This window comes from Staurois parvus, unplaced genomic scaffold, assembly GCF_062004578.1.
Source record: "Staurois parvus isolate SC_StPar_1 unplaced genomic scaffold, SC_StPar_1.0 ptg000082l, whole genome shotgun sequence".
NCBI classification, from domain to species: Eukaryota; Metazoa; Chordata; class Amphibia; order Anura; family Ranidae; genus Staurois; species Staurois parvus.
The window spans coordinates 4,883,793-5,027,971 of NW_028317878.1; the positions used below are offsets into that span (position 1 = coordinate 4,883,793).

The 144,179-nt window shown below is 42.9% G+C and overlaps 2 protein-coding genes across 3 annotated transcripts; one reads left to right on the forward strand and one right to left on the reverse strand.

The window, feature by feature from the left end:
* Positions 1–5,645: 5,645 nt before the first annotated feature.
* HNRNPA2B1 (heterogeneous nuclear ribonucleoprotein A2/B1) lies at positions 5,646–13,742 on the forward strand. Of its 2 annotated transcripts, XR_016311682.1 has the most exons (12): positions 5,646–5,805; positions 6,699–6,809; positions 7,376–7,522; positions 7,637–7,847; positions 7,948–8,049; positions 8,124–8,201; positions 8,303–8,365; positions 8,877–8,996; positions 9,114–9,269; positions 10,532–10,631; positions 11,901–12,019; positions 13,534–13,742. XR_016311682.1 is itself a non-coding variant. In XM_089669921.1 (11 exons), exons 1-10 carry the CDS (start codon positions 5,800–5,802, stop codon positions 10,609–10,611), a joined length of 1,074 nt encoding a protein of 357 aa, XP_089526047.1. In that variant the 5' UTR covers positions 5,647–5,799; the 3' UTR covers positions 10,612–10,631; positions 10,802–11,278. The 2 variants fall into 2 exon arrangements, 1 of the variants encoding a protein (XP_089526047.1); XM_089669921.1 differs by lacking the exons at positions 11,901–12,019; positions 13,534–13,742 and adding an exon at positions 10,802–11,278 and having other exon boundaries at positions 5,647–5,805.
* Positions 13,743–35,120: 21,378 nt separating this feature from the next.
* Positions 35,121–106,948, reverse strand: NFE2L3 (NFE2 like bZIP transcription factor 3). The gene is made up of 5 exons (XM_089669922.1): positions 106,251–106,948; positions 58,861–59,034; positions 53,714–53,794; positions 46,647–46,748; positions 35,121–45,314 (listed from the first exon to the last, which is right to left on the reverse strand). Exons 1-5 carry the CDS (start codon positions 106,731–106,733, stop codon positions 44,064–44,066), a joined length of 2,091 nt encoding a protein of 696 aa, XP_089526048.1. The 5' UTR covers positions 106,734–106,948; the 3' UTR covers positions 35,121–44,063.
* Positions 106,949–144,179: the final 37,231 nt, after the last annotated feature.

Consider the following 144,179-nt stretch of genomic DNA (forward strand, 5'->3'; position numbering starts at 1 on the left):
CTTTCTGAAAGTGCTTTCGAACACTTTTTTTGAGTAGTGTATGGCCTGCATTTGCCTCTGATCTGTAACTACCATGGTGCTGTACATGCAATCAGTTATGACACCAGCCATTAGATCAGTGGTTCTCAACCTGTGGGTCGCGACCCCTTTGGGGGTCGAACGACCCTTTCACAGGGGTCCCCTAAGACCATCAGAAAACACATATTTCCAATGTGTAAAGAGCAGCTACTGTGTAGAAAGCAGCTGCTGTGTTGAAAGCAGCTACTCTGTTAAAACCAGCTACTGTGTTGAAAGCAGCAGTATTGGAGGTAAAACGACACTCATGAATTATAATTACTGGGTAAATAATTTTATGGTTGGGGGTCACCACAACATGAGGAACTGTATTAAAGGGTCACAGCGTTAGGAAGGTTGAGAAACACTGCATTAGATGGTTTGACAGCTTGGTTGAGAACACAAGCAAATGTGACAGTTAGCATTCCCGGCATTCTGGCAATGGAACTTTTTTTTTAAACCGTTAAATCGTTAAGTTCAGTTACACTTTAAAGGGAATGTATCAAAACTGAGCAGCTGTGCATGACAACCAATCAGCTTCTATCCTTCATTCTCAAAGTGTAAAGTGGAACTAAACTCATCAATTCAGCAGTTTCCCAAAATGATTAGTTTCAAGGAATGCTGTAAATGATAACTGTCACAGCTGTTTGTGCTCTCAAACGAACTGTCATATCTGATACTGGCTACTGCAGATCAAACAGAGGCTAAGATGGCAGCTTCCTTGGCTAAAAAGGATAGGAAGGTTGAGTTCAGATTGGTTAACACCAGAATATGGTGCAGGAAAAGAACGTTCTGTGCTCGTTTCCCACTGTCTGTGCAGTATGTTGTTGTTTTTGCCTGTACAATATCGCATGGTACCGCAGCACCATGTTATTTGGTGTGGTGCGTTGTTGAAAAGTAGTGCATGTACTACGTCTTGTAGTCAACCCATTCAAATGAATGGCTTTCCGGTGGTTCTTGGGCTTACCTAGCTCATCAAGATGCTCAGTAACCAATCTGGTGGTTGCGATGGCTGGCCATACAGGAAAATGGCCTCTGCTCATTTCTACGACCTAGGAGGCTGGGAACGACGTCATGATGTCACTTCTGGTTCACGGCTGATGTAAACGAGACCATTTTGTTTTTTTGGAAAATTTTTGATCAATGCTTTTTTTATCTGATGCATTCCATTGTACAGGAGATATATCAGGTCTTATAGACCACAGATCTCTCCATAAGGAGTATCTGTAATGCTTTATTGTTACCACAAGGAATGTTTACAAGTCTTGTGACAACAATAAAAGTGATAGAAAAAATTAAATGGACAGTGTACAAAATAAAATAAATAATCAAAAAATGTGTTTAACCACCTCCCGCCTGTCCTATAAGATAATGACAGGTGGGCAGCGGTTCTCTCGTTCTGGGAGGATGTCATATGATGTCCTCCCACTCTTACTGCGCATGTGCCCTCGGGGGTTCACGGCGCAGTGATTGGTTGTGTGCTTTGTCCCTGGGACACAGCGGATCACCAATCAATGTAAAGAGCCGATGACATCGGCTGTCATGTGATCAGCTGTGTCCAATCACAGATGATCATATGTAATTAGGAAATACCAGTTATCGTCAGTCCTCTCCTCCTGCTGACAGTTCGTGAGGAGAGCAGAGCCGGTAATCGGCATTCCTCAGAGGGGACATCTACACTGATCATCAGGGCACTGATGAGCAGTGCCCTGATGATCAGTGTAGCCCCATCAGTGCCACCTATCAATGCCACCTTTAAGTGTCCATCAATGCCACTTACCAGTACACATCAATGCCACATATCAGTGCCTACCAGTGCACATCAATGCCACATAGTGCCCATCAGAGCTGCCTTTCAGTGCCAGTCAGTGCCACCTACCAGTGCCAGTCAGTGTCGCCTGTCAGTGCCGTCTATCAGTGCCCATCATTGCCGCCTAAAAGTTCCAATCAGTGCCACCTAACAGTTCCAATCAGTGCCGCCTATCAGTGCCCATCAGTGCCATATATGAGTGCTGCCTTTCCCTGCCCATCAGTGATGCCTCTCAAAGCCCATCAGTGCCTCCTCATCAGTGCCGCCTATCAGTGCCCATCACTGCAGCCTCATTAGTGCACATCAGTGCAGGAGACAAATTACTTATTTACAAAATTTTATAATAGAAACTAAGAGAAAAATTTTTTTAAAAAAAAATTTCATTCTTTTTTAGTTTGTTTAGCAAAAAATAAAAACCCCAGTGGTGATTAAATACCACCAAAAGAAAGCACTGTATCAAAAAAATTATAACAATTTTGTTTGGGTACAGTGTTGCATGACCTCACAATTGTCATTCAAATTGGGACAGCGCTGAAAGCTGAAAATTGGCCTGGGCAGGAAGGGGGTAAAAGTGCCCAGTAGGCAAGTGGTTAATTCACCCCCATCCCCCTGTGCTCGCAGTGGTGAATGCATACATAGTTACATATTTCGTCTGGCAACAAAAAAGACAAAAGTCCATCCAGTTCAACCATACAAAAAAAAAAGCTATAATCCTATACCCACAGTTGCTACAGAGGAAGGCAAAAAATCCAGCAAAGCATGATCCAATTTGCTCCTGCATTGGAAAAAATTCCTTCCTGATCCCCCGAAAGGCAATCAGATATTCCCTGGATCGACTTTACCTATAAATGCTAGTATTCAGTTATATTCTGCGTATCCAAGAAAGAATCCAGGCCTTTTTTAAAAAAATCCACTGAGCTGGCCAGATCCAACTCTTGAGGGAGTCTATTCCATATTTTCACAGCTCTCACTGTGAAGAAACCTTTCCATATTTGAAGATTACATTTCTTTTCCTCCAGACTTAAAGAGTGCCCCCTTGTCATCTGTGATGACCTCAGGGTGAATAGCTCTACACCGAGTTCACTATATGAACCACTGATGTATTTATACATGTTGATCATATCCCCCTTAATTTCCTCTTCTCAAGACAGAATAAATTCAGTTCCTCTAATCTTTCCTCATAGCTGAGCTCCTCCATGCCTCTTATCAGTTTAGTTGCCCTTCTCTGTACTTTCTCCAGTTCCCCAATGTTCTTTTTGTGAACTGGTGCCCAAAATTGAACTGCATATTCCAGATTCCATACGTAGGTTGTGTAAATGGTTATCGCTGTGAACGTTATAGCAATTTCTTTTTTTTTGGGTGGGTGGGGTTCTAAGTAATTTTCTAGCAAAAAATGCTGATTTTTAATTGTAAAAAAAGTGTCAGAACAGGCTTGCTCCTTAAACCGGAGTTCCAGCTGTTTTTATGTTTAATAAAGCAGAGCTCCACCCAAAAGGGGAAGTTCCACTTTTAAGCCTTTGTCTCCCGCCGCGTTTTGGGAACCGATTTCAGGGTGTTGTTAACTTAACTTACACACCCACAGCGGTTCACATGAGGGGGGTGCGATTATAATGTGGTGCGGAAATCACACAGAAACAGCTGCAAATTCCGCACTGTATCAGTGTGAACCCAGGCTAAGTGGAACTCTGCTTTAAGTGGATAGGCAAGTCTTTTACTGATCATTGTGCACAGAATAGAAGAAAACGTGTAATAACATCAGTGACATAGTTTTACGGCCAGGTGAATGGAGCCTAAGGCCAGGTGTCATGATGTCAGGCCAGGTGTCAGACACATGGGTGTCATGATTTAGGGTTCTTTCACAAGGTCGTTCCGTTTTTTTTCTTCAGTTCAGTCACATTTTTTCAAGGAAAAAACAGATGAGTTTACATCCGTTTTTTCATCCGTTTACATTAAGTTACATCCATTTATTTCACTTTTGCATCCGTTTACATTGATTTACATCCATTTATATCACTTTTTCATCCATTTACATTGATTTACATCCATTTATATCACTTTTTCATCCATTTTTCATCCTTTCATATCTGTTTAGATCCGTTTTTCATCTGTTTACATCCGTTTTTCGTCAGTTCCGGGTTCTTTTGTGGAAGAAAAATAGGGTGTTAACGAAAAACGGATAATGAATGTGGACATTAACAGATGTAAAAAGATGTTCATCCGTTTACATCAGCAAGTCCATAGAAATACATTGGGGTCTGTTTTTCATCCATAAACGGACAGATGAAAAATGGACATACAGAACGCCCGTGTGAAAGGGAATAATACCGATATTTATATTCAGGATTTTGTTGACAGAAAGATCTAGAGTAAAATGTTCTGTAAAGACCGTGTGTTATCACACATGAAGATGCGTCTGCACGTGGAAGGTGTTTCTTCAATGACAGTGTTCCTAACCCCAGAAACCACTAAACAGCTCACCCACTCCCTCATCATATCACGACTCGACTACTGCAACTCCCTCCTCACTGGCCTGCCTCGCCGCTGGCTATCCCCGCTTCAGTCGATCCTGAATACGGCTACCAGACTCATTCACCTTTCCAACCGCTCCGTCTCCGCCACCCCCCTCTGCCAATCCCTCCACTGGCTTCCGATTGCGCAACGGATCAAATTCAAAATCCTAACACTGACGTACAAAGCTGTTCACCATACTGCCCCGTACTACATCACTGACCTAATATCCAAGTACCACCCAACACGCACACTCCGCTCCTCACAAGACCTCCTTCTCTCTAGTTCCCTGGTCTCCTCCTCCCAATCCTGCCTCCAGGACTTCTCCAGGGTGTCACCCATCCTCTGGAACTCCCTGCCCCAACCCATCATATTATCACCTACTCTCCTCTCCTTTAGGCGCACCCTGAAAACCCACCTCTTCAGGGAAGCCTACCCCACCCCCTGCTAACCTGCCGACCTCCTCCACTCTTCCTACCACTCCATCCCCCACAGCTATCTCCTCCTGTTCCACCATCCCCTCCCTCCTAGATTGTAAGCTCGAAAGAGCAGGGCCCTCGATCCCCTCATGTTTTGCATTGTATTGGTATTGTTCTGTCACATGTTCTGTCCCCCTTTGTAATGTACAGCGCTGAGCGAACTATTGGCGCTTTATAAATACTGTATAATAATATACATGAACACATAAACATGGGTATAATGCCTACATATGTGAACGCCCACACATTTCTGCAATGTAAAATGTTTCTGATTTCTGGCTCTGCTGTGTTTCTGGTCTTTACCTAGCTGTGTAATGTTCCATAGACAACAATGCATCTATATCCAGGTCAGTACAACACGTGGCCCTTTTTTACTCCCCTGTACAAGAGGCCCTCCTTGTGATTTGTATGGAGCTCAGTATTGCATTGTCCCCGGATGTCATAGAGAGCACCCAGCCTACACACACCTCCCATAGAAGAAAGGACCAGCACAGCAGACAATAGAATGAAATCTCCCACAATCCCTCGCTCATTCCCCCACCCCCAGCCAGGATTAGTCTCACGTACACGGGGAAGGGCGTATCCGTATTCACAAAACCCACATGGAGCTACGCAGCCCCCATCCTCCATTCACCACCCGCTTCTTTACGAAGATCGCCCAGACCTCCCCGCCGAGCTCCATTGTCATCCTAAAGAGGCGCCGCCATGACAGCACAGATCGAGTTACGCTAACGGCAGAGTCTAGGGTCCCGCCCTCCGCCCGCCATTGGCTAAGCCCACGCGTTCTACTGACGTAAAGGGGCGTAGCCAGCAGCTGGTAAGCGAATCTTCTAGAAGAAACGCCGTTGCTTTTTCGCCATTACCATCGAGCCGTCGTCCGGTGTGCACTCGAGAGTGTCCTTCCGTTCATTCCATTCTTTTATCTCGGGGTCTGTGTGTCCGGACAACATGGAGGTGAGTGAGGCGGGGAGCAGTGTGGTCGGGCGCGAAGCCGGTTGGTGCTTTGTGCCGGGTGAGTGGTGTGGAAGGAGAGCGGCTGAGTGAATGGCGGGCGGGGCGGAGAGATAGGTGAACACGTGCGCCCCCGGGGCCCGGTATGTGTCTGCGGGAGATGGTATTTGTGCTGTTAGAGGAGGGAGCTGGCCTTATGCTGCTCCTGTAATGGCGGCTCTTTGCTCTTCTTGGCCGCCATCTTGTCTCTTGCGCTCTGCAGTGTGAGGGCTGAGATGGCCGCGAGCACCCCCCCCCCTCTCCTACTTGGTATACCCCCCCCCCCATTCTCCCTGGTATGGTCTCCTCCCCCTGGGATATCCCACTCCCAGTCAGGGGGGAGCACAGCAGGGACACGAGTGCACGTTTTATCAGCAATTGTCAGTAGATCTGTGTGACCATGGTGAGGATGATTGGAGGGATCTGGGTTCCTTTATCTGATCATCACATCCAAAGGATAAATCATACATAATCATTGTGTTGGAATCTGCAGCCGCTCTGCATGGCAACCAGTCAGCTTTGAACTTTATTTTCAAATTTTAAGTCTACAAGCTGACCGTAGAAGCTGATTGGTTAACAGCTCAGCTGCTCCATTGATCTAGAAATGACTGCAGGAACCTTTCATGAGGATTGCATGTCCAGAGAGCCGGCTCATGATAGACACTGCTCATTGGCTGTACTGAGGAGCCTATGACTCCTATAAGGCATTAACCGGCTCTTCTAATAGGAGTACTGATCATGCCGAGGTGACTTCATTCTAATATCCTGATCTTGTGTGTGGGGAGTGTACCTCCTGAGTGGCGGTGGGGCTAATGTGTGGCTGATGGCTTACATTTCCTCTTCTTTGTGTTTTGCAGAGGGAGAAGGAGCAGTTCAGGAAGCTGTTCATTGGAGGACTCAGCTTTGAAACCACAGAAGAGAGTCTGAGGAAATATTACGAACAATGGGGGAAGCTGACAGACTGCGTGGTGAGTAGATGTGATCGGGGGTGGCAGGGACATTGTCAGCACTTTGGATTTTCTTTTGTGTTTTGGACTTCTCCTAACACAAATGGGGTTTTTCACTTTTTTTTTTATTTGATAAACTTGACTATTTTTGGCAGATTTGACAAGAAGCTTGTGTATAACACTGGGGTTTTTTTTCTTTCTTGTTAAATGTGTTCTCATTCACACAGCTTACCTAAAATTAACCCTACTGTTAACCCAGTTTGGCTGTAAAAGTGGAAATATACCGTACAAATCTGCTTTTGTACACCCATCACATTCAAGCTGCTACTGTAAAACCCACTATATCATTCTTTGCCTCTTGACCCCAACATCTGTTCACCTACAGTGAAGGTGATGTCACACAGGGTTCCTGGGGAAAGCTGAGGTTCCCTAATCTTGTTCAAGGTCTGGGATCCTGTACTTAATCGGAGACTCGGTGAAGTTAAATGACAGCACAAGATTACCTTTGGAGAATCTATCATGTCTAGTTTTATAGTTGAATGTACCCTTTTTACAAAGTGGTACTGACTTTTCTTTTCTTCTCCTAGGTTATGAGGGACCCTCAAAGCAAAAGATCCAGGGGCTTTGGATTTGTAACCTTTTCTTGCATGAGTGAAGTCGATGCAGCAATGTCAGCTCGTCCACATTCTATTGATGGCAGAGTTGTGGAGCCGAAGCGTGCTGTAGCCAGAGAGGTAATGCTTGTTTGTGTGCCAATCCTGTTAATTTTTCCTGTCACTTGACAACTGCATTGTTGTAATTTGTGGATTTGTTTTCCACACTTATTTTATATTCCCTTTCCCTTTCAGGAATCTGCTAAGCCTGGTGCCCATGTTACAGTTAAGAAACTCTTTGTTGGTGGTATCAAGGAAGATACGGAAGAGCATCACCTTAGGGAATACTTCCAGGAATATGGAAAAATTGAAAGCATAGAAATTATCACAGACAAACAATCTGGCAAAAAGAGGGGCTTTGGTTTCGTAACATTTGATGACCATGATCCAGTTGACAAAATTGTTTGTAAGACCCTTTTTTTCCTGTGGCTTAATGTGCTGTTCTATATAATCTGTTTATGAAAAGCGGGCATTTTGGATGTTTGACGCCGTTTTTCCTTCCCTAGTGCAAAAATATCACACTATAAATGGACACAATGCTGAAGTCAGAAAAGCTTTATCAAGGCAAGAAATGCATGAAGTACAGAGCACCAGGAGTAGCAGAGGAGGTGAGTTTTGGATTCCCAGTTGCTCTTATAGCTGCCTTATTTTGGCAATGTCACTAAATATGCTTTGTTTTTAGGCAATTTTGGCTTTGGTGATTCACGTGGTGGTGGAAACTTTGGACCAGGACCTGGAAGCAACTTCAGAGGAGGCTCAGGTAAATGGAATGCCTATACTGGTTTGTCTATGGAGTGGTTGTATGGGTGTTTTTTCTCTCAATTGAAGATATTGATGTGATTTGTATGTCCTTTATAACAGATGGCTATGGTGGAGGACGAGGTTATGGGGATGGATACAATGGCTATGGTGGAGGCCAAGGAGGCAAGTGTGGTTTTTTTTTTTTTTTTTTTTTTTTTTTTTTTTTTTGTTTTAAAGGTGCTTCAGATACCCCTGGCTCTGGGGCTCCCATAGAATAGAAGGTAGATCTACTTACTAGCAGCTGCCCCTCAAGGGTGCTTAGTTTCCCTCCCAAACACACGTACACAAAACAGGGCCAGTTAATTGACTTAGTGTGGTATTTGGCACAGATCCCAATATTTTTAGTGTAGATATACTGACTTGCTTTTATTTGGGAGGGTGGGGGTGATGTGATACTTCTGCTATACTGGGACTTGTATCGCACAAATTTGTTGCCTACAGAATTATGGCTTCTAATTTGTTACATTCGTTTAGGGTACTTTGAAATGTAAATTGTGGCTAATATGTACTGCAGTAAATACCCCAATTCTGCGGTTGCTGTCCTTGGTCTGCTTATGCTGCTTGTTTTTACCCGTTCTCTAGGCCAGTGACTATCTGCCTAAATGTGGACTTCCTCATATATTTTTTTCTGCAGGTGGAAACTTTGGTGGTGGACCTGGTGGCTATGGCGGTGGACGCGGTGGTTATGGTGGTGGTCCTGGTTATGGCAATCAAGGTGGAGGCTATGGTGGTGGATATGATAACTATGGAGGAGGTAAACTTATAATCTTTCTCCTTACAAGTATCTTTCAGGAATGTGGCTGCAATTTTATTTTAACTCTTAAGACAAACACTTTGTGGTGAACCCTTTCAAATCAATGTGTTGCCACAGGTAACTATGGAGGTGGAGGAGGCGGTGGAAACTACAATGAATTTGGAAACTACAATCAGCAGTCTTCTAATTATGGCCCAATGAAGAGTGGTGGGAACTTTGGAGGTGGCGGCGGCGGTGGAGGCAGCAGAAGTATGGGAGGACCATATGGTGGAGGTAGAATTGGTAGTCTTAGGCCTTTGGGTGTTGCATAAACTTCAGAACACCCCTTTGTCCTGGTGACCACAGGTAGTGGTGATATGGACAGATCACCCAGCAGAGGCTTTTTTTTTTTTTTTTTTTCGGTTTAAAACTAGCTTGTGCATACTTGGGAGCCATAAGGCTTGCAGAATCTGGTTTCAGAACTTTAGACTTTTGCTGACTAAACAGCAGAGGTCCTAGGCTTTCCACACCCTTGGTATACAATTTCATGTTTTCGCTTTTGAATAAGGGAAATCGCTGCCTTAAGTGTTACTAAACCCACAACAGTAAAATCAGTCTGTATATTCAGTTAAGTATGCTTGATATACTCACTGTGGAACCTAAGGGTTAATCCTTTGTCTTTTGTGTACAAAAGTGGTTTTCATCCTGACTTCTCTGATCTTCCCCTTCCAATGCCCCCTCTTATCTCCTGATAAGACATCATGGTGTCACTCTGCTCAGTTTGGTGTGCATTGCTAGAGATCAGCACTGTCCAGAGGTCAGGGGTTCTGCTTTCTCCTAGAGCAAAATCAAACTCCTACAGGCTTTAATCAGTGCTCAGCTGGACACTGATAGAAGTCACAAGACTGCTATATAGTGCTGATGAGAAGTTATTTAGCAGTTTTATATTAAAATTCCACATGTTCTGTGTACTGATGGAGACCAGATATAGTGAATGCAGGGTCCTGGGTTTAGTAACATTTTAAAGTGAGGCTACTGCCAACTGCATGTTGTATTTTGCAAAACCGTGACAAATGGCTTGAAAGGGTAGGAAAGAAGATTGGGTAGGGATGAAATTGCACAACTTTTAGGGGAGAATAAAAATAACCTTAACTTCCTGAGAGGAAATGGTTTGTGTTTTTTTTTTTTTTTTTTTTTTTCCTCAGATGGTAACACCCATTACCAGGCACTAATGCTGAATAGGGTAGGAAGCCATGGGTAGTAAAAAGTAAACTAATGCAAGCTCTGAATTCACAAGGGCATCCTTGCACAAAGTACTCTGAATTTGCTGAAGATGTGGCTGCAAGTTTGTCCTAAATTAGTATTTTCTTCAGGCACCTATTGTTTCTAGATGTATTTGCACATTAACCATCCATGTGCAGTGGAATTTGAAAATGGTAAAGTGACTTGGCTGTTTTTGAATGCAACACAGGTGTACTTGACATTTTAACTCTGGCCTTTGTGGATTTTTTTTTTATTTTTGTGGGGTGTTTTTGTTTAAAAACTGTTTTTTCCAGGTAATTATGGCCCTGGCAGTGGAGGCAGCGGAGGCAGTGGTGGTGGTGGTGGAGGATATGGAGGAAGAAATCGTTATTAATTCCACTTTGTTTCCTCTGGGTAAGTCAACAAAGCATTTTATGCATTCATTTTTTTTTTTTTTCTTTTTGTATTAAAGATATGCTGAGCTCTTTAGCTACAGGTTAAGCTTATCAGGATAGTATTGTCTTTAAACTGGCTAGCTGGATATCATCATAACCTATTTTTACTCTTTACTTCTGTTGAAACAGGCTTCACTGTATAAATAGGAGAGGATGAGAGCCCAGAGGTAACACAGCTGCAGGTTATCGAGATTACAAAGTTAAGGAGTCATTATCTCAGTCATGCGTAGAACATGCAGTGATATGACAGAAGACACCAGAGCAGATACAGAGAGCCATTTTGTGAATGGAATGGATATATTTAAGTACATTACCTTTACAATGGAGGAAGGACTGTAAAATATGCCTTTTGAGACAGGTTTTTAGGTTTTTAAATGTTTATTTGTAGTGGTCTTTGTAAAGAGTGCAACAGCATTCCTTTTTGATAATGTTCAATTTCAGTTGCAGCTAACGTGACACTTTTATAAGATTTATGAACAGTTAAACTAGCCAGGATCATGGTGTAATATGAGAAGTTTTTTAATTTTATTTTCATTTTAAATTTTCAGTGTGTGTATAGTTAAAGCTGTTGTACACTTTCATTTAATAAAAAAATTCGAAAGGAAATTCTTGTCTCTTTCTAGATGTATGTATTGAATTGTGTCAAGGAAAGGTGTAGTACAAAGTGTTATGTAAAATAAAGTCTTTAAGTGTTAATGTGTGTTTTTGCAAGTTGTAAGGAGAAAAGAACCTAGATAACAAGGGCTATCTCTACAAAGAGAAGCACCTGTTCAGATCTTTTAGATGCAGCTGCTTCATCCATGGCGAGTAAAGGAGCTATCCCCAGCGAGGTACTCTACCCAGGGACACAGGTCTAGTGCAAGAGAAGCAATGGGTGCCGCCTCTAAGCTCAGTCGTTTTATCACTGAGCTAAAGTTCTGGATAAAGGTTTTACTACACTAGATTTAAGGATGACAACGAAAGCTGAGGGGGTAGAGCAAAGTAGTGCTAAGCTTCAGTTAAACTTCTTTAGGTAAGATCTGTTTTCTTTCTATTAACACAGTTTACAGTATAGTTTCTATTTGAGCATAAATGTAAACTTTTTGTTTGGTTTTTTTGTTTTCTTTGCTTTTGTTCGTTTTTTTTTTTTTGTTTGGTTTTTTTTTTCCTTGTGTGTAATACATTTTAACTTTGCAATGCCTTTCGTGAGATTCTAAAGTAAGGTTTTTCTCTTGCTGGAATTTTTCAGCATTTTGTTTGAAAAGTGGACAAAGCAGTCTGACAAAGACTGAACTTCGTTTTGGCAAATGAAACAATGCACACATACTCGAGTGGCCCAAAATTCTGAAATCTTGCAGGATGCTACAGGTAACGAATAATGCAGTGAACAAAAATGGTGTGTGGGTGGTTTTGTTTGGTTTTTGTTGCCCAAAGGGGGAAAACCTGCTGTGGGTTCCACAAGTCTACCCAACACCCACTGGGGCTGAAAATGTGGCGCACAGACCAAAGTTCTAATCGGATGTCATGATGGGCCCCTTTAAAGTATATCCAAGGATTTATACTTAAGATCTGTGGATGATTCCCTTAGTATGCTGCTGATGTTTTACATATCTAGTCCAAGCCTCATTTAGACTTCTTTAACAATGATCAGTTTTTCTTCTGTTACAAAATGTGGAAGTGAATGCGTGGAAAATGCATCCTCTTTAGTCCTATAACTTTTCACACTGGCTTGTATTTTATAAAAATCCTGCTTGCTGCTTTTAGTGCATGTTCAGGTAAAAAAAGCACCTAAATTAAAATGACGAACATGCATCACAAAATGCAAAGCACCTGTGGGAAGTGCTATGTCCAGCCCAGAGGTATGAGAGGAAAATACAATGCGAACATCAAAAATGCATGCTTGTTTTTGATGTAGAGCAGTGTGCAAGTAGGTTAAATCTGCAGAGGGAATCTTTTTTTTTTTTTCCCTCAATAGCTTGTTCACAAGTGGCGATTGTGCTCTGGGACAGGAAAAGTAACACATTCAAATGAATGTGACTGCATGTGGGGAATGAGATGTAACTCATTGTGGTGCCATTAATTTTGAATGACACCCCAATGCAGCACACTAAACTTCTGTTGTGATCCGTGTTTTTAATTAGTGTGTGTCTTGACATCCCAGTTCAATGCACTGCTGTGAATTTGAGTTGGCTCTTGAAGCCCAACTCCACAAACATAAACACACTTGCATTGAGGCACCTCAAGCAATGAGAGTGTTAGTTCCCTTTTTGTCTAGGGAATTTCAGAACAGGCAGTACTGCTTTTGGCAGTCTCCCTGCTATGGCAGCTTTAGCTCTCTATTGCAAGCTCCAACCCCACAGCTTCATGCAGAGACCTTAATCCTGTATTCTAGGTTTTAGAGGCTAGAGTGGTTACAGCTTAGAGGAGCTGTGGGGATCCTGGTGGATCAAGGAAAGCATTTTACTCAATCCTCTGCCCCTAAAAATGGCCAATTGCAGGGGGGGCCCTTGTTAGGATTTGGGCTGCTGCAGCTTGGGATCTGTCAAATATGTTGGTCAATGAGTTGTCTTTAATTGGTACTACTAAAGTTGTTCTAACTTTAGGTAAGGTTCCTAAATATATAGTTTATATTTTTTTAGCTCAGACCAAACTAATAAAAGTAGCACAACAGATGTAGAGTAAAGATGACTGCAGATGCAGACAGGTGCAATCCCTTAAATGTAGGCTTTTGGCTTGGCTCTGTCACAAGAGGTCAGGCCCTTCACTTGCTTTATAAGGGTTTACAACCACATTAACCTTTTTTTGTAATGATGGGCAATACTCTGAACTGTATAAACTTAAGTGTGTGGGGTTTTTTTTTAACCATATTCTTTGTCTAACAGGTAATCTCTGGAGCAGGTAAAAGTGCAAATGGAGACTTGTGCACAGTATTCAAAGTAACTTTATTGGAGATGTTTGGTCCAGACTTCAAGATGCAGATACTTGACATGAACTGCCAGTGTTGGCATTTTAATGAACTTTTAAGCGGAGAGCAGACTGGTTCTGTGGATTTTTAAAATGTAATTTTTTAAATAAATTTTTTTATAAATTGTTTTGCTTTTGTGGGTTTTTTCCAATATAAACTTGTATAAACCACTTTTTTAGACTGCTGAATGCCTGATTAGAAACTGTCCAGACATTAAAATGTTACTAAACTCAGGATCCTGCGTTCATTCTATCTGGTCTCACACTGAGCATGGAAATGCAATTGTTAGTAAATATAAACTGCTACAAAAGTATTTAGCAGTCTTATGACTTCTATCAGTGTCCAGTTGAGCACTGGTTAAAGCATGTAGGAGTTTTCATTCTCCCCTGTCTGGACAGTGCTGATCAGCCCTGTGCTAATCACATGCCTCCAAGGTTCTCCTATCAGAAGATTGTTTCCTCCACAGTGAGTATAGCCACTGTCGGGTGATTGGACACAGTCAAAACAAAAACCTTAGGACACTCCTTCCTGGCTTGGCAAGGCTTCATGCTGGGGATTTTTTTTATTTGCTAGTATCTTGGGCAAGCTATAAATGCTGCATTTTTCTTTCCTGCAGCCATGATTTTCAAGAGAAAATCGCTTGATTTCTCTCTTGGTCACAGTAGGTATTGGGTTCACACTAATTTCCTTGGGATATTGGCAGATTTTCATAAGAAAACTGGGGGGGTAAGCAGTACACTGGTGCTTAACCAATAGCCACCTGGCGGCCAGCAGAATGTAGATTTCCATATGGCGTCCTCCCAGGCATGTGCAGTTTTCACGCAGCAGCATGATATGTCACCGGCCGTGTACCTCGGACACGGCTGACAGATCTGAGTACCGGCCCCTGTTGCTGGTACCATGTGACCAATCACAGCAGGTGACATGACAGTTGTATACAATGGATGGCTTCATTCATGCCATCCATTGCATACTAGTGTCTAGCTGTGAATGGTTACAGCGATCACATGCACATGTCGTGATTAGCTGTGGCCAAATTACAGCTAAGCACAAAAAAAAAAAACCCTGGATGAATTGGTCATTCAGGTAAATGCTTGCTTAGAGCAAAGTAATTCTTTGCTATAAGCAAATTGTGTGGTGGTTTTTTTTTTTAAAAAAAAAAAAAACTTGCCCAAAGTAGTACAATGTTACTATGGTAACATTGTATTACTTTGGAGATTGTTTTCATATGTCACTATCTTAAATTATTTTTTTCGTACAGTTACTAGTCAGTGTCCCTGATCACCATGCCAGTTATATGATGATGCTGTACTGCACTGGTGCCAGTATGGGAAAAAAGTGAATTTTTTCATTTTCTGAAATTATGACAAAAAATACAACTACAAAAAAACTCACCATACCTCTTATGAAGTATGTCAGACTGTCTACTTTGCAAAAAGGGGTCATTTGGGGGGATATCTGTAATGTTCTGACATTCTTGGACCTCAAGAAATTAGATTGGCTGTCAGTACTTTAAGATTGATCAATATTCAAATCTATACCATAGTTTGTGAACTATCTTTCCTACAAACTAAATACATCCTAATTTGGGTTATTTTCACCAAAGACATGTAGTAATACATTTTGGCCTAAATTTATGAGGAACAATTATTTGCAAACTCTTATAAGCAAAACATGTTTGTTCCAAAATTTTCAGCCTTTTTTTGTTTAGCAAAAAATAAAAACTCCAGTGGTGATTAAATACCACCAAAAGAAATCTCTAGTTGTGTGAAGAAAAGGATAAAATTTTAGTTTGGGAACAATGTTTTATGACCGTGCAATTGTCATTCAAAGTGTGAGAGCATTGAAACCTGAAAAATGGCCTGGGAGGGAAGGGGGTAAAAGTGCCCTGTATGGAAATAGGTATTTGGCAGAGTGCCTGGTCAGCTGACTTGGACTGCTATTCCCAGCAAGGTTCCCTGTATACATGTCTTATCAAGGGTAGAGGGTCAGGGGTCCCAAATACCATTTTCAGGAATAAACCTAGACTCTGCACTTTGCAGTGTCTCACTGGAGAGTATGTTCCATGTGGCTCACATATTTTTGGACTAAAAGTCCACCTTTTTGTACACTGCTCAAAAAAAAAAAAAAAAAGCTTTGAAAACACATCAGATCTCAAAGTGAAAAATGATACAGCAGGCTAGTCCATTTTGCTGAAATTTCATTGCAGCAACTCGAAACAATTGAGTACTGTCTGTGATACTTTTTTTTTTTATATATTTGCACTAACATACAATTTTGAGGACAAGCGTTCGGGGAGTGTCCCCTTCAAGGTCCAAGCAGTACTACCAATTGAGTATTGCTTGGACCTCGAAGAAGGGGACACTCCCTGGAAGCTTGCCCTTAAAATCGTATGTTAGTGCAAATAAAAAAGTATCATGGACAGTATTCAATTGTTTCAGTCGCAAATGCACTAATACGGCTGCAATCACCTCAAGCATTGCAGCAACTCAAAATGGTACTCTGTAGTTTGTCTGGTCCCCATGTGCTTGTATGCATGCCTGACAACTTTGGGTCATGTTCCTAATGAAACGGATGGTGTCCTGGGATATGTCCTCCCAGATCTGGACAGTCTGAGGGGCAACCTGGCAGCGTTGGATGGACCGAAACATGATATTCCAGAGGTGTTCTGTTGAATTTAGGTGAGCGTGGGGGCCATTCAGTGGTATCAATTTCTTCATCCTCCAGGAACTGCCTGCATACTGTTGCCACATGAGGCCAGATGTTGTCGTGCACCAGGAGGAAACCAGGACCCAATGCACCAGTGTAGGGTCTGACAATGGGTCCAAGGATTTCATCCCGATACCTAATGACAGTCAGGGTGCCATTGTCTAACCTGTATAGGTTTATGTGTCCCTCATTTGACCATCACTGACCCACCACCAAAACGGTCATGCTGAATGATGATACAAGCAGCTTAACGTTCTCCAGACCCTGTCACGTGCTCAGGGTGAACCTGCTGTCATCTGTGAAAAGCACAGGGTGCCAGTGACAGTCCTGCCAATTCTGGTGTTCAATGGTAAATGCCAATCGAGCTATATGGTGCTGGGCGGTCAAGCCCTCAGGCCACCCTCATGAAGTCTGTTTCTGATTGGTCATTGACATTCACACCAGTGGCCTGCTGGAGGTTGTTTTGTAGGGCTCTGGCAGTGCTCATCCTGTTCCTTCTTGCACAAAGGAGCAGATACCGGTCCTGATGATGGGTTAAGGACCTTCTACAGCCCTGCCCAGCTCTCCTAGAGTAACTGCCTTTCTCCTGGAATCTCCTCCATGCTCGAGACTTTGCTGGGAGACACAGCAAACCTGGCAATGACATGTATTAATGTACCATCCTGGAGGAGCTGGACTGCCTGTGCAACCTCTGTAGGGTCCAGGTATCGCCTCATGCTACCAGTAGTGACACTGATGCTAGCCAAATGCAAAACTAGTGAAAAACAGAAAAGATGAGTAGGGGAAAAAAATGTCAGTGGCCTCACCTGTAAAACCATTCCTGTTTTCGGGGTCATCTCATTGATGCCCATCTAGTGCACCTGTTAATTTCATTAACACCAAAGCAGCTGAAACCAATTAACAACCCCCTCTGCTACGTCACTGACCAGATCAATATCCCAGGAGTTTATTGACTTGATGCTATACTCTGATTAGAAAGTGTTCTTTTAACTTTTTTGAGCAGTGTAGTTACACTACAAACACCTTACAAAGTACGTATATCAGTGTCTGGGAGCTATAGAAAGTCAATCTGGGGTAAACCAAGTTTCAATCCATGGCTATAACTAGATTAACATTTCCTTCAGTGTGGGCAAGGCTTTTTAGGATACAGTTGCTGCACCTGAAATTGCTCACAGTCAAGGCAATCTAAAAGAAAGATATTTTGCCCCCCCATTTCTCGGTACGCTCTTGATTGTATTCTGTTTCAAAAAGTGATCGTTATGTTTTCAGAGAACAAAAGATTTTGCAGTTTCTACTCAAACCTTTTCATGGTTCTGAAACCAAACAGTGACATTCGTACCATTTTGGATCTCGAGACTCAACAAGTTTCTACAACTGCACATTCCGTCCTTTTCACCTCACCAAAAGTTTCTGTGGTTTGCAGTGGATGACTGCTACTTTCAGTTTGTGGCCCTACCATTCAGCCTGTCCACAGCTCCCAGAGTGTTCGCCAAGGTCCTTGCTATCGTTCTGGGGTTCCTGCATACCTGGGTTATCCCTGTTATAGAATAGCTGGACAACTGTCTTCTGAATCCGCTTCACACCGTGCACAATCTGTAGTGGGTCAGATGGTTTCTGAATGTACAGTAGTCAGTTTTAGTCCTAACCCATAGGTTGGAATATTTAAGCTTGACTGGATACCATCTTGGTGAGAGTTATTCTCCCTCTGGACAAATAACTTTCTCTGAGGACTCAGATGGTCTGGATCAACCAGTGTGCCTTGGCAAAATGCCTTAAAATTGCCTAAAAATTGTATACAAGGCAGCACGTGAATCAGGATTGCCTTTTAGTTACACAAAGCCACAGGTTTTTATTGTGTACCATTAAAACCTAGCTGCCAGCATCCTAACAACCAATGTTGTTATCAGTTGATAAGGAGGACATTGGGTACCTACACAGCATCCTTGTTTGCATCTCTCCATCAGCACTGGGGTCATATTAGCTGAAAGAGAGAATTTGAGGGAGAAGTGAAGCACTGGATTACTAGTTAGTACCAGTGTGCAAAGGTGTATTTGCTTTGGAAGAATAACTCGCCTCTGACTTTGGGTGTCCTGTGTGTGCAGTTGTTGCTGCATTATGTGAAACTTTTAGTTTAGTTTTTTATATTTTAAAAAGGGTACCACAAGATTGTGCAGCATTTTAAAGGATGCCTTGACTGAAAAAAGGTTGGGAGATACTGGTCTAGATCATGACCTTGACAAATACCTTCATTTGTCTGTACATGAGGGTTCTGGGAAAGATTGTAGCCTCCTTCGAGGTAGTTCCCTTTGCCCAGTTTCCAAGCCTCTTCAGTGGAATGTCTGTGGCATAAAACAAGAGGATGCTGTCATGGGATTCCCTGACGTCATTAAGTCCAAGCATGAGACTGTCTCTGGACTGGTTGAATTTCTCACAGATGGAGGAGATGGGTAAATCATTCCTCCCTCTATCTTGTAGGGTCCTGACAATGGATGCCAGCTTAATGGGCTGGGGTGGAGTTCTTGATAATCTCTCGGTCCAGGGAACTTGGTCACCACTGGCTGTTAAAGCCAAGGTTATAAGAGACATGAATCTCTGTTTCTGTCATTCGGATCCTACTGAAGGCTCAGAAGGCGACCTCAAGCAAGACTTACCTCAGAACTTGTAAATCCTATTTTACTTGGTGTGAAGCTAGGATATTTCATCCTCTCAAGTAGGTCGCTATCCTGGCTTTTCTCCAATCTGGAACTGATCAGAGTTTGTCCTTGAGTATGACCAAAGGTCAGATTTTGGACCTGGGGGCCCTTTTTCAGAGATCAATTGCTTTACATTCCTTGGTGTGTGTGTAGCAATCGTACCCACAGAGATGGACGCGGTTCAACCATTTTGCTCCAACCCTCCATCATGTAGATCTCTCTCCCCCTCTTTGCTCATCCCCCCTCCCTCTCTGTTGAGTGACATGTGGTCGGTGTGTGTTTGCAGAGATCACAGGCACCAAATTTAGTTGGAGGGCGTCCTGGCTTTAAAACTTCACTAGCTGAGTGCCTCTCTAAGAAACTGTGCAATCTGGGATATCATAAAAGCGTAAACCAAGCCCTTCACTGAGTTCAAAGACATTCCAGAGAAGTAATAAACTAGACACCACATTCAAAATCCATTTTCCCCCTATGATTTCATATCTTGGAATATGAGGGACTTACCCAAAACACAGGCATATCTTCAGATTGGTCACGTTGAGACAAATCGTTTGGTATATTACCTTCCCTAGCTGAGATCAACAGGAGAGCAGAAAATAAAATCTCCTTAATCATCCCAGCAGGTAAGTTATATTTCATATGTAGATCTTCAGCAGACAATTCTGCATATTAATATACCCGTGGGTGGAATGTTACATGTACCTAGGAAAAGTTATGGGCCAAAATATAAGCTATGAGAGTTTCTGACCATAACTTAAGTCTCCCTACACTTCCCTCCCCAAAAGGAGACGACTGGTTTAACTGCTCCAGGGAGACACCCTGCTGAGATCCTAGAAAAAGGCTGTTATGCTTGGTGTGTGAGAGAAGAAGATCTCCCTGCCTTAACATCGAAACTAGCAGTGGGAGATCAAAGCATCCTTTTGGTCATGAAACTTGAAGCTGCTTAAAACGCAAATGCAAATTACGAATTCCTGCCGCTGACGAGCGCTATGTGTGTTTAACCCTCTGTATAACCTGCCTGCGATGACAGTGGTATACAGACTATTATTTCAACCATCCTAGTGTTATTGCTGATATTGCCGAGTTTCCTCTTTCTCTGTACAAAAAGGAGGTGGTGGCAGTGTGAAGGGTTAATTGCGTAATTAACCTGACCCAGTAACAATCGCTTCCAGGCTGCCGGTACACAGACTGTGGTCCATTAGCTGGAAAATCTGTGTGCAGGGCGCAGCTGGGCATAGCATTGTTACGCACGTGACATCACGGTTTTAGATTGGCTAGTCCTTCGGTCACGAGTTTGGTGAGAAGGGCTGGGGTCTGACGCCGCAATCGTCACAGTGTGCTTTTGTGCAAGGCATCACATGTATTGTTCACCAGTCAGGACTCTGTTGACTATGTACTTGGTACTTTCTGTATGTGCAGAAATCTCCATTTGAACCCATTTAGGATATTCCTTTAGCCCTTCTGGACATAGAGGGTTATTTGTCTGGTTGCCATTATTTTGGCTCAAAGAGTTTCAGAATTGGCTTCTCTTTCCTGTAAGGAACCTTCCTGGTGCTCCACATTGAGATGGCGATTATATGACCCCAGGTGTCATTTTTACCTAAGGTAGTTTCTTCATTCCATCTCAACCAGGAATTTTTTTTGCTGTCTTTCTGTCCTAAGCCTCAGATGATAGCACAATCACATCAAAAGTGTGAAGAGCAAGTGATCCCTGAGGTCGAATGTTGCAATTCATCAGATTCCTTCTTTGTGCTCCCTGAAGGCCCAATGAAGGGTCACACAGCTTCCAAAACTATCATTTCTTAATAGATATGTCAGCTTATTTCTCAGGCTTACGGTCTAACGGGCAAAGTTCCACCATTTTTGGTGATGGTTCATTCTACCAGTAGTGTTGGGCTATTCAACATCAGGCTTTGGTAACTCAAGTTTGTAAAGCTGCTACCTGATCCTTGGTTCATACTTTTACGAAGTTTTACCAAGTGGATGTTGGAGACCTAGAGATTGTGATTTCTGCCCAGCTGTTGCAGGCAAGATGACCTTTTTCCAGTGATCCAGTTTCAACAGGCAGAGGACCAGGAGTTGGTTAACACTCAAATGCGCATTACCATTGCGCTATCTGGTTAGTGCAATCTACACTCATCTCTGTGGGAACAAACAAGGTCACAAAAGTCACCAATTTATTCACCATTATTTCACGGAGATTTGACACGATGCACTACAAGGACACTCTTGGTGAAGATTCTTAGTCACCATTCTTACAATGTTTGGATGTTTTAGATATTACCATATCCACCTTATGACTAAGTGGTGTTCGTTATACCATTTTTTGTATAAACACTCTATATGATCATATCATGGTATTATAGTAGCGCTGCATGTTTTTGTTTGATATTTGTATCTATTTGTATCCATTTCGGATACAGATGTTTCTATTCGGATACAAATAGATACAATGTTGCTATACTTTTAAACGTCAAATATAATATCGGACAGAAATTCTTTTTTCTTCTTCTTCTTATTCATATTCTATTTCTTCTTCTTATTCATATTCTATTTCTTCTTTTTCTTCTTATTCATATTCTATTTCTTCTTTTCCTTCTTGCTGGCCACTGCTCATGCGCATGTTTTAAAATCGGTAAAAAGATCGTCCGATTTGTCCATCATTGCCGCGATAATCGGCCGAGCGTGTCAAAATCATGATCGGTTTTCTCCCCGTCTATGGCCTGCATAATTGTTATTTGGCCTATCAAGTGCCACATCCCAATAATTAGAGTTAAAACGCATTTGACATGGTGGGACTTTGAAGGCTCAATACAACCGTTTTCATAAAATATACATTTTATTGATACACTCACAATAAAATAATTTTTTACATCAAAATGTGTGATTAAAATCACAGTTGCTTTATAAGTAATAACTCAAGATACATTACAAATCGTAAGTTACAGGTGTCAATTCTCTGAAAGCTCAACACGTTTCTTGGATTTTATCCACTTCATCAGGACCCGGAGATGATTTAACACTAGATCGAAAGTTATATATATATATATATATATATATACAGGTGAAACTCGAAAAATTAGAATATTGTGCAAAAGTTCATTTATTTCAGTAATGCAACTTAAAAGGTGAAACTAATATATGAGATACTCATTACATGCAAAGCAAGATAGTTCAAGCCGTGATTTGTCATAATTGCGATGATTATGGCTTACAGCTCATGAAAACCCCAAATCCACAATCTCAGAAAATTAGAATATTGTGAAAAGGTGCAATATTCTAGGCTCAAAGTGTCCCACTCTAATCAGCTAATTAAGCCATAACACCTGCATAGGGTTCCTGAGCCTTTAAATGGTCTCTCAGTCTGGTTCAGTAGGAATCACAATCCTGGAAAAGACTGCTGACCTGACAGTTGTGCAGAAAACCATCATTGACACCCTCCATAAGGATGGAAAGCCTCAAAAGGTAATTGTAAAAGAAGTTGGATGTTCCCAAAGTGCTGCATCAAAGCACATTATTAGAACGTTATGTGGAAGGGAAAAGTGTGGAAGAAAAATATGCACAAGCAGCAGGGATGACCGCAGCCTGGAAAGAATTGTCAGGAAAAGGCCATTCAAAAGTGTCGGGGACTTTCACAAGGAGTGGACTGAGGCTGGAGTCAGTGCATCAAGAGACACCACACACAGACGGACCCTGGATATGGGCTTCAAATGTCGTATTCCTCTTGTCAAGCAGCTCCTGAACAACAAACAACGTCAGAAGCGTCTTACCTGGGCTAAAGAAAAACAGACCTGGTCTGTTGCTCAGTGGTCCAAAGTCCTCTTTTCTGATGAGAGCAACTTTTGCATCTCATTTGGAAACCAAGGACCCAGAGTATGGAGGAAGAATGGAGAGGCACACACTGCAAGATGCTTGAAGTCCAGTGTGAAGATTCCACAGTCTGTGTTGATTTGGGGAGCCATGTCCTCTGCTGGTGTTGGTCCACTGTGCTTCATTAAGTCCAGGGTCAACGCAGCCGTCTACCAGGAGATTTTGGAGCACTTCATGCTTCCTTCCGCAGACGAGCTTTATGGGGTTGCTGACTTCATTTTCCAGCAGGACTTGGCACCTGCCCACACTGCCAAAAGCAACAAAACCTGGTTCAATGACCGTGGGATTACTGTGCTTGATTGGTCAGCAAACTCACCTGACCTGAACCCCATAGAGAATCAATGGGGCATTGCCAAGAGAAAGATGAGAGACATGAGACCGAACAATGCAGAAGAGCTGAAGGCCGCTATTGAAGCATCCTGGTCTTCCATAACACCTCAGCAGTGCCACAGGCTGATAGCTTCCATGCCACTCCGCATTGAGGCAGTAATTGCTGCAAAAGGGTCCCAAACCAAGTACTGAGTACATATGTATGCTTATACTTTTCAGAGGTCCGATATTGATCTATGTACAATCCTTGTTTTATTGATTGCATGTAATATTCTAATTTCCTGAGATTGTGGATTTGGGGTTTTCATGAGCTGTAAGCCATAATCACCACAATTATGACAAATCACGGTTTGAACTATCTTGCTTTGCATGTAATGAGTATCTCGTATATTAGTTTCACCTTTTAAGTTGCATTACTGAAATAAATGAACTTTTGCACGATATTCTAATTTTTCAAGTTTCACCTGTGTATATATATACAGTCATGGCCGAAATTGTTGGCACCCTTGATATTTTTCCTGAAAATCAAGTATTTCACACAAAAAAGGTATTGCATTAACACATGTTTTGCTATACACATGTTTATTCCCTTTGTATGTATTGGAACAAATATAAAACAGAGGCAGAAAAGCAAATATGACATAATGTCACACAAAACCCCAAAAATGGGCTGGACAAAAGTATTGGCACCCTTAACTTAATATTTGGTTGCACACCCTTTGGAAAACATAACTGAAATCAGTCGCTTCCTATAACCATCAATAAGCTTCTGACGCCTCTCACCCGGAATTTTGGACCACTCTTCCTTTGCAAACAGCTCCAGGTCTCTCTTATTGGAAGGACACCTTTTCCCAACAGCAATTTTAAGATCTCTCCACAGGTGTTCAATGGGATTTAGATCTGGGCTCATTGCTGGCCACTTCAGAACTCTCCAGCGCTTCTTTGCCATCCATTTCTGAGTGCTTTTTGACGTATGTTTGGGGTCATTGTCCTGCTGGAAGACCCAGGATCTTGGACGCAAACCCAGCTTTCTGACACTGGGCCCTACAGTGCGACCCAAAATCCTTTGGTAATCCTCAGATTTCATGATGCCTTGCACACAGTCAAGGCACCCAGTGCCAGAGGCAGCAAAACAACCCCAAAACATCATTGAACCTCCACCATATTTTACCGTAGGTACTGTGTTTTGTTCTTTGTAGGCCTCATTCCGTTTTCGGTAAACAGTAGAATGATGTGCTTTACCGAAAAGCTCTATCTTGGTCTCATCTGTCCACAAGACGTTTTCCCAGAAGGCTTTTGGCTTACTCAAGTACATTTTGGCAAACTGTAGTCTTGCTTTTTTATGTCTCTGTGTCAGCAGTGGGGTCCTCCTGGGTCTCCTGCCATAGCGTTTCATTTCATTTAAATGTCGACGGATAGTTCGCGCTGACACTGATGCTCCCTGAGCCTGCAGGACAGCTTGAATGTCTTTGGAACATGTTTGGGGCTGCTTATCCACCATCCGGACTATTCTGCGTTGCAATCTTTCATCAATTTTCCTCATCCGTCCACGACCAGGGAGATTAGCTACAGTGCCATGGGTTGCAAACTTCTTGATAATGTTGCGCACTGTGGACAAAGGCAAATCTAGTTCTCTGGAGATGGACTTGTAACCTTGAGATTGTTGATATTTTGCCACAATTTTGGTTCTCAGGTCCTCAGACAGTTCTCGTCTCCTCTTTCTGTTGTCCATGCTTAGTGTGGCACAGACAGACACACAATGCAAAGGTTAAGTGAACGTCTCTCCTTTTTATCTGCTTTCAGGTGTGATTTCTATATTGCCCACACCTGTTACTTGCCCCAGGTGAGTTTACAGGAGCATCACATGCTTGTAACATTCTTATTTATCCGCAGTTGTGAAAGGGTGCCAATACTTTTGTCCAGCCCATTTTTGGAGGTTTGTGTGACATTATGTCGAATTTGCTTTCTTTCCTCCCTTTTTTTGTTTTGTCCCAATACACACAAAGGGAATAAACATGTGTATAGCAAAACATGTGTTAATGCAATACGTTTCGTGAGAAATACATGATTTCCTGGAGAAATATCAAGGGTGCCAACAATTTCGGCCATGACTGTATATATATATATATATATATATATATATCTTGTTAGTATGTATTAATGCATTCCGCTCTGTGTCTATGCATTTTGGATACTATTTACCTGAATGTGTCCAAACAAACGGGAGCAAGAATCTTAACAGATGAGCCAATGTCAGAGGTTCGGAAAAGAAGGCACACGTAGATGTAAAAAGTCATACGCTCATAAACTTGTTGAGGGGCATACAGCAGCCCTGTTGGTTCCTTAGGCTTGCTGGGGGGGAGAGGAGGTACAGTGGGGATCGAAAGTTTGGGCACCCCAGCTAAAAATTTGTATTAATGTGCATAAAGAAGCCAAGGAAAGATGGAAAAATCTCCAAAAGGCATCAAATTACAGATTAGACATTCTTATAATATGTCAACAAAAGTTAGATTTTATTTCCATCATTTACACTTTCAAAATAACAGAAAACAAACAAATGGCGTCTGCAAAAGTTTGGGCACCCTGCAGAATTTTATAGCATGCACTGCCCCCTTTGCCAAGCTGAGACCTGCCAGTGTCATGGATTGTTCTCAATCATCGTCTGGGAAGACCAGGTGATGTCAATCTCAAAGGTTTTAAATGCCCAGACTCATCTGACCTTGCCCCAACAATCAGCACCATGGGTTCTTCTAAGCAGTTGTCTAGAAAACAAAAAAAACTGAAAATAGTTGACGCTCACAAAGCTGGAGAAGGCTATAAGAAGATAGCAAAGCGTTTTCAGATGTCAATATCCTCTGTTCGGAATGTAATTAAGAAATGGCAGTCATCAGGAACAGTGGAAGTTAAAGCAACATCTGGAAGACCAAGAAAAATATCAGACAGAACAGCTCGCAGGATTGTGAGAAAAACAATTCAAAACCCACGTTTGACTGCACGATCCCTCCAGAAAGATCTGGCAGACACTGGAGTTGTGGTACACTATTCCACTATAAAGAGATACTTGTACAAATATGGTCTTCATGGAAGAGTCATCAGAAGAAAACCTTTTCTACGTCCTCACCACAAAAATCATCGTTTGAAGCCTGATGCATTTTGGAAACAAGTTCTGTGGACCGATGAGGTTAAAATTGAACTTTTTGGCCGGAATGAGCAAAGGTACGTTTGGAGAAGAAGGGGCACAGAATTTAATGAAAAGAACCTCTGTCCAACTGTTAAGCATGGGGTTGGATCAATCATGCTTTGGGGTTGTGTTGCAGCCAGTGGCACAGGGAACATCTCACGAGTAGAAGGAAAAATGGATTCAATAAAATTTCAGCAAATTTTGGATGGTAACTTGATGCCATCTGTGAAAAAGCTGAAGTTACAGAGAGGATGGCTTCTACAAATGGATAATGATCCTAAACACACCTCGAAATCCACGGGGCATTACATCAAGAGGCGTAAACTGAAGGTTTTGCCATGGCCTTCACAATCTCCTGACCTCAACATAATTGAAAATCTATGGATAGACCTTAAAAGAGCAGTGCGTGACAGACAGCCCAGAAATCTCAAAGAACTGGAAGACTTTTGTAAGGAAGAATGGGCAAAGATACCTCAAACAAGAATTGAAAGACTCTTGGCTGGCTACAAAAAGCATTTACAAGCTGTGATACTTGCCAAAGGGGGCAGTACAAGATATTAACTCTGCAGGGTGCCCAAACTTTTGCAGACGCCATTTGTTTGTTTTCTGTTATTTTGAAAGTGTAAATGATGGAAATAAAATCTAACTTTTGTTGACATATTATAAGAATGTCTAATCTGTAATTTGATGCCTTTTGGAGATTTTTCCATCTTTCCTTGGCTTCTTTATGCACATTAATACAAATTTTTAGCTGGGGTGCCCAAACTTTCGATCCCCACTGTATGCTTATAGGGCATCTGCAATGTAAAATAATACCTAAAATTCTAGTTTCCATAGTCCTACAGACAAAGCTGATCACGGGATACGGTAAGCGGTCAATCACGGCGGCCTTTTACCACATGATCAGCTGTGTCCAATGACACAGCAGATCACCAGGTAAATACAGTTGCCGGTTATCGTCAGCACTTTCCTCGCGCTGTGACAGTGTGGGGAAAGTACTGCAGATAACCGGCAATTGTCAGAGAAGTGATCGGCACTAATCATCAGGGCACTGATGATCAGTGCCCAGCAGTGCCACCCACTTGTACCCATCAGTGCCGTCCATCTGTACCCATCAGTGCTACCCTCCTGTGCCCATCAGTACCACCCATCAGTGCTGCCCAGCAGTGCCGCCTATCTGTGCAGCATCATCAGTGCCAGCTCATCAGTGCTGCCTATCCGTGCCACCTCATCAGTGCCCATCAGTGCTGCCTATCAGTGCAGCCTCATCAACGAACATCAGTGAAGGAGAAAAATTACCTGTTTGAAAAATTGTATAATAGAAACAAAGAAAAACTTTTTTTTCAAAAACATAAAAATGTCTTATGGGTACAGTGTCGCATGACCACGCAATTGTCATTCAAAATGCGACCGCGCTGAAAGCTGAAAATTGGCCTGAGTGCGAAGGGGGTATAAGCAGGGGCGTAATGGTGTGAACCTCCTGCGCTCAGACTAATATCAAACAATAATATTAATGGCGAGAAGCTGCCAACATAACATCATATATCCAATGATCATCAAAATAAAGTATAAAACAAAATGTGGCGCTAGTCACTTAATGTACAAATAAATCACTGTGCAGAAAAATCCCCTTATTCAAAAATAAATACACTTACTACTATAAGTACCTTCGTGCTTACACATACACAAAACAAAATTCCTATAGTGATAGTGAAAAAACAGTCTTATTGACTAAAAAATGGTGCATAATCAAACAAAAAATATATAAGCACACAATGTGCACTAATATATGTATATATATATCTACACAAATCCCATAAAGTGAATACAAAACCTCGTGCAAAAAATGTGTCTTCTTATTAGTGACATAATATACACATAATACTCTATTTTCATGCGTTTTTAAAGTCCAAATTCCTAATAATCATACTTCAGTGAACAAAAACAACTCGTGCTGATATTCGTGTTCAAACGTGATTTGATGACTAAACAAACAATCCGATCACCGGCTGAATTAGCCTCTCACCTTCCAGACTCGACCCTTGCGAGTCACAGCGCTTAAATAGGATCCCTCTCACAGATCCTCCAAGTAATTGATACTTCACACGACAGCTCCCACTATATACAGATCTCCCTCTGGGGATCAGAACTCCAAAGATGGCTCCTTCTCCAGGCAGGCTCATATATTGTGCTAACCGCTCACATGTAACATAAAACACAAACTCCCATTGTGTAATATGTTTATTATCACAGAAAAGGTATAATAAAATGCGCACTTACATCAAATTTCCGTAAATCAAGGCTCCCACCACATGCTTTTCGATGTCATCTGCATGGGTGTACAAATTATCAAAAGGTGTACCAAAATGGCCGCCACGCCGGAAGTACGTCACTGCGTCGGGTGTGTTTATATATTTTTTGTTTGATTATGCACCATTTTTTAGTCAATAAGACTGTTTTTTCACTATCACTATAGGAATTTTGTTTTGTGTATGTGTAAGCACGAAGGTACTTATAGTAGTAAGTGTATTTATTTTTGAATAAGGGGATTTTTCTGCACAGTGATTTTTTTGTACATTAAGTGACTAGCGCCACATTTTGTTTTATACTTTATAAGCAGGGGCGTATTTGCCGTGGGGCAAACAAGGCATTTGCCTACGGTGGCACTTTTTAGGAGGGCGGCACTTTTCAGGGGGGCAGCACGGTGGCAGCGCCGCCCCCCCCTTTCCCACGGAAGGGACACTTCCATGGGAAAGGGACAGGAGCTGCTGCATCTTACCTGTGTATGTCCGGTGTCTTCATCTTCCTGGATCTTGATCGCAATGTGGGCGGGATGACAAGCTGCCCCTCGAATCTGGCCACAACCCTGGAATCACTGGGCAGCCTGCCCCTTCCTCTGCAAGCTCCGCCTCCTTGCCGGTGATTGGCCGCCAGATTTGTAGCTCAGAAAAGGCACACAGGCGGACAATCACAGGCGAGGAGGTGGAGCTTGGAGAGGAGGAGCTGAGCGGCAGCGCGAAGATTGAAGATCGAGTGAGGGAGCAGCTGGAGCTGGTGAAGAGGAGGAGAGCGGCTGGAGAAGGAGGACAGCTGATTGGTAAGAGTCTGTGCCTAAAGGAGGGAGCCCAGGCTGGAGCAGAGGTCAGCACAGTGTAATTGGTTTCAGTGGGAGTAATAGTGCCCCATCATTAGTGTCAGTGTGGGAGGAATAGTGCCCCCTCATTGATGTCACTGACACCAATGAGGGGGCACTTTTCCTCCCACTGACACCAATGATGGGGCATTATTCCTCCCACTGACACTAATGATGGGGCACTTCCTCCCACTGATACCAATGATGGGGCACTATTCCTCCCCGATACCAATAATGGGGCACAATTCCTCCCCCTGACACCAATGAAAGGGCACGATTCTTCCCACTGACTAATGATGGAGTACTATTCCTCCCACTGACACCAATGATGGGGCACTATTCCTCACACTGACACTCATTATGGGGCACTATTCCTCACACACTGACACTAATGATGGGGCACCATCATTGGTATCAGTGGGAGGAATAGTGCCCCATAATGAGTGTCAGTGTGAGGAATAGTGCCCCATCATTGGTGTCAGTGGGAGGAATAGTGGCCCATCATTGGTCCCGGACGGTGATTACTTGACGGTGCCTGGTGATTGCTGAGCATCATCGACGGGGAGGAGAACTGTTTGTAAACAAAAATGTTATCCTCCCTGTCAGCTCCTGCACACTGCTTTGGATGGCTGTGCAAAGCACAGCCATCCAAAGCAGTGTGCTTACAGTGAAGCACACAGACACAGCACATAGTAAAGCAGCACACAGTTAACCCTTTGATCACCCCTCATGTTAACTCCTTCCTGCCCAGTGCCATTAGTACTGGTGTCACTGGGGATGTCAGTGACACCAAATCAGTTCACCCCAGTGTCAGAATGCCTGCCGTAGTCTCGCTATAAGTCGCTGATCATCGCCATTACTAATAAAAATAAATGATAAAAAAAAATCCAAGTATATATACCGCCATTTGTAAACGCTATAACTTTCACATAAACCGATTAATTTACACGTATTGGGATTTTTTTTAGCGAAGACATGTAGCAGAATACATTTTGGCGTAAATTTATGAGGAAATTTGATTTTTTAAATTTTTTTTTTACTGGACATTTTTAATGGCAAAAAGTCAAAAATGTTGTCTTTTTCTCAAAATTGTCGGTCTTTTTTTATAGTACAAAAAATAAAAACTACACAAGCAATCAAATACCACTGAAAGAAAGCTCAATTAGTGGGAAAAAAGGACATAAATTCCATTTGGGTGCAGCGTTGCATGACCGCGCAATTGTCAAAGTAACGCAGCGCCGTAATGCAAAAAATGGCCTGGTCAGGAAGGGGGGGTAAATCCTCTGGAGGGCAAGTGGTTAATAGAATGGGAGATCAACGTCTGCAAAGCATTCAGGAGTTGATACTGCCACCTCCTAAGTTCCTGTTTTTCTTTTTTTGAGGCTCTAATGGGAATTCTCTAGGTAAATTCCATGCCGCAACCACGAGCTAAGCGTTTGACTCATGATCACAGCACATCCTTGAGTGGGACACATTTGACTGTGGTACTGCCTATCGACCACAACATAGGATATCATTTTGCTGTGGCATTTGTAAGACCCCAAGCAGCTGCATGTAATCTTTTAGGTGGGAGGTTAAACTGCGGCTCAATTGCCTGTTTGTAGTGGCTGTCTCAAGTGAATTATTATTATTATATAGGATTTATATAGCGCCAACAGTTTGCTCAGCGCTTTACAATATAACGGGAGACAGTACAATTACAATACATTTCAGTACAGAAGGAATATGAGGGCCCTGCTCATGGAGCTTACAATCTAAAGGGAATGAGGCCTCTCTGTAATTGCTGGATCTTCTGTAGGGCTTATCAATAGATCTTGTACAGACATATACAGGCCATAGAAGGGTTGAACATTGGCCAATTTTTCGGAAAAAAAAAAAAACGGTCGTAAGTTCGGCCGACGTTATCACCGATGCTTAAAAAAAAAAAAAAAAAAAAAAAAATCGGCCGACTAAATCATAAAGTTCACCCCATAACTTCTGTCCCTTGCAGCTCATGCGGATTTTTTATCGGTAAAACGATCGGCTGATTTGCCCATCATTGCCAGGAAAATCTGCTGATCGTCAAAATCGGCCGCAAATTTTCCAACATGACCGATAAAAAAACGGTGCAAAAAACCCGAAAAATGGCTGACCAATCAACCCACTAACAGTGCGAAAGTCGGCCGATTTTCGAACCATCTATGGCTGGCATTACTGTATGTAGTTAATGGTGGAGTTATACGTGTATTTTGCTTGTTTATTCCAACTCAGTTTAATCATCAGACACACGATGCAGGTTTTATGTATTCCATATATTTATACACAGAACAACCGAGTTATAGTGACAATTAACATGAGAAAGTAGTTTTATCGAAGTTATTACCTATATTAAATCCATATTAAAATATTTATATATAGTGGGCAGCACAGTGGCTAAATGGTTAGCACTTCTGCCTGGCAGTACTAGGGTCGTTGGTTTGAATCCCAACCACAGCACCACCTCCCTAGAATTTGCATGTTCTCCCTGTGCCTGTGTGGGTTTCCTCTGGTTTCCCACACTCCAAAGACATGCTGGTAGGTTAATTGGCTCCTGTCTAAATTGGCTCTAGTATATGTATGAATGTGAGTTAGGGACCTTAGATTGTACACCCCTTGAGGGTTAGGGACTGATGTGAATGTACAATATATATATGTAAAGTGCTGTGTAAATTGACAGCGCTATATAAGTACCTGTAATAAATAAATATATACTTAACAAGCAAATAAAAGAAGTTTAAAACAAGCCATCACTGACTGTCATAGCTGCAGGAACTGTGAAGTTATTCAAATTTGTCAAAAATCACAACAGAGACCTTGAAGCTCTGTTTAAGGCAACCATCTCTGTTCTGTTCAGTAGCGGATCCTTAAACAGGTCTTCTGCTGAATCGGACAGTACAGATGTCACTTTTGTGACTTCCGTGTCCATTCAGTTTTGGCCTCCGGAGCGTAACAGACCCATGTTGGGTCTATGGGTGGGCAGATGTAAACGTACATGCATCCTGCTATCTCGGATATTTCACATTTACTGTATGTCCAAAAACATGGGACCTAGACAGACTCAGAGGTTGCCAAAAGTAAACAGATGCACATCCTAATTGAGATCCCCCTAAAAAAGCTGACAGGCAGATCTGATCAGACCGCCGTTGTGAAAGGGGTCTGAGTCAGTTTCTAACAAGATCCCACACTTTGTTCACCTTTCCCCATCTGCTGATCTGTGGTGTAATTGGCTACAGCACAAGTCTGTTAGCAGGTTACTGCCAATGATTTGGCTGTGTACCAGCTGATCGGCTGTGGCCAATCACAGAACAGAGTCCTGAGTTTACAAACGAAGGCCATAGACCGAGATCTGGTTGCTTCTTCGCCCTGAACTCAAAATCTGAGTTCAGGAAGAAAAAGTAGTTAGATCTGTTGATAAAAGCAGCACATATTACACTTGTTAGGCACACAGTTAACCCTTTGCTTGCCTCCTGATCATTCTGTCATTAGTACAGTGTACATTATTATCACTGTATTAGTGCCACTAGCGACGCCAGTGTCCCTCCCAGCCAGCATCAGTTAGCACCAGATTGCCAGCCACACTATAAGTTGCTGATCACCGTCATTATCTAGTATATCTTCTATAGCTGCATAAATTCCAGTATATACACCACAGTTTGTAGACACTATAACTTTCACACAAACCAATTAATATACACTTACTGGGATTTTTTTTTTTACCAAAGACATCTAGCAGAATACCTTTTGGCCTGCATTCATGAAGAATTTTTACTTTTTATTAAGTATGTCTTGGAAAGTAGAAAATATAGTTTTTTTTCCTCAAAATGTTTGGGGTCTTTTTTAGTTTATGTAATGAAACATCAAAAAACCCAGTGGTGATCAAATACCAGCAAAAGAAAGCTCTATTTTTGTGAAAAAATTATATAAATTAAATTTTCGTAGTGTTGCATGACCACGCAATTGCCAGTTAAAGTAGCACAGTACTGAATAGCAAAAAAAGCCCCAAGGGACTTATGTAGTTCAGAAAGTTTACCTCAGGTCTGGAAGTAATTGTGGGGTAGTAGGCATTAATGTAGGGCTTGAAAAAAATTTTTTGAATCTAGGAGGCAGTTTTTTAAATCAGCTGCGTGGGCGAGCTGAAATGACACTCTTAAAGTGTAAGTTCACCTTTACAGAAAATCTGTAAAGTGACCTTACACTGGACCCCCCACCCAGTCCCTCTGTATCAGTGTTTTGCGATCCCCCGTTGTGAGGCACTGGGACGCCACTTTACAATTCCAGGGATTTGAAATCCCTGTGGCTTTCTCTCCTCTCCTCCCAGCACTGACAGGACCGGCTAGACGGATTTTGATTGGTCAGCGCCGTCCATGTGATGGTGCTGACCAAATAGAATGTCTCTTGTCTGTATGCTGAGTGGTACAGATAGGAGATTAAGCCACGGGGATTTCAAATCTCTGGATCAGTGAACCAGCGCCTGACAAAAGCCCAGACGCCAGGGCGCAATTTCTAGTTGCCATGGCGACCTGGCACCTAGGATTTGCCGAGCCCTACTTTAATGACTACACAACTGTTGTTGCATTTATTGTTAAATCATAGAGAACAGACAGATATAAATGGCAAGCTACCTGCACAGAAGCATGTGGAAGTCCCCCAAAGGTCAGAAAGGGGTAAAAGTCACAGTGGCTAAATGGTTAGCACTTCCGTCTGGCAGTACTAGGGTCATTGGTTCAAATCCCAGCCATGGCACCTCCTGCCTGGAGTTTGCATGTTCTCCCTGTGCCTGTATGGGTTTCCTCCCACACTCTGACATGCTGGTAGGTTAATTGGATCCTGTCTAAATTGACCCTAGTATGTGTATGTAAGTTAGGGACTTTAGATTGTACACCCCTTGAGGGTTAGGGACTGATGTGAATGTACAATATATATGTAAAGTGCTGCGTACATTGACAGCACTATATAAGTACCTGAAATAATAAAGTATTACTGGGAATGTGTCTGTCATGTTTTCTGCATGCGACACAGATATTATGCAGAATCTCTTGTTTACATTAATATATTTATACATGGCACAGTCCCTCTAAATCACTTTTTAGAATGGTGAAATCAGTTGTAAAAGGTCAAACAAGTCTACCGCCACAAATTGTATCCTCCAGCAGAACCAGGCAAAGTTACAGATTTCCATGCTTTCGTTCTGGTAGAACTTGCACAAGAGCGATTTAGGATTGTCACGTGACTTGAAATTACTTATTAGATATTTGTTTGCCATAAAAAATAGAGACACAAAGCTGAAAATAGTAATTATGTAAGTTTGTTTTTTTTTTTGCATTACTTTGTACTGGTAAACCAAATCTTTATTAGTGACTATAAATTGTTACTCGAATATTTAGTTTTGCTATAAAAAATAATAAACAGACACAAAACTGAAAATGGTAATTATGTGAGTTTATTGTTTTTTTTTTTATTTTTTGCATTACTTTATGCTGGTAAACCAAATCTTTTGAGTGAATTAGTGACTATAAATTGTTACTTGAATATTTAGTTTTTCTATAAAAAATAATAAACAGACACAAAGCTGAAAATGGTAAATATGTAATTTTATTGGTTGCCTATTTGAAACATTACCTTCTTAGTGGTAAACCAAAAGCTTAAAGTAGCAGTCAAGTAACCGTGTTTCAAGACAACAGAGATACTCACAGGCCTTTGCTTACAAATGATAATCAGGTAATAACCAGAATCTGTTAATGATAACATTATCAGTATATTAGAAATTTTGATAGAATTTAGATCATGAAGTGACAGAAATGTAGACATTACATTATGATGTTAAAAAAAGAAGCAAAAAACCCCACAAAAAGTAGATATGTTTTCCCCAACTGCATACATTTTTTGCTTTATCCTCACTCCTATCAAATTATATCCAAAAAGGGGAACATTTCCATTTTTAGTTCTGAGATGAGATATTCCTATAGCACGGCTAATAAGTAATAGTTACATAGTGTAGCAAATCCAAAAGTGGGAATTTCCTTCCTTTAGCAAGAGGTCTAGCCACACTGAGACCCCAGGGGGAGCGGAGATATAAATGATTTTAAACACCATGTTTTCCAGGCCATATTAAAATAGTTTGGTGTGCCCCTTCTTTTAACAAACCCTTTAACAATACCTTTGATAATGACAGCCCCAGTGAACTGCAGAAAAAAAAAAAACAGCTTACGTGGAATTGCCCTTAGCGGTATCCAAGCACAAGTTAAGTAAACACTTGTGTACAGAATATTGTATATGCAATAACTTCTGTGTATAACAGCAGAGGATTAAGAATATATAAAGATATGTTTTTCAGTCTTAGGCCCCATGTACACGGGACCCTTCTGAACGATGGAAACTGACTGCTGGAAAACGTAGGTTAAAAAAGGTCAGTTTTGCCGCGTTTGCATTCCAAAATGCCCAGAATGCACTGAAAAACAGTAAAAAATGAACGATTTCAGACATTTTGAGAGAAATTGAAAGAACAGAAGCAGAGAGAGCAGTATTTGTTCAGATTAGCTGTCTTTTTTTTTTTTGCGGTGTTTGGTTGTGTTCCAGCTCATTTCTGTGCAGAAATTATTGCAGCAATGTCTAACATATTTTCTTTCATGCAAAACCTCAAAGTATGGTGTATCAGGTCCATTTGAGTACCGGGAAAACGCTTTGCATGCAATTTTTATGATGAAAAAAGGCTCTGGACAGCATCTGGAAATGGAAGAGTTAAAAAACGCTTATAAAGGTGGTTAGCCGCATTTACAAGCATTTGAAACGCTGATAAAATCTACTCCTGAATGCAAGTTTGGTGCGTTCAAAAAAACAACTGTAAACTCAACTGCCTGTAAACGACTGTAAACAACATAGTGTACATGGGCACATAGGAAAACGGAGAGTTCAGGGGCTGCTGAAAAAAACACAGAAAAGCTCCTAAATGTCAGTTTATCAGCTGCAGTGTACATGGAGCCTTAACCAACAGCTTCCATGTTATAATGTTTAAAACTATACATTTATTGAGTTTATTTATGCCATGTATAGATTATAAAAACATCTGTATCATGTATAGCATACTCTACCGTCAAACCCTACAGTGTGCATATTGCAGGTAGAGATATAAAGCAATCTTCGTGGTGGGCTAGCAGATATGTCTGACTTGGGACTTTGAATACTATATAGTTTCATTACTTCTCAGCAATTAATATGAGAAGCTTTATGCAAAAAGAGATATCCTCAACCACAACACATAATAAAAATCCTTATGGAAACATGCCATCAAGGCTAGCTCAGCACAGGATTATATATATATGTAGACTGTACAGTGTGTTTATATACTGTTAATTGTAGGTTATCATTGTTTTGTGTATTGTTTATGTGGGAAAAAAGGTAGCAGTATTATTGGACTGATATGTGCTAGAGCACCGCTGTACTGTATACAATGGAAGATATAGAATACTGCACTGTGAAAACTGGAACTGGTTCAGTGCTGTCTAAGCGTATCGAGAGTTCATTGCCTCTCTATGCTGATCCATGGGTTTATTTTGCTTTCACAGTTTGAATGGACATGAAACTAAAGGGCAGTATGGATGCTGATGTCAGCTGATAGAGATGCTGTAGGAAACACTTCAATGGGTTTCCAAGCAGTGAAAAATGAAAGCAACAAGGAAACTGTTCACCCTTTAGGACAACCCACATTTGATAGAGACCATTGGCTGCTATGTATTTTCACATAAGAATAGTGCTTTAAAGTGGCTGTAAACCTCTGAAATGAAAAGAGCATATCCCTCTATAGTGTGTACTTGTCTCAATCCACAGCACACCGTGTGATTTTTCCTCTTCTCTTTTCCCTCTGCTATCTGTATTAGCTTCTTCCAACAGGTCCTCCTGATACCACATTATCTCCATAGACAGCCCCGACCCCCCCTTTAGTAGGTGATACAGAAGGCGAATGACAGCCTCGGCTGTGCATGTTTCATTATGAGACTGTGTGTGTGGGGGAGGGGGGTATCCTTTCCCTCCACTTAAGTTTCACATTACACTCATCTTTCCTCTCCATGCAGCATGTGAGGTCAGATCCCCCCTTGCCTTCTGGAGGTAAGAAATAGCCTTTGATGTGTGTGTTTTAGAAGGCTGTGGAGTAGATAGTGCGTCAGATAAACAGGTACAACATATGTAGGAGGATCTGTTTCATCTCTGTGTATCACCAGAGGCTTGTCACTTCAGTGGCTATGTGTAAGGGTTTACAAACTCGTTAAGAGAATGTACCACCAATGCACAGCAGCTTGATCTCCATATGGCCTAAATACAGTGATACACTAAATAAAAATTAAACAGCAAATGGACACACACATACTAAGCAAATGCTCAAACATGATTAAAAGATACTAATATGTTGCCCATACAAAGTCAAATTTGAATTCCATCAGATCAATAAACTGTGTTGCTACAGTGGCCATAAACAGCCTAATCCAATGGTTCGAAACATTACTACACAACTGGTATAATCGCACCCTTTTCATTGCAAAGCAATACATGACCACTAATCTACCAGAATGGATATTGTTTGAAAGGATTTTTTCACACCTTATCCAAACTTGTCAGCTATATAGCCATTGGGAAATTTAGCTTTACTTGACTACCTTTGGATTTTTTGTATGTCATATTTAAGGTCCATGCAACCTGGCATTCTCCTAAATACTTTTTTTTCTGGTAGGAGAAAAGCAGCTGAATAAAAGCGCCTAAGCTGGGTTTTGTAAACGCGTTCAAATTAAGGAGCGCTTGGTCGTTTCTTAATTTCATTGCACAATTTTAATTTATTCTGGCCATTGAAATAAAAAAACACCTAAGCGCTAAATGTTCCCAGCTCTTAGGGGCATTTACACACATTTCCTTTTCATGCCAAAACACAGTTTCCAATTGCCCCTCCATCTAAACTCCTCTAAACATCTATGCGTGCAAGGACACATAGACTAATGTGGGGGGGGGGGGGGGTTAGAGGCAGGGAAAAAAAAGCAACTTTGTGAGGTCTGTTTTATGTAACACCAAATGGATTTTTATGCCTAGTGTACATGGACTCTAAAAGTCCAAATACAGCCAGATCTTTTTTTTTTTTCATTTCAGATAGATTCGGAGAGGGCAAATCTGTCAAATCCCAACTTCAGGCAAATGGTGCCCCATCAGGTTTTTAAAACAAAAAAAGCAGCTCCGGCTGCAATACTTGCCTCTTCTCCTGTGCTTTCCCTTGCAGTATTTCCTTTTCTCCAGTAGATGCCCTCAGTTCCAGGCACCATTTAATATAGAAAAGGCTATTGTGACTTCAGGGCATCACGGACCCTAAGGGATCATGACCATGGTCTCCTGAGCTACCCTAAGGGATCATGACCATGGTCACCTGAGCTACCCTAAGGGATCATGACCATGGTCCCCTGAGCTACCCTAAGGGATCATGACCATGATCCCCTGTGCTACCCTAAGGGATCATGACCATGGTCCCCTAAGCTACCCTAAGGGATCATGACCATGGTCCCCTGAGCTACCCTAAGGGATCATGACCATGATCCCCTGTGCTACCCTAAGGGATCATGACCATGGTCCCCTAAGCTACCCTAAGGGATCATGACCATGGTCCCCTGAGCTACCCTAAGGGATCATGACCATGGTCCCCTGAGCTACCCTAAGGGATCATGACCATTGTCCCCTGTGCTACCCTAAGGGATCATGACTATTGTCTCCTGAGCTACCCTAAGGGATCATGACCATTGTCTCCTGAGCTACGCTAAGGGATCATGACCATGGTCCCCTGAGCACACCTACAATGCTGCAGAGAGTGATGCTGACATTGAGGATTGCCCACCATTGGAGAAGTTCTGATGTAAGAGAAAAAGCAAAAAATACACCCAATAGGGAGCAATTTAATTCAGAAAAGGCTATTGTGGCTTCAGGGCATCACGGAGCCACTACCCTAAGGGATCATGACCATGGTCTCCTGAGCTACCCTAAGGGATCATGACCATGGTCTCCTGAGCTACCCTAAGGGATCATGACCATGGTCTCCTGAGCACACCTACAATGCTGCAGAGAGTGATGCTGACATTGAGGATTGCCCACCATTGGAGAAGTTCAGAAGAGGACCCTGTGTCACGTGACCAGCCTAAAGAATGTAAGAGAATAAGCAAAAAATACACCCAATAGGGAGCAATGGGGTTCTAACTGTTGCATTTTAGGAAATATTTCCCATTAATACTTGACATGACACAACATCTGGGGAGAGGGGGAAACAAATAAAAACCTGGCAGAGGTTTTATCCCTTCCTGATTCTCTCTACAATAATATTTTCCAGAGATGAGCTTTTAAAGAGCACTGGGCTGTGGAGGGGGCGGGGAAGTCTGGCTCAGTCTCTCAGCGGATTGCTGAGAGGCTAGGCCAGGTGTCGGTCCAGGCTCCTGGGTGGATCCGGACCATAAGGTCGCAATCTTTCCCTAGCCTGGACCGGATGAATGACGTCAACCAACAGTGGACTTTAGCACGTAGTGAGATGAAAAAGGGTCTCAGGAGTGCAAAACAAACTGCACTCCTGTGATCCACAGAAGTCCAACCAAACAAGATTTGGCTGTACTTCTCCTTTAAAGCTTGCATGTTTCAGTATATAATTACACTTCTTAAAAGGCACCATGCACACATAGGTTGTCCTATTTTTATTGGAAAATGCTCTGAAACATGCGATTAGTGTGACCTTGGTACGCAGATGCAAGAAATGTGTAGTAACTCTACTACTGTATTCAGGAACACATACCTGGAATTGCCGAAATCAGAGCATTTCACAGCTACAAAGACTTTGGATTATTATAGTGATGTGTTATTTTATGAGAATGTCTCACTATTGCTACTTGTATTTGCTGGCATGCTCTATGAAGTGATGTAAACATGCTGTGCTGCTGTCCATCTGTGTGCATCCTCTCTGGTTACATGTGGGCACAATGTAGTTACAATGTGCAACTAGACCACTAACAGAACTGGTTGTGAACCGCAGTATAAAAGAAATCCAGATTGCTGAGCTTTATCAGCATACTTATTGTTTTCATCAGCATATCAACTGACTTGTATGCAACAGCTACCCTCAGATTCGAAATTTGGAGATTTTTAAGTGGCCTTTGAAGAAATAATGGGGGGGGGGGGGATTTATCAAATCTGGAACAGTTGTACATGGCAACTAATCAGCTTTTATCTTCAACTTGTTCACGTAAAGTGGTTGTAAACTTCAGACATGAAATATAAACAAAGTATATCCCTCTATAGTGTGTGCTTGTCTCAATCGTCATTTCTGTCTGCTGTTCCAGTCCTCTGCTATCTCTATGAGTAACTTCTGACAAGGTTTCCGGACACCAAAAGGTAAAAAGGTGACAGAGGAGGGAGCTCTGGAACATAGCTTGTGATTGACAGCTACAGCCCTATTCCTGTGTGCTGTGTGAAGGGAGGTGTTTCCCTTCCCTCCTATCAGCTCTCCTCAGGAGAGTGTAACTTCAGCTCTCTACCAAACGGTCTACTGATGGGCTTGTTTTTACTTCCCAATATGTGAGTTTTTACATTGTGGATGAATACATTTCCATTACATACTGCATTCAGAAGGCTCTTTTTCCTTTTCCTTCAGCTCTCTGCCCCCCTGCTCTCTGAAAGCTCAGATAAACTGTATACATTCTGCACTCTGAATGGATGTAGAGTGCAGCAGATAAACATGTACAACTAATGTAGGAGTATTTGTTTTATCTCTGTGTATCACAAGGCCAGTTACTTCACTGGGCATAGCCTAGCGTTTACAACCACTTTAAGCTTTGAAAATAAAAGATAGAAGCTGATTGGCTGCCATTCACAGCTGCTCCAGTTTTGATAAATCTCCCCAGTGTATGTAAACTAATGCAGATTTCCTAAGCATTCAAATGTAGTGTATTTCTAAAGCTGCAACACAAAGCTCAATATTCCAGAGGAAGAGAGAATGGGGTATATGGTGGGTCAAGACGAAGGGTTTCTTATCATTGTATACACACAAATAATTTTTATTCTAAAATGATTTTTTTTTGTTTACCAGATAAATAACTGAAGGTCAAGGTACAAATAATGATTTCCAATCATCTAGTGATGAGCATTGAAATCATATCTATAGGTGCCCCAGTCACAATGGAAACATTGATGCATTGCAGACAGGTAAAATCCATAAAGGCTTTACCCAAGTAAAGTCTGTATGATGTGAGTGTTTTACATTTTTAGATCAATATGAAGACTAGCAACCTGTTGAGGTCTTTTTTATATAACACCAATTTTTTTTAAACACAAATGTGGACTAACACTGTAGCCACCAAGGTTTTTCAGGAACTGGTGACATCAGTGCAGTACTGGCAAGGCTCCAAAAGGTTGTTTGGCCTGTGTGAATGGAACAGGCAGACGTAAAGTTACCTTCTAGATTTTAATTTCATCTGAATTGAAAAAATAGCCGCTGATTTAGACTCTTCTATGCTGAAGGGTCCACCAAGCTACATGGTATAAAAAAATTGCTACAGGCAGTTCTTCCCATTCCATTATTGCAAAAAGGACAAATCTAAATTCACTGCTAGCGATGATCCAACAACATTCCTACAATCCATTATGTGAAGATGGAAGACTAATACAGGCAGTTCCCAGGTTACAAACAAGATAGGTTCTGTAGGTTTGTTCTTAAAACAGAGTTCCAGTTGAATAATAAAAGAAAAAAAATACAAAAGCTACAAAAACTGTAGCTGCTGACTTTTTATATACAGCCACTTACCTGTCCCTTGGTCCAGCGGTATCCTCACTACCGCTGGTTTCACCAGCCATCTTCTGTCCCTGGCGCTGGCATCTACAGTGTGGGAAACCGGCTGTGACAGCTTGCGGCTTCACAGCCGGGTGCCCACTGCGCATGCGCGGGTAGTGCTGCACTTTGGCCTCGTAGTCTTCTGGGACCTGTCACGTGAGGGAGGGGGAGGACAACTTCCGCTTCCGATCGCCTTAGGTGATCACACCGGAAGTGGGAGCGCGTACCTGGGTACCCGCTCCCCAAAAGTGCCAATTCTTAACGGGGAGCGGGGGACAAAGCCTTAAAGCGGAACTTCCTCTTTTGGGTGGAGCTCCTCTTTAAGTTGAATTTGTATGTAAGTTGGAACAGGTACATTTTTTATGTGTAAATCCAGCCAAAAAAAATTTTACGTTTTGGATAGCATAGGGAAGGGTTAAATGGCTGTGATGTAGGATTGCTGACCAATCGACTGGACAGTAGGTGGCAGCATGCGGTGTGTAGGAAGATGGCCACTCAGCGTTTACCGGGACCAGCATGATGTCACACTGCCTTTGTTCCTAAGTATGGGGCATATATATGTAAGTTGAATATTTGTAACTCGGGGACTGCCTGTACCAGGGTACAGTTATGGCATAATGTAAAATGTAATAAAGAGGCCACAAATATTAGGATGTCCTGGAGGTGGAGACATAAACTGATCTCAATCATGGGCCCTTTAAAATTAAACTGGAGAATCCCTTGAAACAGCTGTTGTGACATCCATCCACCTCTCGCAGAATGAAAGGCCACACACTAGGGCTGAAAACAAAGACATGGTAGTGCAAAGACTTTATACTGAATAACAATCTCAGCCATACATGTTCAAAATAACGAAACAGGATTTCTAGAAAAAACATATTATTTCCCTGTAGTACAAATGCAACATAAGTTGATCGTAAATTAAAATTTCTTTAGCAAGTATTTCCATTGTAAAAAAAAAAAAAAATGTCAGCCAACATTTATACTGGAGAAATTACATAAAAAAAATACAAAAAAAGCAACTCCAGCTTGCTATTTAATGATAGTCTTAAATACTGTTTATGACAATATACCAGGATCAGCCACCAGGACTTTTTTTTTGTTAAAAAAAAAATTGAACAAGAACCAAATAAAAAAAAAGTAGAACTCATAATTTATAGATCTCATGTATAAATTAAAAAAAAAAACACACCACGTATTTTAAATGAAACAAAAAAGCAAGAATATAACATTTAGCAATGTGCTCCAGTGCGACAGACTAAATCTAAGGTCACTTTGTAAGTTGACAATTTTGTCTTTTTTTGGGGTGTTAAGGTCTTTCTTTGAATTCTCATATCTCAGTATTTGTTTAAAAAGAAGATCAAATGATAAAAAATAAAGACAAAAAAAAACAAATACAGTATATTGATATAAGAATGCCTCTTCTTGTACAACCTAGGTCATATTATACACCAAATTTCCACGTATGAAGCAGATAATGTTGTACAGCCATGATGATATCAATTTGTAGTATGTCACATGGTCTGTACAAGTTTAGTGCCAGATAAAAGCAGCTTCCTCATATTTTTTCACACATAGTCCAGTGCTCAACCTCTGGCATGTTACAGTATACCACTGCTGCCACTACATTTTGGGATAGTTTGTCTCTCCTTATAACTACTGCTTTAATGAGTTCAGTGTTTTATTTTTGTTTCTTTTCTTTCTGTGAATCTTTTTTTTGCTCAGATTTGAACAGTCTTCTTGGAACAACCATGATGCTGCCATCACTATTACAGTGCAGTGCATATTGGCTTGGATTGACCGGCCTGCCCTGATCATCTCGTAGTCGGCTAAACACATTGCGGTAGAGGTCATTGAGTTTCTGTTTCAAGTGGCTCACGGACTTGCTGCATTGAGCTTTCTCTTTTAAAAGCTTTTCTTTCTGTGCCTTTAACTGATTTACATCGTCCTCCAAGTTCAAAATGACATCCAGCTTACGTTTTCTACAGTTCTGAGCAGCGACCTTGTTTTTCCCCCTACGCCGAATATCTCTTATAACAGATATCTGTGTCTCAGTCAAGTAATGCTTGGATAACATGTTGTTAAACATCTCTACGGGCATGCTAACAATTTCATCTACAGAGAAGGGAATTTTTAGGGATTTAGCCCGACGTTCATCACGGCTGAGGCTTTTCTCCATTCCACCAACACAGGGGCTTCTTAATTTACCTGATTTTGCTGTCCAGCTGTAATGATGTTCAGGACTATGCTCTAACTGGTCAGGCAGCTGATTGTATGTATGGTTATGGCGGACATTATTTAACGAAACTTCATCATAGTAACTTTCATCATCTTGATAATCCATCTGGCAAAGTTTGTTGATATCTGTCCAGCTTCCTCCAACTGCCCCTTCTAGGCCATCATAAGAGACAGATTCAGAGTCACTGCTGTAGCCAGCAGCTCCTTCATCCTCCCCAAAGGTTACAGATGAAGAATCAGATATGCTTGCAGATGCAGGGCTATGGCTTGAATTAAGAGAAAGTCCAGAATCTGAGTCTGGTTCTTCAAACAACTGAGACACCTCCAAAGGATCAAATCCTTCTTCCAGGGCTAAGGACATTAAATTAATTTCATCAAATACATTCTCGTCAAGACCAGAAAGAAGATCTTGATTTGTTGAGTTTCTAGAGCAGTTATCAGTAGTTGGAAATAAAGATGTTAAATCTGTTACACTCAGGGGTCCTCCATGAACAGTAGATGAGTTTAACTGCATGAAGCTTTCTGGTGTTGGGGGCAAATCTTCAATGGACCTGACACTGTGACTTGATGTGTACATGGCTTCCTGCAGACTTACATCTTGGCTTATTGCCTCAGTAAAATCCACGTTGTAAGGTGCAGTAGAGCTGATTGGATTGTTGGTATTTGAGATTGACTGGATATCCTCCAGTGTAATCTGGGAAAAAACACAAGATTCAAGGATTCATTTTACTGTAGTTGTATTTGTAGATTTATTTATAGTAGTCTATGACCCCAATCTTAAAAATGGGAAAAAACACAAGATTCAAGGATTCATTTTACTGTAGTTGTATTTGTAGATTTATTTATAGTAGTCTATAACCCCAATCTTAAAAATGGATTGTCAGCCAGTTTGGCCCCAAAGGTTCATTATTAATGCAGACACTAAAGCACAGCCTTTAGCTTTTGGTCAATCCATTCGAAACCATAAAATTAAACCATGCCATTTGTCTTGCTATCCCACCTAACGATACCTGTGCACAGAATAAACTCTTAATGACTCCCTCTCATGTTACAGAGAGCAGCTGTGAAAATCCAGATGGGAAATCAAACCTTTGAAGGTAAAGTTGATTTTTACAGTCTGTCTGGAAACAATTACTATCTCTCCTTTACAAACAGGCTGGAACTATTTTAATATAGTATGTTGTTTAAAGGCCAACTAAAAATACAAAATTCCAGCCTATTGGTGAAAAAAGGGAAGAAAGAAGCCTAAGTAAATGCTGCTATCTTGATATTGTTAAAGAGCTTAAACATAAGAATGGGTCTAATGAAGAGCTTCCAAAAGCACAGTTACTGTTTGATGGGATAGCAAGAGGCATGGGTCACTTTAAGTTTTTGCTAGATATTGGATAATTGGGTCACTCACCAGCTTGTTACCTAGACCCCATTAGCGAGAGGCCTGAATTTAAACTTTCTGAGCAGGTCACTTGCTATGGTCTTCAAAAAATTGTACTCACTTTTTTTAATCAATTTAATATTTTTGAGGAAGAGTGGCAAAGATTTCAATGTGAAATGGCTGAGCCAGGAACTAAGCTGGAAATATATTACCACAAGAGTTCCTGAAAGACAAAATGAGTCTGTGGACAAGTCTAATGCTGAAAACAAATGTTTTGGATGGACTGCCGTTAACTATAGGCTGCACTGCTTTTACTATTATGTACACTGGGTATGCGCCAATAGGTGGGCAAATCAAAGAGGTGGCTTTACCCTGTGTGGGTATTGACTTCACTTTTCCTATTAGTCATCTATTAAAAGTTTACTTACACACTATCACAATATTGTGAATCAGGTTAGGACCAGTAAACCAAGAACATGGTCTGTATAAAAGAGGCGATCCAGGCAGAGCAGTGTTTATTTGCCAAAGGCTGGTTGCCTACAGTCTCCAGTGATGGAAATCCAGCCCCAAATGTAGCACTCCATTTCAGATCATTACAAGTGCAATTAAATTAACTGCAACATTTCCAGGACCAAAATACCTAAATGTACTTACATTTATATCAGGCAGGGAAAGGAGGTCTTGCCATAGTTCACTGACTGAATTCCCTGGTCGGGGGGAGGGCTGGGTATTCTGAAGAGATGTTTCACTTGTGCCCTTCACAAAGAAATCACAATTTAGTGAATGGTGTTAAACATGCAGACATGCAGAATACTACAAAAATGAACAGGCTTTGAGCTTACAGTGAACCTGTCAGCCACTGTAAAGTAAGAAAAGAAAAGTTAAAGTCCAGCCCAAGGAGCATTCAGCTAAAGATGCTTTCCATTACAATTTGAAGCCTGAAATCCCATCTTTTTGTACCTTTGATTTTGTTTCACTTGGTCAAAAGGGCTTCCCTGATCTCTAGGCAATTTCCCACTGACCTGACTTCACCCTCTCCAATAGGAGTCATTAGACAAGTGCAGGGTTTTGTTCAGATATCAAACCTCTAATAACAAAGTAAAACTAAAATCAGAGAGGTGCACAGACAAGGGTTTCTGGCTAATACAGGGAACAGCAAAGTCACAGGCTTTTAGTTTTAAATGTTGTATGACTGTCAGTGTTGCTTTAGGATACCCTGGATATTGGATCACTGAAATATATGGGCACCTTAAAATGTGAGCAGACACACCCAGTTAAAGGTGGGTAAACAAGGTTGGAAACTTTGTGTGGCCCTCCCTGTTTGACAGAAGTTGACTCTTGTGGAAGGAGACTGGTAAAAAACTTTCATTTGATCAGCCACTGCAACAGTGATCAGTGTATTCTGCTAGTGGAGTCCCTCTGTCAGAATACAATAGCACAGCAGGGAGGAACCCTCCATCCACCTCCTTTGTGTGGATGGGGGAATCCATATTTTTTTTTTATTGGCTGAGCAAAAAACAACTTAGCATGTATACCCAGCTTAAAAGTTACTGAGGGTAAAACTTGCCTGTGAAAATTTATATCAGTATTGCCTCTATGCCTGCCTGGTCTGTGAAGATTTTGAAATGATTTTTGTTATCTGCAGAAAGTATTTTATGGGGGGGGGATATATTGTTTCTTCATTGTGAGTATGTGTTTTTATACCATGAATAAATATGAAAAGGAGATCAGTCTTCTGTAAATAATATTGTATTTTTTTTTAGTAGGTAAATGATTTATAGACTTATTTTTCTGTACAGTTTGTAGTTATATATGTATTCAGGGAAGTCATATTTATTATATATGCAGGCTTGGCTTTCTGTACAATGGGCAATATTGCTCCTTCTCCTAATGAAAGTCTATCCTGAATAATAATAATAATAAAAATAATAATATTTATAACTTGGCCAACTCACTGAAAAACAAACAGGGTTTGCTTATAGTGGCTAAACAACCTTGTCTTTTAGTGGCCGGTCTACACATTTCTACACTATATTGCCAAAAGTATTGGGACACCCCTTAAATCATTGGATTCAGGTGTTCCAATCACCTCCATGGCCACAGGTGTATAAAATCAAGCACCTAGGCATGCAGACTGCTTCTACAAACATTTGTGAAAGAATGGGTCGCTCTCTGGAGCTCAGTGGATTCAAGCTTGGTACCAGGATAGGTTGCTACCTGTGCAATAAGTCCATCCGTGAAATTTCCTTGCTAATAAATATTCCACGGTCAACTGTTGGTGGTATTATACCAAAGTGGAAGCAACTGGGAACAACAGCAACTCACCTACGAAGTGGCAGTTCATGTAAATTGACAGAGCGGGGTCAGCACATGCTGAAGCGCACAGTAGCCAACTGTCTGCAGAGTCAATAGCTAAAGACCTCCAAACTTTGTGTGGCCTTTAAATAGCACAACAACAGTGCGTAGAGAGCTTCATGAAATGATTTTCCATGGCCGAGCAGCTGCATCCAAACCTTACATCACTAAGTGCAATGCAAAGTGTTGGATGCAGTGGTGTAAAGTATGCTGCCACTGGACTCTAGAGCAATGGAGACGTGTTCTCTGGAGTGATGAATTACACTTCTCTGTACGGCAATCCGATGGATGTGTCTGGGTTTGGCGGTTGCCAGGAGAATGGTACTTGCCTGACTGCATTGTGCCAAGTATAAAGTTTGGTGGAGGGAGGGATTATGGTGTGGGGTTGTTTTGCAGGGGTTGGGCTTGGCCCCTTAGTTCCAGTGAAGGGAACTCTTAAGACGTCAGCATAATAAGACATTTTGGACAATTTCATGCTTCCAACTTTGTGGTAACAGTTTGGGGATGGCCCCTTCCTGTTCCAACTTCACTGCACACCAGTGCACAAAGCAAGGTGCATAAAGACATGAATGAGCGAGTTTGGGGTGGAGAACTTGACTGCCCTGCACAGAGTCCTGACCTCAACCCGATAGAACACCTTTGGGATGAATTAGAGGGGAGACTGTGAGCCAGGCCTTCTCGTTCAACATCAGTGCCAGCCTGACAAATGTGCTTCTGGAAGAATGGTCAAACATTCCCATAGACACACTCCTAAACCTTGTGGACAGCCTTCCCAGAAGAGTTGAAGCTGTTATAGCTGCAAAGGGTGGGCCAACTCAATATTGAACCCTACAGACTAAGACTAGGATGCCATTAAAGTTCATGTGCGTGTAAAAGCAGGCATCCCAATACTTTTGGCAATAGTGTATATTTAATACAAGTCTAATTTATTTATTTATATAATACAATAACAAAAATATGTAATAAAAAGAATGTAAAATAGGAAAAGCAAATACAAAATTACTTTAAGGTTAAACTGCTATAATAAGTCATAATATGCACTATAATTCTTCATGTGCTACATTAAATAATGCTACCTCTCATGTTGTATCCTAGAACACTAGATGGCTGTAGATTTGTAAATTTTCATTTCAAACCATAGTATATGGTATGACTATATGTAGATGAAGAGTACAGATAGCGTCTTTTTATTGTCTTCAGCCTTTAGCCTGTAAAAATTACTCTGCATTTGGGGACAATTGAAGCTTTGCAATAGAAAAGACAGTCTATTTTGGAATTGCCAATTAGGCCCTCCAGTTGTTGACTAAACAACTGTTACCAATTACTGAATAACAATGCAAATGATTTTTGTGACAAAGCCCAAAAGTGCAGCAAAACATCTGTTTCTGTCTTAAGTGCTATACATAAGAGCAGCTCTGAGACAACAGTGATGCTAGATAGAAGGTTTAATCACAGTAACGCACTTCATGGCTCCCCAATGCCATGTCTCTGTTATTGTTAGCTATTGTACAACTGTGTATTCCTATATTTTATACATTAGAAAAGGTAAACGGTATACCTTCTGCAGTTTAAAAGGCTTGTTAATATGTCAGGCACACAAGTCATAACTATCTATTCGGCTGTTGCGAAGAAGCCATCCTAAGTATCCAGAATTCAGTAAAATATTAATAGCCCATAACAAGTAGGATTGTTCTAGGGTAGTGAGTGTGAAAAGTCCTAAAATGTCAGAACTATATACTGTATATTGCGGGGGAAGACTCAGCTGGTATTAGCAGGGGTAAACCATCCAGGAGACAAGGAAACCTAGAACAGTCCAGGCAGGTTTGTCCTGCAATTTTACTTGGCAGGGCAGCAAACAAACACAGTTGCAATGCAAGAGGGCTTTGTACTGTAATTCTATATCATAAAAACAAACAAAACATCCGCTTCTCAGAGTCCAGGGTAACCTTGACTGTTGTACCATTAATAGTATAAGAAAACAGGAAGGTATCTGTGATTATAAAATTATTATCCATTTAAATAACAATTCTCTGACTATAGCCCAATAGTAAACAAACAATCAGATTTCAGTTTAATGCTAGGTCAGGTAAAGAATACCTTTCTTACCCCACTGCAAGAAAATGGCAATAATATACACTGATCAGCCATAACTTTATGACAGGTTAAGTAAATAACTGATTATCTTGTTACAATGGAATCTCAAAGTTGGTGGGATATACAAGACAGCAAGTAAACATGTTGCCCCTGAAGTAGATGTGCTGATGTTGCATACAGTGAAGGAAATAAGTACCGGTATTTGATCCTCTGCTGATTTTGAATGTTTGCCCACTCACAAAGAAATTATTAGTCTAAAAATCGAATGGTAGGTGTATTGTAACACCGAGAGACAGAATAGCAACATAAAATTGAAAAGAAATGCATGTCTAACAAATGATGCACTTATTTGAATGTTCATGTGGGAAATAAGTATTTGATCCCCTTCACAAAACATGACTTAGTACTTGGTGGCAAATCCCTTGTTGGCAATCACAGAGGTCAGACGTTTCCTGTAGTTGACCACCAGGTTTGCACACATCTCAGGAGGGATTTTGGCCCACTCCTCTTAGCAGATCCTCTCCAAGTCATTAAGGTTTGGTGGCTGACATTTGGCAACTCAAACTTTCAGCTCCCTCCACAGATTTTCAATAGAATTAAGGTCTGGAGACTGGCTAGGCCACTCCAGGACTTTAATGTGCTTCTTCTTGAGCCACTCCTTTGTTGCCTTGGCCATGTATTTTGGGTCATTGTCATGCTGGAACACCCATTCACGACCCATTTTCAATGCCCTGGCTGAGGGAAGAAGGTTCTCACCCAAGATTTGACGGTACATTGCCCCATCCATCGTCCCTTTGATGCGGTGCAGTTGTCCTGTCCCCTTAGCAGAAAAACACCCCTAAAGCAGAATGTTTCCACCACGTTTGACAGTTGGGATGGTGTTCTTGGGGTTATAAGCAGCATTCCTCCTCCTCCAAACACGGCGAGTTGAGTTGATGCCAAAGAGCTCGATTGTGGTCTCATCTGACCACAACACTTTCAACCAGTCCTCCTCTGCATCATTTAGATGTTCAATGGCAAACTTCAGACGGGCCTGGATATGTGCTTTCTTCAACAGAGGGACCTTGCGGGCACTGTAGGATTTCAATCCTTGTCAGCGTAGTGTGTTACCAATTGTTTTTTTGGTGACTGTGGTCCCAGCTGCCTGAAGATCATTGACAAGATCCTCACGTGTAGTTCTGGGATGATTCCTTACTGTTCTCATGATCATTGACACTCCACGAGGTGAGATCTTGCATGGTGCACCAGACCTAGGAAGACTGACAGTTGTTTTGTGTTTCTTCCATTTGCAAATGATTGCACCAACTGTTGTCACCTTCTCACCAAGCTGCTTGGCGATAGTTTGGTAGCCCAGTCCAGCCTTGCGTAGGTCTACAATCTTGCCCATGACATCCTTGGAGTGATCTTTGGTTTTTGACATGGTGGAGAGTTTGGAATCTGATTGCTCCTGTGGACAGGTGTCTTTTATACAGGTAACAAAATGAGATTAGCAGCACTCCCTTTAAGAGCCTGCTTCTAATCTCAGCTTGTTACCTGTATGAAAGACACCTGATATCCAGAAATCCTTCTGAATGATAGGGGATCAAATACTTATTTCCCTCATGAACATGCAAATCCATGCATCATTTGTTAGACATGCATTTCTTTTGAATTTTTTGTTGCTATCCTGTCTCTCAGTGTTACAATACACCTACCATTCGATTGTTAGACTGATAATTTCTTTGTGAGTGGGCAAACATTCAAAATCAGCAGGGGATCAAATACTTATTTCCTTTACTGTATATGTATTGGTGTCCATGCTGACCTTTGTCCACAGCTAAAAGCATCTACAATGGGCTCGTGAGCATCAGAACTGGACCACAGAGAAATGTAAGAAGTAGGCCTAGTCTGATGAATCTCATTTTTTTTTTACATCACGTGGATGACTGTGTGTGCGCGTCACTCACCTGGAGAAGAGATGACACCAGATTGCACTGTGAGAAGAGGGCAAACCGGCAAAGGCAGTGTGATGCTTTGGGAAAGGTTCTGATGGGAAACCCTGGTCCTGCTATTCATGTGGATGTTACTTGGATACGTACCACCTACCTAAACAGTGTTGCCGGCTAAGTACACCCCTTCATGGAAATGGCATTCACTAATGGCAGTGGCCTCTTTCAGCAGGACAATGTGCCCTGTCACACTGCCAAAACGAGGAGTTTGAGGTGTTGACTTCAAATTCTCCCAATCAAGTCCGATCCATGGAGACCCTACCCCGCAACTTACAAGACCTAAAGAATCTGGTACTGACAGCTTGGTGCCAGATACCACGACATACATTTGGAGCTCTAGTGGCATCCATGCCTCGACAGGTTTTGGCAACAAAGGACTCAATATTAGGTGGGTGGTCATAAAGTTATGGCTGATCGGTATATAATACATCGTATATAAACAAATACACTTACCTACATCCATGCTTGCTTTCCTTCTTGTGGAACCCTTTTCAAGCTACCCGTGTGTAGCCAGTGTTCCTGCCCCCATGACACCATTTTAAAAACGTATTATGACCTGCACATGCGTGCGATGGAACGCATGATGTCATGCACCTTGTCTCATACGCATGTGCAACACAACATTACACTCATGTGTTTTTTTTTTAAATGCCTTTCCCTGAGATCTTGGGGAGTGAGGTTTTTTTAAAACCGCAAATGATATTAATTACGGCGCATGCACTAGATGAACCACCTGACGTCATGCGATTCATCTCGCATGAGAATACTGTCAGCTCTTAAAGCTTAAGTACAGGATCCCCTGAAGGCAATAGTGAGGTCACCTTCCCAGGGGGCATTTGTGCCGTCATGGCTATACCACTAGTGCCTTCAGGGGAAGCAGGATGTGGTTGCAAAAAAGGCAAGTAAATTAATCATCAGTGGTAGATGATTTCACATCAGCATGCAGTGATGCATATTCATATAAAATTTAGTAAAAGGGGAAAAGGTCTGCCTTAAAAGATAATGCGGCTTATATTGTCTACTGCACTTTGCATATTACAGTTGCTCAATGAATAATTTGAATTTTACTGCCTTGTATTTGTTGATGTATTTGCCCTTGAAAAGCCCTATCTAAGAAACTAAATACATAAATAGAAAATACTGCTTTTGCATCCTTTGTGACTTCCAATTAAAGACACAACATACAAATGCTTTGCATATAATACCTCTGCCCTGATCAATGCTGGTCAATAATTCAGAAGTCACATCTATAAAATGCTCTTGCAGTAAAATTAAGGGATTTACCTCTAGTGCATTTTCGGTTTGTGCTAGCAGCTGAATAAATTCTTCAAAGAAAAGAGAAGGCTCTGTCGTGTTTCCTTCGATCTGAAAAAGGGAAAATCGCTAAATAAGACAACAGATAAAAAGTATAATGCAGTAAGACACAACCTTCTAATTATTAGGAAAAGAAAAAATGGAGTGCATGTGAGAATCTTTCATAGGCTGTATGCATATTTTACTTCCAAAGTACATTTATTATTTTTACTGCTCACCTGGTAACTTGTCAACCTATTTTGTAGGGTAAATGATTGGAAAACTATTAAAAAAAAAAAAAAAAATTGGGAGTTTTCAGGTTTACAAAAGTACTTCAGCGGGATTAAAAGAAAGCTATCAGGAGAAAATAATGTATTCTGATAACCGTATGTGGTTCTTCTGTGTTTTTTTTTACTACACGTGGCATTATGTTATGTTTTTCTCCACAAGCTGATCAGTAACAGTGAGAGGGGTTAGGACAAACACAGCTACGGGTGATTACAATGGTTTTCTTTGATTCCCATATCATCTCTGGCACCCAAATGCATTGTGACCTCTTTTTGGTGCAGTCTACTTGTCTATCTGTGTAAACGAGGACTGAACACACAGTTCTTATTCACAGATTATTAGTTGCATTTAGGGATACAAAACTGCATTGCTTGGAAATAATCCTACAGTTTTAACATGAATATAAGAGTTAAATAGGTTTAAAGTAGAACCAATCTGTGGAAGCCATGTCTAAAAAAGCCAGGCAGAGGGCAAATGACTCTTCAGTAGTATTGTGGTCTCCCTGCAACTTATCTTTTCACATTACTGACATACCATGCCTTGCTCTGTACGGAGGTGGCCATCTTACTAGAGGCAGGGTTTTGCTTGCTCATGTCAGAGCCTCCAGCAAGGAGAACAGTGAGCATCACAGTAGTGTCATCATCAAATCCCACTTCACCCCACATCTGAGACTAGCGGTCACATGCAGCAGAGGCATTGTGTTCTTTCACACAGGTGCAGAGAGCAGTACATCATGAAAAACAAATGTATCTCTGCGCCCAGGAGCAACCCTGTGTTTGCATACAGCTGCCTGTACAAATCAGCATTAGGCTATACAGCTCAGCCTTTACTTCCCACATGCATCAATGAGCCTTGACTGCCCATGACCCCGTCACTGGTTTTCCCTCCTTGGGCCACTTTTGGTAGGTCCTGACCACTGCAGATCGGGAAAATCCCAGGAGATCTGCAGTTTTAGAGATACTCTGACCCAATCATCTAGGTATTACAATCAGGCCCCTGTCAAAGTTTTTCAAATTCTTATGCTTGCACATTTTTTCTGCTTTCAACACATTGACTTCAGGGACATATTCACTTGCTGCCTAATATATCCCACCCATTTTAAGATGCCATTGAACGAGATAACCGGTGTTTTTCACTTTACCTGTCAGTGGTTGTAATATTATGGCTGATTGGTGTATATACTGGATACCATTTAAAGAGGAACTACAGTCATTTTTAAAATAATTAAAAGACAGCAGCTAAAAATACTGTAGCTGATGACTTTAAAAAAAAAAAAGCAACAGACAATTACTAGCCCAGGAGTCCACTGCTGTCATCATCTGGTCCGGTTCTGTGCTGGTCTTTGCATCCCTGGTGCCGCCATTTTGGCTTAGGTGAGAAATGCGGAAGTGGGAGAGGGTAGCTGTCATAAAAAAGTGCCTGCTTCCAGGAAAAGAATTTCAGTAATGGAAGCAGAAGGGAGAGGAAGATGAGCGGAACATTCGCTTTTAAAATGATTCCCATACTGGCGCTCCTGGCTCCTCTCCTCTGCACAAGTGGCACTTGTGCAGGCTCGCTCCCAAGCCCTGTTGTCTCAGTCCCACCCCCTCCTGTAAAGAGATATATCTTTAAACTGGCATCCATTTTGTATAGTGGCTTTCAGATATGTAACTGCTTACATGTAAACAGTTAAATTTGTTTTCAGGAATTGCTTTCATTTCTAGATTGTAAGCTCGAAAGAGCAGGGTCCTCAATCCCCTCATGTTTTGCATTGTATTGGTATTGTTCTGTCACATGTTCTGTCCCCCTTTGTAATGTACAGCGCTGAGCGAACTATTGGCGCTTTATAAATACTGTATAATAATAATTTCTCTGTAACCGGATGCACCGTATATGGTACCCCTCAGCTATTTGTCATTTCTGTTCTTCACGTTTCTATACTGATAAGAATGTAATGTTTCATTCTATATAACATCACTTGCTTTGTATTAAACTTTTAGAAATACTGCGTTTACACTTTGGTGTCTGGAGCTTTATTTCTCCCGGATCCGGTGGTAGAGATAAGAAAGGACAGGTCAGACTATAGATAGGCAGAAATTGATCCTATCACCTGCTACACCAGAAAAGTAATAGAGGGGAAATCTTCTAATGGGGACACCAGTTCCCAAGAGATTCCCTTAATTTACAGGGATTTCCTCTCACTTCTTGTTTTGGCTATTTTTTTTTATATGTTTTTTATTGTTTTGGCAAATCTCCCCAATGAGACAGATAGCAAAAATAGCTCACAGAGGTTACTCTATCCAAAATGTAAAAGAAACGCTTTGCCTATACTACTTCAAGCTCCTCAGTGAATGTGATTTCGATTCATCAACTGTTGAACAATTTCGGATCTCTGTGCTTGTTTACTCAGCTACGTCAAAATGCCTTCATTTCACAGCTCACTGAAGTAGAAGATTTCTTACAAGGCCTTTGAACACAAGAATACAGAATCACTATCCCAGCTTTGAAATGAATACATCAGCTGCAGAAATATCACTTCCTACCATTTTCATTTCCTAAGATTAGGAAAAATACTTGCCAGGCACTAGTTCAGTATTATATCTTAATATGTTCATAGAAGATTAGAGAAATGATTTGTTATTTTGTGATTTTTGGGTAATTGCTATTTTACACTAACCAAGCACCAGCCAAAAAAACCACAATAAAAAAACACTAATACAAAAATAAAATGCATATTGCCAATCACATAATATGTGATACTTTCTAAAACTGCAGAAAACTGGAGATATTTGCTGCAGTTTTCCTATGTGCTCTGAAGCTAAATGTGCCTATTTCTTTTTCTTGTCAGCCATTGCAGGCTAAAAAGGCAGCCAACAGCTGGGCAGATCTCTGCATAAGAATGATGGGCAGTGAAAGACCTTTCCCTTGCTTAGTGAACAATCCACACCATTGTTGTCTCCATTCAGATGCAAAACAAGTTGGAGTAGGGGGATCACCCTCTGTCTATAGAGAGAAAGGGACTATTGCCTATATAAGTCACAAAAAATGTTTGAAGTGCCTGCACGCCTTAAAAAGTACGTCATCACGTATGAGTGCTCATTGTTGTCTTATAATTGAATTCCCAGCTAAACCTAGTCTTACTAATGCTCCATCCCACCTCCTAACACCTATGCTGACCTGCATAAGAATTATATATTTACGTGCCTATTTTCAGCCCAATCCAGCCCGGTCACTTGATCTCCTATGTCAGTCAGCGGCGGTTTCAGGGAAGAGGAGAGAGCACTTGACAATGGCTGGTAAAGCCTAGAGCGGTGACGTCACCCGTAGGCTCCTGCGGCCCAATCCGTCATTGGTGCTCGTGGAGCAAATGCCTCGACGGGTTATGGTGAGTGGTTATAATGTTATGGATGACCAATGTATGTATTCATATAGCTTATAGTGACACTAACAGATATCCTTAGGTCCTTGTATACATACTGCCTAGGTGCAGCGCATCCCTCATGGCGTTTTAGTGTGGGGACATAGCACCTGTTCCTCCTGGGTGCAGTAAAATGACAAAAAACAATTCCAAAAATAATTCAGACACATCCACTAATTAATGCAGAGCTCCATCCAAAAGGTGAAGTTCCACTTTAAGGCCTCCTGTTTGTGAAATGGCACTTCTGGAGGGGGGAAGCAGGTACCGGATATTGACAGGTACCTGCTTCCACTTCTGCTCTGACTGCCTAGACCAGGGGTAGGCAACCTGCAGCTCTCCAGCTGTTCCATCATGCCTCAAGTCATAGCTGTGACTGTCAGTTTTGTAATGTTGCAATGCCTCATGGGAAATGTAGTTCCACAACAGCTAGAGAGCCGCAGGTTGCCTACCCCTGGCTTAGGCTATCAGAAGTGGAAGTTCTCCTCCCCCCTCCTCCTCGCAGTCTTCTAGGACATGTAGCAGATACCAGAAGACTGCAGGGCCATTCAAAATGTGTGGCGGGGCTCTCGCATGCGCAGTGGGAGCTTGACTGTGAAGCCGCAAGCTGCCACAGCCAGGTGCCCACAGTTAAGAAGCCAGCACTGAGGACAGAAAACAGGAGATGAATACGGCGGGGTGGGTACAACGCTGGATCGTGGGACAGGTGAGCGGCCGTTTATTAGCTGCTGGTTTTTAATTTTTACACAGGAGACTGGAGCTCTTCTTTAATGGCCCTGTAATCTATTTTTTTATGAAAATGTTTCTGTGTTTTTTTTCCTGCTTGTAATATCCTCCATGAGCTCCTGAACCCCTACTTTTCCCCCACACGTCTGTTTGGAACATGCAGGTGCACCGCTCTATACACACTACTATGGGAGAGAGCAAAAGAGGGTGTTACATGCGGGACCAAACTTGGAGAACAAACGTAGCCACTGAAATCAATAGAAGGTACTTTTAAAGATACATATTTGAATAGATTTTTATAGTGTAGAGTCGCTTTAACTGTGTGTTTGAAACCTGTTTCATACTAACACAACATTGCAATATCTGTAAAAATAACAGTGATCCCGGTTCACAAACTCATCTTCCAAGCAGAATAAGAAATCACACATAAATCAAAAAGTTGATGCTGAAAAGTTGGGTATAACCTTTTCTTAGCCGTACGCCACTAAACAAGCCTATTCAGCAAGGCAAAGAACAATGTGCTGAATGCAGCACCCAGGACAAATCAATCAGAAATCTCTTTTATAATCTGACTGGTTGCTATGGATTACTGCCTTTTGCGCATTATTCCTCCTGCTTTATTCAATACGTCTTAAGTGACAGAACAGAAAGCTGATCCTCCGTCTTCCTGGATCTTGGCAAGATCATGATCCACTCAATGATTTGTGACTTCACTTATTACAGGACGTACCTCTGATCTTAGGTTGCTGTTGGCACTTGATTCGGTATTTCTAGCGGCTCCTGTTGTGCCATCTTGAGAGTTTTGCTGAGCTATGTCCTCGTCCGGTCCTCTCTTCCCATTCTCACTCTGAAGGTAGTTGTAGTCATAGGAATCAGCAGCGTATCCCAGCTTTTCTTCTTGTTTCTGAAATACAGTGTACATGTGGTTATTTTTACTCTATATACAAGTAATTATTGTGTCTGTAAAACTGTACAGTGAGGGACAAAATCCCAGTCTTTTTTCTACAAGCCAAAATGTTCAGTTTATTTTATTTCAGGTTATAACATATGAGACATTCTGAAAGACCTGGCCACCTAATAGGAAATTGCCAAATAAATTCTATGGAAAAAAGGCTTTCAAGCTTACCAGACGTGGTGCCCATAGAGTTGAGGGTCGGATATGTCTTACATACATGCCCAAGTCTAAAGCAGTGATTCTCAACCTTTTATCAGTCACGGCACCCTTGAAAGATATGCAAAATCTCGAGGTACCCAGTCCAAAAAATGTAAATAAAACTTAAATTTTAATTATCAATGGAAAACCTGAGCCTGTTACGACGCACAAAACCACCTTTATGAAATGAAAGGGATAGCAAAAGCTTGATTTTTTTTTTTAAATTTAACATAACAAACATGTTATACTTACCTCTGTGCAATGGTTTTGCAGAGAGCAACCCAATCCTCCTCTTCTAGGGTTCCCCAGCCAGACGTCTAGCCAATCCCCCTTGCCAAGTGCCCCCAGAGCAGGCTGCTTGCTCTGGGGGCACTCCTGTGTGCTAGCTCCCAAGCCACCTCTGTGGGTCTATGGGACACACAAAGCATGGCTCAGTCCTGTCTCCCACTCCCTCCTTACTGGCTGACAACAGCGGGAGCCAAAGATTCCTGCTGCTGTGACTCAGCAAATGGAGAGGAAGAGGCCCAGGACAGCTGAGGCTCTCATGCACATCGCTGGATCAGGATGAGGCTCAGGTAAGTATTAGGAGGACTTTGGGGGGAGCTGAACACTAACATTTTTTTACCTCCATGTATAGAATGCATGAAAGTAAAAAAACCTTCAGCCTTTAGAACTGCTTTAACTTCACATGAGAAGCCTCCCTTTACATCAGAGGTCCCATCACAGAGTCAGAGATCCCCCCTTACATCAGAGCCCTCCCCATCACAAAAGAAAACCCTTATGACAGAGTCTCCTATACAGCTGATCTCTGATTCTGGGCAAACTGGTTCTTGTGTTTGCAGCATCCCGGGGGAATCCAAAGGGCACCCCAAGGTTACATGTCACCCTGGATGAGAAACACTAAAGTATATCATATCAGTCTGTGATAGGCTTTGTACTCTTTCACCATCTGTGCTGTCAGCAGGTATACAATTTAGTTAAGTACATATACATAGTTACATAGTGACAGTTAGTCTGGCTGTATAAAAAACAAAAGTCCATCCAGTTCAACCGTTAAAAAAAAAAAAAAGTTATAATCCTATACCCACAGTTGATCCAGAGGAAGGCAAAAAAACCCCAGCAAAGCATGATCCAATTTGCTCCTGCAGGGGAAAAAATTCCTTCCTGATCCCCAGAGAGGCAATCGGATATTCCCTGGATCAACTTTACCTATAAATGTTAGTATTCAGTTATATTCTGTGTATCCAAGAATCCAGGTCTCTTTTAAAGCAATCCACTGAGCTGGCCAGAACAAGCTGTTGAGGGAGTCTATTCCACATTTTCCCAACTCTTACAGTGAAAAAACCTTTCTGTGTTTGGAGATTAAATCTCTTTTCCTCCAGACATAAAGAGTGCCCCCTTGTCCTCTGTGATGACCTCAGGTTGAATAGCTCTACACCGAGTTCACTATATGAACCACTGATGTATTTATATATGTTGATCATATTCCCCCTTAATCTCCTCTTCTCAAGAGAGAATAAATTCAGTTCCTCTAATCTTTCCTCGTAGCTGAGCTCCTCCATGCCTCTTATTATTATTATTATAATACAGTATTTATATAGCGCCAAAGGGTTTGCTCAGCGCTGTACAATAGCAAGGGGGACAGAACATGAGACAATACAGTACAATACAATACACAAGGGGTTCGAGGGCCCTGCTCTTTTGAGCTTGCAATCTAGGAGTTCTCAGTTTAGTTGCCCTTCTCTATACTTTCTCCAGTTCCCTAATATTCTTTTTGTGAATTGGTGCCCAAAAGTGAACTGCATATTCCAGATGAGGTCTTACTAATGATTTGTACCGGGGTAATATGATATCTCTCTCTCTGGAGTCTAAACCTCTTTAATACAAGAGAGGATTTTGCTCGCTTTAGAAACCGCAGCTTGGCATTGCATGCCATTATTAAGCTTGTGATCTACCAGAACTCCCAGATCCTTCTCCACCATTGATTCCCCCAGTTGTACTCCCCCTGTATGATGCATGCATATTCTTAGCCCCCAAGTGCATAACCTTACATTTATCAACTTTAAACCTCATTTGCCACATAGTTGCCCAATTAAACAGTACATTGCGATCAGCTTGTAAATTGAAGACATCCTGTGAGGACATTATTCCACTGCACAGCTTGGTGTCATCTGCAAAGACTGAAATGGTATTTATAATCCCAGACCGTATATCATTTATAAATATATTAAAAAGTAAGGGTCCCAACACTGAACCTTGGGGTACACCACTGATGACCCCAGACCATTCAGAGTATGAATCATTAACCACTACTCTCTGAATATGATCTTTTAGCCAGTTTTCTATCCATTTACATACAGATTTTTACAAGCCTGGAGACTTTACCTTACACATTAGCCATGTGTGGGGAACTGTGTCAAACGCTTTATACAGTGTTGCCATTATCCTTTCCACTACAGGAACAAAAAAAGTCTGAAAAAAAAATATTACCGGCATGCTGGAGACCACTGTACTCAATGTACGCCTGTCATAGGAGAATTATGCAGGCCACAATAGCTGACCTCTCATTTGCTAGTTCTCTGGCTGTTATGTGTGCAAATCAGCTGATCTTCTAGACCGGGGTCTCCAAACTACAGCCCAGGGGCCATATCCAGCCCCGTACAAAAATCTGGCCCACAGCTAGGGTCAGTGGCATACCCTCAATGTGCCCAGACTGAGCATTCAGGTCAGACAGATGCTGCCTATGGTCTCCACTTTTACTGCATAACCCCCACAATCTCCAGTGCATGTTCCCCCCTGCTGAAGTGTCATCATCCCTGATGGGGACCCTGATGTAAAGAGGACCATATTCGTTTATAAAAACTGATTTGTTTTTCAGCCCCCAAATATTTATAAAATGGATGATATAGTCCCTCTTTACTGTAAAAATTGGAGATCCCCATTCTAACCCAAACAATCAGAATTTCTCTTTGTCCACCCTGTTTTCTAATCATTATGAGTCAGTAGGTTGTGTGCTGTGTATATCCACCCCCACCATCCTTACATGACACATGAAGGAATGCTCCTGCTGGTTCCTGGGGGCAGCGCTTCATTTTGTGTTCATTCAGATCTGCTCATCTACAGTAAGCTGAGTAGGTAGAAGTAATGGCATACTGAGGTGCTATGTGACTGCTAGAAGCATCTGGACCCAATAAACAGTAAAGAAGTTTCACATTTTTTTTCTTTAAACTTCATTAGGCTTATGATGCCATTTAACATAAAAAGGCAATGATTAGAGGATTTCCTCTTTAACCCCTACACAGCCCAATTGTCTCAGATTTCTGACACTTCAGGAAAATAGACTGCAAGTGGAGCTTACAATCAAGTATTCATACCATAGTAACAAACATAATATGACCAGTTTATGCTATTCTATTAGTGTGAGGGCAGAAACCTGTTCTACTGTCATCGTTTTAGTGTTTTTTAAAGATACTGAAGCCATTACATCAGAATAACAACCAGGGAACAAGCATTCACAGAAGCAGATGTCAGCAATGGCCGCCTACATACTTCTCTTATCACAAGTTTCCTTTAAAATATGTCATCCCTGTTCCTGACCTCTGATATAAATTTAAACATGATGTAGTTCTTAGATCTGCACCTTTTACTGAAACGATAAGGCCTCGTGCACACATTTCTTGAGGCCGCAAAATCCTGTACTGTAAAATCCCCTGGTGCTTTCCTGAGACAGGGGAGCCGCAGGTGCCAAGTACAGCCGCCCATACAAGTGAATGGCTGTACACATCCGTAATCGCCAATAGGGCTTCTATATCTGTGTTTACCTGTGCATGAGTATATAGGGTATATAGGGGTTTTTTCCCCAAAAGGAAAAATGCTATGAGTACATGTGTGGGTAAACGCCGATGCAGACGCCATTACCATTTAAATGTGGCAATTCCCCCATCCACACAGTCGTGGTGGATTCACTCCCATATGCTATTGTGTCCAGGCAGAATACAATTATCAGTGTTCAGGCTTTAGTCAGCAGCACTGATCAGGCAAAAAAGCACAACAGGCTGGTTGTACAGAAGTCAATCAAGAGAACCAGCCTGCCCATAAATGGATGGAAGTTTGGCTGGTCCCTCCTGAACCAGCCAAGTTCTGATCCATCTAGAGCTGGCTTTACACAAGTGTGGAGACACAGCCACTTGCAGCTCCCCAGGAGTGACTTTGCAGCCTCCAGCTGTATGTGTGCCTGAGGCCCAAACGGTGATCTTGCTATAGAGCAGGGGTGTCAAACTGGCGGTCCTCCAGCTGTTGCGAAGCTGGAGGGCCGCCAGTTTGACACCTATAGAGTGACAATACTCTGTCCTGTTCCACAGTTAGGCTCCTTTCATACTCCGCCGGCGATCCGCTTGTCCAGCAAGGAATCTGTCTGCTGATCAGATGGATGACAGGTCCATGTCCCCACCGCTTATCCAGATCGGACATGAACACAGCCCACTCTCCTCTATGGGTGGTTGGATGTAAACGGAGCTGCTGTCCATTTACACCCGACTGCCATCCAATCCGCTGGACAGAAGGGTAACGGATCCCCATCTGTCTGTTTTTGGTGGATTGGATTGGATGTAGGGAGGGTATAAGCGGACACATGTCCATTTACACCTGCCGCTCCATGGTGGAGAATGGAGGTTCCATTCAGGTTTGCATGGAATATGGATAAGTGGACCCAATTTTAACATTCATGTGAAAGGGGCCTTATGCTCCTCTGTTGTCACACAAGACTCTAATGGAAGCTAGTGCCTTTTTACACTACACTGGTTTGGTCTATCAATAGAGCCATCCTGAGAAATGATCTGCAGAGGAAGCTGGAGTTCCTATGGATGGAAAAAGGCTGCAGGAGATCAGCAGAGCTAACATGCATAAAGGATGAAAATGAAGTAAAACCTGTTTGATTAAACTAAAACATGGCACATTTTTATTATATATAGTCCTTTTTGCAAATTAAATATCATTCATTTGTTGTTTAGATGTGCTTCAATGGATGTTCTTTGAAGTGTGGCAGATGTAGTATTTGTGTAGGAGGCTGGAAACACAAAATACCATTGTAAAGCTGGTCATAGTCGGGTCATTTTTTCACATTCACCCAGCGGGATAAACCAAATTAAAAAAAAACACTAACAGATTCCTCCATCCACACAGATCCAGCATGTCCTTATATCGGAATGGGAATCAAATGATCAACTCCTGTCAAGCACAGACAGACACACACTGATGGAAATTTGGCCATTCCTGCTGAAGTAGCTGAATTTTGATTGGTATTTGGGCAGTTTAACTCTTTGGCTATTGTTGTATTGGCTCAGCCTCAGTATTTCTCAGATTTGTTTTTGCCTGGCTAAGTAATGGTGGACTAAATAATAAGAAAGATATAGAAAACAAAAAGGACAGAGTGGCTCGCTGCTAAAATGGTGCAATATTAGCTGTAGGATCACCGGGAGGCTTTCCCTTAGTAGCACAGGTAATTTCATCTCTCTTAAAAAGGCTAAAAATTGACTTGACACAAACCCTTCAGGATTAACGCTCAGCAGATGTTAAACTGCATTGTAAGCCTATTGTTCAGAAAGGCATTCTCTAGCAGCTGCTGCTGTGTCAGGGAGACAGCTGTCCTTCTACCATTAACCACAATGCCATCTTCTCTTCTTATCAGAGCTGAAGAACTGCTAAAAGACATCACAAAATGTTGGGTTCTTGTGACAAAGGAGGAAGGGAAGAGAGGCACACAATAAAATAGGGTCAGGTTACTTTAGTGCCAAAAGGAGATTACAAGGACCAGGCCACAGAGGAGGTCTAATGATGCCTGCAGGATATCTGCTGTCTAAAGTGCTACTTCTGAGATAAAAGGCTGTATAATTAAAATGCAATGCACAGGCCACACAAACAGGCCTACAGTGCTATGACCAGCCGTCTTAAAGGAGAAGTTCAACTTTTGGACAAAAATAATAAATGCATTTTTATGCAGGTTACAAAAATGTGCATTTATTGTTTTTGTCTACAGAAGCCTAGAAAGCACTGTACCAGCGATCTCCTGCAGACCTGTAATGTGTTACCCCGCTCCCCAAAGGTCTGCAGTCTCTGGTCATCTCCTCTACAATGTCTACAGTCTCTGGTCATCTCCTGTACTATGTCCGCAGTCTCTGGTCATCTCCTGTACTATGTCCGCAGTCTCTGGTCATCTCCTGTACTATGTCCGCAGTCTCTGGTCATCCCCTGTACTATGTCCCCAGTCTCTGGTCATCTCCTGTACTATGTCCGCAGTCTCTGGTCATCTCCTGTACTATGTCCGCAGTCTCTGGTCATCTCCTGTACTGTGTCCGCAGTCTCTGGTCATCTCCTGTACTGTCTGCAGTCTCTGGTCATCTCCTGTACTGTGTCCGCAGTCTCTGGTCATCTCCTGTACTATGTCCGCAGTCTCTGGTCATCCCCTGTACTGTGTCCGCAGTCTCTGGTCATCACCTGTACTGTGTCTGCAGTCTCTGGTCATCTCCTGTACTGTGTTCGCAGTCTCTGGTCATCTCCTGTACTGTCCGCAGTCTCTGGTCATCCCCTGTACTATGTCCGCAGTCTCTGGTCATCCCCTGTACTATGTCCGCAGTCTCTGGTCATCTCATGTACTATGTCCGCAGTCTCTGGTCATCTCCTGTACTATGTCCGCAGTCTCTGGTCATCTCCTGTACTGTGTCCGCAGTCTCTGGTCCATCTCCTGTACTGTGTCCACAGTCTCTGGTCATCTCCTCTACTATGTCCACAGTCTCTGGTCATCTCCTGTAGTATGTCCATATTCTCTGGTCATCTCAAGTACTATGTCCGCATTCTCTGGTCATCTCCTGTACTGTGTCCGCAGTCTCTGGTCATCTCCTGTACTGTGTCCGCAGTCTCTGGCCATCTCCTGTACTGTGTCCGCAGTCTCTGGTCATCCCCTGTACTGTGTCCGCAGTCTCTGGTCATGAAAATGAATATTATTCTATCAATAAAGTGCAATCTACCCACCCTACACCTAAGTATTAACTCTATAAATGCATCTATCCCTGTGCAAAAAAACAAAACTATATAAAACACAATAAAGCGCTTAGTGCTGTGCAAAAAAATATGAATGACTATATAAGAATTCATACAATCAAAAAGCTCATGCATATATAACACAGTAAAGTGCTTGGTGCTGTGCAAAAAGTAGAAATTCATACAATAAAGATTAATGTGCATATACAAAAAACTGCAAAAATGTATCACCCCATATAAAAAAAATAAAAAACTGATCAAATCCAAAAGAGTTTTTATTCATGTAAGTCCCATGTGTTCAACATGAACTATCCAAGTGCTCTTATATTCTTCTATTAATCACCAAAATAAAGTGCTCTCCACCACCTTACGTACTGGGTAATCTCACCAGAGCCCAGTGCTGGTAAAATTATAAACCAGCAATTAGTGCACACCACTCTCAGAATCACAATCCCCAGCTTCCATCCAAAGTTCATTCAAGAAAACTGTTCCTTGTATTTGTAACTCATAAGCAAAAAAGATGGAAGAGAGGAGTCTCTCATAGCATATAACCATCCCAAAATATTTTATATTGTTAAAAGCAAACATAACACTCACATTTATTGTGTCTCCACTGAAACAAGTATACAGGCTTAAAGTGGTAGTAAACCACAAAAAAAAAAAAAGATTATAAAAACCTCTCCCTGCAAGATAAGAGAATAATGTGCTAATATACATTGCATGCTAGCACATTATGAAAGACTTACCTGAAAACGAAGCCCTCCAGCAGAACGCTGTCAGGCTTCCATCTTCACCCAGTCTTCCTCCCAGGTTTGGAGGCAGCAGCAGTTTGACAGGTCGAGCTGCCAATGACGTCATCCTGCACATGCACACGGGAGGAGTTTTAGCCACGGCACGGCTCTCTCAATGGACGGTGCACGTTTAGGAGATATTTACCTTACTAAAGGCTTACCTGTAGGTAAAACATGAAAAACAAGGTTCGCTTCCACTTTAATCATAGGCAATGTCTCCTCTGGCCAGAAGCTCTGAGCTGTGAGCATGATCACAATGTGCATGGTGACGTCACATCTGAACACTGTCCTACGTGTTTCATCATCAGATGTCTTCCAGGGGCGACTTTCCACAGGGCACTGATATGCCAACAGTAACTAGAGCTATCATGGCAGCACTTTGGCCTCCAACCTCACAATCCCTTTGGTTAGTGGGTCTACTCATTGTATTTGGTGACCAATATGGTATCACAGGGTTTAGAGGAGGGATGCCAGACTCTGACCATCCGAGCTGTAGAAGTGATCTGTAGGCATCTGCTTGGTGGACATGGGGCTATTTAACCAGGAACGGTAAGGCCACAGGTTCATTTTAATATCACTTCAAATAGCAAGTCCTGCTTTCCCCAACCACCTACAGTACAACATAATTCCTTTCTCCAAAACTATAAGTACAATTTCTAATATGCAATCTGTATACCTTAATACAGAGCCATGCATATTTTGTGTTTTTACGGGGTCATGCTAGAAAAAAAAAAAAAGCACCTAAAACCAGTTAAGATTTTTGGAAAATATAAATATAAGATATACAAAAGGATAATTATTAATAGTGATGGTACATTTTCTTCAGATATCAATAATGCAAAGCTATACAATGAACATATATTGCAATTCTTTTTTTTCTTTTTTAGGAAACACAACAGGAGTTGCTATGCTCAACTCACACACAATAGAGGGGGTACATGTACAAAGACATTTACTAAAACTGGAGCACTCAGAATCTGGTGCAGTTATGCATGGTAGCCAATCAGCTTCTAACTTCAGCTTGCTCAATTAAGTTTTGGCAATAAAACCTGAAAGCTGATTGGTTTCTATACAGAGCTGCAGCAGATTGTTCACTCTCCAGTTTTAGTAAATAACCCCCATACACTCTCTATAGATGGTTAAAGTAGTAAGATAAGGCTTACCTGTAAATACAGTAAATATCTCCTAAATGTGCACCATTTAGGACAGGGGTGGGCAACTGTGGCCCTCCAACTGTTGGTAAACTACAAGTCCCATCATGCCTCTGCGTTTGGGAGTCATGTTTGTAACTGTCAGTTTTGCAATGCCTCATGGGACTTGTAGCTCTAGAACAGCTGGAGGGCCACAGTTGCCCACCCCTGATTTAGGAGATATTTACTATAGTAGCAGCCAGTGGCGTCACCGACACATGCACACTGCTCTCTATATGGACCACTGAAGGACCCGTGCTGTGGCCGTGACTCCCACGTGTATGCACAGGAGTGACATCATCGTGGCTTGACCAGTCAAACAGACGAAGCCCGTGAACCCAGAAGGAAGACTGGGTGAAGATGGAAGCCCTGTCAGTGGTGACACTGGAGGGCTTCGTTCTAAGGTAAGTGTTTCATAATGTATGCGATGCACACTACCACATTATGCTGATATTTTGCAGGGGACATTTTTTTGAGAATTTGTTTTGGCAGTTTACCACCGCTTTAATGCTATGGGGTTGATTTACTAAAACTGGAGAATGCAAAATCTGGTGCAGCGCTGCATAGAAACCAATCAGCGTCTAGGTTGCCTTGTCAAAGTTTGATGCCTCAAGTACACATGAACTCCCCTAGACGGTTAGCTCTCCTGGCAGCAGAAAAACGCTAAACGCAGTAAAAATGCATGTAAACGTGGTACCACGTTTAATGCTTGGACGTTTATTAATTTACATGAATAAATGCCCAAGTGCTACACGCAGCTAGCGTTTAGATGCGTTTTTGCCTCGTTTAGCGTTTTTTGGACTAAACATTTAACAGAAACGTTTAACTGCCCCTAAACTCTGCTGCTCCTAAATGTCAGTAAAAGCCTACGTGTACATGGACATAGCTGATTGGCTACCATGCACAGCTGCTCCAGATTTTGCACTCTCCAGTTTTAGCCAATCAACCCCTCTCCCTTCGTTGACAAAGCATTAATTTTTTTCTCTGTGAGTAGTTGCAATAATGGACAGAAATAGCCCCCTCCCAAACTCAATATCTAAGGATTACTATGCTGACTTAACTAAATATTACAAAATTAGCCCACAGGCAGATGCAGATACAGAACACATTGTTCCCAATGATATTACTTGATACTGTCAGGTAGTAGAGCTAGCCAAAAATTGGTTTTAAACTCAAAAGCGTGGTAAAGAAACTACCAGTATCTTGGAAATCAGAGAAATATGTAAAGAATAAACCAATAATTGATGCCTATGGGCACAAAAGGATACAGGCATAATAAATAAAACCATGGCCACACCAGGTCATAGTTAAGCTCTTCTAAGTTATATAGGATGGCCTGGGAGTGAACTAGTTTTAAATCCAAACCAAATGTCCAAAGCACGGTTGTAACAAATTTGCATATGTAGTTGTATATAACTGTAATATTCAGGAAAACAAAAAGTTAACGAATCTGTAATGTCTACCAATTTGATCACCATTATTTACAAACCTATTTAAAGTGTTACTAATCCCTGGACCCTGTATTCACTATATCTGGTCTCCCACAGTACACAGAACATGGAAATGCAATTATTTTAGTAAATATAAACTGCTAAATACCTTTTCTCATTAGCAGTATATAGCAGTCTTGTGTCTTCTATCAGTGTCTGCCCGAGCACTGGTAGGAGGAGTTTTCATTCTGCTCTGGGAGACTGCAGGACCCCTGACCTCAGTCTGGACAGTGCTGATTGGCTCTATGTTGATCACATACACTCTCCCAATACACTCCAAACTGAGCATGTGCAGAGTGTCTCCACACGATATGTCTTATCAGGAGATAAGAGGGGGACACTGGAAGAAGGGGAGGATCAGAGAAGTCAGGATCAAACAGTGTTTTTACACTGTGACCTTATTTCTGGACAGTGCTGATTGGCCATGTGCTGGTCACATGCATTCTCCCAAGAAAAATAATGCCCATTTCAGTGTCAGTGGGAGGAAAAGTGCCCCATCGTCAATGTCAGGGAGTGTGCCCCTTCCATCATCAGTGTCAGTGGGAGGAATAGTGCCCTCTTGTCGGTGTCACTGGGAGGGATAGTGCCCCATTGTTGTTTTCAGTGGGAGGAATAGCACCCCATCATTGGTGTCAATGGGAGGAATAATGCCCCATCATTGGTGTCAATGAGAGAAATAATGTCCCATCACTGGTGACAGTGGGAGAAGTAGTGTCCCATCATTGTTTTCAGTTGGAGGAATAGTACCCCATTGTCAGTATCAGTGGCAGGAACTATGACACAATGTTGCTGGCAATGGGAGATTAATGCCCTACGAATAAAGGTTGGGGACTACCGACCCAGGCGAGTATGTAGGTTTATTATTTTGAAATCCCATATTTCTCTTTTAAGGCTTCATATACACTGGGCATTTAGCCCCGATGCATGAGATCCTAGGGTTTTGATGCAGGAAGACATACAGGTGTATTCTCCAGCCCTGCTGCCAGCGTGCATGGCAGCCTATAAAACTCTATAAGAGGCTAAAAGCTGTGGCTAGAATGTGCACCTAATGGTACTAGTGTTTAGGGCAGTTTACACCCAGGAACAAATGGATTTCAGCTGATTCCTGCTAGATTTCAACAGGGGCCTTTAGCTGCTAAACACAGTAGTCGTCCACAGGAGATTACTTTACCCATACTGTTTAGCATAGACCGAGGAATCTATTCGATTTCTGTTCAACCCATAGGCTGAACAAGAGAAATCTTTGTGTGAATGGCCAGCTTAAAGCAAAACTACACCGTATCTGAGCAACACAAAGCAAAAATGCTATTTAATTCATTTTTAATATTCAAAGCAAACTCAGCCATCCATCCATGTCTCCATGCCTTATTTTGCTGAGAAATCACTTTGAAAAACACCCCTAGCAATTTTGGCTGTGGACATCTTGACTAAGGGCAGATGATTCATGTAGCATTGCCTTCCTAGAATCCATCTGTCCTTAGTTCAGGCATACAAGCAGGACTGCATGGTTAGGTGAGAAACCCCTCCTCCCCTCCAGAAGAGGAGGCTTCTGTATGATATAGGACAGAGGACAGTGGTGAGCAGAGACTCTGGGCAACCAATCCAATGGACAGCTACTAGGGAAGTTTGAGCAGCACTGCCAAGAGGTAGAAGCAAACTCTGGTAAAAACAGGGAGAAAGAGAAGGTGCTTCTAAGTGCAATAAAATCATGCTTATTAGGATAACAGTTATAAAAACTCACAAAAGGATCATGTAGTAAAGGCTCATTACTAAAGTACGGACATTTGGTGCAGATCCTCAGCCGCAGCTCTCTGTGAACCACATACACCAACCAGAAAGTATCGGAATACCTGCTGGTCGGTGTATGTGGTTCCCAGGGGACAGCGGCTGAGGATCTGCCCTGATGTCTGTCATTTTTATAACTGTTGTCCTAATAAACATGTTTTTTCATTGCACTTAGAAGTGCCTGCTCCTTATGTCCTCCCCTCCAGAAGACTCATGGGATGTATGACATCATTTGCCTAGGCAAGAAATGAAGAAGTAAGTGAAGAAATGTAAAGAAAAGTTTAAAACAAGTACTTTCCTATTTACTAATCCTAGCAGCATGAGGATTAAAATAGTCAATGTTAATTACAAGAATGAAGTTCCACTAACCCTTTTCCACTTAAAGCGGAGTTCCACTCACTCTGTAAAAAAATAAATGTCAGCAGCTACAAAAACTGTAGCTGCTGACTTTTAAAAAACAGCCACTCACCTGTCCCTCTGTCCCGCTTTGCCCCCACCGCAGCCCGTTATTCCAGGCGCCAGCATCTTCAGTGTGGGCACCCGGCTGTGACAGCTTGTGGATTCACTGCCGGGTGCCCACTGCGCATGTGCGAGTAGCACTGCGCTTCCTGAATGGCCCTGTCGTCTTCTGGGACCTGTCACGTATCCCACAAGACTTCGGGCAGGGTGGGTAGGAGGACAACTTCCGCTTCCGATCGCCTAGGCAATCGCAGAGGAAGTGGAAGCGGGTACCTGTCACATTCGGGATTCGGGTACCCGCCCCCCCCCCCCCTTCCCCGAGGTGCCAATCTTTAAAGCAGAACTTCCCCTTTTGGGTGAAACTCCGCTTTAATTCACTCTGGCAGCAGTTGAGATTGTAAAGCGCTGAGCAAACTGTTGGCGCTGTATAAATCCCGTATAATACTAATAATTTAAAAACATATGTGCTTTGTACCGGTGTCTGACGATGTGCAGTAGGGCAGTTGACCTGTAGAGCAGAATGATGGACTGTTTCGTAAATGCAAAGCAGATAGTAATGTATAAGAAGATGTATGTAATTACCGGTATGGGAAAAAAAAATCTAACTTAATTCTTATCCAGGAGTGACCTGTTTTAGCTGTAAGCATTTATTACCGCTCCAGAACCAGATCTACATGATAAATATTGATTTGACTGGATAATATACAGCCATAATGAGATCATTCCCTGGTAATTAGGCTGACAACTAGGTCACCCAGACATCACTGGAAAATGTATGGTCCAGAGCTGTTTGTTGGCCCATACAATGAGCAAAGAGGATGCAATCTTCAGGGAGTATCAGGTTTTCTTGTGCTGTGATGTAATCTGCTGTCCTCTTACAAAAACGAAGGCTTGAGTTACTAGGAAAAGATAAGAATAGTCTTTTTTAAGTCACAAAAATAAGATCGATTTTTATTTATTGCTTCAACCCATATACTTCTGTACAAGCTATACTGGAGAAGGTCTTGCGATGTTCTTCGTCTTGCCCTTTATGTGTAAAAATAAAAACCTGTTTTTGCAATGTTATATAGAACAAGCCAAGTAAAGAACAATATGTACAAAGGCAACATGGCATCTGTCATTATAAATCTACCGACCTAATTTCTTCAGGGTTCCATTATGTCATGCTCCATGAATGAGTGCAAATCCCCAACACTGAAGTGAAGAGCCCCATATCGGCAACCATGCTGAAAATGATGTACTGATGCTTCTTGCACAGGCCTCCCCTGCACAGCAGACAAACTGGATGAATCCCTGTAATATGGGTGACCTTCATTATTTATAGCCAGTGTGGAGAAAGCTGGCAGAACATGAGGATCCCATACATCACCGAAAAGAAAAGTCCTATGAGGAGACGTGTACTTTCTAAAAAGGGAAGTGTTTGCCCCAGTTTTATGGTGAGTGTCAGCTTCATGACCATAAAACAATAACGTCTGTCAAACCAGTTACTCGTATTCCTCTCTTACTCCTTTCCTCCAACAGTAGATGTACCCGGCATCATCCATCACTGCTAGTTATTCCCTCTTGTTTCATATATATGTCATAAGCCATACCTAACCAGGGCTCCTAACCTACGTCCCCAGTGCAGCATGTCTCCATAATGGCAGGATGAATATTGCCCAACATCATCCTCTAAACCTCTCACTGAGCGAGTTCTTACATTAGAACTGTAGAAGGTATAATTAGTTAAAGTGTTTGTAAACCCTTACATATACCCATTGAAGTGACTGGCCTCTGGTGTTACACAGATGAAACAAATCCCCCTATATAAGTTGTACCTGATTATCTACGGCTGTCTGCCCCCTACATCTTTTCAAAGGGCAGAATTTACACAGGATCTCTCAGCTCTGAAAAGCAGGGGGTGGGGAGCTGAAGTTACATCAGAGAGAAGAACTCTAAGAGCTGATTAGAGGGGAGGGACAAACCCCCATCACACAGCGTACAGGAACAGGGTTGAGGCTGTCAGTCATAGGCTGTACCCTCCCCATCACCATTTTTCTCTTGGTGTAAGGAAAACTCATGAGAAGTGACTCATGCAGATGGCAGATAGAGATCATACTTAGTGCTCTGGATTGAGACAAGCACACACTCTAAATGGATATGCTTTGTTCATATTTCTTGTCTGAGGTTTACAATCACTTTAAAATTTGCATGTATGTGCCTCTTTAATGTACTCTTATATGCCTTTTTAGATTCATAGTGTATTAGTCCTTTGCCTATTTCTAGATTACTGGTTGATCCTGCCAGTTCCCCTCTTCCTGGTAGTAAGGTGACCACACCAGCATGGAAGCTGATCCATGCTAGCATGGTCAATATACGCACTCCGTCATCCTGTTCAAAGACACACAGCATGCTTAGATCTTCCGTGGTCAGTTTAAATCCACAGAGAAGTGTCAGAATTGGCTCGGTAAGGAAGTGGTTAACCAAGCAAATAATAACAATAGTAAAACAGTATCATTTTCATATTTTAATGGTGGCTAAAACAAAAAGGTCTTTCTCCCCAGTCCCTGCCTTATCCATTTTATGGACCTTCTCTCTGGCACCATGTCCAATATACTGGAAAGCCTTTTTTCTGTAGATTTGTAGCATTTGTTTTGCTAAGGTAGGTCACCAGGTCTTCCCTCAACTCTTGGCTTGGGACTAGCATGCAAAATATAATAACACATGTGAATAGCCAATCACACAAGAGAACATTCCACTTGCCTATTTAGAATTGTTCCCTTGCTGTCCCTAAATGCTGCTGAATCTCCTTTACTAGCAAGGGAGCAATATCTCACTGATCCAGCTAGCAAGAGAGCGATTCTCAGAGACCAATTCTTTGTGACATGGATCCAAGGTCTTTTCACAATGGATGCTGGAGATGGACAGAACCAGGAACTCAGAGTAAATTACCACAGTCCTTGAAAAGTATAAGGAGTGAATGCAAAGCGTTCTCTGATTGGATGAGGTGGAGATTAGGATGCCACTGCTCCACCTCATCCAATCAGAGAACGCTTTGCATTCATTGCAAAAATTCAAAGCATTCACTGAATGGTGTCTGTGTCTAGTGGGAAATCTCCTGTGTTCTGTAAGCAGCAGAACAGCCACTCGGCATGGGACCCAAAAGCTAGTGGAAGTAACTGTATTAGCAGTACCTCCTACAGTGATTTCCAGCTTCCACGGGGATCAGCCAGGTAGGGTATATACATTGTTACATTGGTCCAAGCTATGTAAAAAAAATCCATACCTAGAATTCATCTTTAAATGCTTAATTTGTTCTAGGGGACCCAGAAAAGTAGTTTATTTACCAGATTTTTTATTTATTTTTCAGGTATTTCTATAGCGCAGTCAATTTACATACAGATATTGTACATTCACATCAGTCCCTAACCCTCAAGGAGCGTACAATCTAAGGTCCCTAACTCACATTCATACATACACATACTAGGGCCAATTTAGACAGGAGCCAGTTAAGCTACCAGCATGTCTTTGGAGTGTGGGAGGAAACCCACGCAGGCACAGAGAGAACATGCAAACTCCAGGCAGGTGGTGCCATGGTGGAGATTTGAACCAGTGACCCTAGTACTGCCAGGCGGAAGTACTAACCATTTAGCCACTTTGCTGCCCAGCACACCAGATTAGCCACCTGCTCCCTCCACACTGCTAGACAGGTCCTTACAGACTGTTCTTCCCTACGCTCCAGCAGTTACAAGTCATCTGATGCCATCAAGTACAATGCAGACCCCATAGCCTTGAAGTGGTTGTGAGAATGGCAAGGGACAGTCCACCATGCAGTGCAGGGGAGTGCCAGCTGCTGGGGAGGTGGGTGTCAGGTAAGAAAAATGGCTTTTTTCAGTTCCCTAGATCTAAATTAGCATTATCTCTTGCATTGCAAGGGCAGTCCCACTGAAAGGGAGGATTGATCAGTGTGCCCTGATGATCAGTGTAGCCCCAGCAGTGCCACCTGTCAGTGTCCATCAATGCCACCTGCCAGTGCCCATCAGTGCCTCATCAATGCCACATTACAATGTCTACCAGTGCACATCAATGCCACATATCAGTGCCCATCTGAGTTGCCTTTCATTGCCACCTATCAGTGCCAGTCAGTGCCGCCTATCAGTGCTTGTCAGTACTGCCTATCAGTGCCATTTAACAGTGCCAGTCAGTGCCGCCTGTCAGTGCCACCTATCAGTGCCATATATGAGTGCTGCCTTTCAGTGCCCATCAGTGATGCCTGTCAATGCCCATTAGTGCCACCTACCAGTGCCTCCTCATCAGTGCCCATCACTGCAGCCTCATTAGCACACATCAGTGAAGGAGAAAAATCACTTACTTACAAAATTTTAAAACAAAAACTAAGAAAAAACTTTTTTATTTCAAAATTTTCAGTTGTTTTTGGTTTGTTTAGCAAAAAATAAAAAACTCAAAGGTGATTAATTACCACCAAAAGAAAGCTCTATCGGTCTCAAAAAAAATGATACAAATTTCATATGGGTACGGTGTTGCATGACCGTGCAATTGTCAAAGTGTGACAGTACTGAAAGCTGAAAATTGGCCTGGACAGGAAGGGGGTATAAGTGCCCTGTAGGCAAGTGGTTAAAGTGCTGTGCAAACTATTGGCACTATATAATTCATGTATAATAATAGGCTTTAATATTTTATTGGTGTATAAAAAATGGTGCAGTCCTGCTTATTTTAGTAAATTTCATTTTTTTTTTAATCCTAGTCTCCTCGAATTTCAGTGCATTAAGTGACATTAGAAATGAATGGGTGACTATTCTACCGGTTGCATTTCCGGAATATAGAACATATCCTGATAGGTCAACAATATAATACAGTTTATTTATGAAGGAAATTGCTGCTGAAAATGATCTCAGTAACTGAATCATTGGGCAGGTCAACTAGAAGTTATTATATTTTAGCTGGGCAATACAGTTGATGTAACATTGTGCTCCAAAGATATAGTTATTTGCATAATGTCATTTTGGATTGTTCCACAGAAAGGTGGAATGGACTTTGTATTCACATTTTCCTATAAAGAAACAAAACATGACTGTTGATTTCCTTCCAGGAAATGGACTGCTGTGAATTACCAGAGGAGAATCAATTCAGAAATAGCTTCTTGAAGGATACACACAGCTATGGTCCAGTACTTAGGAGCTGAGAATTCTATACCTGTAGCTATGAATTCTGCATTATTCTTACTGTCATTTGTCCTCCATTACACATTACAGTGACATACAGCAGAGCACCATACACAGCAGTTACGTATTGCAGCTTACCAGTCCCTGGATGTGGTATCTGCATTAGTTTTCTGTTTTTAGTTTTTTTTCACCTGGTGATCAGGCCCCTTTTTTTCACCTAGTGATCAGACCAGTAACACAATTCCTGTCTTAGGATGGCTCCTCTATCTATGGGGGAGCAACAGAGACACCCCATGGCAGTGGCACAGTCTAGAGAGGGTTGTGTTAGACCAGGGGTAGGCAACCTGCAGCTCTCTAGCTGTTGTGGAACTACATTTCCCATGAGGCATTGCAACATTACAAAACTGAGTTACAGCTATGACTTGCAGAGGCATGATGGAACTTGTAGTCCTGCAACAGCTGGAGAGCCGCAGGTTGCCTGCCCCTGTGTTAGACAGACTAGTAGATTTAAAGCCAAAACTTTTCCCACGCAATGTGGCTGTGCTTGCACTACAAGGGTCAACAGCTAATTTTGTTCAGGGGTGAAGAGAAAGCTCATACTCACTCCATCCTCCGATTCAGCAGCAAACAGCGCTCCCCCACAATCCAGCAATGGACTGTTTCTGACATCCTCACACCCAGAACAGGTCTATGGGATGATTACGTTAGGAACAGTCCACTGCTCAAGACCGCTAGACCTGGTTTTGTGCGGGGAGAATAGGAGGATCAGGTAAGTATATACCCTTTCTCCTCCCCCATAGACAAAAACAAGCAATTAACCCTTGCAGTGTCGGCACAACCCCACTGCATGGGAAAACTTTTTTTGTTTGCCCACAGTTGGGCTTCAAGCTGGCCATGCACTTATTTTTTATCATTCAACAGATTCCACCATCCAAAAACAAGGTGGATGGAGGAATCCTCCAAGCCATGACAATGTATTCTGTCAGCGACAGAATGCTGTCGGAATACACCGATTCACAGATATAGCTGATTGGCGAGATACTACTAGGGTTCTTTGCAGATTCTTCTCTGCACACAGAACACAGAGGGCTGCTCGCACTGCCGGAATTCGTAGTACACCTTGTATTTCTTTCAATGAACACAAGGTTTTCTCTGATTAGATGAGGTGAAGAGAAGGGATGACATCCTGATTTCCACCTCATCCAATCAGAGAAAGGTTTGTATTTATGAAAAAGAATACAAGGCATTCTATGAATAGTAGCAATGTCGAGCAAGTGAACCTCTGTGTCATTGTGCAGTGGGGCAGAGTAGGAACTGTAAGATTGCAGCCATCACTGTAATAGTGCCGACTACGACAGCAATTGTCAGCTTCTCCAGTGACCAATCAGGCATATCATATGCTGTAATTCAACTGGGTCAGTCCACCCAAGATTGATATTTTAGTGTTTGTAGATGCTGGAAGGTGAACCCAGCTCACAGTTTTTTATATCTCTTGGGACTCCATTGCTGAGATTTTCTGTTGCCTGTGAAAGATTCTCACACACTATTTTACTTATTTTATATTACAGGAAATTCAAGAGGAGGTCCCGGGACATGTACCAGTTGGCAAAAACACACAAAACTCCCAGATGGAGAAGAACAGAGTTTAGAATTATGGCAGAGACATCTCCCTGCTGGTGTATCTAAGACAGATATGAAGTCAGGGGCTACCACAGACCACCAAGGTAAAACTATGAATAAAATTATCAATTTTAGGTGGGATTGCTTTCTTCTTTTTTTTTTCTTTTAACCACTAGCCTACTGGGCACTTCTACCCCCTTCCTGCCCAGGCCAATTTTCAGCTTTCAGCACTGTTGCACTTTGAATGACAATTGCGCGGTCATGCAACACTGTACCCATATGACATTTTTATAATTTCTTTGTGACAGATAGAGCTTTCTTTTGGTGGTATTTAATCACCTCTGGGTTTTTTATTCTTTCTTAAATAAACCAAAAACCACTGAAAATTTTTTTTAAAAAAAAGTTTTTTCTTAGTGTTTGTTATAAAATTTTGTAAATAAGTGTTTTTTCTCCTTCACTGATGTGCGCTAATGAGGCTGCACTGATGGGCACTGATAGGCTGCACTGATGGACACTGATAGGTGGCACTGATGAGGAGGCACTGATGGGCATTGACAGGCATCACTGATGGGCACTGAAAGGCAGCACTCATATATGGCACTGATAGGCGGCACTGATAGGCAGCACTGATAGGTGGCACTGACTGGCACTGAAAGGCAGCTCAGATGGGCACTGATATGTGGCTTTGATGTGGCACTGATGGGCACTGAAATGTGGCACTGGCAGGTGGAATGGATGAGCACTGAGAGCTGGAACTGATGGACACTGACAGGTGGCACTGCTGGGGCTACACAGATCATCAGGGCACACTGATCATCAGTGCTCTGATGATCTGTGTACATGTCCCCTCCAAGGAATGCCAATTACCGGCCCTCCTCTCCTCTCGAGCTGTCAGCGTGACAGCTTGTGGGGAGAGAAATGCCGATAACCGGCATTTCCCTGTTTACATGTGATCAGCTGTGATTAGACACAGCTGATCACATGACTGAGCCAACATCTTCAGCTATTTCTGTTGATCGGTGATCCGCTGTGTCCGAGGGACACAGCGCACCACCAATCGTCGCTCCCGGAGCCGCGCATGCGCGGTTAGAATGGGAGGACGTTATATGACGTCCTCCCAGAACGAGAGAACCACCTTGCGTCCTTCATATTACTATATGGCAGGCTGGAGGCGGTTAAAGAACAACTCCAGGCAAAATTAATTTTAAATAGTGCATCAACTACTTCACTCCTCAGTCTTGATTCCAAACACCTCTTCCTGAGCCATCCTGCAGTGTAATGGATCAACTTCACAATTTCCTCTACGAGCAAAGCTCATGTCCTGCCCTGGGGACCAGACAGTTATGTTCTTGGACATTGGTCCCCTCGACCCCTGGAGAATTCTCCTGCCTTTGGAGTCTAGGAGAAAGGACCCATCCACTGGAAGTGTTGCCTCTATCAATAGGAGGTGCCTACATCTTGCAGTGATGTGAACTCCAGTAAAAGACAGAAGGATTGGGTCAGAGATGTCACATGACCATGGCTTCTGGTATGTAAAATAGGCATTTGATTAGATTTTCTCTTTTTTCATAGCAGCGGTTAGTTAGGGGGGGGTGGGAGAAGTAGGAGTGAATTATTAATATACAGGAGTTGGGCTGTAGCCTCCCTAGAGGTCTGATTATGTCAGTATTTCTGTGCTCAAAGCGGTACATTTTTTTGCATGCAAATATGTAGTTTTTTATTGTAGGCTTGTAATTTTTAGGAATAACTCACTGAAATCTGTCCGAACAAGAGTCTAGTAAACATCCCGGGTATGTTAAAATTTGAAACACAAAATCATAAATTATAATTTAATAAATAATCATAAAAAATAATAATATAATAATAATACATTTTATTCAATAATATAATCAAACCAAAAACACTGAAATTTGAAATAGAGTGCCAAGTTCGCACATCACTGAGCAAAGTCACAAAATCGTTTTCAGTGTCTGATGACGAATTTCCCCACGAATCATTATCACTCAATTCTGCAAGTGGTTCTGATTTACTATCGCTGTTCTCTTGCTGGTCTAAAACCTCTTTTGACCTAAAGGGACGCTTTTTGGACGCCATGGACTTTTCTCAGTTTCCAGGCAGAAAGAACAGTAAAAATGTAGGCAGGGCACAGGACAAAGCACTAGGGACAAAATGTATGTGAAATGGTTTGATACAGTAATGTTTTACTATGTGATTTTAGTGTATTTAGTGAATGTCACTTTTTGACATTTTTAAATTTCCCGCCAGTTCCGTCCCCATATGTCCTGACGTCTCAAGGAACGGAATCTGGAAGACAGATGCTGGCATGGGCCGGAGGACATGGCCGGGGACGCTGCAGGGGGGACATCGCAGGAGCGAAGGACAAGGTAAGTGAAGAAGAGATCCCGGAGCAGCGCTGCAAGGTATTCCCGAGTGTAGCTCGGGGTTACCGCTTGTGGTGCTGAAACTTTACCCCGAGCTACACTCGGGAATACCGCCAGGGAGGTTAAACTATGATGTCGCTTCACACATCAGATTCACTTTTTAGGTTAAAGGATTATTGCATCTTAAAAGTGGACTGTATACATTATGGACCTCCAGCCATATAATAAAACCATTTCCTGTATGTTCATAGCAGAGCTCCAGGGGAGCACCTAAAGCCGGGCATAGATGGATCGAATCTTGGCCAATTCAGCAGGAACTAGCCGAGATTCGATCCATTTATGGACAACCTGGTTGTACCCAAGTTGATCCATGGATTGACTTGGGTACAACCAACGTGTTGGATTTTTTACTTGGGATTACTGCCGAAGGCTTTAGCTACTAGCAACAATTGTGTTCTGCCAGCAGGGAAGGCAGAACACAATAGCACTGCAGGAGCGATTTTCTCTCTTCCTCCTGTGGTAGAAGGAAAGAAAATTGCATAAGCCTAAAAGATTCTTATGGAACTATTGGTCAGTTAAGATGTCCATCACTGTGATGGAACAATAATAAGAAGCTGGAGATGGGAGGAGAAAGGGGATCTGAAGTTATTGTCTCCCTATACAATATCAGAACATATGGACATGCACTTTCAGGAGGCTGCACCACATGGATTTCTAATTAATAATATGTGTACTTGTACCATGCCTTCTATTTTTACAAATTATTGGATGATGATGACCACAATTGAAATGCATTTCTCAGGGACTACAAAACTGATAGTAGTCTTATAAGCATGTATATCCTGTCAGCGTAGCTCTGAGCAATTTAACAGGAAGCCTTAAAGCACATTTGTCAAAATCAAGGCCAGCAGGCTTAACATAACCCAGCAAGCCATTTCATTTGCCCCGTACACCTCTTCTACACCTGCAACACCCCCCTTGTCTTCGTCCCCACCATGTCTCAGCAGTCGGCAGCATGGAGGATGACAGAACTCCTCCGCCAGACAATATTGAGCTTCTCTGTGCAGCCATACAAAGGCTCCTCTCTGTCCCCCATCTCAGCAGTCGGCAGCAAAGAGGAATACAGAACTACTCCTACAGATCCTGCATCTCTGTGCAGCCACTCGTCTCCCCCACCCCTTGTCTCAGCATTCAGCAGACTCCAACCCTCCTTTGGTCCTCCTCCAAACTCTGCACATTCTGCTTCCCAGCTGCACCCCTAGCTTCTTCTCAGCAGCAGTACAAGGTAAGGGGGTGTACTGTAATATAAGGGAGGGTGGGGGACTCTTGATCTCTTGACTTCTAATGGTGGGGGGGCCCTCTTGACAACTGATGTAAGGGGGGGGGGGATGCTCTGGATTTCTTGTCTTACAGATACAACCTGACCTTTGAGGGCAACCATAATGCAGATGGGGCCTGCAATAAACTGAGTTTTACACCACTGGCTTAAAGGGGTTCCCCATTTTTCCATAAAGGATATTCAGCTCATGGTTCAAAGTGTGCATAAACAAAACACTAAAAATGGCCTTTTCTTAGAATATTCCTACTGAAATATAACACAATAGCATCACACTTTCCTGGCATGTGAGTGTGCCTGTAGGCTCTGATGTAGGACAGTCACTGCTGCCTCATGGGAATTGGAGTGGGATTCTGCGATGTCTCTACTATGCTGCTTGCTGGAGAGAAAGCTGTTCTGTATGCTCTTCCTTGCAGAAAATAAAATAGGGAAACTCCAGGGTACTAATCCTATCTGACTCTGTAGAATGGGGGGTGGGGGGACAGAAGTTTTAAGGGGGTAAAGTAGGGTGGGGAAAGAGGTAGCTGGTGGGAAAATTTAGGAATGGAAAGGAAAGGGAAACTAAAACCAGCTATTATTCTACCAAAAGCTGCAAATATAGAAATATTAAATTCAATTTTGAAATCAAAGTACCATGATAAAGCCTATACAAAATATTAGAATTGGATTTACGTCTGCTTAAAAGGGAAAAAGGTCTGGCACAGCTGAATCCATTCTTTATAAGATAAGTCATTGTCCTGGAACTAGTAGGCAGCCCAGGAGTGACGGAAGGACCAGCTATCCATCTATAACAGGTATTTTCTTCCCAACCAACCCCTTCAAACTCCCTAGAGGTCCTTTGTCTGAGCTCAACAAGTGTATGTCTGGGGGAGGGAGTTATCCGTTTACAATACTGTGGGTGGCATTTTACAGAAACACATTTACTAAAGCGGACAATTGCTTTTTTAAACTGAAAAACACTGTATGAAGATTTACCGGCACAGAGAGATGTTTGACTTACTGGTGCATTGCCATCAAGTTCTACAGACATTCTGTTCTCTTCTTCCATTATTATCAGTTCTGAGATAGATAAGGAAATTCTTGTGCATAATAGATTTCCTTTTCTCTCCCTGGTTAATACTTTATGATCTTGTATTGTTAATGCACTGAAAGCCACAATATAATCTCTCAGTGATCTCCCTCTGTCTTTCCATTGTGAGCAAACAAGTAACACTAATGATATACATATAAAAAAGAAAAACAAAGGCTTCACAAAGCCACAGCAAATCATAAAATGGAAATGTACACCTGCACCAGCCTACACACCAGCTGTATTGAAACTGGCTCTTTAAAAGTTCTGCTTGGATTTTCTGGTGGGTTTTCACTTTTTTGCATTTCAAATTGGTTGGAAGAAACAACAGCTCAGGGCACATATAAATAGATATATATACAAATCATGAAGAATTGACTCTTTCTAAAGACAATGAAACATACATAAAAGCATGGTATGTGCTGTTCTTCCATATAGGCTGCACTATTTATGGAATCCAACAGAAAAGTATTCATGATCATTATTATATGTATATGTAACAGTCGTTTTCATCACAGATCTTTACAAATATCGATGAGCTGCTGATCATTTTCTGAAAAAAGAACAAATATGCACACACCCTGTATAATACAATTAGGTCAGATCACTTTCTGTTTCCTATCATGTTCTCTCATGCATTCAGTTTCCATTTTCACTCAGAACGCTCCATCTTCATCTATATCATAATCCCCCCAACACCACCACCATGCTTGCCCCCACCTCCTCTTTTTCGGTCATCAGTACAGGATGGTTTTTGCACACAGTCATATTCAACTTTACACTCTCACAGCTCATGGCACCATCTCTGTAATCCTGCTCAACGTGACACCTGACCCCTCTCCAGCACTGCTCAGCTCTGCAGTATTGCCGACCTCCCTCTTCATTGTCATATTATGCTATCGCATGGAGTTTGCAGACTCAAGAGTAATTGCACACCCAGAGCAAGATCGGAACCAACACATATAAATCGCACACATAAACAGAGCACACAGTCTGAGCAAGCAGAAGCTCTGTAAAAGCAGGGTACACATAGGCACAGCATACAGAGTGCGCACAGTAACACCACACACAGGAGCGTACACAGTGCGCACAGTCACAGCACACACAGGAGCATACACAGTGTGCACAGTCACAGCACACACAGGAGCATACACAGTGCGCACAGTCACAGCACACACACAACAGAAAGCACACACAGGAGCATACACAGTGCGCACAGTCACAGCACACACAAGAGCATACACAGTGCGCACAGTCACAGCACACACAGGAGCATACACAGTGCGCACAGTCACAACACACACAGGAGCATACACAGTGCGCACAGTCACAGCACACACACAACCGAAAGCACACACAGGAACATACACAGTGTGCACAGTCACAGCACACACAGGAGCATACACAGTGCGCACAGTCACAGCACACACACAACAGAAAGCACACACAGGAGCATACACAGTGCGCACAGTCACAGCACACACAAGAGCATACACAGTGCGCACAGTCACAGCACACACAGGAGCATACACAGTGCGCACAGTCACAACACACACAGGAGCATACACAGTGCGCACAGTCACAGCACACACACAACCGAAAGCACACACAGGAACATACACAGTGTGCACAGTCACAGCACACACAGGAGCATACACAGTGCGCACAGTCACAGCACACACAAGAGCATACACAGTGCGCACAGTCACAGCACACACAAGAGCATACACAGTGCGAACAGTCACAGCACACACACAACCGAAAGCACACACAGGAGCATACACAGTGCGCACAGTCACAGCACACACACAACCGAAAGCACACACAGGAGCATACACAGTGCGCACAGTCACAGCACACACACAACCGACAGGACACACAGCAGACAAAGTACAGTTACAGCACACACACAACAAACAGAGCACACACAGGAGCATACACAGTGTGCACAGTCACAGCACACACACAACAGACAGCACACACAGGAGCATACACAGTGCGCACAGTCACAGAACACACAGGAACATACACAGTGCGCACAGTCACAGCACACACACAACAGACAGCACACACAGGAGCATACACAGTGCGCACAGTCACAACACACACAGGAGCATACACAGTGCGCACAGGCACAGCACACACACAACAGACAGCACACAAAGGAGCATACACAGTGCGCACAGCACACACACAACCGACAGCACACACAGTAGCATACACAGTGCGCACAGTCATAACACACACACAACAGACAGCACAAACAGGAGCATACACAGTGTGCACAGTCACAGCACACACACAAGAGAAAGCACACAAAGGAGCATACACAGTGTGCACAGTCACAGCACCCGAAGGAAACCCATGCAGGCACAGGGAGAACATGCAAACTCCAAGCAGGTGGTACTGTGGTTGGGATTGAGTACTCTACGACTGACACACACAGCAGTAAAAGTACACACGGATAGAGCATACAGAGTCATCGCATGCACACAACACAGTACACACAGACTGAATACAGTCAAAATATGCAAAGACAGAGCATAAACAGTAGACACACACACAGCATACAATGCACGCAGACTGAACACACAAAGTACAACCAACCTGTCATTTTTTTCCCCATATGATTACTGCCACTAGCTATACCAGGCAGCAGTAGTCATTGTATTCTGGAGGCAGGGAAACCTCCCGCTGTCAGAATACATGAAGTGGGAGGGATTCAGTGTTGATGGGGGAATCAAGAGTTTTTCTTCCTTCAACCCATGGTATAGCCATACTTACACAGCAGGGGCGGACTGACAACTCATGGAGCCTTAGTGCAATAGGGGATCATGGGGCCCCTGTGTCCTTGTCCAAACTCAAAAAAGCCTATGAAAAAAGGTACCAGAGGCATCTCGTGGGGCCCCCTACTGACCCCGGGCCCTCGGGCAGTGCCCGAGTTTCCAAATGGTCAGTCAGCCCCTGCTACACAGGCATTGCCTATGTTTATATTGACATATGGTAAAACAATACCTAAATCATATAACTGATGATACTTTATAAACAAAGCCAGTTGTTTAAAAAAATAAAGCACACTTTTAAATGTAAACATATTTAAAGAAACCATGCCTATAAACTTTTATATGTATACTGTATCATATTGTAAATACTGTAGTGGTAATAGAAGGTCCCATTCCTGAGGAAGCCAATATTGATGAAACGCGTTGAATGAGAGGGGCACATTATCATCATGCACATCAGGAAGAATGGTCACTCTGAGTGCCTGAGTGTTGTATACAAGAGCGATTGCTATAGTACTGAACATAACTGCAGATTGTAAGTGGTTTTAATCTGCTTTCCTATCAATAAAAACTTTTAATAGAGTTTCACGCTATGAGAAGCCTTTTCTATTCTCCAATACTTATGTGAAGGAATGGCTCAGTGTTATCTCAGACAGCACAGGGATCCACAAGAGGAGTGGTGGGGAACATCACAACAAGAGCTTTTTGACCTACTTATTTTGAAGTAGTCAACAACATCCAGTGAGCGAGCACACCAGAGTGGAGCTCTTCATACTGGGGGATCTGCATGAATTGTATGCACTTCTGAGCACAAGAGAAGCATGCATACTGTATTGCATATGCAGTATTATGGACTTTAAAATATACATTGTTTAAACGACTGTATATCTACTCACCTACCACTGTCTGGATAGATGCATGAGTGATTTGTGAACATTGCATCGAGATTATTTTATATATTTATTGTTCCTATATGTAAATGGTTTTGAAGTGCTATATGTATTTTGTACATAAGGTTTTGAATATACTGTAGCTAGATCACAGAACTGATCATATTAACACTATTAGGTCATCATACAGTATTCTGTTCCAGGATCACACAGCCCAGCCCCCAATGACACATGCCGCTCTGACTCCTACTTAAAGTGCTACTAAACCCAGGACCCTGCATTCACTATATTTTAGTAAATATAAACTGCTAAATACCTTTTCTTATCAGTAGTATATAACAGTCTTGTGACTTCTATCAGTGTCCAGCCGAGCACTGGTTATAGCTTGTAGGAGGAGTTTTCATTCTCTTCTGACTGTCCTATGAGGCTGCAGGACTGTGACCCTCTTTCTGGACAGTGCTGATTGGCCATGTGCTGATCACATGCACCCTCCCAAGAAAAATAAAAAACTCTCTAGCAGTACACACCAAACTGAGCATGTGCAGAGTGTCCCCAAGGCTGTGTTCTATCAGGAGATGAAATGGGCAACATGGAAGAAAAGGTGGATCAGAGAAGACAGGATCAAACATCCTTTTTACAAAATGCAGAGGATTAACCCCTTAAGTTCCACAGTGAGTATAACAATCATGTTTTACTGCATATACAGGCTGATTTTACTGTTGTGGGTTTAGTAACACTTTAAAGTGGTTGTAAACGCGAAATGTTTTTTATCTTCACGCATTCTATGCATGAAGGTAAAAAACCTTCTGTGTGCAGCAGCTCCCAAAGCCCCCTCAATACTTACCTGAGCCCCATCGACAGCAATGCGCATGACAGCTTCGGGTGTCCCAGGTCTCTGCCTCCTCACTAGCTGAGACAGCAGCTCCTGCTGCTGTCAATCACAACCAGTCAGCCAATGAGGAGTGAGAGGGCAGAGCCAAGCCGTGGCTCCGTGTGTGAATGGACACACGGAGCACCTGGTGCCCCCATAGCAACCTGACAGAAAGGAGGAGCCAAGAGAGCCTGGGAGGGGGACCCGAAAAGAGGAGGATCCAGGCTTCTCTGTGCAAAACACTGCACACAGCAGGTAAGTATAGACATGTTTGTTATTTTTAAAAAAAAAAGAACCTTTAGAATCGCTTTAAGGTGGAGATAACAAGGTTACAAAGAAAACATTTTTTTTTTAAATATTATTGCTCAGGCGAGGGCAGAGGGGAGACTGCAATTCATTTTATATTAAAGTTCCATTTTAACTCTTGAACGCAGCAGAGTTTTGCTGGCACAGGACAGGTGTGTATTAAACGTTTTCCTTGCTTGGAGGCTTTTTTTTTTTTTTTAAAAAGTAATAAATTTTTTGGATTTAGAATGAAAGTTACACCATGTGGGTATCAGTGTTACTAAACCCACAACAGTAAAATCAGTCTGTATATGCAGTAAAGCATGCTTGTTATACTCACTGTGGAACCTAAGGGGTACCACTGCGTAAAAACACTGTTTGATCCTGACTTCTCTGATCCTCCCCTTCTTCCAGTGTCTCCCTCTTATCTCTTGATAAGACATATCGTGTGGAGACAATCTGCACATGCTCAGTTTGGAGTGTTTTGCTAGAGAGTTTTTTTTCCTTGGGAGAGTGTATGTGATCAGCAGGGGTCCTGTAGCCTCCCAGAGCAGAATGAAAACTCCTCCTACAAGTTTTAACATGTGCTCGTCTAGACACTGATAGAAGCCACAAGACTGCTCCAGCTGCTGTTGAGAAAAGGTATTTAGAAGTTTATATTTGCTAAAATAATTGCATTTCCATGTTCTGTGTACTGTTGGAGACCAGATATAGTGAATGCAGGGTCCTGGGTTTAGTAACATTTAAAGTTAGGGGTGGCTGTTTTATGTCTTTTCATAATATCACCATCTTTACAAATTAATATCTAATTTATTATTATAATAATAATAATTATAATTATTTATAATTCATTATTGCCATTTGCCTCTTTTATCCATGCACACCAAAGTAAAAGTGAAAGTAGAGATGGCAAATTCTTCAGTGGAAATTCCCTTGGCTGAAGGATTAGATAAAATAAAACCTTTAGTTCAAAAAGATTACATTTTTTACACCATACTTCCCTGAAGACCTGAGCCTTTGGGACACAGAGGAGCTCTGAATTTCTAGGGACTTACCAGAAAGAAAGCCTTAGCACTAAAAGCCTTGGCACGACAGACCAAAGTGTCCCGTATTCCACACAGTCTCATTTCTTTCTAAATAGCAGTCACTTCTGACTAACTCTGGCCATACACGTGGAGACTTTCAGAAATTTTTATCGATCTGGAATTGAAATCTGGAACTATAAATGCACAAATGTGTGGTTTTGATCCACTGCAAGAAGATGTGATCAAAATTGCTGTGATCAAACCTAGCGAAAAAAAATCCAATCTCTTTCAACAAAATTGCCAATAGTTTTCTGGTTTTGATTTTTCGAAATAACCTGTATTGAAGCTGGTAATACATAACTCTGTTTAATCGATCAAATCCTGGTGGATGATCGAAATTGTCAGTGTTGAATTGCTTTGGTTACACGCAACCACTGTTGATAAGCATGTTTGAGACACATTTTTTTGAAAGCGGCTGAAAATGCCTTAAAGTTGCCATGTGTGTCCAGCTGAAAGCAGATGTTCTCCCACTTCAACTGCTTTCTATAATTTTTAAACTCCCCCTCTTGTTACACAAATCAAATGTTTATAATCTTTTACATTTTGTTTTTCAGTAATACTTTTTTTGCGGGACCTGGCCCCGCACCTCTGGCTTTCTTGCCTAGGCAAGAATGATGGCTGCCAATTGAAGCAGCCTCTTGGAATATCACATCACACATCCTAGAAGTTTTGGGACAACCTCCACCATGTTGTGCAAGTGCCGGCCAATTTACCCATTCATATGGGTGCTGAGCCATGTTTTGCTGTGTCTGTATTCACCTAGGAGCTGCATGGAGGCAGCCCATAGAGGCGCATGCAGATGCAGCAGCTGCATGGACACTGTTGAATGTCAAAAGCTGACATACGGGCAGGAGCAGGCACACAGATTCATAAAACAACTCCTGCCTGCATGTCAGATTTTCACATGCTACATTCTGTACAGCCACTATGTCTGCATCCATTTCTGTGGGCTGCCTGCATGCAGCTCCTAGGAGGATACACATGCAGAAAAAAGTGGATCAGCACAGAGGAGGGGGTCTCAGCGTTCATCTTAATGAGCCCTTAGGGGGCCAGAAGCAAGAACCAGAAGAGGAAGATGGCTCCCGATGACATAAGAAGAGAAGATGGAGAGTAGCGGATTACACCAGACAACGCTGGATTTGCTGGGTGCGAGAGAGAAGATGGCGAGTAGCGGATTACACCAGACAACGCTGGATTTGCTGGGTGCGAGAGAGAAGATGGCGAGTAGCGGATTACACCAGACAACACTGGATTTGCTGGGTGCGAGAGAGAAGATGGAGAGTAGCGGATTACACCAGACAACGCTGGATGTGCTGGGTGCGAGAGAGAAGATGGTGAGTAGCGGATTACACCAGACAACGCTGGATTTGGTGGGTGCGAGAGAGAAGATGGCGAGTAGCGGAGATTACACCAGACAACATTGGATGTGCTGGGTGCAAGAGAGAAGATGGAGAGTAGCGGATTACACCAGACAACATTGGATTTGCTGGGTGCGATAGAGAAGATGGAGAGTAGCAGATTACACCAGACAACGCTGGATGTGCTGGGTGCGAGAGAGAAGATGGTGAGTAGCGGATTACACCGGACAACGCTGGATTTGCTGGGTGCAAGGGAGAAGATAGAGAGTAGCGGATTACACCAGACATCGCTGGATTTGCTGGGTGCGAGAGAGAAGATGGCGAGTAGCGGATTACACCAGGCAACGCTGGATTTGCTGGGTGCGAGAGAGAAGATGGCGAGTAGCGGATTACACCAGACAACGCTGGATTTGTTCGGATTACACCAGATAACGCTGAATTTGCTGGGTGCGAGAGAGAAGATGGAGAGTAGCGGATTACACCAGACAACGCTGGATTATCTGGGTGCGAGAGAGAAGATGGCGAGTAGCGGATTACACCAGACAACGCTGGATTTGCTGGGTGCGAGAGAGAAGATGGCGAGTAGCGGATTACACCAGACAACGCTGGATTTGCTGGGTGCGAGAGAGAAGATGGCGAGTAGCGGATTACACCAGACAACGCTGGATTTGTTCGGATTACACCAGACAACGCTGGATTTGCTGGGTGCGAGAGAGAAGATGGAGAGTAGCGGATTACACCAGACAACGCTGGATGTGCTGGGTGCGAGAGAGAAGATGGCGAGTAGCGGATTACACCAGACAACGCTGGATTTGCTGGGTGCAAGAGAGAAGATGGCGAGTAGCGGATTACACCAGACAACATTGGATGTGCTGGGTGCAAGAGAGAAGATGGAGAGTAGCGGATTACACCAGACAACATTGGATTTGCTGGGTGCGAGAGAGAAGATGGAGAGAAGCAGATTACACCAGACAACGCTGGATGTGCTGGGTGCGAGAGAGAAGATGGTGAGTAGCGGATTACACCAGACAACGCTGGATTTGCTGGGTGCGAGAGAGAAGATGGTGAGTAGCGGATTACACCGGACAACGCTGGATTTGCTGGGTGCAAGGGAGAAGATAGAGAGTAGCGGATTACACCAGACATCGCTGGATTTGCTGGGTGCGAGAGAGAAGATGGCGAGTAGCGGATTACACCAGGCAACGCTGGATTTGCTGGGTGCGAGAGAGAAGATGGCGAGTAGTGGATTACACCAGACAATGCTGGATTTGCTGGGTACGAGAGAGAAGATGGCGAGTAGCGGATTACACCAGACAACGCTGGATTTTCTGGGTGCGAGAGAGAAGATGGCGAGTAGCGGATTACACCAGACAACGCTGGATTTGTTCGGATTACACCAGACAACGCTGGATTTGCTGGGTGCGAGAGAGAAGATGGAGAGTAGCGGATTACACCAGACAACGCTGGATGTGCTGGGTGCGAGAGAGAAGATGGCGAGTAGCGGATTACACCAGACAACGCTGGATTTGCTGGGTGCAAGAGAGAAGATGGCGAGTAGCGGATTACACCAGACAACATTGGATGTGCTGGGTGCAAGAGAGAAGATGGAGAGTAGCGGATTACACCAGACAACATTGGATTTGCTGGGTGCGAGAGAGAAGATGGAGAGAAGCAGATTACACCAGACAACGCTGGATGTGCTGGGTGCGAGAGAGAAGATGGTGAGTAGCGGATTACACCAGACAACGCTGGATTTGCTGGGTGCGAGAGAGAAGATGGTGAGTAGCGGATTACACCGGACAATGCTGGATTTGCTGGGTGCAAGGGAGAAGATAGAGAGTAGCGGATTACACCAGACATCGCTGGATTTGCTGGGTGCGAGAGAGAAGATGGCGAGTAGCGGATTACACCAGGCAACGCTGGATTTGTTCGGATTACACCAGACAACGCTGGATTTGCTGGGTGCGAGAGAGAAGATGGAGAGTAGCGGATTACACCAGACAACGCTGGATTTTCTGGGTGCGAGATTTTGATGTATAGTATGTCTCTGAAATATTAAAAATGAAGGCACAGTCGCAGTTTAAAAATGTCCCTTCAAATTTCAGGTGGCTGTGAGTGAAGTTTCAATGAAAGTCAATGGGAGGGGTGAGTTGCAAACAAATGGTCATATTGTGAAAACTATCAGGAATATGGCTTAGCCGTGAACATTTTTAGTGACAGCAGGGTTAGCTGAACGTTTTGATATAAGATATGTGTAGGTGGGCTTGAAAATGACAGAGTGATGGCAGTTTAGAAATCATGTCCTGATTTTTCCTTCCACACTCTAGCTTTGTCAGTTCTCACTCTAGTTGCACCATTCATTCTTATGGGACACATTTCACCACAAAAACGGCGATATTTCGTGAACCATTCGGCGAAACGTTCCACAAAGTAATAGCACACCAATCGGGAACAATCCGCACGTTTCCGTATATTACTGTCTATGTAGTGTAAAAACTGTGGGAGGAGGTAGGGTGGTAAATTTGGCTATAATAAGAATATATATATGTGAGATAACAGTAAGTGGTCTGCCATGCAAAAACACTTAAAAATGAGAGAGGTACATACAGGGAACAACCATCATGCTCAACTTCCAAGTGTTCTGGAATGGGGTCTAAGCTCAGAGAAGTATTTATTGCCTCAGTGTCACTGAACAGTGAGATATCTCCTCACATCAGTATCAATGAACTTCCTCAGAGAGATCCTGACATCAGTATCACTGAACTACCCAGAGAGATCCTCATGTCGGTATCCCTCCCGTCAGTAATCACTTCCCCAGAGAGATCCTCATGTCAGTATCACTGAACTCCCTAGAGAGATACTCATGTCGGTATCACTCCCGTCAGTAATCACTTCCCCAGAGAGATCCTCATGTCAGTATCACTGAACTCCCCAGAGAGATACGTCGGTATCACTCCTGTCAGTAATCACTGAACTTCCTCAGAGAGATCCTCATGTCAGTATCCCTCAGGTCAGTATCAATGAACTTCTGCCAGAGAGATCCTCACCTCAGTGTCACTGAATTGGCCCCAGAGATCCTCACCTGGTGTCATTGAGCTTTCCCAACCTCTCCAACTGCTAAGTAAGCTCAGACTCTTTTTAAACCGCCCGAACTACCAAAATATAAACCTATGGAGAGTCAAATTTGAATGTACCATTAAAATCTTTCTTCTGGGCTTGTATGTTCACATCATAATCTTTCTGCTCTATAAACCCTCTAAAAACACAAATAATTCAGATTTGATCAACCCTGAGGTGGCAAAACCCATTTCCCAGAATAATTTGCAAAGATATGCAAATGAGCAGGTTCAGCCAGTAACATTCAAATCATACCTCTGCTGATAACTGTCACCAGTGTGCTTATGAGAGCTCTCAACTGAATTTTCATGCCATAGCTGGACACAGGAGCAGGACCACTGCCTGTAAAATGACAGCTTTCTTGACTATAAAGGGGGGGGGGGGTATTCTGCTTTAACAAAGTCTTCATTTTTCCTTCATGTAATCCTCCCAGCACTTTGTTATGTGGCAATTTAAGTGTCTGCTGTCATCTCAGGAAGTAGCTGGTGCAGCCTCTCGTTATATACAAGTATAGAATTGAAATTCAGGAAACCTCAAGGTGGTAATGTTGTGTTATTAACCAGTAACCTACAGGGCACTTCTACCCCCTTCCTGCCTACAGGGCACTTATACCCCCTTCCTGCCCAGGCCAATTTCCAGCTTTCAGCGCTGTCGCACTTTGAATGACAATTGCGCGGTCATGCAACACTTTACCCATATGAAATTTTTATCATTTTTTTGTGACAAATAGAGCTTTATTTTGGTGGTATTTAATCACCTCTGGGTTTTTAATTTTTTCTTAAACAAACCAAAAACCACTGAAAATTTAAAAAAAAAATGTTTTTTCTTATTTTTTGTTATACATTTTTGTAAATAAGTGATTTTTCTCCTTCACTGATGTGTGCTAATGAGGCTGCACTGATGGGCAATGATAGGCTGCACTGATCGACACTGATAGGTGGCACTGATGGGCACTGATGAGGAGGCACTGGTAGGTGGCACTGATGGGCATTGACAGGCATCACTGATGGGCGCTGAAAGGCAGCACTGATACATGGCACTGATATATGGCACTGATAGGCAACACTGATAGGCGGCACTGACTGGCACTGTTAGGTGGCACTGACAGGTGGCACTGATGCGCACTGATAGGCAGCACTGACTGGCACTGATAGGTGGCACTGATTGGCAGCAAAACTCCGCTAAATGCTAATGCAAAAATGCTTAAAAAAGCTGAAAAACACACATTTTTAACATGACTTTACACAGTTAACGTTACCAGCGTTCTGAAAATCCTACAGCGAAGAGCTTTATATTGCGAGAATCACAAGACCCAGACCTACATTTTGATGCATAGTATGTCTCTGAAATATTAAAAATGAAGGCACAGTCGCAGTTTAGAAATTGCCCTTCAAATTTCAGGTGGCTGGGAGTGGAGTTTCAATGAAAGTCAATGGGTGGCGTGAGTTGCAAACAAAAGGTCATATTGTGAAAACAATCAGGACTATGGCTTAGCCGTGGACATTTTTAGTGGCAACAGGGATTGCTGAACGTTTTGATATAAGATTTGTGTAGGTGGGCTTGAAAATGAGGGAGTGATGGCAGTTTAGAAATCATGTCCTGATTTTTCAGCTCACACTCTAGCTTTTGTCAGCTCCCACTCTAGTTTTGAGCATTCCACCATTCATTCCTATGGGACCAATTTCACCACAAAAACGGCGATATTTCTTGAACCATTTGGCGAAATGTTCCACAAAGTAATAGCACACCAATCGGGAACAATCCGCACGGTTTGATATATTACTGTCTTTGTAGTGTAAAAACTGTGGGAGGAGTTAGGGTGGTAAATTTGGCTATAATAATAAGAATAAGAAGTAGAAAATCTACAATTTCTGGGGAAATTGTGTGAAGTATTCTTGCCTGCAGCAGTAGTCTACAACTGGAGTGGGCGGAGTAGCTTTGGTCACTCTGCTGGCTGCTGACACAGCTGGGTTCCTATGGCAACTCACTCTAGTGCAAGCTGAGAGGAACTTTTATAAACAAACTGCTCCAACTTGCTCAGTTCACTGGTGGTTGCCATCTTAAAATGGTTGTAGTTTTAAAAGTATAAATCCTACAGCGAAGAGCTTTATATTGTGAGAATCACAAGACCCAGACCTAGATTTTGATGAATAGTATGTCTCTGAAATATTAAAAATGAAGGCACAGTCGCAGTTTAGAAATGTTTCTTTCAAACTTCAGGTGTCTAGAGTGGAGTTTCAATGAATGTCAATGGGCGGCGAGAGTTGCAAACAAATGGTCATATTGTGAAAACTATCAGGACTATGGCTTAGCCGTGGACATTTTTAGTGGCAGCAGGGATAGCTGAACGTTTTGATATAAGATATGTGTAGGTGGGCTTGAAAATGAGGGAGTGATGGCAGTTTAGAAATCATGTCCTGATTTTTCCTTCCACACTCTAGTTTTGTCAGCTCCCACTGAAGTTGCTCCATTCATTCCTATGGGAAAATTTCACCACAAAAACAGAGATATTTTGTGAACCATTCGGCGAAACATTCCACAAAGTAATAGCAATCCAATCGAGAACAATCCGCACGTTTTGATATATTACTTGTCTTTGTAGTGTAAAAACTGTGGGAGGAGTTAGCGTGGTAAATTTAGCTATAATAATAAGAATATATTTGTGAGATTCTTGCAAGAACACTTAATCAGGAAAGTGAGTTATAAATGTTCCGTTAGGTAAATGCTTTGTTTTAATGGCATAAGCTATTGATTTTACAACAAATAGAAATATGTTTTAGTTCTCTAATGATTAATCCAATTTCCAGTTGACTGTACACTAAAAGGTTGGACAAAATCATGTCTGATTCAGGAGCCAGATAGTCTAATACTGGAACCAGCAAAAAAAATGGTATTATTTCAGAACGTAAAAGCCTGCAATAACATCGATGACAATGACTGTTAGGAGAAATCGGAATTGGTAAAGTGTTACTAAACCCACAACAGTAAAATCAGTCTGTATATGCAGTAGAGCATGCTTGTTATACTTACTGTGGAACCTAAGGGGTTAATCCTCTACATTGTGTAAAAAGGATGTATGATCCTGTCTTCTCTGATCCTCCCCTTCTTCCACAGTCCTTAATACATCTGCTGACAGCACATAGCCTTGGGAGCAAGCTGCACGTGCTCAGTTTGGTGTGTATTGCTAGAAGGGGTGTCCAAACTATGGCCCTCCAGCTGTTGAAGTACTACAAGTCCCATCATGCCTCTGCCTTTGAGTGTCTTGCCTATGGATGTCAGAGTCTTGCAAGGCCTCACAGGACTTGCAGTTCCTCAACACCTGGAGGGCCATAGTTTGGACACCCCTGCTGAGTTTATTCTTTTCTTGTAATAGTGGATGTGATCAGCACAGGGCCAATCAGCACTGTCCAGAGAGAGGGTCAGGGGTCCTGCAGTCTCATAGTACAATCAGGGGAGAATAAAAACTCCTCCTACAAGCTGTAACCAATGCTCTGCTGGACACTGATAGAAGCCACAAGACTGCTCTAACTGCTGATGAGAAAAGGTATTTAGCAGTTTATATTTACTAAAATAATTGCATTTCCACATTCTGTGTACTGTGGGAGACCAGATATAGTGAATGCAGGGTCCTGGGTTTAGTAACACTTTAAGCATATGCAAAACCCAATCACTTTGATCTCATACAGGCTTTAAATGTGTAAATGTAATTTCTAAAAAAATGTTTCAATATTTTCAAACCTGCTGCGTCTGCCATGATATGCCTGTTATAGGGTGACAACACTCCGTCCATCTCCAAATTGTGCTCCTGATGTTGTCACCTTCTCACAGACTTGTGATGGAATTACACACAGCCTTTTTAGCACACATTGTTTGGACATGGTTGACTGTTACCACTATCAGCAAATCAGTCTTGAGAATTGCCAAGCAGCTCTATAGTGCATGTAGACAAGAAGTGTTGGCAAAGAAGCAATAAATGGCAATTGCTTATGATAAACAGTGCTTTACCAAAATAAAATGTCATTAGGGCCTACATCTACTTGAGTGGAGACCTGATGTGAGATAAAAACGCCATTGCTGACCTCCTTCTGAAGATGCCGTTTCCTTGACCCACTGACTTCAACACTTTCTGAATCACCGACCCAAAACAAGTGCAGGAAAAGTCAAAAGTTTCAGTCTACATACTCATTTTGCATCAATGGAAGAGTACAGAAGGCTTGGCATGACAGCCAGACAAATAACATTTTCAGAAAAAAAGCTCAGAAATGGCAGCCTCCATGTTTTTAATGAAATATTTGTGCTTTGTAGATGGGTGGTTCAGACATCTTGTCCTGCTCTTTGCTAGAATATTTGTCCTATTGTTCTCATTATTTACATATGGTGAATCATTTTCATATGTATATCTGGTGGTTTCCCTGTCTGCTCACAGTGACATCAGATCAAAAACAAAAAAGGTAAGGCACTGGCTAGGACAGAGGTTTCATTCTAGGCTTATGGCTGGGTGACATGGTTATTACAAGGCTGGAAGTTAACAAATAAATTACTCTTTAAGATGCATTTTGTATGCCATAAAATACACAAAAACATATCAAAATACATATTTTAACTCAAAAATTGAAAAAAGCAACTAAAATGCATACTTTTTAAAGTGCAAAGGTGTGACCAGGGTTATATTTTAGAGCAGCCTTTCTTATCCAGGGTTCCTCCGGAGTATATCAGGGGTTCCTAGAGAGATGGGTGATCACAGACACCAATGACATTTATAGCGATCTGTAAGGAGGCATAATGACCACCAACGTAAGGGACATTCTTCCTACTGACATCATGGGGCCCTTCTCCCAATGACCAATAATATTATTCACTGACCATTATTCTAAGGGCTCATATACAGTGCAGCTGATAAACTGATGTTCGGGAGCTTTTCTGCGTTGTTTTCAGCAGCCCCTGAACTCTCCCTAATGTCTTCCTATGTGTCCATGTATAATGTGCCGTTTACAGGCAGTTGAGTTTACAGTTGTTGTTTTGAACGCACCAAACTTGCGTCCAGGAGTAGATTTTATCAGCGTTTCAAATGCCAAACGCTTGTAAACGCGGCTAACCGCGTTTATAAACGTTTTCGTTTAGAAGTGTTTTAAACTGTTCCATATCCAAATGCTGTCCAGAGCCTTTTTTCATCATCAGAAATGCATGCAAAGTGTTTTCCATTGAAGATTAATTAGTGCTGCGCTATCTCTGGGTGATAAACTCCTGTGATGTTAATACCCCACGCAGTGTACAAACTTGTAAATAAATATACATAAAACAAAAATTATTGAATAGAATGCACATGAAAACATCCAAATTGTGAATAATAGTGAATACCACCCAAACGTAAAAAGGTGTAACCTAGGTACACCACTAGAAAAAAAATAGGTGACTATGGGTGAGCAAAACACATAATTACACAAAACAAAAATGATTGAATAGAATGCACATGAAAACACCCAAATAGTGGATAATAGTGAATACTACCCAAACGTAAAAGGTGTAACCAAGGTACACCCCTAGAAATAAAATAGGTGACTATGGGTGAACAAAACACATAATTACACAAAACAAAAATGATTGAATAGAATGCACATGAAAACACCCAAATAGTGTATAATAGTGAATACCACCCAAACGTAAAAGGTGTAACCTAGGTACACCCCTAGAAATAAAATAGGTGACTATGGGTGAACAAAACACATAATTACAAAGTAAATATAAATATATGAATATATATATTACTTCTTTTTGAATTGTGCCAAAAAAAACGTGATATGATCCTATTGAGGATTCCAAAACTCAGTGATACAAATACAACACAAATAATATCCTGCAACTGATTAGTTGCTATAGGAAATGCTCCCAAAATGTAAGTGTTCACAGTGAACATAATAAAGGATAGGTGGAAGTGAAAAAATAAAATCTAAATAAATAAATAAATGAATATACAGTAGAAACTGGTGTGGAAAAATAAAATAAACTGCAAAGTAACTTCTGCAACACACATCTGTTACTGAAATCTGCTGAAACTTACGGATTCAAGTGAGATTTGTGAAAAAATAAATGAACGTGAAATCACAAACCAGTGACCCCTAAATCAGGGGTATGTGAAATAGATGATGTATAAGTGACATAAATAATATGAACACAATGGGCCATGAATATCATACAAAAGACCCGATGGAGACAAGTCCCATAAACTACATATATACTTCAGCCAAAAACGTAAAGTCCAATACTCCTAAAGACGGTGAAGGTGTCTTGTAGTTCTTAAATAGTGTTGGTATTGTGAAGGTGAATACGCAATGTAATAAGATCCAACACTAGGCGAAATGCCCCCTCACCGCCATGAAGTGACCCTGCGGGGACAAAAAGCCTTTCTCATATATTATCGCATCAACCAGGAACCAGGATCCACTTCCACAGATATCAGGTCAGCAGATGGGTCAATCCCCCTCACTGGTGGATATCAGCACAGCAAGAACCCTCTCCAGAGAAGTATAAGAACAGCCAAAACTCATACAGGAATATAAAAGAAAATGCTCCCATAGTGTAATAATGTTATGGATTTAATAAAAGAAACAATCAAATGCCCACTCACATGTAATGAATTTACTTCACCACGTTAAGACCCTGAGGAAGTCACGTGTTAGCGTGATGTAACGCGTAGGACATGGTGATGTAATTTCCTGTGCGGACGCCATCTTGGGACTCCAATACAATCCCATGCAAGTATACCCACAGCATGTGGTTTAAAGCTTATATGATATTACATGTGAGTGGGCATTTGATTATTTATTTTATTAAATCCATAACATTATTACACTATGGGAGCATTTTCTTTTATATTCCTTCCGGCTGTATGAGTTTTGGCTGTTCCTATACTTACTACTCTGGAGAGGGTTCCTGCTGTGCTGATATCCACCAGTGAGGGGGATTGACCCATCTGCTGACCTGATATCTGTGGAAGTGGATCCTGGTTCCAGGTTGATGCGATAATATATGAGAAAGGCTTTTTGGCCCCGCAGGGTCACTTCATGGAGGTGAGGAGCATTTCACCTAGTGTTGGATCTTATTACATTGCGTATTCACCTTCACAATACCAGCACTATTTAAGAACTACAAGACACCTTCACCGTCTTTAGGTGTATTGGACTTGACGACCCTGCCTGTCTCCCCTGTACTACACTGAATGTAATGCAGTGCACATCGCACCGCATTACATTCTTTTCCGGTATAAATGACCGGGAATCTGTCGAACAGGGACCCGAAAGTGATGTCATATCACTTTCAGATCAGGAGAAGAAGGGGAGCGGATGTGTCCGCTCTCCTCCTCCCTCCCCTATACCACATCCTGCAGCAGCCACCGAAGCAGTCTTGGGCCCGCAGATGGGCAAGCGGAGCCCAGGACATATAGCTGGAGAGAGGCTGACACTGTGGGCTGTGTGGAAGCAAACAGGCGGCAGCAACCCCTGAAAAACATCAGGGACTTTTTTATACACAAAAAGTTGCATTTTGGGTTCTATCGATTTCAATGGAAATGCTGCAGAAAAGCATATAGTGCATTTTTGCTGCATTTTGCATTTTAAATCTGCCTAGCAACAAGAAAAAAATTTTAAAAAATTTTTTAAAATGCAAAACACTTCAAAAATGCAGCAAAAACGCAAAACTCACCACAAACGCATGCAGAAATAGATCAAATGCAAACTGCATAGGTGTGAACTTAAGGTAAGGAAGAACTTTTCTATTTTTACTGATGTAAAAATAGGGGGTAAAGGTTTCAGCATCTACATGGATGCTGCAGCCAGCACTTCAGTGATTGTTCCAGTATACCAAGCCTATTAGGAGGAGAGTTACTAAAACTGGTGCACTCAGAATCTGTGTATGGTAGCCAATCAGCTTCTAGCCAGCTTGTTCAGTTAAGCTTTGACAATAAAACCTGGAAGCTGATTGGTTTCTATGCAGAGCTGCACCAGATTCTGCACTCTCCAGTTTTAGTAAATCACCCCCTTAGTATCAACTCCATTCATCAGCCAAATGTGTGAAAGCCCAAGTCTGTGTGTGCAAACACATGCATAATGTTACATTTAGTCATCTTCACTGCAATAGCTTGCTATTGAGCTTGCAGCTTCTGAAAGTGAAAGAAAATAAAGAAATCAGGATTCTAGGCTAGCCATGCACTTGTAGATTTTTCTTGTTCAGATCGATTTACTTGATTTTGCTCTGGAGAAATCTGCACTGTTGTATTGAGACAGTTGTAACACCAAGAGCTGTACAACTGTCAGCACATCGACTGGATCCAATTGGATGCGTTCATTATTCCTCCAGCAATTTTCCACCATGCTCCTTTCATTTTTCAAAGTTTGATGGGCCAGGTGGTGCCGACAAGGCCATCCATGGCTCAAACTTTGGCTGATTCAGCAGGAATCAGCCAAATCTGAGCCATGTATGACTAGCCACTTTTCTCATTTAGAGCAAAGCTACAGGCTCTCTTGAAAAAACAACCCACCACTCCCATCCTCACATTACCCATGCACCCCCACTGCTTGCTGTAGCCATGTGTTCAAAACCTGTGTTGGATAATGTTAAAACCTATGCAGGCCAACAGCTTCCTCTTCCACACATGACAGTGTTCAGGCCTTGTAACCGCCAGCTGACCTCAAGCACTCCATCCTGGGAGGTCATATATACTCCTCCATACCTGCAAGGACCAGGTTGACCAAGGACTCCAACTGTGCAACACAGTTGTGGGGGTAAAGTATCAGTAGGTGGGGGTTGTTCAAACAAGAGGACCTGGATGGGCAAAGCGACAGATTCTATTCAACAATACTCTGCAGCAACCTACAGCAAACAATCAAATCTCTGCTTTAACTCATGCAGTTAAAACTCTCGAAAGATGACTTTCTTGCTCTTTGCTTTCTAATGGATTACTACATGGCATTGGTCTACATTGCACCAGCTCCTGAAAGTGAAAGAAAACAAAGTACTCAGAGATTGGGATTCTTAGAGATTATGTCACTTTTCTTGTTTAGGGCTGAGTAACTGGTTTCTTTGTAAGAAACCTGTTCCCTGATTCCTGAGCTTTGAACCATAGACTGCTTGTTGAAACATAAGTCCAAAACCTGTGTAAACTCTGTAAGGGAGATTTACGAAGACTGGTGCACTCAGAATCTTCTGTTGCACCTGATTTTGCACTCTCCAGTTTTAGTAAATAACCCCCCTGTGTAAAATGAGCTTTGAACTTATCCAGGACTAGATAAGGTCAAACGTGTCAGTGCTCAGGCAGGATAACTGCATCCTGGGAAGTTATATGCTCCTCCATGCTTGGAAGGACCGGTTTGACCAAGGGCTCTGCTGAGAAACAAAATTGTGGGGTAAGCATCAGCAGGTTGGTGGTTGTTCTTACAAAAGGAACTGACATTATGCCCTAAAATCTATTCAACAATACTCTGCACCTACCAACATCAAACAATCGGTTGTTGGCTTTAGCTCACGCAGTTAAAGCTCTCGAAAGGTGATTTCCTTGGTTGCTTTGGATTACTACACACCAATGGTCTTCATCGAGGTCTCCAAACTTTCTATACAAAGGGCCAGTTTACTGAGCCTCAGACTTTAGGGGGGCCAGACCATGGCCAGTGGGAGTAGAAAATGTCCTGGCATCATTGGAGGTACACTATCTCCCATCTTTGGTATTAGGAGAAATATTAGTGCCCCATCATTGATGTCAGTGGAAGGAATAGTTCTCTATCACTGGTGTCAATGGAAGGGGTAGTGCCCCATCATTGGTATCAGTGGGAGAAATAGTGCCCCATCTTTGGTATCAGTGGGAGGAACAGTGCCCTACTGTTGGTGTCCAAGCAGGAATTATTGCCCCATTGTTGTTGTCAGTGGGAGAAATAGAGCCTTGTATCAATGGAAGCAATAGTGCCCCAAGGGTCGGATAAACGTATGCAAAGGTCAGCAGTTTGGAGACCAATGGTCTACATCCTCGAAGCTTAAATTGATGATATTATTGGTATTACTAAAATGACACCAGGTTGGGGTATAATATAGGCCAGACACATTACACTAATTCAGGAGCTCAAAGGCTTCCGACTGGTTAATGTAGACAGATGTTGAGTGCACCTGCTCCTCTTCATTATTCTCCAAGATCCAGAGATGATGAGCTTATTTGTTCACCTCTTTTCAACATAAACCTTTGAAATCCTAAGAACATAATCTCCTCTCTTGGTTTATTGCTCAATCAAAGATTTCATAAGGGTAATTATAAAGTTTCACATACGTTGCAACACCTGGACAACCATACCTTGCAGTTCATATAAGGTTCGACACCTGATCTATACGAAAATTGACAGAATATGCTCCGAGGCAACGTAGGAGACATGCCACTGCCAAACCACCACCCCATTCAACAGCCAAAAAAACAACAATAATCTAAAGAGACAGTCATGCAATTCTTTTCTACTTTGTTATAATATTTATATATTGCTAGGAGTATCTCCAGCAGACCAGTCTGATTACTAGGGCTGTGGCTGTTTTGTATTCCTAACCTATATAATAAGAGTACACAACAAAAACGGGCAGGGCGTGGTGCACCATACAACAGACACATGCTCTCTCCACACCAAAGCTACACTAACAGACGTGTATTCTGCAAGGCCTGGAAGCTCTGTGTCTGTAGATTCAATATAATACCACAAACGTATATACATCAGAAAGTGAAAAAGAAACAAACAATCCCAAAATTGTAATCAAAACCTGCTACACGTGATCTCTCGGGCACAGCCTGGTGATTTCTGTATCGTAAAAAGGAATAGCTTGCAAGGAATTATGCACGTGGTGATACCTATGCCAGCCGCATGATGGCCCTTATGGTGAATGCAGGCTGGCATGTACGCATAGACCGGGTCAGCTCTATGACACATTTCAACACACCCCTTTTTATGTAAGCTGTACCCACTGATCTACATTACAGAGGTCATCCCCACTACAGGTACATGGCACATTGCACCTACCATCCCTGTAAGAGCCAATGTAGATCTGAGCACTGGGCATCAGGATGCATCTCTAAAGTTACTGCCCCTGTGCACATGGCCTTTGGCTTTTTTTTTTTTAACTGGATGAGATAAAAAAGCTCAGCTCCAGGCATACAGCATTGAGAGATATAGACATGGGGGGAGATTTACTAAAACTGGAGCACTCAGAATCTGGTGCAGATGTGCATGGTAGCCAATCAGCTTCTAACTTCAGCTTGTTCAATTAAGCTTTGACAATAAAACCTGGAAGCTGGTTTCTATGCAGAGCTGCACCAGATTCTGCACTCTTCAGTTTTAGTAAATAACCCTCATAGTGGCAGCTTTAATGGCCATTTCTTTGTGGCCAGTCCTGATTTGTAGTAATCAGGACTGGCCACAAAGAAATGGCCGTTAAAGCTGCCAGCAGACAGAGTAGCCCTCCTGGTAAACCAGTCTTCCAGTTAGATCCATATAGAAGCTGCTCTCCTCCTCCTGGCACTTGACCTTTAGGTCCAAGTGTTCTGCTATGGGTAGTACCAGGCCAAAACCAGAAACAAAGCCACCAACACTCCAAACAGCAAATGTATTGAGAAGACAACATCCTATAGGTCATAAGAAACTGTTTGGGGGACCTCTCAGGGTCCCTTCCTCAAGGCGAAATAACAAGGGCTAGGTCACCTTGAGGAAAAGAACATGTGAGGCCCCAATATGTCAGTTTCCCATGGCCTACTAATGTTGTCCTCCTAATAAATATGTGAAACTCATCAATTTAGAGTGCTGGAGACTTATTTATAATACCATAGCACAGTTACCTCCTTGCCCGATTGGACAATGAAGAAGCAGTGGCAGACTGAGAAGGTTCTCTCTCTGCTCTCTCCTCCTGTCAGCACATGTGCATGCAGCACACCTGATTGGTCCCAAGTATTGCCCCTCCCTCTACCATTCTCAGTTCTGCTGGGCTGAAATCAAGGTTTTCAGGTATTTATACTAGCTGCTTTCAGGTGGTTCTTTATCCCAGAGGCCGGTAGGTGAGAACCCAATCATGTGATCGGCCTACTGGCTCCCAGTCCTCAACAGTAGCTAGGAGCCATCGGTCACAGTGTAGGGGGCGCCGACTGAGCATGCTCCCAACACAGATCAGATACGTGGTGGCGCGACGTTGCAGCGCACAGGTTCATGTATAAGAACGACGGTTGTAATAAAGCCATAAGGGTTGGTTACCTCTTTGGTATAGTCTCCAGGGCCGGCCTCTGTGGCGATGTGTGGCTGGGATGGCGGGGCATGGCTGGGCTGTAGGTTGCTGCTCCTGGCAGGCGTCTGGCTTGGGCCCTCACTGTCACTGGGGGGGTCCGCAGGGCTTTCCTCATTGGTTCCCAGCAGCCCGCTGACCGGTCCAGCCTCAGCATCCCCGGGCACGGCGTGCACCAGCCAGGCGCTGAGCTCAGTCCTGGGGATGCGGGGGTCCCCCAGCGCCCTCACCTCGTCCAGCAGCCTCCTGGCGGTGAAGAAGGAGTCCAGCTCCGGGCTCTTGGGGTGCAGGCTCAGGCTGTGGAAGGGGATGGGGCAATAGGCAGAGCTGCTCCCCAGGATGATCTCCCGGATGGGGGGCAGGTAAGACTCCAGATCCACCCTCACCCCGACCAGGCTCAGCAGGATGGTGAACTGCAGCAGACCTTCTGTCATATACTTCTTCAGATCCTTCATTGTATCCCTGCCGGGCCGGGGGGGAGCGCCTCACTTCCCTGGAACAAGTACCCTGCGCTCAGCACTCAGCATCACCGGGGGTGGGGGGGAGCAGCCGGCGATGGAGCGCCTCCAGCAGCAGACAATAGAACACGCCGGCTGCTCCGCTCCTCTGCAGTGAGACACAAAGACACCAGAGCGCAAATACACCAAGAGAGCCGGGAGACGGCCAGCCGCGCCCCCGCATCCCTGTACACGTGCACGCCCAGACAGCTGCCCTGCCGGGAGCACTGCGCATGTGCCGCCTCCTCAGGCACCTCACATTGTATCTCCCACAATACATGGGTGGCCGAGTACAATCTGACCAAAGTCCTATATTGTCACACAGTCATCACACTGTCCATAGGGACTGCACTCTACTCATGAGGATACATGTTATACTTTATATTACATGTACCCTACATGACATGATCCATTGGTCTACAGTGGGGAGTGGGCTCCAAACTGGGACCCATAGGCCGGATCCAGCCCTTTGCTTGCCTATATCTGGCCCTCCTACTCCTAAACCTCCTACTGATACAAGGGGTCACTATTCAGCCTACTGACACCAATGACGGGGCATAATGCTTCCCATTGACACCAACGGTAGGGCACGATCCCTCCACTGACACCAGTAACAGGGCGGTATTCCCCTCATTGACAACAACAATGGAGCATCATTCTTCCCACTGACACCAAGGAAGGGACATCATTCTTCCCAATAGGACTTTGTTTCTCCCACTGATACCAACTATAGGACATCATTCTACCCATTGACAACAATTATGGGGCATCATTCTACCCATTGACAACAATTATGGGGCATCATTCTACCCAATGACAACAATTATGGGGCATCATTCTACCCACTGATATCAATACACATCGATCCTCCCATTGACACCAAGGATGGAGCATCATTTTTCCCGGTGACACCAGTGGGGCATCATTCTTCCCATTGGCACCAATGATAGGGCATAAATTCTCCCATTGACACAAAAAATAAAGAACAATTTCTCCCATTGACACCTATGATGGAGCATTATTCCCCCCCCCCCATTGACACCTATGATGGAGCATTATTCCCCCCCCCCCCATTGACACCAATGTTGGGGCATGATTCCTCCCATTGATGGCAATAATGGGGCATAATTCTTTCCAATGACACCAAGCATGGGGCATCATTAGACCGATTGACACCAATGATGGGGAATCATTATTCCCACTGACACCGATGATGGGGCATCATTCCTCCCATTGACAACAAAGATGGGGCATCATTCTTCCTATTGAAACCAAGGATGGGGCATAATTCTTCCCACTGACCCAATAGGACATTGTTCCTCCCATTGACACCAACAATGGTGCATAATTCCTCCTATTGACACCAAGCATGGGGTATCATTCCTCCCATTGACAATGATGGAACATCATTCTACCCATTGACAACAATTCTGGGGCATAATTCTTCTTACTGATACCAAGGAAGGGGCATCATTCTTCCCACTGACACCAAGGAAGGGGCATCGTTCTTCCCACTGACAACGAAGATGGGGCATCATTCTTCCCATTGACACCAAGGATGGGGCATAATTCTTCCCTCTGACACCAATAGGACATTGTTCCTCCCATTGACACCAACGATGAGGCATCATTCCTCCCATTGACAATGATGGAACATCATTCTACCCATTGGCAACAATTTTGGGGCATCATTCTTCCTACTGACACCAAGGAAGGGGCATCATTCTTCCCACTGACACCAACAATGGGTCATAATTCCTCCTACTGACACCAAAGATGGGGCATCATTCCTCCCATTGACAATGATGGGACATCATTCTACCCATTGACACCAATGATGGGGCATAATACCTCCCATTGACATGGTGGTAGCTGCCAGTGTCAGAGAATCTAGCTCAGGTGTCTCCAAACTTTCTAAACAAAGGGCCAGTTTACTATCCTTCAAACTTTAGGGGGGCCGGATTGTGGCCAGTGGGAGTAGAAAATATCCTGACTTGGGAGTAAACAATGCCCCATGATTAGTATTAGGGGGAGTAATAGTGCCCCGTCTTTGGTATTAATGGGAGGAATAGTGCCCCTTCATTGGTTTAAATGGAAGGAATAGTGCAACATCATTGGTGTCAGTGGGAGGAATAGTGCCCTATTGTAGGTGTCAGTGGCAGGAACTATACCCCACTGTTGCTGACAGTGGGGGAAATAATGTCCCAAGGGCCAGATATAAGCAAGCAAAGGGCCGCATATGGCCCCCGGGTCGCAGTTTGGAGCCCACTGATCTAGCTGCATGTAGACAGGGTGTGTAAACATCTGCAGCTTTCAGAAGCACAGACAGATTTGTACAGGGTAAGTGCAGACGCATCTTGAATGGCACACAGGAGCAAAACAATACAACATTTTGGCACATCTTCCTGGGATGTGTGATGTGAATTTCCCAGGAGGCTGTGGCTGGCTGATCATACATCACTTTTGCCTAGGCGAGAAACCTAGAAATGGGGGGTTGACCTATGAATAAAAAAAATAAGTTATTTCCTTATTAAAATGACAGAAAGAACAAAAGGGATAAGTAGATGAAAGGTAGATGATTTGTGTGAAGGTGAAGGATGTCACACTGCAGCTTTGGAGCGGTAAATAGGTACAGGAGTGCCTAGGCACGCTCACTTACCAGGAAGTGTGGTGCTTTTTTTGCAAGAGGAATTCGAGACATACAGTAAGAGGTTTTTCAGGTTTTTCAATTAACATTGCTAGATGCTTTCTATAATGTAGCAAATCTTCACTTTTTGAATTCATGTCCACTTTACATTTACTTCCATATTAAAGTGATAGTACAAGTTTACAAGTTATTCTGCTCCATTTGTCATTTTGTTTCATTTTCATCAGATTCTAAAAAGGCAGCTGAAGTGTGCACAGCACCACCTAGATGACAGAAGGGACAATCAGGGAATGTGCACGTCTATGGGGAAGCGGGGGATGCCATTGATGTCATCCAACACTTGGCACTTGGCAGAGTTGCACTTCCCACAGAAAGGCAGGCAGGGTGGGAGGCAGAAGCATGGAGAGGAGGAACTGAGACTGGTGAGGAGGAGGAGGAGGGAGTTGTAAGCACTACAGCCCATCAATGTACAGACATGGGTTACATGTGACAGCTTTTGTCATTTTTAATTTCTCAAGAAAAGAATAAAGGGATACATATCCTAAAGGGTTCACATTCTACAGCAATGTTCTGAGAGTAGTGCAGTCTATACTGAGTGCATCATGCCATGTATTCATGGATCATGGGCAATCATGGATCATGGGCAATCAAGGATCATGGGCAATCATGGAGCATGGGTAATCAAGGATCATAGACAATAATGGATCATGGGCAATCAAGGGTCATGGGCAATCAAGGTGCATGGGCAATCAAGGATCATGGACAATCATGGATCATGGGCAATCATGGATCATGGACAATCATGGATCATGAGCAATCATGGATCATGGACAATCATGGATCATGGGCAATAAAAAGATTATTTACAAAGTTGTTGCCTCAGGTGCATCTCAACATCAATGGAGCATGCATGTGAATACTAGTGGGCACAATTGGAGAGGAAGTGCAGAGTGTGGAAATAGGAACTGATGTAGTACTATGGTAGAGATCACATGTACTCACAGATGAATTTATACTTCCTGCCCCCCCCCCCCCCCCCCCCCCCAGGCCAACTGTCTCATGCTAGCAACCCCCTCTTACTGGCTAGCCTTAGCATCACACTAGCCAGAGCAGACATCATAGCCACACAAGGCACATGGAGGCTAGGAACAAAGAGTGTGAGACAATCTGGTCTTTTTTTTTTGCTGGCTATACAAGCCTTGATTATCTCTTGTTCAGCACCATCCACACAAAGCAGCATGGATGAAGGAATTTCCATTGCTGGCTATTGTATTCAGCAGCTATAGCACCCATAGCTGCCTGAATACATTGGTGCTGCTGAACAGTGCCTGAATCCGATAGGATGGAGTCACAGTTTGGCCGAGAATTTTCCACCCAGCTCAACTGATTTTTAAATTGACTTTTGCCAAGCTAGGTGGTGCTTACAAGGCCACCCACAACTCATATGTTGACAGATTCAGCAAGAATCAGCAAAAGTTTGAGCTGTCCATAGCCAGCCTTTAGTCTGTACACCTAGAAATGTCAACCAGAAGAGGAGAGAAAGTTCTCACCTTTCTCTGCTAGCAGTTCAGGTTTAGTGTACCGACTCAGGGTGGATGAAATATGAGCACATAATACAATACACAAAAATCTGTGCAGGGAAAGTAACAATTACAACCCAGTTTAATTGCACTGGATTTAGTCTACAATATTTTATTATAAACAGGAACATGTTCCTGACAGTCCACAACATGATGTGTGGATAGCTGCATGCTGCCCCCGGTAGTCCTGCACGCCTAGGCCAGTTCTTATGTTGGATTTGGAGAAATTTTTCCCTGCATTTAATAAAGTAGCTAATGTAGCGCTCTTTTGGGGGGGTTATGAGAAATGATCCTCCACAAACAGGATATTGCGGTAAACCTCTAGGTAAATAAGAGAACTAGAACCTTCACTAAGTGGAAGAGTGGGTTTGATAATAAAATTGGCAGTGCCTCCACCAAGGACAGGGCCTCTGTGAGCAGAGGGGATTCCCTTCCTGGGGAATTAAGCAGTAATCTAATCAAAGTAATTGGAAGCATAGGATATACTGTAAGCAGCATATAATATCAATCATATGCAGTACATGCACACAATATAGAAATAAATCAAGCTTTATATAATAATTGATTACAAACAGTACATACAGTACATCCAGGGGCGGACTGACCATTCGAGCACTCGTGAAATGCCCGGGGGCCCCATGAAATGCCCCTAGTACCTTTATTATAGGCTTATTTGGGTGTGCTTTGAGTGTGGGCAAGGACAGAGGGGCCCCATGATCCCCTATTGCCAGGGGCCCCATGAATTGTCAGTCCGTCCCTGCATACATCCAATGTACAGATATTATAAGCAAAGACCCCGAAAGGAGTCCTGGTGTAATTGTGCACATACAGTATACCTGGGTATATGTAGTTTTTTATAGAGATACCTCCAGCTGAATGTTGCAGCAATGTCCCATTGCAGGGGCCCCTGAGGATGATGCAGCATCTTCCTTTGTGTTAGAGACCTGAAGACAAGACCTGCTGTGATGAGGAGACACAACCAGCTGTTACCCAACCAGTCTGGAACACAGTCCTAGTTGTCTGACACAATGCATGTGAGATTGTAATAGGACCCTCGACTTGTAATACTCTGTTTATTATGAGGATTCATCAAATTACTCTAGAAGCTATGAGTAGCTGCAGTTAAACTATTAAAACCTAGAAATACTTGCATAATTGTCTCTTCTGATCGGTATTAGTAGCATGGAAAAGACATGTGGCTGAGACATTTTCTCTCAATCTAGTTCCTACTCCCAGGATATTTTCTCAACATATCAGTAACAGAACTACTATTCATCATTGGGTATAGCCACTAGTGGGCCAACAAGCCTGGACCTAGTAATGAAGTAACTGGAATCAGGACCCAATAACAATTTTGAAGCTACCTCAGACGGGAATATAACCAAGACCTTATTCTTGATCTTCACTCCTTTCTCTTTGAACAACTATAGGATTACAGTAGCAGCTGCACCTGGCCAGGTCCTCACCACCCTTCCCTTCCCTATTTCATTACCTCCTCTTTTCCACCTTCCTTTGTACTTCTACCTTTTTAATTTTTTCTTTTCTAGTTATTTTTGTCTTTGCTGCACAGTTGGTATCCTCGCATTTTATGTTTCATGAAAGCACCAGCCTCCTGCTTATGAGATTTATGTGAATATAGTGGGAATACTCCCTTTCATCATATTCTCGTATTCAGTGGTGTATTTACCACGAGGCATACAAGGCATTTGCCTGGAGCAGCAATTTTAATGGGGTGGGACTGCCCCTGGAAGAAGTGGCAGGAGGGACAGGGACCTGGTGAAGAGGATGTATGGATGGATGGCTGGCTGCAGGTTAGTAATTGTGATTGGGCGGTGGAGGTTGTTGGTGATGGGGGGCAGGGGGGTGATGGTGGGTGATCAGTTGTTGGCGGCTGTGGTGGTGGTCGAGACTTCCACTGGAGGTGTTACTGCAGTCCACAGCGCTCCAGGCAACACTCAGAGCTGATTCCACACCTGATGGCACACTCAGAGCTGACGCCACACCTGATGGTACACTCAGAGCTGACTCCACACCCGATGGCTGGTGATCAGTTATCGGTGGCCGGGGGGGTAGCAGCAAGCACGGAGGATGGTGGCGATGGGGTTGGGGGTGTTTGTGGTGGTGTTGGCAATGGCAGAGGGTGGTGGTAACGGGGAGTGGGTGTTGGGTGCTGATGGAGGGTGCCCAATTCTTGTGTTGCCAAAGGCAGCACAAGAAGTGAATAAACCACTCTCGATTGATATCTGAGATCAATTTGCCAGTATTACATCTGCTCGGCCATTTTTGTTGTGCTTTCCAATTCATCAATGCAAACACCAACCATTTTAGTGTCCTTCCACCAAACTATACATGTTTTCAGTTTCACTTTCATTGTATCAACCTGATCAAAACTCAATAAAAGCATTGTAAAGCTAACTGAGGTAAAGGCACAGAATAGACGTTCAGGCGAATAAAGGTAATAGCAGGTATATTATGATGCCTCCTCCAAATCAAGAGTGGAGGTTCACTTAAAAAAGGTAAGGCCCCACGGTGCGGGGTCAGGTTATACAGCTGGCGGCGGTTCGGAAGCGGGAACGGGAGCGCCGACTTTTGGAGCTTCATTCTCTGTTGGCCTCTGCTGACGCTCCTTGGAAGTCATTCCCATCCAAGGCCCGTAAACGTGCCCGGGACACCCTGGCAGCAGAGTTGGATCTACTCGCCTCTTCAGAGGCGGAGCGGGCCCTGCGTTGGACCAAACACAAATTTTATTCCTGTGCGAATAAGCCTGGTCCGATGCTGGCCAGGAAACTCAATTCTGTGGGGAAACCCCACAAACCGATCCGGTTGCGACTTCCCGTGGGTGGCTGTACTTCTAATCCCCAACAGATTGTCTCCCGTTTTGTGGACTTTCTCTCACGTCTTTATGCTTGTAAGGGACCGCCTGGCGGTACCACTAGCACTCCACTGAATAGGCGTCCCCAGCGCACGGAGTCTAAGTCCCAGGGTGCTTGTTCACCAGGGCCCCTGATGGTGGGGATGGACTTGGAGCCCCCTGAGACCAGGTCGTGGCTACTGGGTGCGTCCGTCAGTGGTAGTGGTATGCGCCAAGGGCTCCCACGGGGAAGAGTCTGATATGAGGAGGTCAGCAGACCCCACTGCACGGGATGGATGGATGGATGAGCAAGGTCAGACGGGCCGGGTCGGTAACAGAGAGGACGGCAAGGTACAAGGCAGCGGGCATAGAATAGTCGGGTCACACGCCAGGTCAGCAACAGCAGGTCAAATCCAATAGGGGGCATTCAGGAGAGAGGTCAGGCAAAGCAAGGGTCTGGGCAGGAGAAATACAGCAAGGTCAGGTACAATCCGGGTCAGCAACTTACAATACACAGGTTCACGGATACAGGATACAGGTAAGACCAGAAGGCACTCAATGACAGCTCAGGGTCGTTTAAATATCCCGCCCTGCGCTGCCATTGGTGCCCAGCGGGCGGCCGCGGCTTCTACTGCGCATGCGCGAACTCGAACGCCGCGGCCGGCCCGGACCCAGTGCTCGAGTCCCTGCACAGGGCGGCACACTGCGCCTGCGCCGGGACCATCGCGGCGGGGATCGAGGGGATCCCTGACAATGCTAAACCAGATCCCTTCCCTGTGGCTCAGGCAGAGGCATTTTTTCAAGACCTCCAACTCCCTGGACTATCTGAGGCAGCGCAGAAGGCCCTCAATGCCGGTGTTACCGTACTGGAAGTGCTACAAGCTATTAAATCTCTACGGTCCACCGCGGCCCCAGGTCCAGATGGCTTTTCCGGCCTCTACTATAAGAAATTTGCAACTCTGTTAGCACCCTTCTTGACTGATTATTTTAATGAGTTACGACAGGGCTCCTTGCCCTCTCCAGACGCGCTTAGAGCTCATATCTCTATGATTCCTAAGACAGCCGATGATGTACAGGAACCGCAAGCCTTTCGGCCCATTTCTCTTCTTAATGAAGACCTGAAGATATTAGGCAAGATTCTCAGCTGTCGTATCAATAAATGTTTGCGTAGCCTGATTCACAGGGATCAAGTGGGTTTCATCCCTGGGAGACAGGCGGGTAATAACGTTCGTAAGGTGGTTCATCTTATACATTTTCTACAACAACGGAAAATACCGGGATTCTTACTGTCCTTAGACATATATAAAGCCTTTGATTCTCTATCCTGGGACTATCTGCGGTTTGTGCTGTCTCGCTGGGGTTTTGGGGATTCTATTCTTTCTTGGATTCAAGCCTTGTATTCTTCCCCGTCGGCTTCCGTTAAATACGCTGGGTATTTCTCAGATTCCTTTCCTATTTGGCGAGGTACGAGACAGGGATGCCCCCTGTCCCCAGCACTCTTTGTCCTGGCGCTTGAGCCGTTGGCTATGGCGCTCCGGACTGATTGCAATATATCGGGGTTCCATACGCTGGACAGGAGTTCAAGTTGAACCTTTTTGCAGATGATGCCCTCTTGACTCTCACTAACCCCTTGACGACGCTTCCAAATTTGCAACAGGTTCTTGAGCGCTTCTCCTTGATTTCGGGTCTCTGTATCAATTTGGATAAGACTGTCGCGCTTAATATTACTTTGGCCTCAGACTTGGTTTTGCGCCTACAGTCCCACTTCCCTTATAAATGGGCTTCTTCTTCTCTTGAATATCTAGGCATCCGCTTGACCCCCACCTATGACTCACTGTTTGCTGCAAACTACTATCCACTGCTTCGCTCTGTGTCCTCTCTTATGCATTTTTGGCAATTTCCGCACCTGTCATGGATTGGACGGATTAATTCAGTAAAAATGACCATCTTGCCGAAACTGCAATACTATTTTCGCACCCTCCCAGTGAGGGTTCCTCCTCATTTCCTTCGGTTGCTTCAGGCAAAGATTATGTGTTTCATCTGGGCCAATAAACGCCCCAGAGTTCCCAGAACTACGCTTTTTGTCCATAGACTTCAGGGTGGCCTTGGGGTTCCCAATGTTACTAAATATTATCAGGCGAGCCAGATCGCCCCGCTATCTATGTTGCACGCTTCCTCAGACATACCTCTCTGGGTCCTCCTGGAACTACCTAATTGTGCCCCTATTGCGATATCGACACTTCTATGGCTTCCCTCTGCCCTGCGTCCCACGGCACTGAGTCCGATTTTGCTCCATGGCTTGCAAGTGTGGGACTCGGTACGTTACTCCAGTGGCCTAATGTAACCTTTTTTGCCTTTGCTCCCAATCACTAACAACCCCCTCTTCCCACCAGGTTTAGATCAACCAAGGGCGTTTTCTTGGTGGGTGACCAATGGTTTTTCCCAGATACGACACTTTTTGACCTCTCGGTCCTTCCCTACCTGGAATTTTCTTCAGGAGTCACGGGATGTCCCTCCGGCGGAGTTTTTTCGTTACCTTCAATTGCGGCATTGGCTGATCTCATTGCGGGGCACGTCTGTCTTCCCGTACCAGACAACTGCCTTTGAACAGCTTTGCCAACAACGGCCAGGCGCCCCAGGCCTTACTTCCCTTCTTTATGCAGCTTTGAATAGACGCTCGCCGCATACTTCTCTTTCATATGTCGTTCAGTGGGAGCGCGACCTGAGAGTGGCCGTGGATCCGGAGGACTGGAATGAGGCCTGGTCACTCATAGCTAAATGCTCATTTAATACGACCACGTTGGAGGCAGCCTATAAGGTATTGTTTTGCTGGTACTGGGTTCCGGCTCGGTTGGCCCAGGCTAACCCTGCCTGTAGTGATCAATGTTTTCGGGGTTGTGGCCATCGTGGAGATGTATTGCATATCTGGTGGTCATGCCCGAGGCTGTTTCGTTTTTGGTCTCGTGTGTTTGGCCTCCTTTTCACCTTGTTCCATCTCTCCATCCGCCGGGATGCTCGGTATGCTTTGCTTCATTGCCCCATGCCGGGCCTCTTGGCTCATCAGCAGAAGTTGGCTTCCTATCTGTTTTTATCAGCCACTAGAACAATTGCTCAGGCCTGGAAGAGTCCGGTTGTCCCTCTTCAGGGGGTGCGGGATCGTATGACCACTATGATGCTCAACGAACAGATGTCGAGTATCCGCAACGACTCCCAACATAAATTTTTGAAAATGTGGGAGCCGTGGTTGCAATATGCCTTTCCCACACTCTCCCCGGCTAGTCTGGGGATGTAATGGCGTTCGGTATTGGTGCTCTTGGACCCCTGCCCCTTGCCCCTCTCTTTTTTTTTTTCTCTTTCTCTCTCTTTCTTTTTCTTCCCCTCTTTCTTCTTTTTTCATTCTTTTTCTGTTTTGGTGTGACTGGACAGCTGCATTTAGTTGTTATAGTCTGTTACAGTAATGTTTTGTAATTTATGTGCCATTGATAGCCCCTGCATGGGCGTACCTTTTGCCCTGTTGGCATTAGAGCACTGTTTTTCCTTTTTTTTTTTTATTTTGCATTTTTTTTATCTGTGCAATTGATAGCCCCTGCGTGGGCGTGTTTTATTGCCTCTCTTTTATACTGTTTAAAAATTAATAAAAACCATTGAAATAGAAAAAAGGTAAGCCCATTAAACTGACATTTTGGTACATGTTGTATGGATGAACCACCTAAAGATTCCTTACATCTCGAGGACGCCAATTGTGAGATCTCTGTGCTGGATCCCACAGTTGCACATCATCTGTGACCAATATGAGGTGGCCAGACAACAGTCAGCCCTAGCTGGTCTGGAACATAGAAAATGTCAAGAATGGCAGTCACAGAGCCAAGAACGAAGCTAAAATTCTAACATTAAAACAAAAAAAAATAGGGTAAACAGGTAAGAAAGGTAACAATATATTTACCTTTCCCCATTCTTGATGTCACCAACTAGAGAGATCCCATGGAATACAGAGAAGCCCAAAATGAGATGACGCTACAGCACAGTGTAGGAGCATCCTCTAGCGAGATTTGAGCTCAGCATTCCTCAAGATCTCAACTGAAGGATGGTGACTCACAGGTGCCACGGACAGAAGTCTGGGTAAGGTAAGTATATTAAATCCTTTTTTTTCCACACAACACATAAAAACATGATAATACCATGAAAGTGTCAAAAAATATATAGTGAGAGCAAAGAAATAAATAAACAAGCAGCTAGTACAAAGTGGCAAACCCTCCTATTCCACTGAAAACATACACATATATAGAGGTGCAGCGCTAATATTGATCTATGTGAACAAAAACAAATATGTGAACTAATATCCAGTATCATAAATAATAAAGTTCAAAAGAAAAAGTGCAATGTCCAGCAATAATGTCTGAATTAATGGTGATCAACGATGTGAAGTGACATCTGTGAAGGGTTCATCTGTGACAATCCTCCAACACTATGCACTCACCAGGTACAGTGGGGATCGAAAGTTTGGGCACCCCAGCTAAAAATTTGTATTAATGTGCATAAAGAAGCCAAGGAAATATGGTAAAAATCTCCAAAAGGCATCAAATTACAGATTAGACATTCTTATAATATGTCAACAAAAGTTAGATTTTATTTCCATCATTTACACTTTCAAAATAACAGAAAACAAAAAAATGGCGTCTGCAAAAGTTTGGGCACCCTGCAGAGTTAATATCTTGTACTGCCCCCTTTGGCAAGTATCACAGCTTGTAAACGCTTTTTGTAGCCAGCCAAGAGTCTTTCAATTCTTGTTTGAGGTATCTTTGCCCATTCTTCCTTACAAAAGTCTTCCAGTTCTTTGAGATTTCTGGGCTGTCTGTCACGCACTGCTCTTTTAAGGTCTATCCATAGATTTTCAATTATGTTGAGGTCAGGAGATTGTGAAGGCCATGGCAAAACCTTCAGTTTACGCCTCTTGATGTAATCCCCCGTGGATTTCGAGGTGGGTTTAGGATCATTTGTAGAAGCCATCCTCTCTTTAACTTTAGCTTTTTCACAGATGGCATCAAGTTACCATCCAAAATTTGCTGAAATTTTATTGAATCCATTTTTCCTTCTACTCGTGAGATGTTCCCTGTGCCACTGGCTGCAACACAACCCCAAAGCATGATTGATCCAACCCCATGCTTAACAGTTGGACAGAGGTTCTTTTCATTAAATTCTGTGCCCCTTCTTCTCCAAACGTACCTTTGCTCATTCCGGCCAAAAAGTTCAATTTTAACCTCATCGGTCCACAGAACTTGTTTCCAAAATGCATCAGGCTTGTCTATATGTTCATTTGCAAAGTTCAAACGATGATTTTTGTGGTGAGGACGTAGGAGAGGTTTTCTTCTGATGACTCTTCCATGAAGACCATATTTGTACAAGTATCTCTTTATAGTGGAATAGTGTACCACAACTCCAGTGTCTGCCAGATCTTTCTGGAGGGATCGTGCAGTCAAACATGGGTTTTGAATTGTTTTTCTCACAATCCTGCAAGCTGTTCTGTCTGATATTTTTCTTGGTCTTCCAGATGTTGCTTTAACTTCCACTGTTCCTGATGACTGCCATTTCTTAATTACATTCCGAACAGAGGATATTGACATCTGAAAACGCTTTGCTATCTTCTTATAGCCTTCTCCAGCTTTGTGAGCGTCAACTATTTTCAGTTTCAGTTTTCTAGACAACTGCTTAGAAGAACCCATGGTGCTGATTGTTGGGGCAAGGTCAGATGAGTCTGGGCATTTAAAACCTTTGAGATTGACATCATCTGCTCTTCCCAGATGATGATTGAGAACAATCCATGACACTGGCAGGTCTCAGCTTTGCAAAGGGGGCAGTGCATGCTATAAATTCTGCAGGGTGCCCAAACTTTTGCAGACGCCATTTTTTTGTTTTCTGTTATTTTGAAAGTGTAAATGATGGAAATAAAATCTAACTTTTGTTGACATATTATAAGAATGTCTAATCTGTAATTTGATGCCTTTTGGAGATTTTTCCATCTTTCCTTGGCTTCTTTATGCACCTTAATACAAATTTTTAGCTGGGGTGCCCAAACTTTCGATCCCCACTGTATGTATATGTTTACAGGGTCCTGCAATTGTTTTTTTTTTTTTTGTTTGATCATTGCACTGACATTCACAGTGTCCTGTAAATAATGGTCACTATTGCACATTTAATTAGTTTTACGCCCGTTTTAGGAACTTTGGCCATGGGTCATTTAATTGAAGTTTGATATCCAAATTCAAATTCAGTAATATTAATATACATTTTCTGTCATGAACACCTTTATAATGGTCACTTTTTTGATCCAGAACAAGGATGCGATGTTTGGTCCTCAAGAAAATGGCACCCGTTCTCGCGCCTGAGGGCTATTTAAGCTGTGCACTGTGATGGCATCAGTCTGAGGCGGATCCCTTTGAGAATGTGTGTGTGCATGAAACGCATCAGGGTGGAGCCTACACACTGATGTCACGCCACCGAGTCCATGCGATGGTCTGGCGGCCATCTTTGTGAGTGTTTGTTTTGTTGTTTTATGCTCCACGTGGATGCTTTGAAATTTTACAAATAAAAAAATACTACACTATACACTGTTGTCTTTGGGCTCTGGTATTTGACCTTCTTTTAGAATTTGCCACATTCGGATCGATCGCTGACTGGTATAGGGGAGGTCCATTTCCAGGAATGCCCATATAGAGCCCAGTTGCAGTGGACGTCATTTGGGTATTTATCTATTTCCTGCAGTAGAAAGGATACATCTCTTGGAAGGATTTCCACACAGTCTGATTATTTCTTGCTTCTGGTGAGTGAATAATGGTGGAGGATTGTCACAGATATACCCTTCACAGATGTCACTTCATATCGTTGATCACCATTGATTCACACATTATTGCTGGACATTGCACTTTTTCTTTTTGACTTTATTATTTATGATATTGGATATCAGTTCACATATTTGTTTTTGTTCACATAGATCAATATTAGTGCTGCACCTCTGTATATATGCTTATGATAATACCAAGTACTAGGCAGGATGTCAGGAAAAGCATTGATTTGTTCAATATGGTGGTCCAGTGTTTTTTTTAAGTCACCATAACAGTTGCCCAACTTAACAGACATCAGATCTCTGGTACCCAGTATATTGACTTTAATGTTGCGCCTGTTGTACTAACATGCAAGAGCGCCAGCATCTCCTCTAAGAGTGAAGAAGTGACCATGGCAATACTCATTCTGAATGCAGGTGCTGGAATGCTTGCATGTGACATGGTGCACTGCCTGGAACATCCATGCAAATAAGGAGTTTTCTCTGAATTTTCTGATTGTATACTTGTCCCAGGTCAGTGACTCAGAAAGTATTGAAAACAGTGGGCCAGAATAACAGTCAATAATTTAGCATTGTCTAATGTAGGTCAGACATGGCCATCCCCATATTTCTATAATGACAGACTAATTTAAGAATGTATATCATTTTCCTAAACACTGAGGGGAAAAAGCCTGGGGTTTTCAATTTCACCACAAAGGGTCATTTATTTACGTTCTCCTTTACCAAAATACTTTTTTCTGTTGGAATAGAACAGGGTGGGTTCTCTACCAGATTTTATTGCTGTATTTCATTGCTGAGACATCTACTAACTTCCTGCCATAGTAAACCTGACCGAGGTTCCAGTACTGGCTATATGTTCATACATACACACAACAAAGAGCAAATAGTCAATCACATATTGGGTTGTTTCATATTATCCTTCACTTGAAAACAATCAAACAATACTGCTTAACTAAGAAACAATCAATTTAGTAGAATTCAATCAGATATTTTAGGTTGAATATATTTTTTTATTGAAGAAAAGGATTTTAGGGTACAGAAATGAAATAAGGGGGGGTTAGGGGGACATAAGAAAATAACCAGTATCATCCGTTAAGAACAACACAGCTATTGTCATACATAGGCATGAAAAGAATCAATAACATGCCAAAGCATGGAAAATGGCTGTAGCATATAACAAGTAACGGTCAGATAAGAGGAAGTACGTACCTTTCACCAAAGGTGAAGGCAAACAATTTAGCCTCGAACACCAAATGACTAGATACTTGCATGAGCAAAAAAAAGGGGGGCAGGGTTAGTAGACACAAGGTCTCCCAGGAAAAGTAACATTGTCATTGGACATAAAACTCCTTGAGAGGGGGGCTTTGAAATGGACCCAAATGAAGAAGTATTGATGGGGTAAAGGATGGAAAGGTCCCATCCCCAATGTCATATAGCTGAAACTATTTTAATGAGAGTTTCGCTTGCGGAGCTTCTCCAGCGAGGAGCAGTGTAGCCATATAGGCCATAATTTATTATGTTTTTCCCAGTTGTCTGTTTCCCCAGCTTGCATTTTCTCCATCAACATTATGTCATTGAAAATATCTACCCATAGGGTTACCGATTAAATGGTAGTTGATTTTCAGAATTTGGAGATGAGCTGTCTCACAGCCGATATAAAAAATCTCAATAGGCATGATTTTTTTATTTTATAGAGCCCAGTAAAATAGAAATAGAAAAGGGAAGAGACTCGTCATATACCTCATTGTAGATCTGAAATACCTGAGTCCAGAACAGGCAGATTCGAGCACAGTCCAACCTCAATAAAATATTTTACCAGGATGGATGGCCCTTTCAGTGAACATGATCAATTCAGGGGCGGACTGACCATTCGGAAACTCGGGCACTGCCCGAGGGCCCCCATGAGATGCCCCTGGTACCTTTCATAGGCTTTTTTGGGTGTGGTTTGAGTGTGGGTGAGGACACAGGGGCCCCATGATCCCCTATTGCCCGGGGGCCCCATGAGTTGTCAGTCCGTCCCTGGATCAATTACATGTTGGAGCAATCGTTTAGTGCAATCAATTTGTAAAAGATGCAATCTTTTTATCAAAGCTATCATTATATCTCATGATCATGTTGTTAAAGAGGACCCTGAACTCTGAAAGCTGTGCCTAAAAAAGGTGATTGGAGGAGGGCAAAGTATTGTTCAGTGGTCAACCTGCAGCTGATTTTTTTCCCATTGCTGACTTCCCACATTGGGGGGGGGGGGGGGGGGGGGTTACTATAACTGGTGCACACAGAATCTAGTGAAATAGTGAAACCATGCACAGCTGCACCAGATTTTGTGTGCTTTAGTTTTAGCAAATCGCCCCCATTGTGTTTATGTATGGAGGGAGGTGCCAATCTTGTTAGTAGAGTAGGGCTTTGCTTTTTAGTGTCAGAGCTGCTCCTCTGATGACTGGCAATCTGATCACAGGTTAGAGAAAAATCAGAACGGGTGAAGGAAGAACAGAATTAATAAAGCAGAAGAACCACCAATTACCATTTCACCCAGCAATTTACATACCCGAGCTTAGTGGTGCTCTGCCAAGTACAAATTCTGACTAATGTTCTGTGTACAAGTGATATTTGCCCATTCATATGAAATAGGCTGCAAACTCTTCCCTGCGGTCCTGTCTGATTTCACATACCAACTAAAAAGATGGGAAGAACTTGTATCCCTTTATGAAGAACAGAGAGCTTTCAGCCCAAGTCACAGAACCATGTTGTAGGGTTCTACAAGCAACTTAGTACCTGGTTTGACAAGCACAGATAAATCAGTCCTATGCATTAACGATTCTCACATCTGTATCTTATTAATAAAAGCTGCAGCCTTTATAGCCTCAGTCTCAGCAGAGGATATTGATCTCATGTTTCCTTTTGACCTTGGCCTGGTCTTTTAACATGCATAGCTTGCTGCTTCTGTACCCATTGGTTGATTATTGCCAAACTTGGGTTGTCTGAGATGTGTTCTCTGCCTGCAATTACCCTGCACTACATTTGGACTCTTGTTTCCTACTTTTTCACCACAACACTGCCATCAAGTACTCCACTGGAACTGTCAGACATATCGGCATGGATGTCACTCCACTTCCTTAAACTCATTCTTTCCAAAACTGAGCTCTTAGTATTCCCTCCAGCCTGGGCCCCCTCCCCTGACTTCTCCATCAAGATCAATAACACAACCATCAGTCCCTCTCCTCATGCCAGGGTACTAGGTGTAATCCTAAACTTCCATCTGTCCTTTCAGCCCCAAATCCAATCACTGTCCAAATTGTGTAGACTTCACCTCCGCAACATCTCCAAGATACGCCCGTTCTTAACCTCGGAAACCACTAAGCAACTTATTCACTCCCTTGTTATATCTCGCCTTGACTATTGTAACTCCCTCCTCATTGGCCAACCTCATCACAGGCTATCCCCTCTTCAGTCTATCATGAATGTTGCTGCCAGACTCATCCACCTTACTAACCATTCTGTATCTGCCACCCCTCTCTGCCAATCCTTCCACTGGCTTCCCATTGCCCAATGGATAAAATTCAAAACATTAACAATAACATATAAAGCCATTTATAACTCTGCCCCAAATTACATCACCAATCTTGTCACCCAAACTGTACTCTCCGCTCCTCGCACGACCTCCTATTCTCTAGCTCCCTTGTCTCCTCCTCCCATGCTCATCTCCAGGACTTCTCCAGAGCTTCCCCCATCCTCTGGAACTCTCTACCCCAATTTATCAGACTATCGCCTACTCTGGTCACTTTTAGGTGATCTCTGAAAACCTATCTCTTCAGGGAAGCCTATCCTGCCCTCAGCTAATAATGGAATCTTCTACTCCTCCTACCAGTCCATCCCCCACAGTTACTACCTTTTGTACCACTAGCCCCTCCCTCCTAGATTGTAAGCTCCAAGGAGCAGGGCCCTCTTAACCCTCTTGTATTGAACTGTATTGTTGCTGTATTGTCTCCCATTATATTGTAAAGCGCTGAGCAAATTGTTGGTGCTATATAAATCCTGCATAACAATAATACAATAATTTCAAGATACTGTACCTCTTCCCTGTTTGGTACTGCACATATTTTGCCTATGGAATAACCCCCAGTTATCACCATTTCACCCATTTGTTTCAGCAATACCTGGTCACCAGGAGAACATAGGTTGAAAATGTACAATCTATTCTGCAAAATGCGTTTTATGAGGAGCTCCTTTCTAATTGTAAAGGGTACAAAGTGTTTCCAGATTTATTAACTGTTATCCAAATTTGTTAAAGAACAGGGAATGGATTACCCTCTTCCAAACACAATCTAGACCCCATTTTTCAACTTCCAAAAGCAATAATAACATGCTTAGAGCAGTTATAATTTTTTTTCTTAAAAAAATAAACATGTTATATTTACCTGCTCCTCTCTTCTGAGTGCCCCCATAGCAAGCTGTGTGATGTGGGGGCACTCATGTGGGCACGTTCTTGAGCCTTCTATAGACACATACAGCGTGGCTTGACCCCACCCCCACTCCCTCCTCACAGACACCCTTTGACAGCTGCAGAAGCAAATGGCTTCCTCTGCTACCTCTGTGTCCCTTGTGAAGAGGGAGAGGGAGCAAAGCTTCAGCATATGGGCAGAGCTCTGGATCAGAAGAACCAGGCATGTATTTAAGAGGGTGAGGGGCTGGTGGGAGCCGATCATAGAAGGTTTTTTACCTTAATGCAGAGAATGCATTAAGGTAAAAAAAATGCATTTAATATTTATTAATATTATAATTTATAATTATAACATATTATTGATTATATAATCATAATTATTATAATTATTTAAACTGATGAAATGTAAAATCCAACTAGTTATTTTGGACTTCTTATATGCTCACCCCTATCTCTACATTGATATATAAATGTATTTATGTATGAGTACATTGTATAAGCAGTAGTTGACCAGCCATGAGAGATGGTATACCCTTTGCTGTTGTCCTGTCTGATTGCCTAGACAGCACTGTGAAGCAGGAAAAAAAAATGTACCCCTTTATGATCACAGACAGCAGTACCAGAGCATATTTCCAGCTGAGGCTGAGCAGTGTACTATCCACTATATGCAAAGGAGGAGATTTACTAAAACTGGTGCACTCAGATTCTGGTGCTGTGCCTGGTAGCCAATCAGCTCCTAACTTCTGCTTATTCAATTAAGCTTTGACAATAAAACCTGGAAGCTGATTGGTTTCTATGCAGAGCTGCACCAGATTGTACACTCTCCAGTTTTAGTAAATACCCTTCAATGTTTTCTCTGAGGGCGTCTCTTCCTGGATGCAAAGATGAAAGGAGTTTTCAAAATTATTAGGGATCACAGAAGGGATTCCCTACTGTCAAATCAAAATCAGACTCCATTTTACCACATCAAGGAGCAATAGACCTATATTTACAAATCTAACACACTAGGAGAAGGAAGCTTATTGAAAAAAATGACAGTTACTTTGAAATTAGAGAATTATAGCTACATGACTAAAATTAAAATCCTTACCCTCCTGTTAATGTTTTGTAAAGAACTTTAATCCTACAGCAGGATCTTTTATCCTTCTAATTGCTGAGCAGCAGTAGTTATTTTGAGTTACTTATCTCTCCACCTTCATCCCTACTGATATACAGTGAATGCAGTGCTTTTATGTACTGTATGTGTGTGTATATGTGTAAAAGCAGTCTTTGACCAGACACAGGAATATAGGAATAAAGCCCTGTACACACGATGAGAACATCGGACAAATGATTGTCACCTTTTTTTTCTCTTTTGCATGCTAGTCTCCTACCAAAAGTGAAGAGGTTACTAAAGTTATGAAAATTCTTGTACGACAGAAAAATATTGTATTGTAAATGAAAATCGTATGACCTGGTATCATGCTAGAACAATGTTCATGCATGTCTGTTCAAATAATTTCGGACGAAAGCTGTGTACTAATGATCAGATTATCATACGATCGCTTTGAAAGCGGTATTTTTTGCATGATTTTCTGATTGTGTGTACTAGGCTTAAAGCGCTTATAAAGGCTGAAGGTTTGTTACCTGCATTCTATGCATGACGGTAAAAAACCTTCTGTGTGCAGCAGCTCCCCTAGCCCCCCCCTAATACTTACCAGACCTCCATTTGATCCAGAAATGTACACAACAGCTTCGGCTGTCCCGGGTCTCTGCCTCCTCATTGGCTGAGACAGCAAGCGGGAGCCATTGGCTCATACTGCTGTCAATCACAACCAGTCAGCCAATGAGGAAAGAGGGGGTGGGGCCAAGTTACGGCTCCATGTGTGAATGGACACATGGAGCAGCGGGTGCCCCCCATAGCAAGCTGCTTGCTGTGAGGGTACCCGACAGACAGGAGGAGCCAGGAGAGCCTGCAGGGGACCTGAGAAGAGGAGGATCCAGGCTGCTCTGTGCAAACCACTGCACACAGCAGGTAAGTATAGACATGTTTGTTATTTTACATAACAAAAAATGAACCTTTAGAATCGCTTTAAGGAGGAGATAACGAGATTACAAAGAAAGAAATATTGTGTCAAAATGAATGTATGATCAACACCTAATTGGAAGATGGACAAGGAAACACACTAGAAAAGAACATTATGACCAAAAGAAAAAGCAAATAAATGAATAAAGATTGCATTTCTGCATTATTTTATTTGTAGCCCATTAGTGGTATTGAGATCTAGGGATATAAATCAATTTCTATATAGCAATGGAGTCAGAAGGTTTTTTTTTTTTCTTTGAGACATAACTAGTTAGAAATATTATAGTGGATTTACTTTGACTTGCTCTAGACCAGTGTTTCTCAACTCCAGTCCTCATGGACCCCCAACAGGTCATGTTTTCAGGATTTCCCTCAGATGAAACAGCTGTGGTAATTACTAAGGCAGTGAAACTGATCAAATCACCTGTGCAAAATAATGGAAATCCTGAAAACATGACCTGTTGGGGGTCCATGAGGACTGGAGTTGAGAAACACTGCTCTAGACTCACATAGCACTGATTACTAAAACACAGCTATGGGAAACTCATGCATTGGTGAATTAGTCCATATGAATGCAACTTAATTAGTGCTTTCCAAATTGAGAGTCATTGCAAATTATTATAAAGGTTTTGAAAATCTCAGCTGCTGTTTTGCTGCTAAGTAGTTTTTTTTTTTTTTTAATATTGCCCTCATGACTTTGTTTTTAAGTCAATCTTACATTACATACACTACATTAACCAAAGACTTTTAAAATGGTGCCAGTGCAGCTTACCTACTTTGGGTTTGATTTAGTTATGGTGATTCTATATTCCACTTTACGCTTTAAAGCAGAACTTCATGCAATTTTTTTTCCCAGACAGCGGGGCTGTGCCTGGAATAGCTGCTCATTTTTTCATAGACAGGCTGTACTTACCCGATCCCTTGGTCCTTTAGGAAAACAGCACTCCCCCACACCCAGTGGTGGACTGTTCCTGCCATCCTCACGTCCAGAGACAGTCTATGGGCTTGATGGTAACAGGAACAGTCCATGCACAAGATCACTAGCGTGATGGGGGGGGGGGGGGGTGGGCAGGGGCAGAGGGGACCAGTCTTTTGCTAGGAGGATTGGTGGATTAGGTAAGCATATCGCCGCTCAACTCACCCCAAGACAAAAAAGCAGTTAACCCACTGCATGGGAAAGGTAAAATTTCCTGGCTTTTTTCATTACAGATGTAAAGCCGTTCCAGATACTACAACATGTCTGCTACTGCTCTAAGCCTTTTCTGATTTTCCTTCATTTCCTGGCAGATGGCCATCTAAAGAAAGGTCTGCTCTTTTTTCCCTAATAAAATATTGGTGCACCTGCAGCTTTAGTGGCACGAGGCCCAGGATGCAGTGCAGGGTTCTGATTTTCTGCTAGCCATAAGACTTGTCTTTTGCTCTTTTGGTCAATGTAACCCAATTTGGGTATCTTCAAAAGTAGCCATTGGCCGATTACCAGATGGTTACACTAAGGTATGCTGTATGCTGACTGATGGCAGGTGGGTGTCTCACAGTCCCTTTGGTACACACAATTAAAGCATGGGTCCATCTAATAGTGTATGATCACCTGCAATTACAGAGTATAACTATAGAGGTGACATTTGGTTAAAGTTGGCAGTCGGGTGATTTCTATCTTCATGGAAGTGAAATCATACTATACTGGTGCCTGTAGTTCCCCAAAAACTGCTGAATGGCCAAAGTACAGACAAATACATGGGTGTAACAGAATTGCATCGGATTATCTTCAAGGTGCCAGTCATTAAAGAGGGTGTGAAAGGAATGCTGCAAAGTAAGCCATCATTTCATGTTGTCATATGAAGCACATACAAAGCTAATAGTGGAACTAAAGTTACTTCATCTAACCGTGTTCCATGGGTGCAAATTCAGGCTGAGACTGGGATTGCCAACAGTGTATCTCTAACATTTTACAGGCACTGGGGGGTAATGTAGTTGGCATAGCCTAAACTGAAAAATTACAAATGATGGCTTGACTCAATAGCAATGTGGGACAAACTAGTTACAATGACAGACATTGTTCATTTATTATTTATCACAGGTATTTTTATAGCACCAACAATTTACACAATTCTTTCATACTGTACATTCAAATCAGCCCGTGCCCTAAAGGAGTTTACACTCTAGGGTCCCTATCTCAAATCTGTACATATATATGCAAATACATACTAGGGCCGATATGGACAGGTGCCAAATAACTTACCGGCGTGTCTTTGGAGAGTGGGAGTAACAAGAATATCTGGAGTAAAGCCACGTAGGCACAAGGAGAACATGCAAACTACATTCAGATAATGTATCAACCAGGCTGTGAACCAGGGACCCTAGTGCTACATATCAGAAGTTAAGCACCCATTTTTATCAGATTGGGGCAATTTTATATCTGTGGGTAACCCTTAGCTATTCAGGGGAAGCGAGCATCGAGACAGGTCAGAAAACCTGTCCTGATCGCTACCTCTATCCCCCACCTCAGATGAAGCAGATAGAGGTGCAATGCTTAAAGGCTATTGACAATGTCCTCTGAATCTTATCCAAGGGCTTTTAGGATCTTAGGAATGCCCCACTAGGTAAGACTGTAATTCATACAAGTGAAAAAACATCAACTAACAGATATAAATGACTTGCACTGACTGAAACTTACCAAATAACTGTCACAACACAGAAGAGCAGAGAGACGTCAAAGACGAACACTGACTGCAAACTAATTGGCAGAGTAATTTCCATTTGCAGACACAATGATTTTTTGTTCATTTATTATACAAAGGCCACTATTCTTCTTGCTGCTGTTGCTTAGTGATTCACCACAAAAAAAAATATTGTGTAGTATCGCTTTTCCCACTAATTTCTTCAAATACTACGAAAGAAATTGGGGGAACAGGTCGTTGATCAAAAATATCCAACCCATCTCATTGTTTTTTCTTTTAACCATGCTTCTATGGTCTTAGAAAACCCAGTGTACTCCTTGGCACCTGTTCGGGAATAAGAAAATTAGCAATAAACATAAGAGATCCTGAACATTTTTTTTTAATATACAGAGATCAGCCATAACAGTATCACTACCCACCATAACCCATTGAGGCGTGAACTCCACTAGGCCTCTGAAGGTATAATGTGGTATCTGGCACCAAGTCAGCAGTAGCAGATCCTTTAAGTCCTCTAAGTTGCAAGGCGGGGCCTTCATGGATAGGACTTGTTTTTCAAGCACATTCAATAGATGCTCGATGAGACTGAGATCTCCAGAATTTAAAGGCCAAGTCAACATCTCAAACTAGTCGTGTTTCTCAAACCATTCTTGAATTTATCAGACCAGGCCACTTTCTTCCATTGCTCTGTGGTCCAGTTTTGATGCTCAGGTGAACATTGTAGGCGCTTTTGTCTGAGGACTTGGGTCAGCATGGATGCTTTGACCAGTGTGCGGCTATACAGCCCAATACGCAACAAACTGTGATGTACTCTGTGTTCTGACACCTTTTTATTGGAACCAGCATTAACTTTTCAGCAATTTAAGCTACAGTATCTCTTCTATTTGATCGGACTACACAGGCCAGCCTTCGCTCCCCACATGCATCAATGAGCTTTGGCCGCCCATGACTCTGTCGCTGGTGTTACTTCCTGGGACCAATTTTGATAGGTCCTGACCACTACAGACCAGATATATCCCACAAAAGCTGCAATTTTGGAGAAGCTCTGACCCAGTCATCTATCCATTGCAATTTAGCCCTTGTCAAGGTAGCTCAAATTCTTACACTTAAATTTTTTTCTGCTTTCAACACATTGGTTTCAGGGACAACATGTTCACTTGCTGCTTAATTTACCCACCCACTTTAAGATGCCATTGTAACAAAATAATCAATGGTATTCACCTTATCTGTTAATGGTCATAATATTATGGCTGATCGGTATACAGTTAAGATATAAAAGTAACAGGGCAGTAAACAGGACAGCAGGGTTCCACAATTTTCATACCTCTTATCCTGTTCTTGAAGAATCAACATCTACCAACATCAGCCACTGGATTAGGATAGATCCTTTCTGTAAAGGCCAGTTACAGGTTGGGGTGGTTGCAATTTGTTTGTACTATTGTTGAATTGGTAAGGGTGTGCACTGGATACTTTCGCTGCCATTGTGCTATTTCCCAATGCATTCCTTTACCTTTAAGGAGGGGTAGGCTCCCTCAAGGCATACCTGCCCTCAATCTATCCATTATTATATAGTATATATGCATATGTTTGCTAATGTGTGCAAACTTAACCCCTTCTTTTAATGTGAACTGTTAGGGTTAATTCTGTTTGTTGCAGGCTAACTGGAAAGTGATCTGGGAATTTTTGTTTGTTACTTGACATGCTTTGTCCTTCCATGTTCTCCTTCTGCAATGGCCAGTTATAGGTTGGGGTGGTTGACATTTGTTTGTGCCATTAAGATGGCCACACATGGATCAAAATTTGGCTGGTTCCGCAGGGACCAGCTGCATTTTGATCCATGTATGGGCAGGCAAGTGGTACACATGTTGGTCTATTGGTCGGCTTATGTACAACCAGTTTGTTGGGGTTTTCCCAAACGATCTGTGCCACCGGCTATAGCCAGCAACACTGATCATTGTATCTCTAGTGCAGGGGTGGACTGACAACTAATGGGGCCCCCGGGCAATAGGGGATCATGGGGCCCCTGTGTCCTCGCCCACACTCAAATCACACCCAAAAAAGCCTATGAAAGGTACCAGGGACATCTCATGGGTCCCCCTACTGACCCCGGGCCCTCGGGCCCTCAGGCAGTGCGCGAGTTCCCCAATGGTCAGTCCGCCCCTGCTCTAGTGTTCCTGCTAGTCAGTCTGCTTTCCTATTAAACACTGACCACATTAGGCATGACAGCGTGGTCAGTTTTGTGGGATATGCTGGGAACCACTTTCCTTAAAAGATTAGACTTCTGCTGACATGCCCCCCCCCCCCCCCCCCCAATCCAACAGAGCCATTTACTGGGAAGTTTAGTGGCTTCTGTTTCTCCTCCTCTAGCTCTGCTATCTCACTGTCTCAAACACAACAACCTGCACAAAATAAGTGCAGAAATTTGCTAACAGCTATATTAACATAAAGGCATATTTAGCAATTCAGGCAATTCAATCAAGAGAATGATATCAGAACTAAGTAAAAGTCAAATAGGGTGGAAAGCAAAGTGAGTGCTCTGAGCTTTTTTTCCCCCCTAATGTGAATAGGCAGACTCCACAAGTTCCTGTGCACACTGTGTACTCACACCACCCTGTGACATATGTATACTGCAACTGTTTGTAGCATCTCAGGATGCCTTGTCAGGATGTCTAGACATGTGGATTCTGCAAAGCAGACACTGCCTCTGTAATATGAAGTTAACTTCCTTGCCTAATACTTACGTCTTATTTTTAGTTAAACGGTTTTTTCAATGGAATCAATCAATAAAAATCGCTATACACATGGAGAATGGGGGGGATGAATGAAAAGTCTGCCTCCTCCATTCATAAAGCACTTTTCATTGTGGAATGCTATAGTACAGCTTTTATGAATAGAGGAGAGGGCAGAAGGGGTGAGCATAGCCTGCACTTTTGACTAGTGGCTGTGATAGATCCATGGAGTAATATTAGCTTCCCCAGCACCAGAAGATCACAGCTGCAGTGGTATCTAGAGTGATGGGAGGCATGAAGATTTCACCAAGCAAAACAGCTACCTGCATAAAGTGACTTCTCATTTCATGTAAGTACCGTCCAAGGGCGGACTGACAACTCATGGGGCCCTCGGGCAATAGGGGATCATGGGGCCCCTGTGTCCTTGCCCAAACTCAAAAAAGCCTATGAAAATGGTACCAGGGGCATCTCATGGGGCCTACAAAAAAGGGGGGTTTGTGAAAAGAGATTCACAGAAAAGCGGCTACATAGTGAACAGAACGTGACACACAGGAAGAAATTTCCAAAAATTATGCTTTATTACACATATAAAAATATGACATATGGGCATTCGCCCTGGTTTACCATCACCTCAGTCGAGACAATACACACAGACCTAAAACCATTTAAAATGACACCAGAACCGGTCTAAATGTATGTGCAGCAGGGAAAATGGCTACAAGAGTCTAGTGTCCCTGTAGCACAAACACACAAGTGAACACTTCCCTAGGGAGGTGTATCCAAAAATTATGCCATGGGCATACCATAATAGAGTATATAAGGGATTAAGCAGTAACCATATAGGCAAATCCCAATCAAGGAATCCAAAAATTATACTATAGATATGTATGTCACATGTATACAATAGAGCAAGCACAATATGCGTCAAAAAGGAGAGTAGCAGGCCTCAGGCCTGTATGAAGGAAGACATAAATGTCAAATATATTATACAATACATTCCTGTGCCGGCACAAGTGGTTGGGGCCCATTCATCTGTAATATAGATAGCTGTTTCCTAGAGCTCTTGGATAGGAATATGCCCCATTTATTTCCAGGATGGAGGAAAAGATGCACAAAGCAGCACTCTGCTTGAAGTGGTTTCTTCACCACTACATGTGGACTATACACCACTTTTGTAGGAAAAAACAAGACACATCCCAAAGACTCTTCTGCCTGTTGAAATATATATGGTATATCTTGTTTCCTATACAACGCACCATGATGTCCCCATCCTGTAGTGAAACAAACAATGTGTGGGAAGTCACTGACAGAGCTAACACTCTATAGAAGATATATAGGTCATATAGATCACAGAGGACCATATATCTAGTGTCCTGTAACAATCCACTCACCACCTGTGCTATGGATAACAGGAATGAAAGAGAAGTCCTTCATAGGTACTGCCATACAGGGCCAAGGCGGCCAAGGAACCACCGCTGACATCCGCCGATATACCGCGGGTTCCAGCCCCTTCTCGGCGCTTGTGCTGCTTAAGCTTGCCTCATGGCATGTGAAGATGGCTTCCTCCTTATGGGTCAGCGTGCGTTCCACCTAGTGCGCATGACTGGAAGTGACGTATCTGACGTATGACGTCAACGCGTTTCGCCGATGGGCGTATCTCACTCAGCTTCGTTGGTCCTGACGAAGCTGAGTGAGATACGCCCATCGGCGAAACGCGTTGACGTCATACGTCAGATACGTCACTTCCGGTCATGCGCACTAGGTGGAACGCACGCTGACCCATAAGGAGGAAGCCATCTTCACATGCCATGAGGCAAGCTTAAGCAGCACAAGCGCCGAGAAGGGGCTGGAACCCGCGGTATATCGGCGGATGTCAGCGGTGGTTCCTTGGCCGCCTTGGCCCTGTATGGCAGTACCTATGAAGGACTTCTCTTTCATTCCTGTTATCCATAGCACAGGTGGTGAGTGGATTGTTACAGGACACTAGATATATGGTCCTCTGTGATCTATATGACCTATATATCTTCTATAGAGTGTTAGCTCTGTCAGTGACTTCCCACACATTGTTTGTTTCACTACAGGATGGGGACATCATGGTGCGTTGTATAGGAAACAAGATATACCATATATATTTCAACAGGCAGAAGAGTCTTTGGGATGTGTCTTGTTTTTTCCTACAAAAGTGGTGTATAGTCCACATGTAGTGGTGAAGAAACCACTTCAAGCAGAGTGCTGCTTTGTGCATCTTTTCCTCCATCCTGGAAATAAATGGGGCATATTCCTATCCAAGAGCTCTAGGAAACAGCTATCTATATTACAGATGAATGGGCCCCAACCACTTGTGCCGGCACAGGAATGTATTGTATAATATATTTGACATTTATGTCTTCCTTCATACAGGCCTGAGGCCTGCTACTCTCCTTTTTGACGCATATTGTGCTTGCTCTATTGTATACATGTGACATACATATCTATAGTATAATTTTTGGATTCCTTGATTGGGATTTGCCTATATGGTTACTGCTTAATCCCTTATATCCTCTATTATGGTATGCCCATGGCATAATTTTTGGATACACCTCCCTAGGGAAGTGTTCACTTGTGTGTTTGTGCTACAGGGACACTAGACTCTTGTAGCCATTTTCCCTGCTGCACATACACTTAGACCGGTTCTGGTGTCATTTTAAATGGTTTTAGGTCTGTGTGTATTGTCTCGACTGAGGTGATGGTAAACCAGGGCGAATGCCCATATGTCATATTTTTATATGTGTAATAAAGCATAATTTTTGGAAATTTCTTCCTGTGTGTCACGTTCTGTTCACTATGTAGCCGCTTTTCTGTGAATCTCTTTTCACAAACCCCCCTTTTTTGTATGCCTCTTTTGGCTACTGAATGGAGACCATACATTGGGTGACACGCTAATTTATTCAATAACCTCTTAAATAACTATCTTAGTATATGCATCTCATGGGGCCCCCTACTGACCCCGGGCCCTCGGGCAGTGCCCGAGTTTCCAAATGGTCAGTCTGCCCCTGGTACCGTCTCTTGTGTTGATTTTAAAAAAAAAAGTTCTCACTCCCCCTGCAACCAATGCTCTCCTATGCTGTCCAATGCTCCTGTGATATGGATGGGCCCTTCTCATTCTCACATACAACGCAGAACCACTGGCAGCTTTGTCAGATCACTATAAGAGGTTAGGTGCACACTGGATTTCTGACAGGATCTAACTGTATTTTTCTGTATTTCAAGCATTTGAAAACAGACAAAACATGGGGGAATGTGCATGAATTGCAGAGATTTACTTTGCCCAGACATACACTTTAGTTAGTGAGTGTGGCCTTTTGTAGACAAAACAGGCCCCTCTAAAAATGTATTCCAGTCAATTCGGTTCCCTGAATCATTAAAATTTGACAGTTAAAGCACTAGTAAAATTAAGTATTGGCCATTACTGACCATTTGGAAACTCTGGCACTGCCCGAGGGCCCGGGGTCAGTAGGGGGCCCCATGAGATGCCCCTGGTACCTTTTTCAAAGGCTTTTTTGAGTTTGGGCAAGGATACAGGGGCCCCATGATCCCCTATTGCCCGGGGGCCCCATGAGTTGTCAGTCTGCCCCTGGTATTGGCTATTCCTTAAAGTGGTAGTAAACACATTTTTAAAAAATTTTTTTTATAATAAAGCTCACCTGTAGGTATAATTAATATTTCCTAAATATGGACCATTTAGGAGATACTCTCTCTTTTCTAAAGTCGGTGCATGTGCTGTGAAGGAACAGCAGACCCGTGCCATTCCTTCAGAGCTGTGTGCCATGTCCTGGGACTCGAAGTGGCGTCATCGCAGCCTTGCCTGTCAGTTGGCTGGAGCTTGCGAATCTGGAAGGTAGACTGGGTGAAGGTGGAAGCTTCTGCAGTGGTGACAGCGTGCCCCTGGAGGGCTTTGTTCTTGGGTAAGTTTTACGTAATATGCTAGTATGAGATGCATACTAGCACATTATGACATTACCTGAGAAGGTGTCAATTAGTGGTATGAGTGGTTTGAAGGTGTCGTTAGTGGTATGAGCAGTGAGAAGGTATCAGTTAGTGGTATAAGTCGTGAGAAGGTGTCAGTTAGTGGTGTGAAGGTGTCGTTAGTGGTATGACCGGTGTGAAGGTGTCATTAGTGGTATGAGCGATGAGGCGTCATAGTGGTATGAGCGGTGACGGGTCGTTAGTGGTATGAGCTGTGTGAAGGTGTCGTTAGTGGTATGAGCTGTGTGAAGGTGTCGTTAGTGGTTTGAGCTGTGAAAAGGTGTCATTAGTGGTATGAGCGGTGAGTTGTCGTTAGTGGTATGAGTGGTGAGGTGTCGTTAGTGATATGAGCGGTGAGGTGTCATTAGTGGTATGAGCGGTGAGGTGTCGTTAGTGGTATGAGCGGTGAGGTGTCATTAGTGGCATGAGCGGTGAGGTGTCATTAGTGGCATGAGCGGTGAGGTGTCGTTAGTGGTATGAGCGGTGAGGTGTCGTTAGTGATATGAGCGGTGAGGTGTCGTTAGTGGTATGAGCGGTGAGGTGTCATTTAGTGGTATGAGCGGTGAGGTGTCATTAGTGGTATGAGCGGTGAGGTGTCGTTAGTGATATGAGCGGTGAGGTGTCATTAGTGGTATGAGCGGTGAGGTGTCATTTAGTGGTATGAGCGGTGAGGTGTCGTTAGTGGTATGAGCGGTGAGGTGTCGTTAGTGATATGAGCGGTGAGGTGTCGTTAGTGGTATGAGCGGTGAGGTGTCATTAGTGGCATGAGCGGTGAGGTGTCATTAGTGGTATGAGCGGTGAGGTGTCGTTAGTGGTATGAGCGGTGAGGTGTCGTTAGTGCTGTGAGCGGTGAGGTGTCATTAGTGGTATGAGCGGTGAGGTGTCGTTAGTGGTATGAGCGGTGAGGTGTCGTTAGTGGTATGAGCGGTGAGGTGTCGTTAGTGGTATGAGCGGTGAGGTGTCATTTAGTGGTATGAGCGGTGAGGTGTCGTTAGTGCTGTGAGCGGTGAGGTGTCATTAGTGGCATGAGCGGTGAGGTGTCATTAGTGGTATGAGCGGTGAGGTGTCATTTAGTGGTATGAGCGGTGAGGTGTCATTTAGTGGTATGAGCGGTGAGGTGTCGTTAGTGCTGTGAGCGGTGAGGTGTCGTTAGTGGTATAAGCGGTGAGGTGTCGTTAGTGGTATGAGCGGTGAGGTGTCGTTAGTGGTATGAGCGGTGAGGTGACGTTAGTGGTATGAGCGGTGAGGTGTCGTTAGTGGTATGAGCGGTGAGGTGTCATTTAGTGGTATGAGAGGTGAGGTGTTGTTATTGGTATGAGCTGTGAGAAGGTGTCATTAGTGGTATGAGCGGTGAGGTGTCATTAGTGGTATGAGCGGTGAGGTGTCGTTAGTGGTATGAGCGGTGAGGTGTCGTTAGTGGTATGAGCGGTGAGGTGTCATTAGTGGTATGAGCGGTGAGGTGTCGTTAGTGATATGAGCGGTGAGGTGTCGTTAGTGGTATGAGCGGTGAGGTGTCGTTAGTGGTATGAGCGGTGAGGTGTCATTAGTGGCATGAGCGGTGAGGTGTCGTTAGTGGCATGAGCGGTGAGGTGTCGTTAGTGGCATGAGCGGTGAGATGTCGTTAGTGGTATGAGCGGTGAGGTGTCGTTAGTGGTATGAGCGGTGAGGTGTCATTTAGTGGTATGAGCGGTGAGGTGTCATTTAGTGGTATGAGCGGTGAGGTGTCATTTAGTGGTATGAGCGGTGAGGTGTCGTTAGTGCTGTGAGCGGTGAGGTGTCATTAGTGGTATGAGCGGTGAGGTGTTGTTATTGGTATGAGCTGTGAGAAGGTGTCGTTAGTGGTATGAGCGGTGAGGTGTCGTTAGTGGTATGAGCGGTGAGGTGTCATTAGTGGCATGAGCGGTGAGGTGTCGTTAGTGGCATGAGCGGTGAGGTGTCGTTAGTGGTATGAGCGGTGAGGTGTCGTTAGTGGTATGAGCGGTGAGGTGTTGTTAGTGGTATGAGCGGTGAGGTGTCGTTAGTGGTATGAGCGGTGAGGTGTCGTTAGTGGTATGAGCGGTGAGGTGTCATTTAGTGGTATGAGCGGTGAGGTGTCATTAGTGGTATGAGCGGTGAGGTGTCGTTAGTGGTATGAGCGGTGAGGTGTCGTTAGTGGTATGAGCGGTGAGGTGTCGTTAGTGGTATGAGCGGTGAGGTGTCATTTAGTGGTATGAGCGGTGAGGTGTCGTTAGTGCTGTGAGCGATGAGGTGTCATTAGTGGTATGAGCGGTGAGGTGTTGTTATTGGTATGAGCTGTGAGAAGGTGTCGTTAGTGGTATGAGCGGTGAGGTGTCATTAGTGGTATGAGCGGTGAGGTGTCATTAGTGGTATGAGCGGTGAGGTGTCATTAGTGGTATGAGCGGTGAGGTGTCATTAGTGGTATGATCGGTGAGGTGTCGTTAGTGGTAAGAGTGGTGTGAAGGTGTCATTAGTGGTATGAGCAGTGAGGTGTCGTTAGTGGTATGAGTGGTGAGGTGTCATAGTGGTATGAGCGGTAAGGTGTTGTTATTGGTATGAGCTGTGAGAAGGTGTCGTTAGTGGTATGACCGATGTGAAGGTGCCGTTAGTGGTATGAGTGGTGTGAAGGTGTCATTAGTGGTATGACCGATGTGAAGGTGTCGTTAGTGGTATGAGCGGTGGGGTGTCATTAGTGGTAGGACCGATGTGAAGGTGTCGTTAGTGGTATGAGCGGTGAGGTGTCATTAGTGGTAGGACCGATGTGAAGGTGTCTTTAGTGGTAGGACCGATGTGAAGGTGTCAGTCAGTGATATGAGTCAGTCACCTGGCAGTCCTTGGTCAGTATCTATCTCCCCCCCCCCATATAATATAGATACTATACACAGCAGTAGGATGAAGATCACTCACCAGGCCCGGCGGAGGGGCAGAGGCCGGGGGGGGGCATATATTGCCGGTATGTATCCTCCTCACAGTTGCATTTCCCTTCCCTCTTCCATCTCTGTGACAGTAGAGGTGGCTAAGCACTGGCCCTGCACAGTCTGCTGGGATTGTATTTCTCTCCTGTGGAGGCAGCAGGTCGGAGGCGGGGAAGGACTACACCTCCCGGCATGCAGTGCACCCCAGCCAGGCTGTAGGCAGCTCTGAGGGTCGGTTCTCCCGGGGCTCTCTGCAGTGTATGGTGGTGGGGAGCCAGGTCTGAGTGATGATCCCGGAGGGAGGCCTGATACTCCCACTCCTCACTGTATCCCTCAGAGCAGGGTCTGCTGTAGTAAGTGACATATCACTGTCATCCCTTCTTCTGGGGGGTGGCACCACCCCCCCCGAAAAGTGCCGTCCAAGGTAAATTGTTTGCCTCGAAGAAAATTTTCCCCTGGGTATACCACCATTATGTCTGTCACATTGTCTAGTTCTACATACCTCCTAACTGTCTCTGATTTTGAGGGACTGTCCCTGATGTGAAACAAAGTCCTTCTGTCCTTCTTTCCTCCTTATTTGTCCCTCATTTTGGTCTGATCTATATAGTTGTATATAAAATGCACTATTCATCTTTTAAAAAGTATTTCCCAGAGCTAAACCATTCATCCAATTTCTAAATTGCTGCATTCGTAAACTTCAAAAGCCAATATAAAGAAATAGTAGTGGTAAAAAAAAATAAAAATTGTGGGTTTAACTACTTCCTGACCAGCATAGTAAAATGACAGCCAGGTGAACCTCTCGTGCCTCCAGTAGGGCGTCATATGACTTTCTTCCAGGATCGTGCTTTGCGTGTGCCCACAGGGCCGCGCTGAGACGAGATCTCTCACTGGCTGTGTACCTCGGACACGGCCGATGACAGATCTGTGTACCGTCCCCGTTGCCAGTACCATGTGACCTGCTGTGACCAATCACAGCAGGTCACATGACAGTTGTATACAATGGATGGCTTCCTTTCATGCCATCCATTGTACACAAGTGTGCCTAGCTGTGAATGGTCACAGCGATCACATGCACAGGCTGGGCCAGTCAAAGCCCATCTGTGCCATGTGATTAGCTGTGGCCAATCTCAGCTAATCACAACAAAAAAAGCTGAATTAATTAATTTCATTCAGTTAAATGCTGGCTTATAGCAAAGAAATTATTTGCTTTAAGCAATCAAATTGTGTAAAAAAAAAAATACTGATCACTTCCCCAAAGTAGTACAATGGTAACATTATACTACTTTGGTCATGGTGTAGAAAAAAACTTAAAAAAAGAGAAAAAATTTAATAAAAATAAAAAATTATAAAAAAAATTGAAAAAATTGAAAAACAATTATCCATTTTTTTCTGTACTATCACCAGTCAGTGTCCCTGATCACTGCCACACCAGTTATATGATGACGCTGTACTGCACTGGTGACAGTAGGTACAAACAAAAATTGTGAAAATAATTTTCTTAATTTCTTCATTTTCCGAAACATTATGCAAAAAAATTACAACTTCAAAAAACTCACCATGCCTCTTATGAAATATGTCAAACTGTCTACTTTGCAAAAAGGGGTCATATATGTACTGTTCTGACATCTTTGGGCCTCAAAAAATTAGATTGGCCGTCAGTACTTCAGGATTGATCGATTTTCAGATATATCCCATAGTTTGTGAACTCTATAAATTTCCTACAGACTAAATAATAATAAAGTGGTTATTTTCACCAAAGAAATGTAGCAGAATACTCATTGGCCTACATTTATGAAGAACAATTATTTATTTGCAAACTTTTATAATAGAAACAAAGAAACGTGTTTTTTTTTCAAAATTTTTGGTCTTTTTTTGTCAATTTAGCAAAAAATAAAAACCCCAGCGGTGATTAAATACTACCAAAAGAAAGCTCTAGTTTTGTGAACAAAATGATATGGGTACAGCGTTGCATGACCACGCAATTGTCATTCAAAGTGTGAGCGCGCTAAAACCTAAAAATTGGCGTAGGCAGGAAGGGGGTAAAAGTGCCCAGCACTGAAGTGGTTAACTAATCTTTTTTGTATAATTCTCATTTAAGGGAGCGTGGTGGGAGGGGAGAGTAGGGGTTGTCCTACGCCTACATACATTTGCTAATAGGTGTCACTCGTCCCCATCTCAAAAAGTTGGGAGGTATGAGTTCTACACAAATATACCAGGCCACTTACATTATATAGTACAGTATACATAATATAGACAGAAATAAACATTTTGTACTTACTAGACATGAGATTTAATAGCACAGATTAGGCTGTTTGAATTTGTAAATGTGTTCACTCTGCCTTAAGGTGTATTCAGTGAACAAATGAGAATACTGGCCTTAGGCATACATACAAATACATCCCATTAATTATACAAGAGTTATAGAAGCAACATATCTTAAGGCAGCAACAGTGCCACCTCCAGGTTTTTAACAAATACTACTAAACGAAGAGAACTAAGGGCATTCAAAAGAGGAGGACATCTTTCATTCTGTTAATCAGCATACTAACACCACAATTTAGACTTAATAGTAAAAAATATTTGAAAAAAAGTTTATTCTTAACTCAAAAAAGTACATTGTATTGTTCTCAGCCTTCTCCAAATCTTCAGATTCCTTTTTCTGCTGCTGTGATCTGACCTCCTGTTAGAGGGTGGCTTCGTTCGTTCTTCATGGTTCAATTGTATGTAGGGATGTAGCCACTCTCTCTTGTTCTCTTTTGAGATAGACTATGGACTATAAGATTTGTAGGGTGCATATTACTGCAAATAATGTGCACTACTTATTCCAAACAATTATAAGTGAGGGGGAAAAGGAGAGGTTAGGGAGCTCACGGAGGAAGTTACAAGGTTTAGGTAGGTGAATAAGAGAACTAGAACCTTTGATAAGTGGAAAAGTGGGTTTGATAATAAAGTTGGCAATGCCTCCATCCAGGACAGTGACTCTTTGAACAAAGGGGATTCCCTTCCTGGGAAATTAACCAGTAATGTAATCTAAGCAATTGAAAAAGAAGAGAAACTACTGCAACTAGCAGATAACATTAACCATAGGTATACAGATGCAGACCAGTATGGAAAGAGTGCATGCTTTGTATAAGAAAAAATTAATAATATATGGTACATACTTTTAATGTACAAACAGGTATTATCAGCAAAAGGCCCAATAGGAGTCTTGGTGGAATTGCACATATATGCATACAGTTGTGTCCAAAATTATTCAACCCCCAATGCTGTAAAGGGGTTTAGGGACTATAGTGTACATTTGGAATTGTATTCAGAATCAAATCCTACAAGGACGTTGTAACTACCCAAATGCAACTAAAATGACATCAATTGTTTATGTAATACAGTAGTAAATGGTTCTTATGTGGTTTCTTCATTGCCACAATTATTCAACCCCTTAAAGACTACCACTCTGAAGAACAGAGGTTCATACAGGTGCTTTCCATCAGGTATTGAAAACACCTGTGGATGTCACCGAGCAGCAATCAAGCATAATAAGCACCAATTAGGCAGCTTTAAAATGACTGTGATACTCAGCTCCTTCTAGACATTTACTGGTGTGGTTACAAACATGGTGAAGGCAAGAGAATGGTCCAGGAAGACAAGAGAAGAGGTGATTTCTCTTCACAGGAAGGGCAATGGCTATAAGAAGATTGCAAAGATGTTAAACATACCAAGAGACACCTTAGGAAGCATCATTCGCAAATTCAAGGCAAAGGGCACTGTTGAAACGCTACCTGGTCGTGGCAGAAAGAAGATGCTGACTTCGACTGCTGTGCGCTACCTGAAGCGTAGAGTGGAGAGAAGTCCCCGTGTGACTGCTGAGGAACTGAGAAAAGATTTGTCAGATGTGGGTACAGAAGTTTCAGCCCAGACAATAAGACGCACACTGCGTAATGAAGGCCTCCGTGCCAGAACTCCCAGGCGTACCCCCTTGCTGTCTCCAAAGAATAAGAAGAGTCGACTGCAGTATGCCAAAAGCCATGTGGACAAACCACAAAAGTTGTGGGATAGTGTTCTGTGGACTGATGAAACAAAATTAGAACTGTTTGGGCCCATGGATCAACGCTATGTTTGGAGGAGGAAGAACAAGGCCTATGATGAAAAGAACACCTTGCCTACTGTGAAGCATGGTGGAGGGTCAATCATGCTTTGGGGCTGTTTTGCTTCTGCAGGTACAGGGAAGCTTCAGCGTGTGCAAGGTACCATGAATTCTCTTCAGTACCAGGAGATATTGGATGGAAACGTGATGCAGTCCGTCACACACCTGAGGCTTGGGAGACGTTGGACCTTTCAACAGGACAATGATCCCAAGCATACCTCCAAGTCCACTAGAGCATGGTTGCAGAGGAAAGGCTGGAACATTTTGGAGTGGCCATCGCAGTCACCAGACTTAAATCCGATTGAGAACCTCTGGTGGGACTTAAAGAAAGCAGTTGCAGTGCGCAAGCCTAAGAATGTGACTGAACTGGAGGCCTTTGCCCATGAAGAATGGGCGAAGATACCCGTAGATCGCTGCAAGACACTTGTGTCAAGCTATGCTTCACGTTTAAAAGCTGTTATAACTGTAAAAGGATGCTGTACTAAGTACTAAGATTGAATGTCACTTGGGGGTTGAATAAAAC

Bases quoted from the DNA above. Each gene is read 5' to 3' on its own strand.
- HNRNPA2B1 (XM_089669921.1), top strand. The intron at 7,848-7,947 runs GTAAGACCCTTT...TTCCTTCCCTAG, and splicing joins TCCAGTTGACAAAATTGTTT to TGCAAAAATATCACACTATA. The intron at 9,270-10,531 runs GTAGAATTGGTA...TGTTTTTTCCAG, and splicing joins GGGAGGACCATATGGTGGAG to GTAATTATGGCCCTGGCAGT.
- NFE2L3 (XM_089669922.1), bottom strand. From the start codon at position 106,733: ATGAAGGATCTGAAGAAGTATATGACAGAAGGTCTGCTGCAGTTCACC. The intron at 59,035-106,250 runs GTAACCAACCCT...ACTGTATTTCAG, and splicing joins CTGGAGACTATACCAAAGAG to AAACAAGAAGAAAAGCTGGG. The intron at 53,795-58,860 runs GTACGTCCTGTA...TCCCTTTTTCAG, and splicing joins ACAGCAACCTAAGATCAGAG to ATCGAAGGAAACACGACAGA.